Raw genomic sequence first — 104,940 nt, forward strand, 5'->3', positions numbered from 1 at the left:
TATTTCAGTCACATCACCAAGCATTTCAGGCTTCACTGCAGAAGCAGCAGGTGAAGTCCAGTGCCTGTTGGAAAAGATTAGGGAAAAAAGTAGCAATACTGCTTGGGGATGTAATTGAATGAACAGTCCTTGTTCATTCAACATGTCTGCTCCATGGCCTTTCAGCAATTATTTGGTTTAACACATGTTCTTTGTTTTACTGGATAATCTCAGCCTCTAGTACCTTAACACCATGGCTATATGTGACATCTGGTTAGGAAACAGGAGCTCAAGAGGCAGGTACAATTGGACCCTCCATACTCCCATATTCGCTGCTTCAGAACCAGCAGAGACTCCCCCAGAACAACTCCAGTCAAGTCAGCACGGGAATATAATCAGTGCAACCTGTGGATAGAACCTATTGGCTGAAGAACTGAACGAGTACAGCAAAACCTGCTCCAAAACAGAGGTGGGGAAAAGAACACAAGTAGAACATCTTGGATACAGCATCCTCACAAAGCTCCGTGATGGAGACCAAGTGTGTGTCAGCCCTCACTGTGCCCCCAGCCCAGGGTGACCCCCTCAGTCCCATCCCTTCCCTACAATCCAACACCACCTTGTGCCCTGACTTGCAACCACCCTGGCTCCCATAGCCTCCTGTTCACAGCTCAGCTGTGCTGTCCTTCCCAGGAAAGAGCAGGGAAATGGATATGACAAACTCTGCTTCCATAGCAGACACAGGGATAGGCACAGGTAGGGACAAGAAAGACAAAGGACATCGAAGGAGCACACAGTGAGAAGACCAATGGCTGTATGGAAAAAGTTTCTTCCCTGATGAGGAAGGCCAGAGTGCATCAGGCAGCTGGCTCACAGGCAAGTGGAAGAAAACATGGGGATCCAAGGAGATGTTTCAGATGCCTTGGGTCATTCACCTCCAGGTCCAAGCTGGGCTGCTGAGATATGTGTGAACTCAACCATGTTTGTCAATTCAATCTGCTTTCTGGGAAACAACAAATCTCAAGCTGATGTTCCAAATATTTATTAGAAAGTAACTGCTAGTGGAGGAAAAAAAAATCAGTAAGTAGCCCAATGACAGATTTATTACATTTTTAACAGGTAAAGGGAATGAATCTATTTTATGAACAAAAATGGCAATAGGAAAGTATACTGAAGGATTCTCAATTAAACATTAAAATGGAAACAGCATATGCAATATACATTTATATATAAATATATTGGTTACATTCTTCTTAAAATGATGAAACAACATTCATTAGCAACACCCAAAAATATTTCTTTGTGGCAAGTGATTCATCTTTCTTCACAGCAATACTGCCTCTCCATAAGTTTCCACAACAACAATTTTAGAGCTTGGGACTAGAATAGGTATTTGACACACCATATCAAACCCAGAGCAATTGATTTGAAACTAGTTTATATGAGATCTCAGTGAGACCTAAGACCAGATATGCAACAGGTGGAATTGGCAGAATGTGATTAAAATTGTGGGATCTCACTGAAATCTCAAATTTGGACTAAAGCTAGATTCTCATAGGGAAACTCTGACACTGCACAGCATTCTCAGCTAAAACACACTTCCCTTTTTCTGTAAACAAATGCTAACAAAAATAAACTCTCTGTACCCTGTTAACCATTTCCTAACATAAAAATAAGGAGCTGCTCGGGTAGTTTAATAAGTCAATATAAAACTCCATCCTATCCTAAGCGCTGCCTCTCTCAAAGTGCTAACAAATGGCACAGTGTTTCCTGTTTGAGGCTACATTCCCTGCTTTCCATGGTTCATATTGCAAACCTCAGCTCCAGCAGGACTGAGCTCAAGCCTCCAGCCGTGGTGACTGAATCAGCCTAGCGCTGGGCACCTCCCTGGGACACCCAGAACCCTTCTGAACAGGCTGTGCCAGAGCTGTGCTCCCTGCGCTGCCAGAGCCACCCCGTGCCCACCACAGAGCCAACCCCAGCCTGCGGGGTCTGCACTGCAGGGAGCTGCTCAGACCCACTCCAGCACGGCAGGTACTTTGCTTGTCCCCTGCAGAGATCTGGGCAGGAGCTGCTCAGACCCTGTGGCAGAAGAGCAGATCATTTTGCATAGTTTGGTTGAGTGGTGACTCTGAGAGTCCTGGGGAGATGCCCTATCGTGCTCCTGCTGCTCCCATTCCTGCCAGGTGTAGAAGGGACTCTCCCAGCTTGCCTGTTCAGGACCTCTTTGGCCTTGTTTAGTTCAAATACTTGCTGGCTGTTAACTTTGGAGCCTGAATAAGAAATAGTGCAAATACAAGCTTAAAATAATAAAACTTTAAAAAACCATACCACATTACCTTCACTGAACATTCAGTTATAAAGACAAGAATCCGTAAGATGAAACCCCAGCTTTGGGGTATTTGAGATATTTGGCAAACTTGCACAAGATTCTTCACAATTGTCTTAAAGCAGTATATTTCACTTGGCACTAGATGCTTCAAATTATTTGCTAATGTGATTCTAACTAACACTGTTGTGGCTAATTGCAAATGACTTTGAAGACTAGTCATGGAACACGGGACATCTCCCAGGCATGATGGGACAAACACTGCCTGCAGTTATGTGCCCTCAGTGCTTTTCTTATCCAAGTTTAACTCAAAATGATTTTGCTTGCATGGAATGGTGTGAATTCATCCAGGGTGGTTTTTCTGGAAGGCGAACAGACAACAGTTATTTCTGAGGGTCAAAATACCTTTATTTGGCCATGCTGAGGCAGATTAAGAGGCCAAAACAGAACTCAGTTTGATTCCTATTATGGGAGGCTGGCTGAAGTGCATTTTAAAACAACATTCATCTGAAGTGGCTGAGATGTTCAAGTTTGAAACTTCCTAAGTGCCAGGGCACCCTATAAATGCAGGGCCCCCCTGTTACTGCAGTGACCTTCACCACATGGCAGCAGCAGCAGCAGAGACACTCAGTCCTCATGGAGGCAACGCAGCATGCAAAGTTCCTTCGCCCACTTCAGAAAGAGTCTTAACTTCTCTCAATTCCTCTTCCCAAAAAAATCAGCAGAAGGGACATTCAGCAGCAAGTTGGTTTCAGAAAGCAGTGCACAAATGGCTTACTATTTTCACTAAGGATTAGGCACACTGCCTGCTCAGGCTGTGGGGAAATCCTACATACCTCCATCTCCAGGTGCCTACAAAGTCTGGTCTCGGTCTTTCAGGGCTCAGTGCTGGGAACTAGTCCTGCCTTGACTAGAACCAAAGAGAGAAGTCTGCAGTCCTTGACCAGGGCAGGGCTGTCTGCTGTCCTCGTTAGACCCCAGGGCTCAGACCTGCCCTCTCTGCTGTGCCCCTCAGCACACCTGCATCAAGGCAGGGGTGCTAACCTGAGGGTAGAGTTGCACCAGGGGAGTCTTACCTGTTGATTTTATCTGATTGTTTCAAAGCAGGATCCACATTTAAAGCCATAAAGAGATGAATTCACAATGAAGCTAAGGAAACAAAGAAGTCATATCTACAGACAGCTGCCATCACACACACACCCCCCACCCCTTTCATACTCATTAAAGAAACAGCCTTATCTTTGCCCATGCGCTTATGTCTAATGTGATACTGGCCTCCCCAGAACTTCATGACATTGATACAGACAGCACAGTCCAGGTTTAAACAGAACTGATGCATAATTATGCTTAAGTAGCTTTTATCTCCCCACTCCGTGAGTTAATTACAGTTCTGTACGTGAATAAAATGGGAAAATAATTTCTACTTTTTCTCCCATCAGCAAATTCATGTTCTGTGATGGGCAGAAGGAGGGATTTTTAGGAAAACACCGCCTTCTCCTTCTGCCTTTGTCTGCAAGTGTAAATGTTACGGGAACTTAAAAGTCGTAATCTGCGTTACACAGATGGGACTCTGCTATGTTCATCTTTTTTATTGTGATGTTCATGTAGCAGTGACTTTTGAAAGATGTTTGGAATGACTGCTGGCCATGACAGGATACTGCCTAAATTAGAATCAGGCTCCAAGTATCTTACTGCAATTAGATTATGTCATATGTCATATACTTACTCATGGCCTGGGAAGGAGAGTGCAAGGGTACTTAATGTCTGTAGATACTCAATTAAAATGAGTGCATCAGACGCACACTGATCTGGCTTCTGCCTGCCTCACATCTAGCCCAGGCTAGCTCCTAAACCTCAAGAGAAAAGAAAAAGGAGAACACACACCATGCCCATACATACACCTGCTGGCTAATATGGTTACTTATCTACAGTGTAAAAAGCCATGCAGGTTACACTTTGTTTATACAGTTCAGGTTAAGTTAATGCTAGAAAAATAGAATTCAGAACGAGGGGAGAAAAGTTTGTGTGTAACAAATGGCAATTTTGCTGTCTCTTGAAGGTTGCATTTCAAGCATAACGGCATTTCTCCATGCACTCTGAACACTTCCCTTTTCGGGTATTGGCATGCTTGTGGCATAAGCAACCAAACCGATTAATTAGGCACACAGTGAAAGATGACATATTAAAAAAAAAAAAAAAAAAAAGAAAGATCAGTCATTTCCATTCTGAAAATCCTTATTCAAAGCCTTGATGTCACAGCAATAAGCTAAGCATGAAAGGTTGCACACTCTTTCCTTGCATGAGGGCAACACCAGCTGTGCAATGAACACAGCTAGAAAGGCTCTTGTATATTATATACACAACTGTAATCCAGAATAAATAGTACTGTCCTGACTCATAGGTGTATTTCAGCGTGGTTGTTGTTGGTTGTTATGGCTGGAGAATGCTTGCTTTTCATCCCTTCTGTCCCGCCCTTGGACACATCAATGAACAGCAGCCTGGGAGTCCACAGTGTCAGCAATATCCTTTTGTATTCCTTCCGAAAATTCTGGTTAAGAAGCCCATAGATCACAGCATTGAGGCAGCTGTTAAAATAGGCCATAAAATAGCTCAGGACAAAAAGCCATTCTGGAATGTGTGGCTGCACTTTTGAAGGATTAATTGAAACAGCAAGGCCAATAAAGTTTAATGGTCCCCAGCACACAGCAAAAAGGACAAAAACCACAAACATAGTCAAGAAGTTTCGGATGTCAGCTGCCCTGAGTTTCTGCTTGCAGTCTTGTCTCACCCGGTGTTTGACTTGAATCACCAAAATCCAGATCCGTAGGTAGCAAAACGTCACAACGGAGAGTGGGACGATGAAGTGAACCACCACCACCGTAATGGTGTACGATGTGCTCACTGTCTGGGCAAAGGTGCAGGAGTAAATCCGGGGGTCATACTGCAAGGAGCCAACAAAGAAGTTTGGCACAATTGCCACCACCGTGAGTATCCAGGTCAGGCAGAGATAGCAGCAGGTGTTCTTCAGGTTGAAGAGCTTATCGTACCGAAGGCTGTGGCAGATATAGCAGTAGCGGTTGATCGCGATCGCCGTGATGTTGAAAATGGACCCGATGACACTTAAGCCCATCAGGAACCCACTTATCTGGCAGTGGACATTTCCCATGGTCCATCCATTGTGGAAGATGGCACTTAAGATCAGAGGGTACGGATAAACTGCAACCACAAGGTCTGCAACGGACAAGCTGACAACAAAGATGTTGCCTACAAAAAAGAAGAGACCGTGAGAGGTTAGTGTAGGTCCAGATGGACAACTTGCAACTCAAAACTCCTCTTTAGGCCTTAGGTCTTCTGATGGGCTTCACTCTACTCTCCACTTGGTATTTGAACCTAGAAAATAAGACTTCGCTCTACTAGTGACAGCAAGGACGAGTGCATGATTGACCTGCATGTTCCTTCTTAGGAACAATCTACACTAGAAGTGTTACCCTTAACTTGGCTACAGCTGCGAGTCAACTGCAAGTACAGCTGTGGTCCTCTAAGTTGTGTAGGAGAGGATTTTGTTCTCCTTGTTAACCAGCCAGCTTGACTCCTTTTGACCACCATGGGCCAAAGGAGTATGGTAGGCAGGTTATGTTTTCAGTGCTTTATTCATTGCACTGACAGCAGTTACACAGGAAAAGTCTCTTTTATTCTTTTGCATGTAAGCAGGTATGCATTCACCAGAGTTTCTGCACTGTTTATGCTAACAATTGTGTGTTCTTCAAGGAACCCTGGTGCAGGCAGCCTTGATGTGATTATCTCATTTCATATATTTTCCTGTCTTTTTAATGTTAAAGCTGTCCAGTTCAATATGGAAGGTCAGTCACTTCTACACTGTCTGGTCCTGGGCAGAGAATGTGATTAATAAGCTGCAGTTAGTCATCTCTGCAGGGTATGTGCTGCAGGTTGTTCATTTAGGTTCTACAACAGAGTTGAGAGTCTCTGCAATATAAAACAATTTAAGCCTTATTGGATTGAAAATGTTGCATTGTGTGGGACAACACCTGCCAGCTCCACCGTGAGGAGCAGCCGCCAGTGACCCGGGTGACCAGTGACCTTCTAACAGCACTTGCTGCTCATTTCATTAGTCTGATGTATTTTTAGGGAGGCAAAAAGCCATTCTGTTCAGTTTGCCAGTCAGCATAGAGGACTGCATTAAGAAAAGGACCCCGAGGTCTTGTGGGAACTGGTGTAATTGCAGGACTAGCTAAAATGTTGGAAAAGACACCGTCAATACTCAGCATTTTGATGACCACAGAGAGTGTCATGTTAGCAGGAGCTCAACACTTCAGTTAGAGGACAGAACACTAGAAAAAGTAGTTGGCTTTCTTAACTATGCAACTTTCAGGTGTATCTGCAGCAGTGTGAAGGAAAATATTACTAGACAGCAGATAAATATACACATAAAGTATATATACAGAATAGAGTTATATGTAACACATTTAAGGTGTGAAGGCCTGTGCCCTTATGTGATACAGGCAACATCCCATCCAATTGATCACACGTGCACCTCCTCTTCAAAACCTCATATCCTGCTGTCTAGTGAAGTAGATACATATTTTAAAAAATGCTAAAAAGAGGTATTTTTTGTGTAGTATCCCTGAAAGGACTCCCTTACATCTTGATTCAACCACGTCACAGGTTTTAGCACTTGGAAAAGACACCCAAAGTCTGTTGGAAAGCATGGCTGCATTGCCATTGCAGTTGGGTCATGGCTATGTTTGTGCCAACAAAAACTATCAGGACGAGTCAACAGCTCATATCAGGCCACTTCATGCTGACCTGAAAGCAGTCCAGACTGGAGAACAGCCCTCGGCAATGTGCAGCTGAGGCAGCTGACACAGAGTGTCACTTAAAAATAAGTATTAGCAGAGGTCATGTGAAGTGCTAAAATCTTTTTAGAGAGAAATTTTACATACACAGGTTTACCACAGCACACAGCTTCTGTATCTGCTGGGCCTCAGTGCTGCTTTCTTGTTGATTTAATAACTTACTGAGAGCCTTTTAAAATGCAGTTACTGAGCCTGGTCCCCCATATAATTAATTCAATTTTTGCCTATTTTCAAGGGCAGAACCAACTGTGGCCAGGCTTAGTGAGGCTGCAGGTACCCCAGAAAGGGAATGCTCTTCTGCAGCAAAACTTTTATTCACTCAATCAAAAACTTGCACTTCAACAAAAAGAAAATGTGCCCCCAGCACCAGAATTTCCTTTTGAAAATCTTTTCTAAAACAATTTTCAAGAGAGCAAAACAGAGACAGAGAGGTATCAACAATTCAGTTTAGGAGACTTCCAGAGGATACTGGAGACAGACTCCACTGTCTGGACCACAACTCCCTCTTCATCAGACCTGTCCTACGTGAATACACATTTATACACAAGCAGCTAGAAAGCAAGTCTCTGCCTTTGCTGGGCATGAAAGAGACACATTCAACGTCCAGTTCTGAACCAGGCAGAGCAGAACAAAACTGAATATTCCCTACTTAAAACACCACATCCATGGATTTATTCCAAATCTTAGAAAAACCATAGGGAAAATTACTACTCCTACTTCACTGCCAGCTGCTGGAAGAAAAAAGCTGTTTCTGCTAGTCTTTCATAATCAACTTGAATATTTGAAAGGAAGTAAAAATATAAGGAAAAAAATCTATAGAAATAATATTCACAGGATGAACTTCATAGTTTGGATTCAATCCAAGAGCACAGTATTGTGTGTATTATTTTGGCACAACTTCATTGCAGGGAGAAAATGAGATGGTTTTATCAAGAAAAGAATAATCTCCTTCACTCAGGGTGCAAACCTGCCCTTCCTTGCTCTGTACCTTCAATGGTGCAGTCTCACCTCTCCTACCCACCAGCAGACCTATGGCCCAGGCTGGGTGCCTGGAAATGCAGGCAGAAGGGTTCACTCAGCACTGTTTCACAGAAACAAGCCCATCTCCCAGCTTATGTGGGAATGTGCTCAACTTCATCCTTTTCTTCTGGTGAGATGAAGGGACAAGTCAGACCCAAAAAACAGCCACTTGCAGGTCAGTCCTGGAAATCAGTGCATTTTTAATGGCTGAGTACTGAAAAGAGGGGGCACATTGCATGTCACCAAAGCAGAACGTGCCCTTCAAAGTGTGGGAACTGGCCATTGGCTAATTATTAAAGTAGGAATGATCTGAGTTAAACATTGCTTTAGCCTTGCACTCCCTGGTTTGCTATGAGACCACCATGTGCTGGGCCCTGCACCAACAGCTTGTGTCCTTCCCTCTGTAGGATGAGGTTGGACCCTCCTTCCCAAAGACACTCCAGAATGGGAAGACATCTAATTCATGCTTTTAGAAAAGGTAAAGAGCAGTCTCCTGCCAATGATCTTCATTACTGCTTTTTTTACATTTTCCCACTATGAAGCAAAGGAGTCTGGCCCATAAATAATACCAGTAGGGCTTTATCTCCAATTTAAATTTATCTGCTTCTGCAACAATATTTTCAGATGTATCTTTTTCTCTTTGTTGGCGTGTGACTATATTTCCTTATTAGCTTTCACATTTTCCATCCCTTTTTTAATTTCTACTTAGTATAAACACAGTGGCTCATGTGCCACTGTGCTCCATCCCCCAGTTACAGAGTCATACATGAAGAGGCAGGAATGTGGAGAAAGGCAAGTGCAACACTGGTAATACAGACTTGTCCACATTTTCAGAGAAATCATAACTTCTTTTACATTACAGAAGTCCAACACAAAACTACAGATTATAGAGGTACAACACACTGTTCACAGTGTAATCCACAATTGCTTAGGGAAAAAAAAAAAACAACTCCAAGCAACCTGAAGCCCAGCTGCAGACCAGATTATAAGCATGTGCAAATGATGCAAAAGGGAATTTATCCCAGAACATCTCGTGCCCTAGCACTTCTTTGAGTTCCCCCTCTGCTCCCATAAACCTATTTCTGCCCACTCCAGCAGTCTGCTCCTGTACTCCAGCAGTTCCCTGGCTCTACCTCTTATTCTGCCTGGATTATCCAATAACAAAGGTTATCTGAGGACTTATTGTCATGCCCTGGTTCTAGGAAATCTGGAAATACCTCAATGAATTCTGCAAATCAATAAACCACATACGTAAAAGTCTTCACTGGCAGGCTGCCCCAACAGCACCTGATTTTCATCCAAACAGGTAGTGTTCTACAGAGATTAACTGAGCATCACTGTACAAACACCAGGGTCACTGGCACTGCCTGCCTCAAGAGGCTGTTGGAAATCCCCTGGTGTCCAAGCTCCAGTTGCCCAGATCCAGCCTCTCCCTATTTTTCCCACACAGCAGCTGTGGGCTGTCCTTTACAGGCTGTGGTTTACATATCCTGAACCTAGAACCAGTGTTAAAAGGTGAGGGAGGCAGAAGGAGATAAAATATTTTTCTGACAATTGTCACTTTTTGTACATCTCAAAATGTCCAAGCACCCAAACCTCTTGTTTCTTTGTTATTCATATGAAGTTCTTTTACATTCCTTGCTGAAGTATTACAGAACTACAAAACTGTTTCCTTCAGGTGAACAATACAGAGATGCTCAATGCAACCTGAAGTTAGCACTGTTACCTGTACACCCAATGCTGAAACTGAATTATCTTGAGTGACAGGATTTGCACCAAAGGAGAGACATAGTTGTGTGGATCAACTTCTACTCACCTACAGTCTAACTCCAAGTGAGCCTGCTGTCCAGGCTGCTGCTTCCTCCCCTCCTCTGTTCAGGGATTCGAGTTGCTCCCAAATAGACAGTGCCCAGCACAGCATTTTGAGGCAAGCAAAACCACACACAACAGTTTCAAAGGCAGCAAGTGAGAAGCTGACCCATGAGCACAATGGATGAGTGCCATGGGGCTCACTGCATGACTAGTCAGCTTCCTCTTCCAACCTCTTCCCAGCAGTGAGATCAGACCCTGGTGTCTGTCCAGCTTCTGCCAGATTAACTGACAGCTGTATAAAAGCAGGTCTAAAGACCTGTATTGATAAAATTGTGCTAAGATAGACAATAAGAGAATTACAGAATCACAGAATGAACTAGGTTGGAAAAGACCTTTAAATCATGTAGTCCAACCTATGACCTAATACCTCCTGGTGTTAGGAGGCACTGAGTTCCATGTCTAGTCTTTTTTAAAACACCTCCAGGGACGCTGACTCCACCACCTCCCTGGGCAGACAATTCCAGCATGAAATCACTCTTTCAGTGAAGAATTTCCTTCTAACATCTAACCAAAACTTCCCTTGGCACAGCTAAGGCTGTGTCCTCTCATTCTGTCAGTTGCTGCCTGGAGAAAGAGATCAACCCCACCTGACTACAACCACCTTTCAGAAGTTGTAGAGAGTGATAAGGTCACCCCCAAGTCTCCTTTTCTCCAGGCTAAACAACCCCAGCTCCCTCAGTAATTTCTCACAGGGCTTGTGTTCCCAGCCCCTCACCAGCCTCGTTGCCTCCTCTAGATGCGCTCAAGCATCTCAACGTCCTTCCTAAACTGAGGGGCCAGAACTGGACACAGCACTCGAGGTGTGGCCTCACAAGTGCCGAGTACAGAGGAAGGATGGCCTCCCGACCTCCCTGGTCCTGCTGGCCACACTATTCCTGATCCAGGCCAGGATGTCACTGGCCTTCTTGGCCACCAGGGCACACTGCTGGCCCATGTTCAGTCGGTCCAGTAACCCCAGGTCCCTTTCTGCCTGGCCACTGTCCAACCACTCTGTCCCCAGCCTGTAGCACTGCAGGGATTGCTGTGGCCGGCCAAAGTGCAGGACTCGGCACTTGGACTTGTTTAACTTCATGTTGTTGGACTTGGTCCATCCATCCAGCCTGTCCAGGTCCTGTTGCAGAGCCCTCCTGCCCTCCAGCAGATCGACACATGCTCTCAGCTTCATGTCATCTGCAAATTTACTGATGGTGGACTCAATCCCCTCATCCAGATCATCAAGGAAGATATTAAAAAAAATGCTGAAAGTTTATTGATGCAACTGGTGTGTTTGCAGTGACTTCTTACTACTATAATTATACTATAAACCACAGCTTATAATAAAGTGAATCTTAAATTTTATGTTTGTTCATTCACAGTTTATGAAAAAATTAACAGACTCAGGTCTTCCAGATAAATGGGATTTAAGACACACATTAGCCTCAGAGACATATATATAATGAGGTTCAGTAAACAATTTAACAGGCCATGACTGTAAAGCAAGCCTCTGATGACCACTTACCATAATCTAATACTCTCTGTTTAACCTTCCAAAGCTTATGCTCACTGAAAAACAGAAACAAAATGTACTATTTGCTTCAAGCAAAAAAAAATAAAGTCATAAAAGGCTTTATTCAGCATGCAACAAGACTCTTTATTAGCTGTGATAGCCTCTTTTTCCTGTTTGTTTTTACCTGCCACTTGCTGTGTGATTGCTTGTATGTCACTAACCTCCGGCCTGCAGATGTAAAGTGCGTGCTCAGTTCTGCAAACTAAGTGGCAGTTCATAGAAAACGCTTTCAGATCAATTTTCTTCTTTTTATGACATAAAGATACCATTGAGCATGTGCAGTCATACTGATCATGTACTGCTGTAATTAAGTGCATGGCCATGCTGTGGTGCTGGGGGATGCCGAGCCTGCAGCCCTCTCTCTGACAAGTATTTCTTATGTCACAAACTCTAAAGGGTCGTTCCTGGGTAGACAACATTTACCCCATCAAAGTGCATGAAGAGTAATCCTTCTGTAGGGGAGTGTGACCCATTGCACTGATCCTTACAAGCTCCTGGCTTCCAGGGCAGTGTGAACACCACATACAATGACACAGGAGGAATCCCAGACTGTTGTTATCTCTTTCCATCATCCTGATAAGCACTGATACACTGATGTACCCACATGACAGCCCAGCGTATACTTACCCATTTTGACAACTGAAAATGTTTGACAGGGTAGCACAAGTGAAAATCAGCAAAATTCTCACTGAGATCCAGGAAAAAAAAAAAAAAAAAAAAAAAAAAAAAAAGATTTGTTGTTCAATTCATTAATCCATAAATTTTAATTGAGGATTTTATTTGTGTACTTAGGGAGTATGTTCAAAGAGAGGAATAAAAGAAAGGAAAAGGAATTCAATTAATTATCTGTTATCATTACTCCATTAGTATTCAGACAGGGATAAAGTGTGGTTTTCTGCAGTTAAACAAACAGTGCAGTTGGGCTGTCAGCTGCTCTCAAATCCTGACTGTGCTGCATAAAGTGATACACAGGGTAATAACAAAAAGGGCAGGAGGTATTGCCAACCCACAGCATTCTCAGGATATATGATTAGACACTGTGGAAATATCCAATTTAAGGACATTATGAAAGTCCTAAAAAATGCATGAAGCTCCAGAATAATTTAACTCCTGAAAACAGTCCTTTGAGATTTCTCAGGACAACCATGAAGCCAGAAAACAGCAGTATGCTATGGGCTACCAACTATTATCTGGTTTGCTGGCATCATTCCCTATAGGAAAACTGTGGGCACTTAGAGCTGCTCTCTGCCTTGTGCCAGCCCTGAAGATGCACAGAGCAAGGCCAAGGCAGTCCCCAAAGCAAACTTTCCTCCTCCTCCTCCTCCTCCTTGCTGTGACCAGGCACTTTGGCACAGGTTTGGCATCACTGACTCCATGACCTTCTCATCAGTACATCACTAGAGCTGTGAAAGCTGCCCTTCCCTCTGGACCTCTGAGAAAGGAGGAGAAAAACCTCAGAGTATTTACTGGAGAAGAAAGGACCAGCCCTGTAGGGCTTCAATTACATTTGTTATGCACCATATATTATCTTGCCTGATGGCTAAAGAATTGCTCACATTGCCAGGTGAAGGACTGGATTTACTGGATTTTAGACTTTCAAGTCATGACTTTCTAATTGTCTTGCTGCCAAAATTATACTTGAGCCATGCCTTCAGCCACTCTAACTGAATGCAGAAAAGGGCAATAGTTGGCAATGTTCACACCCCAGAGATGCCTAACTTTCATTTGGCTAAGATCAGCCAGATTCACAGCCTTAGCTGAGCTCAGAAGTCTGCGGAAATGAGCTAGAAATTAGAGAACGGCCCCGGTAGCATGGTTTTGTATCTTTCTGTATATCACTTACCATTACACAGGAAGCAATGTAAAGGGGAGGATTTTTCTCTTGCTGTTACACAAATGGTAGCTGGACATTCATTCTCAAATGAATAAAAATTATTTAATTGTATTTTCTTCTGAACACTTAAAAAGTGGTCAGCCTTCTTTTGGTACCAATGCAGTGCAATTTCCCCATCTTCAAAATTTCAAATACTTTATAAAGAAAAAGAAGTTTTTACACCATCCTAGGGAAACAATATTTGACAATTTTCCAAATGTTATTACCCATTAATCCTAACACATCCTGCTCACCTTAAGCACTCCTTCCTGAAAAGGTGATCTGAATATAGTATAAAGAAAGGAAAAATTATATGAAGTTGACATTTTACCTACCTTCAACATTTTTCAGGTTTCTAAAATACCATTTAATGTTCATTTAAGTGCCTTTTAATGACTTCTTCCTGTGTTTTCCTGGAAGTTCTGACCCTTTGCATGAGGGAAAACTACAGTGCTGTAATTCTTATGGATTTCTAAACTTAGCTCTTTCTAGTGGGATGTTTTTCCTGGATGCAATTATGGCAACTGAATCTGCTAGTAATGGAGGAGGAGTAAGTGGTGGTCTTGATCCAGTTCCTAATAAATACAAAAGAAGCACTAAAAAGTGCCCTTTCTGCTTATGAGCCCCAGATTTCTGTCATTTCACTGTTATACCACCAAACTCATCGCCTGCAGTAACACTGTGAGACACTGAGCCAATCCACACAAAAATCTTGATTCCTTCTCACATAAATTCCAAATTCTTGGACTAAAGATGGGCCTGGAAACACCGCCTGCCTTCAGAGCACATCCCAGCAAGGCTGATGGAGAGCATCAGAGTCAAGAGGGCCTTGGAGCCACCCCCAACTTGCACAGAGTGAGAGGAAGCCTCAGCAGCTCTGCCAGTGCCAGGGGATCTGCAGAGCCCCCGCTGCCGTGTCTGACTCTGCAAGGACAGTATGGCTCGTGGCTACCTGCTCCCTAAGGCAGCTTCTTGTGGGACACAGATGTCTTTGGGAAGAGTCTACACAAAACTCCACACAGCCAGAGGTCAGTCCAGGTACCCAAAGTAGCACCTGGCACCCTGGATACCAGTGTCGCCCCCTGAATTCCAGCTGTGTACCCTCCTTTTCTGCCTGAAATCCCTGCGGAGTGGCACTATGTTATGTAAAGCAGCTGCCTCATCCACATCCAGGCTGTGTAGGAAGCACAGGCCAATGCCTTTATGTTTACCCTCCCACACTGGCCACATGGGCACAGGGATGAGCTCTACCAGCCCATGTTAACTCCAGGCCCATTATTTATCACCTGGTTTGTAAAGTGCTCTCAAAGAGGAAAGACCCTGTATAAACATAAATATGAATTATTGCCAGCATCCACTGAAATGACAAACCAACATCCATCCTCTCCCAGTCCTAGCAGCTGTACCACCACCATTTGCCATCTGTTACTATTCTAGAAAAAAATCTGTCAACTCAGGCTTAATAGACTTAATAACACTCCTTTGCTATTGGTGTTGGTCAAAGTGTGTTCCCAGAAAGGATCTGTGTGCAAGCAACCAATTCCTAGGCAGCTGTCAGGCAGAGCATACAGTCAGATATGAACACACAGCTCATTTTAGTGTTAAAAATCTTGTCTGACTGCCCTGGAGAGCCCTGCTAAACCACCACAGCTGAGCCTGGGAGCTGGTCCTGCTCCTCCTTGTGCCTCACCAGCACAGTTCGTTGACTAAACCTTAGTGCCAGCACCACTCACTACAACCACAGACATCCACTGCAAAGGAGCAGATGCTACCCTGCCACAATTAATAACTTGTCTTGACCTCCCAGCCTTGACATAGCAGGGATGAGTCTCTCTCCAGTCCCAGCTCTTCCTGCTTAGCTGGTGAGAATGGGAGGTGTATTTTTTTTCCTACAATTCTTTTGAATTGCATAGGGAAATGATGAAGCTACTAAAGAAACAGTCACCACACAAAAATGTTTCCATTGATGAAAGCCATTTAGTGTGTAACTCATTCAGAACAAATTCTAGGTTACCTAAATGAAGGTTTGGGTGTTAGGGCAGTAGCAGGGTGATAATCACCTGTGCTTCTGCACAGCATTTGCCACTAGACTTAGGAAAAAGAAACATAATTTGCATCCAAATTATTTCCAAGGTGATAGCCTAGTTGAAAGCTACAGCACAGTCCTGGTATGCCTTACAGGGAGTGCTGTGCCCCAACTGATTGGCTTTTCTTTGGAAGACCTTATCATATTTTTTCAAACAAAAAATCTCCATGGGCTAGATTTAGATCATAGAATTCCCTAGAGCCCACAGTTTTTTCTCCTGTGGCCTCACGCTGAACCTGGCACGCAGCAGGTACAGCCACAGTATGCACAAGCACTGGAGACGAGGCTGGAAGGGAAATGATGCCATGAGGGACAGGAAAGCAGCATGACCTAGGGCAATGAAAAAGGCTGAGATACCTGGAATACTGTTCATCCAGCTTTCACAATCTGCTAGGAAGAGAAGTAATATTCCTCACAAAATGGACAGGCAAAGGAAGATGTCATGGCTTCATCAAGACTGTGTGAACTGTGAGAGATATAGTGCATGCAATTAGGAGAAAAGAAAGTAAAAGAAAATCTGTTCTGGACCTCCTGGTTCATTCATAACTATTTATTAATCCCACTGGACATGGAGAATTACTTTCACCTGAAAACACTTTAGGGACTCTGATACAATTACATAGGCAAAAGTCCAATGCAAACACTTGAAGTTGATTCAGTAAGAATATAAGGATACTGGAAAATAAAAAAAAACTCATGCCCTCATTTTCCCAGAAAGGAGTCCAAAAACATTGTTTCCCAGAACATCAGCAAAAGTTTCACTCCAGATATTCCACAGGGTTTACAGAACTCATGTCAAGTCTGTGTACAGGATGAAGAACAAGAAGTGATCAATGATATGAAAAACTTGGACTAGGGAGTCCCAAATGTATTGCTGGATGGCATCTGCTACTGTTCTTTTCCTAATGACTTACAAAACACTGAGGTGCAATGTGTGGGTCTATAAAAGGAGAAAAAATGTTTTTGCAGTAAAGTCCAGAGTAAATGTATTCCAACACGAGCCTGTGTGACAAATGGTTCAAGTGGGTGTTCTCTAACGCTGATCTCAGTGGGAGTCTAGTGGTGGATAATATCCAAGTGGCTTGAAGGCAAATAAGACTCCATGGGACAGTGACACCTAAATTACTGAAGGAAGTAAATAGTCAGACTTACAGGCAGCAATACACACATTCAAGGGCAGATCTCACACTTGTGGATAATACTTGAAGAGGCTGGCAGACACTTTGCTATCAACAGCTTCCAATAGAAGAGCATTGCTGGATTCTACTCTTACAAACTATGCTTTGCCCTCAGCAAAAAAGGAAAAAAAAGCTCCAGAAAGAATAATATATGCTGAAAAAAGGCCATCCACATAAGCCAAAGAAACTCTGACGTTTTCAGCTGAATTGCCTAATTCTGGAATACCCCCGAGTCCTACTTTCTAATCTGTAGTGATAAGGGCAAGCCTACTTTTAGAGTTGTATAACCACCATCAATTGATGGTGCTTTCAGCATCCCCTTAAAACTCTTCCCCTCCTTTCCCTTTTTCTCCCTAATGAAATTTCTCAGCAAGAAATAAATCACAGACATTTCTTCTCTCTGAAGCTACTTAACATCCACATCGACAGCTCCATACTTCAAAGTGGAAATGTGTTAACTTGAGCCTCACGATTTCCATCAGGAACCCAGGAGGTGAGGGCTGAATGCAGCCCTTTAATGCTAACCCTGAGTGGACCTTTCAAGCCAGTTGGTGGTTGGTAAAGGAGACTCTGCTCCCCAGCTCCATGTCTGTATAGCCAAGGGTGTGACTATAAAACTCATCAGCAACAACAGAGCTGAAGGGACCCTGGGAGGGTGTCTGATCATCCCCCTCAGACACAGCACTTAAAAAGGACAAGGAGGAGCCTTTCTTCACTTGGAACAGGCTACCTAAGTAAATGGTGGAATCACCATCCCTTCAAGTGTTCCAAAAGTGACAGGATGTGGCACTAGAGTGATATGGCTTAGTGGAGAACATGGCAGTGCTGGGCTAATGGTTGGCCTTGATGACCTCAAGAGTTCCTTTCCAACCTTAATGAATCTGTGATTCTATGATTTCTGTAACTACACTGACCTTACTCAAATCCAAGCTATCTTCCACCCTACTTGCTACCATAAAAAAAAAAATGCTTTAGGAATGTGGAATGTGCTGGTTGAGTAAACTCAGAAACAAAGGGATAACTCAGCACCTTCAGTGTGAGATCTCTCCTCTGGCAGGGGCAAAATAGAGGAAAAAGCTATAGCTTTCCACACTGCCTTTTGCTCCTAATTGTTGGAATTTCTATCAGTTTTAGAGGTCATGCTTTCATTTGCCACCCTCTCCAAAGGCAAGAGAAATGGTCAAGTTTGCTAAATTTTTAAAAGAAAAACCTCTCTCACTCTGTGCAATTTCTGAAAAGCCCTCTTCCCCACTCCTATATTGCTTTATCTAACAGCATTTTTTGAAGAGCTGTCATTCATTAAGCATTAGATATTAATTCCTGCCTTCAAGTCTCTTCAGAACCATTTATGACCCTCCATTTCCTCTCCTTAGGATTCCCTGCTACTTTTCATTTAATTGCTGAAACCCCATGTTATTATCTGTCCCCAATAAAGTAATTTTGTTTATGAATTAAATCCAAAGTAAGAGAAGTTTTAAGGATTGAATGAAGCATGGGCTTAATGCAGAGTCTTCTAGGGAGAAGTATTTGTAACAAATACCAATGCCATACATTCACCATGAAATCTTCAGGGCAGTGGGAATATCACATGTCATTAAAGATACTATTCTAAGAGGGGTTGATTTGGCAGGGTTAGAAAGGATGAGGGTTTGCAGTCCTCAGCAGCAGTGTAACACAGATATATCCAGGTAGGGAATGAAAAATCACAGCATGTTTCCCACCTCCTCCTTCAAAAGGAACCCCAAAAGCACAGAAACACAGAGACGTAAGGCATAAGGAGACATAAGGCAAGGTTAGTGTGCATTACAAAGAGCTTTGCAGAAATTCCATCCAAAAATTTGCTTTGCATGTTGCTGGCAATGGATGAGAGGTTTACACATTAATGAGTGGAGTCCAGCAAGTAGTCTCTGCTTCCCAAGCACAGCTGACAGCATGCAATGATATGGTGTGCATTTCCCTGTCAGGCAAGGGAGCACACCAGTGTTGGCTGCACATTCATTTAGGCAGCTCAAAAAACATCTTGAGAGTATGGGAGTCACCATCAACCCAGCAGGACCATCCTTGTACAACAGCCACATGAAATGTCTAACACTGAAATAGCTCAGCTGAGTTCTGTATGTACTTTAGGAATCAGGGGGTCATTTGTAACATCAGAGTTAGGAACCAGGATTTGCAGATTCAATAACAGATTTACACAAAATAACAGAGCCCAGCTCTTGCAGCAAACTCTGCAGTCTGGACCACCCAAGAGCCTCCCCAGGGTCACACTGTGCCCAGGCCACCACGTCACCCAGCTCTGGCTGCCACATCTCCCCGCTCCGGGGTGGACAAGATGAACCCCAAGGAGCACGGGCCATGTCTGCTGACTCAGCAGGTCTCACAGCCCTCATCTGGGAGCACAGTGCAGAAACACACACTGTTTACTGCACTGCAACCAAAAACAAACCTCGAGTGATTGCCAGAAATCAGTGTCTTGGCACTGGGAGCACAGGGCGTGGGGTTTAACTGCTAATTAGGACAAGACAGCAGCAAGGGGGAGAACAGGGGAAGAGGCTGGCTTTGGCTCCCTCAGGAGTTGAAAGGCTTTCCCAAATTCAGCCACATAACACATCCTTTAAAAGGAGAGCGATGGCTTCTTCTATGTTAGCAACAAAGCAGAAACTCTCATGCCAGCACTGCCTTCTGATACTAGCTGTCCTTTTATCATCTATTCAGGAATAAAACTCTCACAAGGCACAGTTATATCAAATGACAAATAACAGCTGTAGGGGAAAGAAAAAAGTGTTGCACTTCATTAGAACTCTGTACGACTCTGACAACCAGAAACACACTGCCAAAGTGGCAAACACAGCCAAAAAGACAAGAGAGATCTCAGAGCAGCTGTTAAACCAAATGGGAACTTGTTAAAATTAAGGGCCATTTCCCCTCTTTCATATTTAGTCTCAAAACATCATGTAAAGAAATTCAACCTCTTACAAAGAAAGACTGAGTCATTAGCACAGAAGTGATGCAACACCCTTGCAAAGTTTTCAGTTTAAAAGGAAGCAGTTAATACCCAAGCAGTTCCTAAAACCCTATGAATATGTTAATCTGGTATCAGCTTCAACCCTCCAATATTAAAGTAATAAATCTTACCAGACTGAATTTTACTGCTGTTCACTTAGTGGTACAATATTCCATTATAATATGCAAGTTTTCAGCATGGAGGATGCTGATGGGCCTGTAGCAGCAATGCCATCCTGGAACAGACTACACGTTTCCTTCTTCCTAGAGAGGTCAAGGCCATACCTGTCACCACCTATCAGCACTCCCAAATTCTCTATGCCACCAGGCACTGGTGACATGTGACCAGTGAAAGCAGCTGGGATTGCTGGGGGGACAGGATTGTATCAGGCGCACACAAATCACACCTGGAACTGATTTTGTAGAGGTACCACAGAAACCACAGGGAAATACTTGGGGCTAAAAAGTATCCTGCAAGCCAAGCTGTACATTTTGCTGGAAGGAAACTGATTTCCAGAGGGGACAGGATGATTTTGCTTCAATCAGACTTCTAATAAACACTGACAAACCCAACAAATTAAGTACATAACCAGCAGCCAGTTCCAGATTATCCCACAGCAGGAGAGTGCAGTGCTGACAGGTTTTCTTTTCTATTTCTTTAGAGGACAGAAGGTGATTGCACTGTGTAATTCTGCATTTAATTAGTAAGAGCAAGTCTTATATTGGAGAACTGAATGTAAGGACAAATGAGAGACACATTCTTGTCTCAAGCAAGGACTTTTCCAGTTAATTGCCATGCAGCATGAGCAAACCGCTGCCTCTGCATGTTTCGGCTTCCTGCTCTGCCAGCAAAAGATCTGCCTCCAGTGGATTCACTGATACCTACAAGTACGAGGATGTCATTGACTGGAAGGCAGTCTAGAAATTGAAACATTTCCAACATGCTCACCTTCTGGCTCTCGGGCAGCCCTCCCACACTTTGCTCCGTACAGCTCTGTGCAGAGCGGGCTCAGGGGCCTGTGACACGCAAGAACAACCAAAAGAAGTGGGATAACTGACAGAAGCACATCCCTTTTTGTTGGGGAAGAAGAAACAGCAAAGCCTTATAAATATGATTGCCTGGCAAAAGATTTTGAGAATATAGAAACTGTAGGCGAGATTGAAATGAAAGCAAGCTTTGAGATACCAAGACTTAGTTACTGAACAGCTGGAAAACAATGGTATGGCTGGCTGAAGGTAATCCCCTTTTGATGAAACAATACCCTCTGCTTGCAGACAGGTCCAAGGGTCAAAGCAGACCCTACTAGCTTGGCAGAAGGGGTCCAAAGAGTAGTTTTTAGGATTTAAAATGTAACACAGTGTGGTAATGTCATGATTCTTATAGGCTGTATGTAAATACTATAGGTTTTGTACCTTGTACTAGATTGGTTAGTGAAAATTAGAGTATTCAGCACAGAAGAAGATTTATTGTATTGTAACGGAAACTTCCCTTTCTTGCTCTTGCTCTCTTACTCTCTTGCTCCTACTCTTGCCTCTCTTTCTCTCTTGCTTTTTCGGGCCTGCTCCAAGCTGCGGCTAGCAGCTCTAAGCAGGGCCCCTGCACCCACGCCCTTTGCAATAAACTGCTTGTTCCAAGACCTGACGTCAGAGATCTCTCGTCTCCGTCCGTCCCGACCGTCCCACCAACCTACGCTCCTACACCTGTTTACCAGTCCTGGAGTTCCCCACAATCCCCCACACCGGGAGCAGTTTAGGTGGAAAACGCTGAATGTAGCACATGAAACTTTAAATTCCATAGGCAACACTTCCCACCAACTCCATGGAGTCATTCCCCCACCATGGTACCAGAGGAACATTTCCTGTTGAGAGGTTGCTGCTGACTTTAAGTGAAACTAACTCACCTTCAATGTCTCAGGTTGGAAGATGAAAACTCATTGTGGGCAAGAATTTATTAGCAAGAAATCTCCTCTAAACCAGGACTTTTCCCTAAATCCCTAATTGCTTCAGTGACACCAGCAAAGGCAGGGATAATAGCTGGCACACATGTTTCTTGGAAGAATTTCAAAAATATAACACCAGGGAATTAGCAAAGAATCCTCAAAAGATGGACATGTTTAGGAATATTCCAAAGGTGAAAAAAGTCTCCATCAGTGGTTGGACTTCAACTGACACCAGAACCTCTGTCTATGAGGAATCTCCAATTCTCTGTCATAAGAAACTAAAATGAGGAAAGCAAAGGCTGCCAAGACAACCCCAAGCATGCAAACCATGGAGCCTGGAACAGATGCTCCAGTGAATAGGTGTTTCAGTTTCCTGAAAGGAAACTCAGAGCTGGCACTGAATAATGATGGACACGTAAAAATGTGCAATTAATAGAGGCAACTTCTTCTACAGGCATGTTCTGCAGAAGCCTACAACAATGATTAGGATTGCATAGTCCCAGAAATCAGTTTTCAAAGAAATGGTACATTCACAGAAGAAGCAAAAGTTGCCATAAAAAAAAAAGCTAAATGAAATCTGCTTAAAAAAAATTTAAGAGGCCAGTAAACTTAGTTTTATGCAGAGCAAGCACCATGTAATACTACAATACAGCAGTGAAATTGTGAGTTACCTAAATTGTCACCTAAGGGAAAAAAAAAAGACAAAGAGGCTGAGATGGTGTTAGCCAGTACAGATAAATCGGTTGACTAATGGATTTGATGCTGACTTAATCTTCTTTTTGGCAACGCCCTGAAAAGCCTGCTTTTTTGCCTTTCCTTACCTAAATGAAATTAACCTATTCCAGAAAATTAAAAACAATTTATCAAGCCACTGAAGACAGACTTCTTCTTGGATCTGGATCTATATTATTCCATCCAAAACACAAGATAAACTTCACAATTCAAAAAACCTGAGAATTGAAGTACTGGTAAAGTGTGACATCTGGAGTCTCACTGCTGTTTCCTTACATACTTCCTGGCACACAGGTTGTACAAATAACCTTTTGTTCGGAACAAGAGTGTTTGGCTCCTGCTACAACACAATTTGTTCTTCATTACTTCAGAAAATGTGATTTCCAGTGCATCAAACAAGAAGAAATTTGGGAGCAGAATATTTCACTGTGACTTCAAGCTCTTTTACTATCATTACAAAACTAAAGTGTTGGGTTGGGGTTTTTTTCAAGAAAGTTTTACATGAAAACCTTAATTTCTGAAGATGTCAAAACCACTATTTTGTTCTTCCTCACAACACAAAAAAAAAATTGTTTTCTGCAAAAAATAATCTAGGAAATTGATTACATAATTTTTCGCCAACAAAGGTTTCTTCTGTAAAACATTATCACCTTGAACTCATTGAGGACCTGCAGTGTTGCCATTGTTCACTCCCTGGAAGAAACACAGAAACACATCTGCATCTCAGCATTTCAGAAACATCATTGGTTTGAAAGCCAGCAGGGAAAAAAACCTAAGAGTGAGAATTAAAGGCCATATTTTTTTCTGGTATTAACTGGTCACATTCTAAAATGAAGGCTGACAAAGAAAATTTGCCTAAAGAATTGGCTGGAGCCAGAATGCTCCATCACAAAGGAAATCCTCTCAGGGAAACCCCAGTTTGGCACATCTTTCCTGTCAACCTTTGAGCTCTGCCTGCAGGATGCAATAAAAATATGCAATTATCTGTAAAACCTTTAATGGTGATTAATAGTGGCTTTAATAGTGATTTTTAACTTGAGACATAAAGTAGGACAGCAGGAAACACTCTCAAGAAAAACAAAAAGGGTTCACTTAAAAGGGTTTTAAGTGAGAAAAAGGCTGAGGAAATCACATAGGTTGCACTATATGCCTACATCAGTACAACTGAGTGGAATTCCCACCCTCCTGCAAAACTCACAGATGTGACTTCAAGGCCTGGCATCACCAATGAAAGCAGTGGGAGCTGATGAGTAAGGTGTCCCCTCCTTCTGCCCTGCCTTCTTGCTTGCAGTCAGAGGGACAGTTCCCTCTCTAACGTGAGGCTGCATTCAGTGAGTAGAGAAAAATCAGGAGTAAGAGCAGAACATGCAGGACAATGTTTAAAACTGTCGCTAGTTCACTTTAAACTCATAAGTCACCCTCAGATTCATTCTGGGATGCATGTGACAGCAGAAGGAAAATGACAGCCCCTCCCAATTCCCTCTGTTGTTTTCATACAGGATTGGGCTGAAACAAAACCCAGAAGACAGGTTGTGAGGGAGGAAGGGGACCAGGATGGATGGAATGCTGGGGAAGTCAGGGGCTGGGGGCACTGCACACTCTCTTTAGAGACCCAAAAAGTACAGTTGTCTTCAACTTTTGACACTTAGGGAACCATGCAAGACCCCTGTCAGCAGAAGCACAAGGGTCAGCCCCTGCCCCTGCAGATAGCAGGGCAAAGCATAATGACACATCTGCAGTTTACATTATCCATTTAAGCCAGGATTCACATTTTTTTCCTCTCAGATTGCTGTGTCATGGGAAGCCAAACCCAGTTCTCACTGAACTAGTGTGACCTCTGCAAGGAGAAGCAGTAGGTCTTAAAATGTTCCTTCATTTCCCTACAGGCAGAGCTGGAAATTGAAATGCTCTGTCCAGTACTTGCAGCTTGAGCCAGCGTGAGTGTGCTGGAGACTGCATGGGAACAAGCCCTCTGGAAACAAACCCAACTTTGCTATTTCCTGGATGGGTTGAGTCCAGCCTCTTTGGGCACATGATGAGAAAGATGCTTTGTGCCTTACCTCACCACAGTGCGTCCTAGAACATGTTTTGGGGTGACGTGTGCTCAGCACACACCCACTAGGTACACGCTATGACAGTACCTTCTCTAAATATTTGCCCTCCCTTACTTATGCATTCTCCTGCAATGTGCCAATGGTGTATAAAGATGGTATCAGGATTGATTTGGATTGTTATCCATGTACAGGGGTTTGTAAAGGAAGGCAAAGCTGGCTCCTCTCTGTATTAGGAAGAAAAGGGAGAACACTTTGGGAAGGTTACTATGCTGCTGACACCATTTGAAGTCCAGGAAAAGAAAGGCCTACTTTAGTAGTCTTCTGATCATTTACAGATTTCTTTCCATGGATGTGGTCATATGTTTACAACAATATTTGCAGCTGCTGCAACAGTCACATAAACATTGAAAGGACACAAATTCAAAAGTTCAACTAATGACATTCCTTTGATTATGACTAATGTTCATTACTAATCATCCCAGAACCAATACTCTGGAGATGTATTTTGCAAACTTGAATGACATAATATGAATTAGCCACATAATGTCAAACACAAAACTAGGTATTTCATAAAGCCCAGGTTGGAAGCCACAAATTTCTTCAACTCTGTAGCACTTAAGGTATGCAGTTGTTTAGATAATTACACAGATTTTGACTCTGGCACAGAGTATCATGTGAATGATTATCTACCTACACATATTTCCCAGAGACACAATCACAGAGGCCTTAGTGGAGAACACCACACAACTACATATGGAAAAAATAACAAGAATCAAACACACTTTATCACAGAATCATAGAAAACCAGGCTGGAAAGTGTTCCCAAGGATCATCTGGTCCAGACTTTCTTGGGAAAAAGAAATCTCCCCAAGACATTGTTGAGGCACTGAAAAGATGTGGAAAACTGGAAAGAGCACTCATTCTGAGAGCATAAATCATCATGCTCTTAAAGATAACAGAACTGGATGATTATTTATCACTAGGAAAAGCAAAAAAGCATTTTATGAGACTTATAAATCCACATCCCACAGCCAAGGGAATCCTTACCATTCCTCTCTTCCTCATTTCTACCCCACTCCTTTGGTGCTTTCTTCTATTTTTCAGTGAAAAATAGGAAAAACGAGTGCAGTGGGAAACCTGATGTGGCAGGAAAACTAACCCACTTGGCACTTCCCTTCCCACTACTGACAAGTCTTAAGGGTAAATTCCCTCCTTCCCCTTTTATGGGAAGGGACATTCCCAACAGGGCTGATCCTGGTAAACTCAAGGAAGCCTGAACACTCACACTGCTTCTGTGGCAACAACATCAGCACCATCCCTTTCAAGATGTTTTTGAAGGGTGGATTTAGCAGGGTATTGTAGGTAACCTTAGAAGAAATTGTTTCTGGTGCTTTTCTATTCTTCAAACTCCATCTCATCCCATCCCACAGAATTAACTGTCCTGTTTTCAAGTTTTAAGAGGATAAAGAGCATCAAGCACCATAAAAAATAAAAACTGCAGAAAGTACCCACTCATAAAGTAACTTTGAATTCTTCCTCTTGATTGGGAATATACTTGTATACATGTGAAGTGTATGAATTCACGTAGTTATGTCTGATATAATAAATAAAAGGCTTCCCCAGAAATCATACGGAGCACTAATGCAAGGGGTTGCAATACATGGAGCTGTAGAAAGCTTACATTTTGATTGCTTTCCTTTTGGTTCAGTACCCTGCATTTTCAGGTCTCTCTATAAAGGATGGCTTGGACTTTCTGAGTGCCACTAGAAGCAAAAAATTTTCAGAAAGCCAGGTAAATAAGGTCAGTATTTGCCACACTGAATTAATCCACAGAGGTCTGTTAAGGTAGTGTTTTCTCATACCCCATGGAGACCAAAGGGTTGATGAACACTCTGAGCCTGAGAACAGCCACATCAAAGCAGACCTGAGGGTCATCTGGTCCCGTGCCCCGTACCACCCCTGCCAGAAGGAGCTGCCTCATGGAAAAGTTCCATTTTACCTTATATGCACATTTACATTTTTCAGCACTAATAGAGTGTTTTGACAAGCTGCAATCGACCTCCAGTCTGCAGTGAATTTTGTTCCAATTTTAAACACCAAAACCCAAATCTGGACATGACAATTCCCCGTAGTACAGAAATTAAGAGTCAAAGACATTCACTTCCTAAAACAATATACAAGGCCAAATTCATAATATTTCTCTGCCTTTCCCCATTTGGCAGAGGGGAATAATTCCATGCAATGGCACATGTCTGATATGATTGTCATGAGGAAATTAGAGTCTTATATCTAGAGAAGGAGAAGTCCTACATTACTAAGGTTTCCTCTGCCACCAAGGGAAAGAAACATTGCCTCCTGGTGATTAAGATTGTAATTATTATTAAAAATTCTGAAACACTTTGAATTACGAGGTACATTTTCTTTAAATGGGCACCATCGTTAGTGCAAGTTGATTTGAACCAATGATTTATTCATGGTTTAATCACCCTGTTTGCTTCACATTCTCAGCACATTTTGCTCAGTATATTGTATTACTGGCTGGTTGCTATAAACAGTCCATTTAAATTTAGACAGAAGCTTTTGGAAAAGTTCTATTTCTAACAGATATGTGAATTAGAACACTAACTGCATTGATCAGGAACTAATGGTTTCTTCTGAATGCTTTAACATTTACCTGTGTGCCTCAGGTTCTCAAAAATGTTCAAAGGTTCTAGCTGAAGTTCCCATTCAAACAAAGCTTTCTATTCAGGCCAATCCTAATATTCAGTCAATTAGAGATCAAGAGGAAGTCTGCCAGACAGCACTGCCAAATTGTGAAATTTCTGCAAATAAATCAGAATCAGACTTCCCCATCATGGTGTTAATAAAATACATCCAGCCTCACCAATAAATCTGCAGTACCTTTCTCCATGTTCTGAAGTATAAAAGCTTTGGCTTTACTGGCGTTGTTATAAAGCAGGTCTTAATCAAAACTAGCCATAGAAGAAGAGAAAAAAGTCTTTAAAATTTGGCCAGATACACTTTTGTCAAAAACTATATCTTTTTAACCACTGTGAAAATGTACTTTTTTTACTGAAATTCTTCCAAAGTTCTGTCTTGAAGGTGTTGGAGAAAAACCAGACACCACTGATGATGTACAGAGCTCTACAGCCAGCTCCTCTTGGGCTACTTCATATTTTAATTTTTAAAGATATTGCCAGGAACCAAATACAGTTGTTTGCTCTCCACAGTGCTTACAGCACTTTATAAGGGTCATATGCTGTTCCCTCTCCTGAAATTTCCATGTTGCAGTTTCTTAATTGGTCATCATTTTCAGAATGACAGTTTTTACTTGGCTCTTTGGCGAAGGAAACATTTCTAAAAGAAGCATCACAGTCAAGTATGTATAAAGCTGGGAGAAGCAACACCTGCTCCCAATTATACGCCTTTCCTCTGCTCAGAGCAGGAGATGAAGTTACATGTATGTTAAGAGGCAATGCTTGTTTAGAACCTTTTTTCTGAATGGTGTAAAAAATCAGAGTCTAAATCAAACGTGAATTAGATAAAGCCATAAGCTAGAATGATGGGGCAGTGATTGTCCCAGTGCTGGGCACTGGTCAGGCCACACTTTGAATGCTGAGTTCAGTTTTGTGCTCCTCACAAGGATATTGAGGGGCTGCAGTGTGTCCAGAGGAGGACAACGGAGCTGGAAAAGGGTCTGGAGAACAAGTCTGATGAGGAGCAGCTGAGGGAGCTGGGGATGTTTATTCTGGAGAAAAGGAGGCTCAGGGGGAACCTTATCACTCTGTACAACTGGCTGAAAAGAGGTTGTACCCAGGTGGGAGCCAGGATCTTCTCCCAGGTAAGAAACAACGGACAAGAGGAAGTGGCCTCTTGGGTAGGTTTAGATTGAATATTATGAAAAATTTCTTTACCAAAAGGGTGGCCAACCTTTGGAACGCACTGCTCAGGGACAGAGTAAAGTCATTATCCTGTCAGGGATTCAAAATATGTGAAGATGTGGCATTTAGGACATGGTTCAGTAATGATCATGGCAGTGCTGGGTTAATGGCTGACTCTTGGAGATATTTTCCAACCTAAACAATTCTATGATTCTCTGATGTATTGATATCCTAGTCACACAATCATTATTTTTGTTAACCAGCACATTTCAAGGAAACATCAGGCTATCGATTACTATGCAAAAAGTCCACTGTTTAGCTCAAACAATGTGGCTGGCCATATCTCCATTGTCTCAGAACAACACTGAAACATGTGCCCTTGTTTGGTTCCTTTAGCCTTTAAAGCATCTGCTCATACAAACCCCTGCCTGAGCTGCCAGAATCACTGATAAAACAATTTACTTTTTTTAGAAATTGCAACTTTTGGTAAGATGACAAGACACATGATACACTCATGTTTGTATATGAGTGCCTGGGCCAACAGGATTGGTTTTGTGTGTTTTTGAAACCCTTGACTTTGAACAACTGAAAATAAAAATCTGGTTTTCAACATAGATAAAAGACAATAAAAGTTATATGAATAAATAAATATTAAGTAAGTAATTAATGGGTATCACACTCTCAGATTCCAATGCAGCTGTAATTACAGATGAGATTGTGCATGGAGATATTCAGATTAAGGACAAAGACTTGCAGAAGAGAGCAAATATTTTCCATGCTGTGAAACCCAGCTCATTGGCTTTACATTGCTTCCCAGAGTGAAACTCTCTTGGCTTACTTCCATGGGAGTGTCACAGGACAGGGAAACTGAGATGAAGATTCAGGGCAGGCAAACCTAAACACCAGACTTGATCTCACGCTTTCCTTTTAAACCCTATATAAATCCACTCACATGGACAACAGCTTATGTTTCTAAATGTTGATTCAGAACACAGACCTTAAGTCAGAAGGCAACAAGCTGCTTCACAAATTAATTTTGGACTCTTCTTGTTCTATTTCTGCCTTTTTGCTGCTTAAAACTAGCTGTGTTTTAACAAAACTAAAATGTTTTAATGCAGGTCATTTACTACCCAGACAGAAGGGAAAGGGCAAAAGCAGAGGTGCTTGATCTCTTTAATGCACAATCTTGCAGCACTTTCAAAATCTGTATGAAGATTGCCTTGTCCTGCTTTGAATTTTATCTGGCTTCTTACTTCTCAAGATACTCACAACTCAATTACAGGCAGACACTGTTAGTCCCTGAAAAAAATTAATACAGCAAGACTGTGAGGAAGGCAGGGAAGTACAAGAGGAATAAGGAACAGATCTGATGCATTAGCAGATATCCACCTTTTGGATTCATAGACTTAATATATTTAAACAACCCATAAACATTTGCAAACTTAGGTGCTACTGGACCGATGAATTAAAGTACACTTTTTAATAGAAAATGCAGATGAAATGTGCTCTTGGTGGTGGAGATTGAGAATTTCTGAATGTCAGTAGCTTTCCACAGCTTGGAAATGCACTTAAAAGCTAAAATAATTTTAGATGAAGGGAGAAAGAATGAGACAAAGAAACTAATATGATGTGAGGGGAAACCATAGCTCCACAGGCAGGTGACCTGTAGGTCTCACATCCTACCACCAGCACTTCTCACCAGGAAGAAGCATTGTCCCTGATGCAGCTCTTAAAATGCAAACTGGGCACTTCTGACAGAAATAAAGTAAACCAGATGATGGGATAGTGTCATGCTTTACCTCAGCAAGTAACTAAACACCACATAGCTGCTCACTAATCTCCTTCCAGTGGAATGGGAGAGTGAACTGGGGGGGAGGGGGGGAGGAGATAAAATTTATGTGTTGAGAAAAAGACAGTTTAATAGCACAGAAATGGAAGTGAAATAATAACAATAATAGAATTAGAGTATGCAAAACAAGTGATGCACAATGCAATTGCTCACCACCTGACAACTGATGCACAGCCAGTCCCTGAGCAGCAGCCCCTGGCCAGCTTTCCCCATAATTTATAGGCTGAGCATGACACCATACAGTCTGGGATATCCCTTTGGTCAGTTGGGGTCAGCTGTCCTGGCTGTGTCCCTTCTAGCTTCTTATGCCCCCCTTGCTGGCAGGGCAGCATGAGAAGCTGAAAAGTCCTTGAGTTAGTGTAAACACCAACTCAGGCTTAGTTAGGCTTAGTTAGTTAGTGTAAACACTAACTCAGGCTGAGTTAGTGTAAACACAGGCTTAGCAACAACTAAAACACCAATGTGTTATCAACACTATTCTCATCCTAAATCCAAAGCCCAGCACTGGGCTCCAATTAACTCCATCCCAGCTTAAGCCGGGACAGATGGACACAAACACATCTTAGCTTCTTTCAGGTACAACAGTTCTAAAAATCTCCTGGTCTAGGACAGAGAAAGCAGCACATAATCTGTCTGAAGTGTATTGGTCTGGCAGCAGTTCCCTGGAAAGGAGACTTTTTACAGTCCACAGCTCGTCATCATCCCAAAGAAATCACATCTTCTGTCTTCCCTTCACAAGGGTGAAAGATAAATATGAACAGGCCCAGTTTTGTGGAAGGGATATCAGTAGCATTGGGGTTTGTTCACAGCTGCCCAGAAAGCCAGCACAAGAGCTTTCTAACCACTCACACCCCCCACAAAAGGAAACAAAACCGTGTTTGACAAGCACACAGCCACAGAGATCACAGGCGGAGGCATATGAAAGGGGCTGTATACAAGCCAAAGCTACTTTCATCTCTTTTGCCACTGAAGGACACTTCAGCTTCAGACTGTCCTTTTACAACACTGCAGGGAACTTCCACAACAGCTTCCCCTGTTCTATTCCTGTGCCACTTCAAGGCCACTTCAGCAGAGTCCTCACCTTAAAGTCGGCACCAGCCAGGACAAAAGGTCCAGAATCAGAAGACTTTTATACAGTCTCATTTTAGCATGATTGCAAAATATCTATCTTCCTATTAGAGCAGAGCTGTTCAAGTATTTGTTCAAGTGATTTGTGTCCAAAGAAGGACAAGGAGGCTGGTGAAAATGTTCAAAAAATGTGTAGATGTGACACTTATGGACAGGATTAATGATGGACCTGGTAGTGTTAGGTTTGTGGTAGGACTCAATGATCTTAGAGATTTTCCAATTCTGCTTTGAGCTCTGGGATGACTGGAGTCATTCTCTCCTGATTCCACTGTTTTCCCCCACTCTCCTGCCCCCAAGGACCACTCAGCACAGTGGGAGAACAGGATAGACACTCAACACCCTACAGAGACACAACACACACTGGGTCCAATGCCTTTGTTCCCAACAGGGAGCTCCCAAGCCCTGCAGTCTCTATTGGTGTGGCAGCTCAGAGCTAAGGCATTGCAGCCAGGATGCCACTACAAATACAGCTGTACCACCAGCTACTTACAGGATTTAGAAGGCTCCCAATTCAAATCCAACCCAGTTACTTTAAAAAGGATTCAGCACACACTGGGAACCCTGCTTTCAAAAAAGTCCAGGAGTTAAAACAGATCCCTCAGAACAAAAAGTGCCACTGGTTTCTGAAGAAGTGCAAGCCACTGCCACGTGCTTATCTGTGCTGGCATCCTCATCCACCCTGCAGTCAGCAACCAAGTGCATTTAGATGCCCCACACACAGAACCTTTCTCCAACCTTCCTCATTTCCTGGTGAAAGATCAGTCTCAGCAGAATTAGAGAAGCAAGGGTGAGTAAAAGGACAAATACAAAATGAATGCTTAGCAGGACTTGGCTTCTCTGTCTGTTCTTTAAAAAAATTAGTGCAGAATAACTGTTCAGCTTTCTATTTTAGAATGAAATTGTCTTACATGTCCATGGCAGAAAGTTAAACTCAACCAAGGGCTGCTTAGCACTTCCTCTTCTTTGACATGCTGTATCCTCCCTTCCCAGTTTGGGGACAATTTTAGCCCAGCTAAGGAAAGCTTGTGGCCAAGGGCTTGACACAACTCCCCAGGCAGGAACATCTTCCACTAGACCAGGTTGTTCCAAACCAAGTCCAAATTGGCCTTGAACAGTTCCAGGGATGGGGCATCCACAGCTTCTCTGGGTAACCTGTGCCAGTGTCTCACCATCCTCATACTGAAGAATTTTGTCTTAATATATCATCTAAACCAGCCTTCTGTCAGCATGAAGCCCTTCTGCCTTCTCCTGTCTCTACAGTCCCTGTAAAAAGTCCCTCTCAAGTTTTCTTTCAGGCCAGGCCATAGACAGTTTTGTTGATTACCAGGAACTGAAACTCATTTAAAAACAGGGAAGAGAAAAATAGAAGAGTTGATTACAAACCAGGATCATATTCCAGGAAAAAGATGTCAGAGTTTGATCATTTGTCTTCATTCCACATGGGAGGAAAACCTGGTATCTTTACACATTTGTTACAAATTATTAAAAGAATCACTTTTAAAGCTAAGAGGAAAAGACTGGTCTGCCAAGGCAAAGGAAACAGCCCAGCAGCAGCAACTGGTTTTGTAATGCTAACGATCAATCAGAAGAAATCCAACCTCTCCTGGGAGAAATTTGTCTCAAAAAGGAAATAACAAATGAGAGAACTGGAGTCAAAATACCAGTAGGGAAGAACAGATGCTGCCACAGCAAGACTGAAACAGTCTAACTCCTTGTAAGCCCTGTTTGTTACTTCCCCACTCCTCTGTTTCCATATCTGTATAATTTATTCCAAAGCAAATTTATTATTTTAAAGACTCCATGGAGAAGGCTTTGTGTGTGCTAAGGGACACAGTGCTAACTACTTCTTCCTCTTCCCTATTATCAAAAGCTTTGCGTAGTCTGGGATTTAGCAAGACTTTTAATTAATGGCTTCCAATGGTACATCCACACTGGAAAGACTTCTCTCATTAGATAATCAGTCTATTGTCTTAATTAGGTAAGTCATTTTTACTTCCTCGTTGCCTTGCATGGGAAACCCTGGTTCTCCCACCTAGGTTTTCCCTCAAGTCAGTTCCTGGCTTCTCTGTCCTCACTTGCTTTTTGGAAGGACTTAGAGCAAGGTGCTGACAGGCAGCATTGCCTCACCTTTCCATGCGAGTCTAGACCAGGCAGGGAATGTTTTGTTCACTGCAGCTGTTCTGAAAACAAGGCCCTCTCGAGTCCCCAGCAAGGTCTTGGGTCATTAGGAACTGGCTCATCAGCATCTGTCAGGAACAAGAGTGCATCGTCTTACAAATTCTGTTTCCTATGAGGACAACACCAGTGCCAGCGGGGTTGGAATGAGATTATCTTTAAAAATCCCTTCCAAAACAAAGCACTCTCTAATTCTATCCCTGAAGGACCAGAAGACCAGTACATGTGCTGAGATGTTCAATCCTCCTAACCAAGGTGAGAAGTGACCTGAAGTTGGGCACCTTCCAGCAGGCTGTGTTTGTTGAACTGCTCTGGGTCCAAATGTATCTCAGCAAGGAATGCAGACAGATCATCTGCAGGAGCTGCAAACTTGTGCCTTGTCAGAGACAGCAGAGCTGTGACTCCTGCTGCTCCTCCTTGCTCTGACTGCTGGCCATGGTATTAACTCTCAGCAGACAGGACTGCCTCTTCCAAGGCAGGGATTCGCTCAACAGCCCCTCACCACAAGTATCCATCCTGTTCCCATCACACATGCCCCTCCTTCTCCCATCACACCTGTGTTTTTCTGCAAGTCCTCACACTGCACTTCTCTCTTCCCTACAGAAACTCCCACGGATGAGCACGGCAGAGGCAGAGTTTGCAATCCACATTGTAATGTCTGACCATTTTGGTGCCTATCAGCTACACCTACTCTTGAAGTGTTTTGTCAGCAAGCTTTCCACTTAGTCCAATTAATTTTGACTAATAACTTTTGGTTAGTAGAAAGACTGTTTAAGACACAAGCCATAATGGCAGAGCTAACCACTGACTTAATGCTCACATCTTAGGTACAGTAGAAATTTTTTTTTTCATTTCTAGTCTTCCCTTGAAAAAGCCAATATATAATCTTTGCCTTGACAACATGTACTTCTACATAAAGGCACCAGTATACTTCATTCTAGCTTAATTTCTCCCTGCAAAGCAGAACACTGAAAACTCCAGAGATGCTGCCAATATTTTTGGAAAGGCCAGAAAGAAAACAGGCAGAACTAGCAATAGAAAGCAGAGGATAGCTAACTCTTCAACTCATCTTCATTTTGAAACACCTCTCCTATGAAGGAAAAGCTGAGAGAGTTGGGAGTGTTCAGTCTGGAGAAGGTTCCAGGGAGATTTTACAGCATCTTCTAGTACCTAAAGAGGTCTGTAAGAAAGATGGGGACAGACATTTTACCAAGGGTTGTTGCACTAGGACCAAGGGGTAATGGGTTTAAATTAAAAGAGGGTAGATTTAGATTAAATATTAGGAAAGTTTTTTATAGTGAGGATGGTGAGCCACTGGTACGGGTTGCCCAGAGGGGTGGTTGGTGCCCCATTGCTGCAACATTCAAGGCCAGGTTGGACAGAGCTCTGAGTGACCTGATGTAGTTGAAGATGTCCTTGCTCTGTGAAGGAGGGTTGGACCAAATGACCTTTAAATGTCCCTTTCAATCCAAACCATTCTGTGAATTCTATGATGTTTGCTACTGCTGTTTATTGAGGTGCTGAGATCATACTGACCATTTGTAAAAAAGCTAAAGGTGCCAAACTCAGAAGAGACAGATATTTACTGCCAGTGTGAGCATGATCTGCCTTCCACCAGGAGTCAGAAGAGGGGAGGTGAGAGAGGAGCTTAAGAGAAAAGCAGGAATACTAACTTTGGCAACTCCAGACTACTCCAAATGCTACTGGAAACCTCTTCCAGAAATATTCTATGTTGTCATAACTTGCTTTCAATCTCTGTACCAGGAATTGGAAAGGGCATTTACTACACTTGAGGTAAAGCTGAAGGTAATAAGGTAATGCACCTTATGCCCACATCTTCATGGCACCACTGGCCAAACTCTTTCTGAGTTTCAGCTCTGACCTCCTCCCTTAACACATAGAGAAGCCACAGGACTGTCCTGGGAGTGCTGTAAGGCTGGGCTACTTCACTTGGCTGGGCAATCAGTCACAGAGCCTGGGGTTTGCTGTTATTTGGGCTGGCTCACGTCAGCTCTGCAAAGAAGCCATCAGGCCAGTGGTGAGAGATCTCCACCACCTTCCCAGCACTCCACAACTGAGACATCTCAGAAAGTTCCAGAGCATCTCAAAAATGAGGAGAGAAGACCTTGACATGTAGAGACTGAAGAACTGTCTCTTGAGGTACTGAGGCTGAAGAACAAACTCAGCTGGCAAAGGTGTAGTAGCAGGGGGAGACTGCCCACCCATTCAGCCCTGACTCTGCTCCCTGAGGCACCTCTGGCAGTGCCAACACAGAGATATGACCCAGACAACTTCAGGGAAAAGCTGCAGGTAGAGAATGACACAACACACATCCCTTGTCCTCAGACAGCATGGGGCCAGGCTAATGACACAGGCTATTGTCCTCCCATTCTGTTTAAAAAAGCAATGACCTGCGTGGATGTTGGCTTTGGAGTACGTGCTTGGCAATGCCAGCAGATAAACAAAAAGGATTTCCATGGAATACCACTTCTGAAAGAAATACATTTATGTTATTTTTGAAATATTATTAAATCCAGTAGTATTTTGAATGTGGTATAATCCATTTTCCTAGAAACCAGCCAAGAAAAACTGACAGCAGCACAAGAGAAGTGCCACCATGCTGCCATCCCTGTCTTACTGTTCCCTCAGGGACACGAACAGAAGCCTCACACGCCTCCCTCCTCCATCAGTGTGCCTTAAAAATACAGTTCCTATCAGCTCTTCCCTCACCAGGCAAGCCTGGATCCTTCCTGCAGACCCTGACCCTGCTCTCCTATGAGCCAGGGACCCTCCATCAGCCCATGGAAGCCCCAAAGCCGAGTGCTGACAAATGCATTGAGAGGGCCAAAGCAAGCCACTAAAAAGACTGGGCAGGGGTATTTCAGCAACCTGCAGGTGGGACTGAGGGCCAAAGAACTGACACAGTGAGATGTGGATGGCTCTTGCCGTTGAAACTGGCCAGCAGATGCAAGCAGGAGACAAGCAGGTGGATTGGGTGGGTGCAGAAGAACCATGCCTGAGCACAGATCATCATCTCCCAGTCTCCAGTAGTTCTACCCTAAAAGCAGAGCCCAAATCCATACCCAGGCACCAGGACTCCAGTCTTGAACTCCCTCTTACCTTCTATGTGCTGTTCTCTCCACAAACCCCACTATGCCATGTTTGTATGCAAGTCCAGGGATAGCTTAAGCTGCAGTGCTCACCTAAAGGAATAGAGTCTCCTCACCTTAGGGACATAGGAAAGAAAGTTAGTTACTCTGCACAAGTCATTGGAAAATCCTGGACAACCTGGAGAATATCTCCCTTTGCTAAATCACTCCTTCTGAATCTCCTCACAAGTAGAACAGAGCTGAAGCCACCAAAGGAGCCCTGTGCCCCCATCCTGGCTCATGCTGTGGGCACAGTGGGAGGCTGCTCCCTCCCACCTGGCTGTCAGGCAGCATTCCCCGGGGCAGCATAGGCCAGGGCTCCATTTCTTAATGCATCCAAATGCAACTCTGCTGTGGATTTCACCCATTCCATTAAGATTCAATTTGATCTATTTTCTGCTGCAGTATCTGCAGAAATAAAACTCACAGCTGAGCTCTGAAGGCCAGACAACAAGCCAAGATGAAATATGTTAAACTCCGTTTAAGTTACAGCTCATAGAGCCCACGGGAACTGCAGGTTGTGTGCCTGCTCAGCACCACAAGGCTGGGATTTGCTCCTAGAAAACACCAGGATATCCTGAGCCCACCTACCCTTACTGCAAAACACGAATGTCTGCACCAGGCAGAGCTGCCAGCTTTCCCCACCTTTCCTCTCGGGATGGGGAAGAAGTGCAGCTCAGTCAGTCTGAGTATTTCACTGCCCACCCTGGGCACAGCTTTTGCTGTGCTTGGTATATCCCATCACAACTCCTGCTGCTGCCAGATTCTCACCAGTCCATTAGCACTCCCACTTATCCCCCTCCTCCTTCATCCTCTGTGCATCCTCCTGTCCCAGGCCCAGAAGCATAGCATCCATGTCAAAGGACAAGCAGGGCTTCAGGACAGGTGGGACTCTGGGCTGCTGGACCTCAGCCCCCTACAGGCACTGCAGCATCTGTCAGCATCACATCTGAAGGTGATGCTGGGGATTGTTCAACAAAGCAAGATCTGAGGTCTCTCAACACAAGGCATCAAGGGGATGGTCTCAGAAGAGACTCACTGGTCCTCATCCCAATTTTAAGAAATGAGGAGAGTTAAACATGAGAAAGCTACACCACAGGTTTCCTTTAACATCTTCCTGAAAAAGCAGTCCCATCAGACTGGGGCTGTTGCAGACATGACTGTCCTGGGATTGTAGCACAGCCTTCTCCTAAGGACTGTCCTGTCCTCCTCCACCCCTGCTCTCTGCTGTGAAACAGACTTGGAAGGAATTAAACATCCTGCACAGAGAGACAAAAACAAACAAAACGCAAACAACATAATAAAAACTAAATGAAAAAAAAGGGAAAAGTATACAAAACCCATCTCTGAATTAATTTCCATTTTATTTATAGGCCATGACATGACACTTGTCCTTCTAAGCCTTTTAATTAATCACAGGGAACAGTTACTTTGAGCATGTATGCCCACCTTCCCTCTTCCTGAAACATGTTCCAGCTCCTATTGAAGGACTGTCTGCAAGGTAATTAATTATTTACCATTATCTACGACAGTATTTGGCTCTCCAGATTTTTTAGGAACATCAAGTCCTTGGGCAGCAATCCTCTTTGGGGCTGAAAAGAAAAGAAGAGCCTTTGCTAGAGACAGGGAAGGGCACAGAGCTAGGAGGGATTGAGAAAGGGAGAAGGGGAGCTCAGCAATGTGCTGAACATGGCTTGCTCTCTTGTCCATAGGGTGGCCATCTGGGGAGGCAGGGTGTTATTTTACATTATACAAGACACAAATCTGCCTAATAATAGGATTTTTGTTTCAACTAATTTCAACTGTATAGAGACCTACATGTGTAATAGAACTTTGTCAAACACTATAAGGACAAATAATCTGCAGTTCAGAAATGCCGTAATTACTGTTTCTAGTGAAAACCTGATTCATTAGTGTACTGGTTTTGCACAGCCTGGTTTTTGGTAGCTGGAGAGCCACAAAGATGGCTCCTATGAGAAGCTCCTGGAAGCTTCCACCATGTCCAGCAGAGCCAGTCTCTGATGGCTTTGAAGATGTACATGCTGCTGGCCAAGGCTGGGCCAATGAGAGAGGTTGGTAATGCCTCTGTGATGACATATTTAAGAAGGAAATCAAAACAAAGTCACAGGTTTTGCTTCTACTCAGAGGAGGAGGTGAGAACATGTGAGGGAAAACAACATGGAGACACCAAGGTCAGTGGAGAAGGAGGGGGAGAAGGTGCTTCAGGTGCCAGAGCCGAGATTCTGCTGCAGGCTGTGGTAAAGACCATGGTGAAGACCACGGTGAAGCAGCCCATGGAGATCCAGAGATCCACTCACAGCCCCTGGGGATCCACAGGGGATGCAGGGATCCACCCACAGCCTATGGGGGAGGTGCCCATGCCAGAGCAGGTGGATGCCTGGAGGAGGCTGTGATCCAGTGGGAGACCCGGTGGAGAAAGAGGGACCCTTCTTCCAGGATGGAGCAGCCTGTCCTTGGAGGACTGCACCCCGTGGAAGGAGTGACCCACGTCACAGCAGTTTTGGGAGGGCTGTCTGCCCATAGGGGGAGTTCACGATGCAGCAGGTGTGGTAGGGCTGCTGCTCATGAAAGTGGACCCAAGTGGCCAGAGAAGCTCATGGAGAACTGTCTCCCGTGGGAGGGACCCCAAGGTCTCACAGGGGAAGGACTCCTCGCCCAGAGCAGCAGAAGAAAATCTTGGTGATGAGCTGACCAAACCCCCACGCCCTGTCTCCCTGCACTGTTGGTTGGAAGGAGTGAGGGGCTGGGGGGAAGCAGTGTTTTAAGGGCTTATTTTACTTCTCATTATCCTGCTCTGGTCCTGCTAGTAATAAATTCACCTTCCAACCATAAGTTGAGCCTCTTTTGTCCTTTAAGTATTTTTCCTGGTCCTTATCTCACTCATGAAGTGTTCGTCAATTTTTTTTTCCCCCCTCTCCACTGCCCAGCTGCAGCAGGGGAGGGTGAGCAAAAGACTCTCGTGGGTGCCTGGCATTGGGCCAGCATCAAACCACGACAATTCCTCTCAAATCACGTATTTATCACTTGACCACATACCATCTGGCTCCCAAACCACTGGTACACCTGAAGTGCATGCTGAGCACTGCTGACTTAATGAGTGACTAACAGTGCTTCAACTCCATTCCCCAGCCACACATCCGTGACTTACAGTGCTGTGTTCAAGTCCTGCTCCAACCAGGAGTTTGGGAGTGGGAGGAGCAAATGACTGGGAGTGGAAGGAGCAAAAATTTCTGCTGGGAGTTACACAGTTTCACAAAGGGGCTCCTGAGACTCAGCGTTCCTAAAAATACTCGCATCTACATAAAGACCTTTTTTCCCTGAAAAAAAAAATAGAAAACGAAAAATACCCAAACCCAAATATTGGAAGCTTTGACCTCACAGAGTTGATGGGATGGAATCCCCTTGGGAACCCCAATGGAGCTGCTTGAAGGACCAATTTAGAAATATTTCTGAAGCTACTGTGCTAGAAAGCAACTTAGGAGCTGCTCATGCCTGAGTGAGCTGCCGCTTCCTCCGGAGCTCTGGGAGCACAGCATGGGAGCAGCACAGCATGGGACCACAAATGCCACTTGGAGTAAGACAAGACCGTGGCTGAGTCTCCTCTTTGGCACTCTGGACACAGCCCAGGAGGAGCCCAGAGCAGCACTGCTGGAAAGAGGGATGTGCCAGGGCCTGGATGGGAATCCAGCCTGAACCCTCACCAATGCAGGAGCAGGTGAATGTGAAGGTGATGCCATCAGAGACCTCTCCAAGTCAGTTTGGCCATGGGGCTGTGCCTGTGGCTCCAACACAGCCCGAACAAATGCCCTGTCTCTGTGTCTCACTGTGCAAGACATCTTCTAGGAAAAGACAGGTCTCCACTTTATGCTCCTACTACAAAGATCGCACTTCACCTTAATCCAAATTGATTTTCTCACAGGTTTCATCCCACAGTCACTCCCACTTCTCCCACCTCCTGCAGGCAGCAGTCCCACTCCATCACCCACCTGCAGAGCCACGGGAGCAGGGGGCTGCAGCAGAGGGCAGATCCATCCCCACCTGCGCTCCTGCTCCGCTGCTCCCAGAGCCCACCACACCCCCACAAGAGACCACCTTCAACAACTTCTCTGCACCAGCCCTACAGCCCATGCCCTCGCCGTGCTGAGCCCCAGCCCGGCCTCTCCGGAGCAGCCCTAACGCTGCAGGTACCGCTCCCATGGCTGGGGCACAGGGGGAGCACCGGCAGTCAGCTGGATACAGCAAACTCATCACCCAGCAGCTGGTGCATCAGTAACAAAGCTAAAAGCAACCACTGGCGTGGACTGTCCCCCTCAAGAGCAGAGACATTTGTCAGCAGCTCACCCCTCTAATGTCACGGGTGCCCATCCCTGCTGAAGGGCAAGGGCTGCTGGGTGCCACCCTTCCACGTCAGAGGGCCCAGCAGGTGGGGAAGGGGACACCCTGGAGTGCCAGCAGCCTTCTTACTGTTTAACCAACACACAGCCTGCTCCCCTCAGCAGAGCCCCCCCAGAAAGCCCAGCCACCTGCAGCAGGGCCCCCCTCATTTCAGGGGGCCATGGGCTGGCTCCATCAGCAGCGCTGGTAGGAGTTTGCTGTAGACAAGTGAATCAGTGGAACAGATGAGCAGCTCCTGAAGCATCTACCCACAATGTACAGCAAGAAGAGATGTAATTTCAGGCTTATGGCAGATGCTGGAGGGTTTGTGGTGCTAAAAAAAAAAAAACTTAAAAAAATAAATCTCAACACCTACATATAATAGATAGCTTTCTAGGACAAGGAAATCCTGCAGTAGCTGGAAGAAAACCAATCACAGTTCCCAACTGCATTTGAGGTAAGGAAACAGAACATGGTCCAAAACAACATCTCCTAAAGGTCAGTTTCACAAAACTAGAAAGAACCAGACACAAAAATAACTGACTGAAAACATCTAAATATAAGTAAGTGTGACAATGCTTATTGGAGGATGTTTAAAGATGCCTTAGTAGAGCCCTCTTTCCCACCAAGAAAAGCAACAGTATATTTTTAAAAAATTATTTGGTTTAAAATAGAAAAATTTTAAGACAAGAGCCAAATTAAGAAAAAAAAGTGAAAGAAAATTAAATCTACTATTAAATTAGAGCCAATCTTATACAATTCAACACATTTTATAACGAAAGCTAAAAGATATTAAAAAACCTAGAGGCAATAGGTCTATCAGGAAAAAGGCAACAATCTATCAATACATTAGGCTTGATGCTAAAAAAGTACAGTGAAAGTATCCTAATATAGACAATGCAGAAAGTATAAGCATTACTTTTATCTTTGCAAATAAGGATAACTTAAATATCAGCTATGGCAAAATTCTCTGAGAAGCAAGTTGGGAAGATCCCCAACACCATCTGCTAACCATGCTTCACATCTGTAACGAGAAAACCTGGACTCAGAGCCTATGAAGGAGCTCACCCAAATTCCTAACATTGACTTAAAAAAAAAAAACAAACCAGAAGCCTGTCCCAGGCCAGCCAGGAAGTTCCAGAGGTCTTGGGATAATAAATAAAAAACCCTGCTCAAGCAAACAAAAACTTAGCACAGTGCCAGTATTTCCAGAGGGCAAACGGCTGACCTGGGAAGTGCAGGCTGGTCACCCTGCCCATGCCCTCAACAGGGCAGGGAGCGGCCAGCGCTCAGGGATGGAAACACAACTCCTGTTAGTCACACAGTTTTCTGGCTGGAGGGCTTGTCAAACAGATCTAGGATTTCTTCTTAGAGTTTGCATTTGGCTGACAAAGGTAACCGTGTTGACATAATACATACAGACTTCTGTGTGACGCCTGACTTTGGCTGGGGTGACAGTTCAAGAAACTCCTCGCTATGCAAACAGCTGTGTATAGTGTATATCCAGAGGATTAAAAGCCAGTTGAGCCCAGTGACCTCATTAGAGTTGTACCTGCACTGCCTGCCCCTAGAGAGGTTTTGGATCCCCAGAGATGACATTCCCAAGAGAGAAAGGAGCCTGTGAGGCAGCAGAAATTGCTCTCTGCACACAAAGCTCCAGGCAGCACTACTGGGAGACATGGGTTTCCAGGGAATGCATGTCTGGGCTGTGTGCCTGAGTTTGCAGTGAGCTCAGAAAAACTAGAAAAGGGTATTGCCAGCCTCTGCCTAGGGAGCAGGCTAACTCATTGAAAAATACTGGCTGGTTTTAGAGCTGATTTTCACACTTGTAAAGCTGGCCAGAGGCAGAATGGAAAGCTGTAAATTCAGCCATGCCAGCAGCCTTCAGCTGGTCCTGATCCCACACGTGCCCCATTATACACGGCTCACTATCGTTGTTTCTTACTTGGGTCCTAATCTGTGCTCAGCATTCTGAGCACCTTCCAGTAACAACACAGGACACATCAACTTATGTTATACCTTCCCAGATGGAAAGAGAATTGTGATTTCTCTTGAAAGAGCAAGTTCTTCCCAACTCCCCCAGTGCCCAGTGCAATAGAATGATGGTCAGGTTTGTCAAAGTTTTCAGCTGCCAAAAAATTTCACCCCTTCCAAAAAGACATATAGACATCTTTCCTGTGAGAGGAGCAGGGTTATTCCTCACACCCTTCACACTCAATCATGTCACTGCCCTGCCCTGTCTGTATGTTTGGACATACAGACCAAAGCCTGGAGCTTTTTTTGAACCTCTTTGACCACACAAACATCTCCAAGTGTCCAGGTAACACTGGATGCAGGAAAGCCTAACACCAGACATTCTCCAGCATGACTGGCTGAACAGTCAGCTCTGGATGTGAACTGTCTACCACGAAGGGCACCTGGGGCTTTCAGTAAATCCCAGTTTCCTCTGCCCACAGGCACCACTCACGTCCTCTTTGTTCAGTTCCAGGCAAATGCTGATGTGAGATGCTGCCCAACAGTCACACTCTTGGAGCTATGTGCCATTGCAGCTGTGGGCAGTGCTGAAGTGACAAGTGACAAGTTCTTCAAAAATGTCCAGGGTAACAGACCAAAAACCCCACCCTCTCAAGAGTGATCACCCCCACAGCTACTTAAGCGGTGCCAGTTACACATCCCAGCTTGAATCCAGCTTATACTGACAATACAGTTTTAGCTCCAGCTGGATGACCTTGCATGAGCTTGCTCCAGAAATGCAAGATTTGGTCCTTCCAGGATTTGGCAAGAGCTGACACAGCCATCACAGGTGCCCTTTTCATTTATTGAACTGGCTTAAGGTATATTTGCACATGAGCAGATAAACTCTTTGTCCAAAGGACTTCAATCTGGCTGCTGGGTTCCAGATGAGCCCCTCTCATTCACGTGGCTGTTCACATGCCAGGAGGAGCATGAACTGAGCTGAGATCCCTGACTTTTTGTCGGGCATCCAAGGAGGTTGACAGACTGCTTACTTCCCAACACAGAGAGATGCAGTATTGTCTGAACTCCCTAAGCACGTATGATCTTCTTAGCAACACAAGATGACAACATTTAGATGCAGATTAGACATTTTACTTTACTGAATCAGACCACCACCAGCACCCTCCTGCGGTTGAACCCCTTTGTGATTTAGCTCAGGCATTCCCAGTTTAGGCTGTGACTGAAGGAGGAACAGTGCTGAGGTGAACAAAACAGGACGGGTCTTGGGACGTTAACACTGCTTCAAAGTCTGTCACACTGAATTCCCCACTAGTCACACTCAAGTTCTGTGTGCAACAAGAGCCACGTCCCCTCAAATCAGGAAGGTTAGCACTGTTTGCACTTGTGTTGACTTTATTCGAACACATGGACAGCTTGTACAGAGAGCAGACAACAGGCTACTGACAAGGACTAAGATCTGGAAAATATCTACATGATCACTTCAACACAAAGCTGTTCTTTTTCACTTTCACGGGAGCTTTAACTCAACTCATAGTGGAGGCAGTCTTAAAACATGACATGCATTCAAGTGATCAACGATATGAAAGGTAATAAAAGCCATTAATAGCTTCAAATCTGCTTGTAGCCAGATAACATAAACAGCTAGTTATCTTGGGAGAAGGGTAGGGTGCTTCTCTTCCCCAGAACCACTGATTACAGGCTTGCAGCACCACATTTTAAAGCAAAGCTGAAGAGAAGAGCAAATATCTTTTCCATCTATACTGCAGTTTCTCATAAAGCCAGTACAGCCTGTGTACTGTGGGTGCTATGGGCAGTGTTTTATGCACCAGTTAAAAAGCAACTCACTATTCGAGGTCACTGCATCCAGCGCCTGCCAAAGCCAATGGCCATTTCTGTGCTTTCTATCATTAATAAATCAATCAAATGTTAGAGGCACTGGAGTGAAATTGTCCTGTCAGCCTTATCCATCCAGTACTTTTACTGAACCTTGTTGAGTTACTGCTTTTTTACAGAAGACTGAGAGAGACACTGAGACATCAGCATCCCAAAACACTTGCAATGTGCACATCATAAACACTACAGATATTTCATTAAAGCCATTTTACAAGCTATAAAACTGAAGGTTATTTTATGTCTCTCTCTATAAAAGCAGACAGTGATATAGTCCTCAGTAAAACATACTCTATGGTGCAATTTAAACAGCACTACACAGACTACTTGAAACTCCTTGCTTATATGCAGGATAAGTTTTCTGTTAATACTGATATCCAGTATTTCTTTGCTAAAATAACAAGACTTTGAAGGAAAGAAATTTACACCCTCAAATAACACAGCCTTCTTAAAAATACTGAATAATATTGGTTTAACAATTTTCCTAGATGAATTCATTAGGGAGGTCAATATATAAGGCTACAAAGCAGACTTCCAAGTTACCCGCTGAAAAAACATGTAAATTCTTGACTCTGCTTTCAGCATAGCAGATTTATGATAAAAAATACTAAAACACTGAAAGGCTGGAACACAAAAGCAAGTGTACAGCGTTGTAATGGACTTCTCTTAAAAACCCGAGCACTCTTGCTCAGGACCTGACGCGGCACTCGGAGTCGTCCTCACCTGCACCTCCGCCCCGCTCCTCCCAGCGCGGGTCGGCTGAAGGGACGTGGGTTTTACCTGAGTTGGCTCCTCCGTCTGCAGCTGCCTCGGGGACAAAAGTTTCGAAAAGTCGGAGGACAGCAGCAGCAGCGGGACGGCACAGGCAGAGAGTTAGCCGGGAACCCGGCGGCAGCCCGGTAACCGGAGAGAAGCGACGGGCGGGCACTACCCCGGCACACCGGCAGCTCGGAGCCCTTGTCCGGGGCAGACCGGACCCGGGGCTCCCCAGCGCAGGTGCCCTCACCGCCCCGGTGCGGGACTGTCGTTCTGCTCTCGCCTCCCCCAGCGGGCTCCTGCCCCGCCACAGCGGGGCCGTGCGGGGCCGGGGCGGCGGAGCCCGGGGCGCGGCGCGGCGCGGCGCGGTGCGGTGCGGTGCGGTGCGGTGCGGTGCGGTTCGGTTCGGTGCGGGGCCGCTCCGCTCCGCTCCGCTCCGCCCGCCCCCCGCGCCCGCCCCGCGCCCGCCTCGCGCCCGCCTCGCGCTCACCGGCGTTGCGGAGCTTCTTGTTCCGCAGCACAGAGAGGATGACCAGCGCGTTGCCCAGCACGTCCACCACGATGGTGAAGATAAGCACGGCCGCCAGGCCGGTGGCGGATCCCGCCGCCGAGCCCCCCTCCAGCCGGCAGCCTGGGCAGCTCCCGTTGCTCCCCGGCCGCTCCATGCGCGCCTCTGCCCGCCGCCGCCGGGGCCCCTCCTCCTCCTCTCGCCCCGACGGCAGCTCTCACCCCCGGGCCCGGCCCGTCCCGGCCCGTCCCGGCCCGTCCCGGGGTGAGCCCGCCGCCCCCTCCCCGGCGGTGCCGCCGCCCTGCCCGGGGCGGAGCGGGGGGGCCGGGCGGGGGTGCCCGGTGCGCGGCGGGGGCACTGGGGCGCTCTCCGGGCCGATGGCGCCACCGCGCGGCGGCGGCGGGCGGCGCGGGGCGCGGGCGGGCGGGGGTCCCCGCTCGGCGCCGCCGGCCCCGCAGCCCTGCCCGCCCGGCGGGACCCGCGCCCGCCAGCCTCCGCTGCCGCCGGGACGCTCGCCCGGCCAGCCCTCGGGCAGACGTGCCGGCAGGGAGAGATTACCAGGCGAAGTTTCGCACCTCGAGTGGCTGAAGCCTTCCCCGGTGCCTTTGCTTCCCACCGCCCTGCGGCTCCGCTCCCAGCCAGCCACCCCTCAGGCAAACCCATCCCCACAGGGACTTTTTCAACCAATTACGCCAGAAGAAGACCATTCACTTTCGGTTGTGTACTTTTTACCGATTGTAACGTGTGCACTGCAGAATCCCCAGCAGTAATGTAAGCTCAGCAGCCCCCTCACTCAGCGGCTTCTCAGCCGCAGGGAAACAGCGCTCAGTCAGGAGACGCAGCTCCCTCAGTTGGAATACCCAGCTCCTGTAGCAAGGATACCCAGCTCCCTCATTTGGGATACCCAGCTCCTGTAGCCGGGATACCCAGCTCCCTCAGCCGGGATACCCAGCTCCCTCAGCCGGGATACCCAGCTCCTGTAGCCGGGATACCCAGCTCCCTCAGCCGGGATACCCAGCTCCTGTAGCCGGAATACCCAGCTCCCTCAGTTGGGATACCCAGCTCCTGTAGCTGGGATACCCAGATCCCTCAATTGGGATACCCAGCTCCCTCAATTGGGATACCAATTGTATCCCAATTGGTATCCTGTAGCCGGGATACCAATCTTGGATTGGTACTCAATCTGGGTATCCTGTAGCCGGGATACCCAGCTCCTGTAGCTGGGATACCCAGCTCCCTCAGCCCAGCCCCGTGGCTGGGGCTTCCAGGCACCTTCTGTGCTTTATTCCACACCAACATGAGCAAGAACACACCAAACCACTGTGGTCAGGCTGTGGCTGCAATACCGCAACCACATGAGCTCTCAGCTTTGTTTAGAAAACAAAATCAGAAAAGAGAAAATAGGGATACTATAGAACCATGGAATGGTTTGAGTTGGAAAGGACCTTAAAGATCATTCCATTCCAATTCCCCGTGCCGTGGGCAGGGACACCTTCAGGAACACCAGGGTGCTGAGAGCCCCATCCAGCCTGGCCTAGAACATTTCCAGTAATGGGGCATCCACAGCTGCTCTGGGCAGCCTGTGCCTCACCATCCTCAACAGACAAAAATTTCTTCCTTATATTTTATCTAAACCCACCCTCTGTCAGTTTAAAGTCATTCCTTCTTGTTCTCTCACTTCATGTCCTCGTCTAAAGTCCTTCTCCAGCTCTCTTGTAGTCCTTTTAGGGACTGGAAAGTGCTATAAGGTGTCCCTGAAACGTTTTCTTCTCCAGGTTGAACAACCCAAGCTCTCAGCCTGTGTTCACAGCAGAGGTGCTCAGCATCAGCCATGGGCAGGACAGAGGGCAGGTCCACACTTAGGCTGTCCAGCACCACCTCCTCTGGCTCCTGCCCAAAGCCACCCCTCTGTGTGCAGGTCAAAGCGTCCAAGCAAACATTAAGGTTGTGTCACAACCCATCGTGGGGGTTTTACAACTGCCTGGTCGAGTGAGTCAATAACAAAGCAAAAAGCAAAGCCTTTGATGGCTCATTCCCTGCCAGCAGAGTACAAGCAGCAGCAAGGCACGGCAGAGGCCAGCAGCAAACAGGGTCTGTCCTGGCCTGGTGGCCCGGGGTCAGAGCCAGCCCCACATCTGCGTTCCTAACCTCGCTGAGCCAACCCGCCTGGAATGTCTTACCTTTTCCCCATGACTGAAGAGCACTCAATTTTGGGAAAAAAAAAAATGTTTTTAAACAAAATTATCAAAATCCTGCATTCTTTAATTGTTAAAGACAGCATTTTGGCTTTGATATGATCTTTTGGCTTCCTTTTGACACTCTGCACTGAATTCTGCATAGTTTTAAAAATATTTTCTCTGTGTAAACCAAATAATTTTGTTCATGGACTTTCAGCTGCTCTGTTCAGGACATACCTGCAGGCAGGAGTAAGGTCAACTCTCATGGACATATCCTTTCAGCACCTTTCACCTTCACTCTCCTCTTCTCTGTCAGTTTTGCACCATTTATAAGATGCTCTCAGAAGTGTTTCTGCTGTGGAGAACTAGGATGTGCCTTCAAAGGACCTGAACTTTACATAAAAATGTCTTGACAAGATCACCAAAGCTACCCAAAAAAGATTTTGGCCTCACACTTAACAAAACCTTGCTCACAGAACAGCGCGAGGTAAAGGGGGTGTAACGTTTCATGAAACGAATGCAACTGGGAAAATATAAAAAGGGCTTTTTATCTGGCCACTTTTTTGTGTGTGTAATTTGTACCTGCAAAAAGCAGTCTTTTTCCACAGCCTGGAGTGACTGCCCTAGACGGGAAGGTCTGCAGAGCTCTACCAGGCATGTGTGCATCTGCATAGCTGCAGCAACTAATCTTCCCTTAGAAGAAATTATGATAGATGTAGTGAGCAACTGTTTTCATCACTGGAATGATTTAGATGAATGATCTTCAGGCTGTTTCCTCCCACTTTCCTGCTAAATGGACTCTTCACTGGTTCAATTAAGACAAGGCAAGCACTCTAAGAAGCAGTGGCAAGGGAAAAAAAAATTAAGGTAGAGGTATGAGGTATCAATGAGACCTTTTTAATTACACTTTACCAGAACTGCTGACATAAATCACACTGAAATAAGAGTGTCCTCCATGTGTTAGAAGAATTTAGGCTAATTTGACTGTGCAAGGATTATGAACGTGATTGCAGGAGAAGGCATCTGAATTAGGGTCAGAACCCTTCAGTACCTGAACTACGCCAGGGAGAGTAGGTACATGCATGCAAACGGGAAGACCAGGTAGAATGTAATCAGTGCAAAATATTCAAGCACCATAAATGCACACTCCTTGAGCAAAATTGTCACAGTTTTGCCAACAGGGAGGCAGAGAGGGGCAGTGCCTGGCACCCTCCTGCCATGCCCATCACAGCAGCCCGGTGCAGAGCATCTCTCATCCCTTGCTGACCATCTCCAGTGGTATAAAACAACCCTGTTTCCCAACCCTTCCTAGCAGGGCACACAGCTTAGTAAGAGTTAATCCAGGTGTACTGTAATAAGTGGAAGCTTACATAATTGAAAAATAGCTGAGGCATTAATCTTTGTTCTCGCTACCTTGAGTCCTCTTTAAAAAGATTATTTTGTCTTCAGAGACAGCTTTAATGCTACTTAATGAATCGCTTATAAATGAATAATTTTTTCCCCTCCTATACAGGGACAGGCTGACTACTACCCTGATTGTCACAGAGACAATTAACTTTTGTCAAATATACAAAGATAATAGCTGTTCTCTACAAATACTTCTATACTGAATTTGGCATGTTTAAGGCAAATTTTTCTTGCTGTTTTGACTAAGCATGCTTAGTGACAGTGACATATCCATTCCCTTTAGCCAGACCTGGGGAACTTCTCATGCTTACCAAAATAATTAGTGGCCCCCTGGGCACATGCTGGAACAGGTAGGTTACACTGGATCAGGATTACCAGGTTGGAAATTTCAGAATTCCAACATGAGCTCATTCAAAGGTGTCTTGGCATCCCACTTCAAAGAAGGGAGGAGACATAAAAAGAAATGAGAGAGATACAAAATCAGAGCCTCAACTTCCCTGCTGCCTGTCTCAGTTGCAGACAGGGTGCAGGCAAGCCATCTTTGATCTGTAACTCCCTCCTTGCAAAAGCAGGCACCAGGAGCACAGGCACCACCAGGGCCACAGGGACCACCAGGACCATGGGGCACGTTAGTGGTTTGCTCACTAAAAATAACTCCCAGTGAGCTGCAAGGGCAATTTTATACTCACTCCTGACACTGAGGTCCCCAAGCAGTAACACTCAGTTGTCTCCCTTGCCCATGTCCCACCAAACACCTGCTCTGTTCCCCAGATCCACACATGCAGGGCAAAGATGCTGAATGAAGCTGAACCCCTCTTCTCCCACTACACCAGCCTAGCCAAGTACTTGTATTTATTTCTAGTAAAAACAGCAGGCAATGAAAGTTGTAGTTTCTCAACATGTGGGCATTTTGACTCAAGCAATGGCCTTTGGGAGACACACTAAGCAGAAGCAGAAATGAGGCTGATAAATCCTTTGCCACATGGACTACTTCCACACTCTTTATCCCCTGCATGGCTGCTCCTGGTGATGGGCAGAGCAGGTTTCCTCCACCCCTGAACAGAGTGGGTGAGAGTGTAGATGTCTCTGCTGCCTCCCATATTGGTACCAGCAGCCTACAGGTGTTGAATGCCACAAGGATGCAGTGCTCAGCCAGTGGAAAGCTTCAGCACGTGCTTTTCCAGTACAGTCTGTTTTATTTGTTTAAGATTCTGATCTAGAGCCCAGACAATGGAGGTTCATTCCTTGGTGCAGTCTAAGACTCACTGAGCCCACAAACATGGCTAAAATAAGTCATTTAGTCCTGCCATGCATCATGACTATTAGCATAAAAATAAGGGCAAACACCTTCCCCTAACACCCCTTATCTCAATTCTGCCCTTAAATCCAGCATGTGGCCAGGAGGCAGAGTTATTTCCAAACCATTACCTACAGGGGAATCACTATTGCCCACCTGCAGTTGCCTAGCCAAACGTATACAGCAGTCGTTCCCCTCTCCCAAACTTTTCTCTCGTCCAGTTGGACTGTGCAGCTACGTGCAGAGGCGACACAGCTGTACTGTGCACGGCGTAAGAGAATCCCAGTCCTGGGAAAAACAGCACTGGCTGCTTCAGCAATAAATAGATGAATGCAGCAGCTTGCCCTGAGCTGCCATCGCAGAGGAGATCAACAAACAAGTGGCTCTATTTACGCTGTCGTGCTTGCCTAGAAACTCCAGACAAACGAACAACCTCGTGTTCAGCCACTTCCCCTCTTTGTCCCCGAGCAGCAGCCTGACGCAGCGCGCACAGCCCGCTGGCCCAGAACGGGCCTTTTTGTTAATCGCTGCGAGAGCCAACACAGGCCTGTTCATCCAGCCCAACTGCTTAACGCTGCAATCTAAACAAAAAGGGAAAGAAGGAAAACTCTGTATTCCTTTTGCAACCCTGAATAATAAATGACACCATCAATGTTGCCTTGGGAAGCAACATCAAACCACTTCCTTTGCTCCAAGATGAGATTTAAGAAGAATGATTTTTAGGCTGACTTGCCTTTTCCAATATCCCATTTTTTCCCCCCATCTCAAACTCGAGGATGCAACATGAATGAAATCAGAATTAGGCTCGTTACAAACAAGCAAGGGGGGCGGGGGGCTGACCTAGATTCACTCTGCCTCTCGGAAGGAAGTGATGGCAAAAGTTTAAAACCTGTCATACGGGCCTGCAGCACATTTAGGTCAAAGTTTGTTGCAATCAAATCGTGCTTTCTGAAAAGGCTTTTACTGGTGGGATGATTTATATGGCAGCAGCTGAATTATGCATGGGATTTGTACAGTCTCTGCTGGCAAATAAATATGTGTGAAGAAACTCAGGCTTCTTCCTGCAGCATCATCAGTGCCTCAAACCCAGCTCTGCATCCCTGGGGACACATGTGCTGGGTTTTGTGGTAGCTCTCACCACCAGCTACATTGGGCAGCATCCCATGGCTGGAACCAGTCTTGCTGCACGTCTCAAGATGCTAGGACAGAATGTGGGATTTTTCAGTGACTTTACTTAATCCTGCCCAAAAAAACGCCAAATTAGAGGGCCTGCTCCCAGCCTGGTTGCTGTGTAGGCTGCTCAGGGAGGATGTTCAGATGACAACTGAGAGGTAGCATGGGACTCTCCCAGGTAACAATCATGGCTGAAGGAAAGATATGGAAATGGTCCAGCTGGTGGGGTTTGTTGGGGGGAAAAACCCTCAGGGAAGGATTTAATTGATATGTTTATTAGCTAACAAAACCTAAAGAATTAAGTGTTTTAGTATCCAAATATGAAACTTCTGCAAATCAATGTAAGGCAAGAGAAGAAAGCTTGTTCGTGACAGACCAGTCCCCCACCCCATTTGTGTTCAAGATCTGCCTTTGACTCAAGCAGAAGAAGGACAACTCATTCTCCTCACACCATCCCCAAAATGTGTGTGCTCAAGTGAGGTTGGGGGAGACTTTTCCCTTCCACAGAAACCTCTTGGGATGGTAGGAGAAAAAGATGGAGAAAAAAAGGAGCACTTCATACTTTCTCTCATTGAGATTCCTCACCCAGTCCATTTTCCTACCATTAGAAACCAAAGCCAAACCCATTCCTGCTCCTTACAGGTCTCCTTTCACCATTCCCTTTCCTTTTGCCCCAACATGCTGTGCACACAAAAATCTTACTGTTCTCACAGTTTCCCACATCAGCACCTAGAGGGATGCTGGCTGAGTTGCTCTCAGTTTTCCTAATGCAGCTTTTGCAGCCTCTCTCACTTCACTTTCTGTCCCCTTACTTCCCCCTCTTCCAGCCTGGGGTTCTTCCCAGTTAGAGATCAGCTGGAGGTATCAGGCCAAACTTTTGGAAACATCAGTTCACCACCACCTGTATGTGGAGAAGGGACCTAAGTTTGTCCTCTGACTGTTCAGGGGCAACAGTGTGAGAAGGAAACTGCTGAGATGCTCTGGGGACTCTCCCCTTCACATTCCCTGCCTCCCCAGCTTCCATGTGCATTCAGATGCACACCCACCTGCAAACATTCTGCCCACACCACGTCCAAGCTGCTTTTCCAGATGGGGATGGCACAAGCCATTGCCATTAGCAGTTGCTTTCCAATGCTAAGGCTGAAATTCCCACGGTTGTCCTCTGCCAGGAGAGAAACAACTGTCTTAAGAAAGAAGACAAGGAGCTTTCCCTCTCCTGGAGCAGCCCCTCCTGCAGCCTGGATTGTGACTTGAGCAAACTTCAGGAGCACTTGGCACTAAGCATCTTGCTATGAGGCAGCAGTGTAGGAAGGACAGTGCGACACTTTCGAGCTCTTAATTATGTCCCAAGCAGCACCTCTGTGCCTGCAGTAATGAGGGCTCAGCTACATCCATGGCTGTTAGTGAGATCCTGTTTTACTTCATCCTCATTATGGGAAATAGCCTGCTCAGATCCAGCAGCCGTGGAGATGTTTCCTCTCATGAAGCAGATTGCCTTCCCCTGTCAATTAGGAGCAGAGAGCTCGACAGCCCTGTGCAAATTGCTGGGTGAGAGCATAAATAGGAGGACATGAGAACCGATTACAGCCTTGGTGGCAGGCTTGCTTAAAAACACCTGATGGGAACAGGAAGGTCAAGAGTAATAAAAAGCAGAGAGGTGATGGTGATGGTGGCTGGCACAGCGGTGCTGTGGAGCCAAGGGGGATGTGTGGTACCTACCTGCCCCTGCAGAAGTGAAGCCATCCACAGTGGCAGTGTGGTGGGAGTTAACAGAGGGACTGCACCAGCTGACTCCACAACCAAAGCTTTTTCTGCAATGGAGATTCCCTTTCCTCAGGCTATCACTTTGGTACGTATCAACAATGTGCAGCCCGTAGATGGGAAACTCCGTGTCCTTCGGGGAAATGGAAATTATTCTGTTTTCTTGCTGTACTCCCACTAAAAGCTCTGATTTCAGTGGACAATCCAGCACCCCTGGAAGGCTCTGTAGCATTTCCAAGAGGTGAGCAATCAGGTCTCTGGGCTGAGGTCGCACAAAAACCTCTACACAGTGCACAGCACTGGTGCTCACACAGCCCTCAGCAGCTGCTCTTACCTGAGGAAGCCCAGTGTTAACTTCCACCATAAACAGACTCTTGTCCTGCTGGGTGCCCATTCCAGACAACAGGATGAGAAAGTGTGTGTGGATTTTAATCAGTGGTCTTGAAGATGGTTTGTTCAGCCCTACAGACATTGCTGACTCCTCCTGGGCCTGCTTCCCAGCCCCGTTGCCCTTCTGGACCCCTGGAGCCTGCCTTTACTCCTTCCTTTGGCAAGGAAGTGGCAATGTCTCTGCTGCCTATGGGTCAGCCCAGGATCAGGGACAATTAAGTAAAGGAACAACTCTCCTGCAGCAAACAGCTGAGTGCCCATCTCACAGAAATCACTTTGCTCTGCCCTATAATACATCATTGCTCATGAACTTGCACTGGTCTTCAACCCACCCCCCTATTGCCTGCTCTGATCTTCAGCTGCCCCCATATCTTCAGCCTGCCGCTGTAAGGCCCACACCAACACCCAATGCACATGGGAAGTACCACTCATGTTTCCTCTGTCCCACCCATCCCTTCAATAACTGCTTCCAGAAACCTCTGGGCATCGGCTCCGCACACTCACACCTGTCAGTGTTTTTGCAGGCTCTGCAGGAGGGTGTTGATTCCTGCTCATAGAGCAGTTCTGTCTGAAGGAAAGCTATTGCGTTTCCCTGGGTAGGCTTTGAAAGTGGGCCTCTCTGTGCCCTGCAGATCCATTCTTCACCTTTCCACTCCTGCCATCCCCACAGGCCCACTGGGGTTGCTCACCCTCCTCACCCCAGCCCCTTTGCTTTCCTTCTAGACCCTGCAGGCAAAGCTGCCTGTGATTTATTTCCTTGTATTTAATTCTGCTAAGTCATAGGCACCAGAAATCTGCAGCTGGCAACTCCAGGCTGCTTTCCAGCTTCTCCATCCAGACCTGCCAGCAGACGTTTTCAGTTTTGGTTCTCAGATCTCCATTACAGTCTGGTCTCAAAACAGTGGATCCACCAACCCTCCAACTGAGCACGTTCAACTCCACAGCCTTAAAGCTGCTACAAATGAGCTGCAAGTTCCTCCTGCTCCTCGAGAGAAGAGGGTATCACTCCAGTGTGTCTTTCTTTGGCAGAGAGTGGTATCCTTCAGATCTCTTTAGCACGGTTTGGTGCCTTGTTTTCTCCTCCTCCCCAGTTATAGACTCATAAGCAAAGACAGCTCTCTTCAGATCTCATGATGTTAAAGCTCTTCTTTATCAGTAACTCCACTTACCTCTGCAACAAGGTGAAAACAGTGCTTGAATTTCTGCTGCTTTCCTAGAGAATTTAAGTGACACTGGGCTGTAGGAGCATCCATCCTCCTGCTGCCTTTCCCTCAGCTCCTCACTCCTGGTTGTGGTCTGCCCTTCCCGCAGGCATTTCTTAATAAAACTGGGGCCCAGGTTTTATTCAGTCATGGGGAAGAAATGAGAGCTTCGGTTCATACCTCATAGGAAATTCATTGAAAGTTGAACAAATAACTTCAGAGAAGAGAAATGGAAAGAAAAAGGAAGGATTTTCATGTCTCAAGTTCACCCCACTTTCCTAAAATCTGATTGAAGAAAGCAAATTTGGAGATGTTAAGTCAGTTATAAGGTTTAAGAATGTTGTATACAGTTAAAATGAAACCCACAGGGGATGGGATTACCACCCCCAGTCAGAGTTTGTCCCTGTTCCCAGGCAGTGTGCACTCCAGCCTGGCATGCAGTGTGCACAAAAGAGCCTGAAGGAAAAGGCAAGGCTGCTGAAGGAAAGCTGGATGCAAATTAGATCTGTAATACAGAGAGCTTGAAATTAAATATAAATTCGACTATAGAAAAGGTTGCCAGAGATATTTAGGATTTGTATGTGTACATTACATATATATACACATACACACACTCATATATATTTATAAAGACCAACAAATCCTATCTGTGTTTAACGTGGGCAAGATGTTGCTATAGTAATCTTAATTTTACATTCCTTACATTAAAAAGAAGATTGCAAGTTGTTTGGCACTCAGACTGTCTTTTTGTTATAACATGTGCTGCATTTAACCCAGTGGGACTCTGTTCTCTACCTCTTGGAACTATGGAAATAGAAATAACTACTAACAATAATGTCATCATTACATGGCAGCCTTGGATTCAGCTTCCTTTAAAAAAAGGGGAAAAGAAAAAAAAGGGGGCAAACAGATAAAGAAATAGCCTGTGCATGTTAGCATTGAATTTAGGCTTGGACATGAACATGTCCTTGAGGACAGGCAGAGACCCAGGGAGACACTGGGAGCTGCAGGGATAACAGGGGAGTCCTGGGTGGGAGTGGGGCAGAAGGAGAGCACCCGCTACAGATTTCATGTGACACCACCTGTAAATCAGAAGTGACTCCACCAAAGCCAGGAAAGGCACCAAAGGGAGGTTAAAAAAACAAGTGAGGTACCTGTGCTGCAAACACACTGCCTGTGATGAGATGGGGAGCTTCTCCAAAAGCTGGCATGGGACAAGGGGCTCTCTGCCCACACTGGGGGTCTCTACCTGTAAGTGGGGAACTAAAAATAAAACTTTAACACCTCTCCCAAACCAGTCTACCTCTCTGGTAGGAGCCCTGCAGGTTGGAGGGTGGCAAAGGGCCCCTGGCAGGAATGGGGCTGCACCCCAGCAGCTGCACACAGCCACATGGCCAGCCTCAGGGCCACCCCCAAAGTCTCTACCCCACAGCAGCTAACTCCTACCTTGGTCCCCTTCTGTGAGGAGCTGGGGGCTGCATGGGGCGCTACAGCCTCCAAAATCTGGGGACCCAAGCCCTCCCAGCGAAGAGGATAGACAGCACTTTGTCTCCCTGGATTTGCTGGAGCTTCAGGTGGTGCCAGAGCTGGGGAGGTGTGAGGTGGGGATCCACGCCGCCCATGTGCACATCCTGTGCTCTGCAGAGACAAGCGCTGACTTCCAACATCCCCACCTGACATCAGCTCCCGGGAGTGTTTGTTTTCTCCAGATTGATGGTGTTTACAACTCCAGGCATCTTCTCAGTCATCAGTGATCTCTGGCCGTGAGTGGGTCTCTTTGGGACATTGAATGACAAGTGTTGCTACAGTGCCAAGGAGATGGGACTCCCAACTGCCTGTGGCTGGCAGATCGCTGTGAAATCATGATTTATCTGGAGTTAGATTAAGTTATGTCTCTCGTTCCTGCCTGCCCTGGCAGTGGTTGCATGCAGGTATGCTGTATTTCTTCCTCTTAACAGGAGAACGTGGGGCCATTTACCAGCAGCTAGAGGTCAGAGGGTGCCCAAACGTAAACTCCAGGACAAAGCCTGTCTGAGCGCATTTGAGGGACGGAGCTGACAAGTGACAAACGGCCAGAGCTGAGTTCGCTCTATTTTGGCATTGCTTGGGGAACTACATGGAAGGGAAAACAGGTGAATTATTGTCACCTTCAGACTTAAACAAATGGAGGCTTCAAACAAAATTGCATTGCTTAGACGTTCAGAGGGGGAAATATTTACCTCGCGTGCAGAAATAAATGTTAAAGTTTATGAGTCACATAAAGCCTTTTTATGCTGAAAATCCCTTCTGGATGAGAATGGGGATATTTCTCATTGTGATCTTGATCCATCCAATTTATTTGTGGATCAAAAAGATCAGTGAGGGCCTTATCCTGCAGAAGATCTGGCAATGGGAAAAGTTCTTTCAGTGGGGGCCGGATGCCCACCTGTTTCTCCCCATCCTGACTCACACAGGTACCTTTCCCCACCCAGAGAGGTCCCTTTGCCCCTGTCAGGAAAAGCTCCGGTTGCCTCTTTGCACTGAGGGTTTTTGGCTGCAGTAACAGGTCTGCTCTGTCATGTGGTTGCTCCCCAGGGTCAGGGGCTGGAGTGGAGCTCCTCCAAAAACCCCTGTTCACAGGCAAAATCAGGCTTTGGGGGAACACAAGGAGCAGAGCGATTGGAACACAGGAACCGGCAGGCTAGGCAGGAGGAGGGTGCTCTCTCTCTGTCACTTCTTGCAGCCCTGAGCACCCACCTTGCTAGGACACAGGATGCCAAACACTGGCATTCACTCCTCTTCCCTTGGCACGTGAGAGGGAGGTGCATCAATGCATGAAATAATGGATGAGAGACAAAGGGGGCAACCCCAGCCCATGGGTGCACTATTCCTGAGCTGCTGGCACCACATTCCAGGGAGACAGACAGCAGCAGATCCTGGGAGAGGCAAAGGCAGGAAAAACTCATTCATATGCAAAGGGTTTAGATCTTGGGGAGACTGGCAGTGAGCTCATGCAGCACAGAATGAGCCTGCCCAGAGTTCTCTGCCTTTTGGAAAAAGACATTGCTACTGCAGGAGCCTCAGGCCTTGTGGAAAAACCACCATTTCCTTCATTGGTGATGATTTATTTGGGGAGAAGCCTCATTTTTCACTGATCATATTAGAAGCACAGAATGGATTACAGCATGGAGTAACCCTGATAGCTGAGAAATTCAGTGTATGCAAATGTGAGCCTTAAACGGCTATTTCTGTGAAAGATTGCCTCTAGCTGGGATGTGTTGGAGATGTGGCACCAGTGAATAGGCTGGTATTTAAAAGCAGAGGCTCTGCCACAAGGTACAACACAAGGTCTGCTGACATTTACAAATGCAGCTGCTCTCTGTGAGCACAACTTGCATCTCTGCTCTGTAAACCTGCTCCTTTTGCTGCAGAACCCTATGCCCAGTACACACGCACACGTGCACCAAAAGACTGCTAAAAACAAAGGCTAAGTCATCTGCAGCATCCGTGAGCTCCCCAGGTCTCCCATGCTGTTCCCTTGTACCTAAACTGCAGCCCAGGAGTTGCCAAGAGGCATCACCAAGGGCCTAGGGCTGTTTCATCCTCTCCCACCTCCTCCAACCCCTCAGAGCTCAGGCATTAGAGGGGAACACATTCAGGTGGGAAGAGGGATGAGGTGAAACTTGTGTTTTGCCTGGACTGATGCTGCCCTTTGCCTGGGTCACCTGGTGCATCTTCCCTTGGGTATCCCTTGTGGACCCAAGCTGGACCCACCACCTCCAAGCAGCACAGGGATGGACAAGGATGCACAGGGATGCTGTGCAGTGTGTGGCAGCTGCCTGAAGATGGCAAGCCAGCACTGCAGTTTATAATACATGCAAATAACCCTGCTGGAGGAAGAAGGGGGCTCCCTACAAATAAGAGGGCTATATTTTCTTGGCAGCCCATGTAATGCCAGAACAGAATTTAAATTGCGGTGTTTATCAAACAAGCTTGAGCCTTTTTTTCTTTCCTCTTCTTTGTTAAATGCTGCCCATCTTGCAGAATTTTGAGCAGTACTCCTGGTACTGCATCAGTCCTCAAGCCCAAATGCAAAGTCTGAGGAAGAAATTGCATGCATCCTTTGGCACCAGGGAGCCATAGAGCTGGTGTGTGCATGCAATAATTTATCCTAAGCCTTCTAGTGGCATTTTATGTCTTTTTGCTGTAGTGCTATTACAGCTTTGATTACTCCATTTTTATGTTTGTCAGCACAGCATATGGGCAAGATAATTTGTATTCAAAGTATTAAACTGGTAATGTAAATTATTAAAGACCCAATTCATAAAGGCATTACACACCATATGCAGATTTCTTCCCCTTAACTCCCCCCTTCTCCTCCTCCTCCCCATTTTGCAGACCTGGCTTCACACAGCTGGAGCAGGAGTGGGACCACTGCCAGATCCCACCCCATGGGCACCAGGTTCATCAGGTGCAGACCCAGCCTCTTCTTTTTTCCTGCTGCCCCCTGCACAACTCATTCATCCCCAGGTGCCTGTTGCCCATCAGCTCATCTCATTTTGGCACCTCCAAAGACAAGAGAAGATGCTTTTTCCCATTTTTACTCCAACCCCTATTTGCAGCAGAGTACCCTCCAAAGTACATACATTTCCCAGTGCAGCCATTGCAAGGAGGCATTGGAGTGGGCACAGGAGGAGGAGCAGACAATCTCTGTGGCAGTCCCATCTCATGCCCATCTCTAGTTCCACACGTGCAGGACAGTGGCAACTTAGCTCTGGTTTTGTGGCAGGGGCTGCTGCACCTGTGGTAAGCACTCAGCCTCATGAGCAACAGGTCATCTCTGCCCCTGCTCGGCCCCAACAGGATTCCAGCAGCAGCTCTGAAGGGCTGGGGGCAGTGAAACCCTCCAATCCTGCATGGAAATCGGGCTGTTCAGCTGTAACCCCTCCGATAACAGGCATCTCTTTCAATAGCTGTTTACCAGACCATACACAGCGCCATTGTGTTGAGCAGATGCCGTCTTCTGTTTTTCTCATTACCAAGATTTACTGTCTTATAAGCTTATTATTGACCCAGGCTTTAGGCTTCCTTCAGGGCTGAGGCCGAGGGGAATGCAAACTCCCAGCACTCCTGTTTGCAGGAGCGTTCCCCACTGAACCCAGGGAACTGACACGGGGCTCAGGGCTGCCTCCTCCAAACCTGGATTCCTCCATCTCACAGCAAAAGCTTTGACAGCCCAAAAGAGTATCAGGGAGCTGCAGGGTGGCCTGTCTCTGCCCTGGGGAATGCCAAAGCCCCTGGACAGCCCCTCAGGCTCTCTCCTTGGTATAGAGCAGTTCCAATGTTTTGTGCTGCCAGCACTTCTGAAAAGTTACATTACAGTGAAGGAAGAATTGGGACTGTGATGCTTAACTGCATTTCATGTATGTAAAATCAGGCAGGTCTCCTAACCTAGAGTCCCCCCCAGCATACAAAAAACCTTTCTGGCCCTGCTTTTCAGGCAAAATACACGCCTCCTCCCACCCTGGGACAAAAAGGAGTATTTTGAATCCAGCTTTCCAGAGGTTTGGCTTCCAGGGTGCCCACAGGTGACCACAGCAGTGTTGCTCTACTTTTCCAGACCTGCATTTCCCCAGCCTAAAGATGCTGTTGGCACAGACCAAGAGGCAGGATCCCTGGTACACTGGCCCTAGCAAAGGAGCTGTTTTACCTGTGTGCCCACACTCCACCCAGTGCCAAGAAGTCGCCCTTGGCAGAAGCTCCCTAAGCTTCTACCCAGAAAAAAACGTACAACTACATTTCAACTCAGTAGGACATAGAAGTACACAAAAAGTAAAAAACACTGCCAGTGCTTACTGGGACTCAGCTCTGCTCTCCCAAACAAAAAAAAAAGCAGTTTTGCCAGAAAGAGATGAGAAAACAAGGCAGCACAGCAGTAGCCACTGGCCATTGGTGCTGTACCCAGAGCCTCAGGGGTCAGATTAGTGTGTGTGTAGCTGACAGGTAAAACAAGAACATCCCCCACAAATCATGAATTTTGCAGGGCTTTCACACGACCTGGCCACATATTGCTGAGTCAGAACTTTCAGCGACGCTGTCACATGGCTGCATCCGGCTCCCGCCTCAGCCCTGCTTTAATTCCCTGGGAGATCATGTCCAGCAGCAGTGGCATTGCCAGAAACAGAGCAGGGAGGGAATCACACTGCTCCCTGAACAAGAAACCTCTCCGTGCCGGCTGGCTCGGTGTGATGCTTCCCACCTGTGGCAGGCACAATGCTGCTCCAGCAGCAGTGGATGTGTGCTGGGAGCGCTGCGAGGCTCCGGCTGTGTACAGCCACGTTTGGGTACGTCACAGCTTGGCCAAAATTGAAGCTTCCAAGGCAGGGTATGCAGGAAAAGGATAGAAACATGAGCAAGGAGCAGGAGATGGAGGAGCAGAAAGGGAGCACATGTGGAGAGGCTGGGAAAGAAATTACTTTTTGGGAAAAAACAAACCAAACCACTGTTCTGTTATTTCTGTTCACAACATATTTGTAATTCCTTCTCCAATACTGTTTTCAAAAAAGCAGAAGGATTTTTCAACTCCTACTTCATCATCAGATGAAGAAGACCCTGATCCATCCACACTCTGTTGACCAAGCCATGAACCTTGAGCCTGCAGGGATGAGGGTGAGGGGCTGGGAATGACAGAGGGATGGAGCAAGTGGAGCTGGCCCTGGACAGACAGTGCTCCAGAGCAGATGCTGCTGGTGGCAGAGGCAGCCCTGCACTGTAACAATGGGCTCAACTTTGGGAAAACTGGGCTCTGCACATGGGAAGGGTTCAGAAGCCCCAGGCTGGGTTTTCTCCTCCTCCCCCATGCATCTGCTTTTCTGGTGGGCTCTGCAGAGCTGCCCCTGCCCAAAATCACAGGGGGCACTGTGCAAGCAAGGGCATGAGCATCTGCTGTGTATCACCAGCCACGGGGATGCATGAGGTTTCCCCCCAAAACCTCGGAGCAGCAGGCAGAGGTGGGGCACGCAGTCACACCAGAGCATGTCCCTCCAGCGTCAGAGGGGGAGCTTGAACGCCAGGAGCTCTGCTGGGGAGGGTGGGGTCCTCTGCAAATAACAACGGTGATTGTTATTTTGGAATATATCCACAGAGCGCCAACGTGATCCCAGCGTGCTGTTCATTTTCGGCGCCTATAACCCACATTATGAAGACACAACCCACCCCAGCAGACGAGCTCAACAGCAGGCTTCCAGATGTCCACCCGCTCGCCCATCTCAGACTCCTAATCCCCTACTTTGTCTGAGCTCTAGCTCATTTCTGATGCATTCAGATTATCCACCGAGCATAACTGCTAGTGAACATCTGAATATTTCCCCCTCCGACTCACATTTCACCTTGGAGGAGAAGCACTCCACAGAGCCCAGGCCCTTCTTTATCAAGCCAATTAGTGCAACACAAAAGCAGTGAATAGGACCAGGCAAAGCTCAATGGCCTGTAAAATCCACAATATTTCGAGAGGGGCTTAGACCAAATATGACTGTTTTTTAAAAAAAGGGAAAGCCTAGGGTGAGTAAACCAGAGTGCTGGCCTTTCCAGCCACATTAAAAAGAAAACCAGCAAATCAGTGCAACGTACAAGGCAGAGCATGGATCATAACTAAAAGTTTACAAACAGAGCAGCTATAATTCCTTCTATAACATTGGAGGACCCAAGTTTGCAAGGAACAAAAGGAAATGATTAACAGGGGAAATATGCATGGTACAAAAAGACTTTTTAGTCCAAAAAAGGATGTCCATATTTAGAAACACTTGATTCCTGTTGTCAGGGCCCTGCTTTTCCTGAATGTGTTTCTCTCCTGTGAAAGAAAGAAGTCACAAAGGGAGTTTGTGCGCAGCCATGTCACATGCACACAGGGCACCGCTGATTTTTCTCCAGGATTACGGGAAAAATGCAAAGGATTCCAGCGCTAGCAAATAAAAAATTTAAAATAATCATGTCCATATTTAGGAGAAGGCTTCTAGCAAACCAGCAGCTCCTCTGGCAGGATCCCCTTTCCCACCATGGGCACCCTGAGCCCTTGTCAGGGTGGGCTGCCCCCACAGAACCTTCCCTGGGGGGCTGCTCAAGCACCCATGGCAAGAAAGTGGTTCTGGTTTCCCTGGGGCTACAGGGCCTGAGGCAATCCTGCTCCAGATCACAGGGATCTGCAGCTCTGCTCTGGGAGACGCTCCTGATACAGGGTTCTGCCACCTGCTCTGGCACAGCCCCACCAACCAAGCATGGCCTGGAAGGGGAAAAGAGACCCTAGCAGAGCACCTCTGATGGACAGGAACCTTGTGGTTGGCAGGATGAGAATATATATGAAAGTGCTTCCCACCTACACATTCACTAACACCTTATCTCCCCTGTAGCAGCCTGTTCGTGCCCTGCCACGAGAAGGTGTGCCCAGCACAGCCGAACGTGTTTCACTGGCAATAACCACCTCCACGTGAGACCCGAGCACAAACAGCAGCAAAGATTTCTGAGACCAGCCCTTGCCTTTCATCCAGAGTCACTGCTGAACCTCGTGGCTCAGGCCGGCTGTGAAATACAGCACCATATGGTCCCCGGCACAGGCAGAGACCCTGTGGGCTGGATGCCGTCTGCTCCAGACCTGGGGACCCGCATCCCTCAGCTGCCTCCTGCTCCTGTTTCCCACCTCCATCACAACTGCTCTCCCCACATGGGTTGGCTGGGAGAGCACGTCCCAGTCAGCAGCAGCTCCTGCATCCCCGTCACCTCCATCCTCATCCTGATGCTGCTGTGAGCACGGAAATCTCAGGGGAATGGCAACAGTGGGTGTCAGAGCTGGCACAGAGCAACAGCCCATGACAGTGGAAGGTCTTCCCTAAAGCACCTGACTACTGGGAAAACACAGTCCAGGCTGCTCCCAAAACTTAAATGCAAATCACACCATCTCAAGTAAGCCTTTGGGTCAGATGTGCGGACCACAGCTGCTGTGCTGGACTGAGAGAGCTAGGCAGAGAACAGGAGGAGAGGGTGGGGCACCCACAGCTTCTCATGGGCAACCTGTGCCAGTGCCTCACCACTTCTTCCTAACTTCTAATCTAAACCTGCTCTCTTTAGTTTAAAATAATTTCCTCTTGCCCTCTCACTACCTGCTGGTGTAAAATGTCACTCTCCCTCTTTTTCACAGGCCCCCTTTAAGCATGGGTAATGGAAAAATCAAAGGGCTGAGCTGTACATTCTCCCCAAGCAGAGCACTAAAAGGAGACAGGCCCATTTGTTCCCTCTTCGCAGAGATGCGTAGGGAAGAGTAGAAAACAAGCAAGTCTAAGTCCTTCTATGTTCAAAACCACTGAAAGCCGATTGCGAGTCCCCCTCAAGGTTCAAAATACGTGGTCTAGCGGATTTTTTTGCTAGACAGCTCTGGTGGGAATCACCAACAAATGCAACACAAGTGACAGTGAGCAATTAGACAGTCTAATGATAACCTTGTCTAGGGGAAGGTGCCCCTGCCTGTGGCAGGGGGATTTGAACAAGATGATCTTTAAGGTCCCTTCCTACCCAAACAATTCAAAGATTCTATGATTCTATTTGGTCAGGTTCTATTCCACTTTCAGACACGTCCTTTGAAGAAAGGGCTCTCTTTGAGAGTTTTACTGACATCTTGATCTTTCAGCTTGGTTTGTAAAACCTCCCAGCAGCTTGCAAAAATTAAGTTACTATATGAAGCAAGAAATAAAGCAACAGAAGACCCAGCATGTTTCTTTCTGCTCTCCCTGCTACTGGGCAGAAATCCTAGCCAGGACCTACAGGTAGTAATGCCTTAAACAACTGCAGAAGCCAAGTCCAAGGAAGATCCCCAGTCTAACATCTAAAGAGAACAAAATGCAACCAACATATTTTGTAAGAAAGTGGGAGACCAAATTGACCCTGCTTATACCTGTCTCAAGCTTCTTTTTAGGGCCATGTATTACTGTTGGCCAGGTAACACACAGTAAAAGAGCAATCACACACTCATTAGCAGCAGAAAAGAGGCATTTGTATCAAGCAATCCCTCAAATCACATCATCCTACTATGGGTATTAATTTTCTAAACTAAATAAAGCAAATTTTAAGCTTCACAAAGAAGCGGTTAAAAACACTTACAAGCCATAAGCTCTTACAACAAAAAAGCCAGACCATGTTTGATTAATATTTTTAAAAAGAGCATTTTTCTGACTTGAAATACCTGAGGGAGCTTTACAAGTGGAAGGGCTGGGAAGAAAAAGCAACTCTGTCACTCACAGCATCCTATCTGTCCCCCTCCTCACACAGATTTGGCTACAGTGGTGTGTGACACTAGTGCAGAAGGGCTACTTTGGCTCCCCAGGTGTCCCACAGGCAGCACTGAGCCAGAGGAGGAGGCAGGTACGGAGGCAGAACAGCACCACTCTGCACTCACGGGCTCAAAAGTCAACCACAAACACCACCAAAACACCCAGCCCCACATCAAGCTGGGCTCCCAGCTGTGGTTTGCCTGGCTGCTGAATTCAGCCAGAGACATGAAGTCAACTGTGTCAGGGGACACAGTTACAGGACAGGCATCCCTTTACCACAGTACGTGCATTTTCATCTCAACAAAGCAAATGTCTGCTTTTACACATCCCAGCCTCCAAGAGTCTTGGCCCCACCAGAGCACCAGTTTGCTCCTCCACAGACATCCAGGCTCCCCACTCCTGGGGAAGTCACCTGCCACCCCTGCTCCAGCTTGCCATAAAACCCTGGCTCAGCCACTTCACAGGTGTTTCTGCAAGGCCGTGCCACATCCAGGAACAAGAGGAGGAGTTACCACCCAGGATACAGAGCTGTCAGCTCCAGTATGGCTGTGCTGCTTCTCCTGCCTAATTTAGGGATCCAGGTGCAGGAGGGCACTCAGGGAAGAGCTCTTAGCAGCAGACAACTCCAATCAAGAGCATTAGCACATGCAAGGAGACATTCCCCCCATCCACATATTGCTTTAGCACATAGAGATCAGATCTACTGGAAGGATGAGATGTTTGCAGAGTGCTTTGAACCCAGGTTATCAAATGCTGCCCAAGCAGGGGCAGGCACACACCGGAGCCCAGCCTGCAAAAGGGGATGAAGACACTTCATAGGGCACAAAACCCCTGTCAAGCATGCTGATTATTCAGTCCCTTCCCCACTGCAAGCTGACACATTTAGAGAGCAACTGCTTGGTAACAGGGTCCCCAGCACACTTTGTTTGCAGCACTGCTGTGATTTGCAATTCAGTTTATTGCATAAAATGTGGTGCAGCCGTAGCCCTAGAAAGAAATAAACATGCTATTTGTCACAGCTCCTCCCATTATCTTTTAGAGGAAAGTGAGCTTGGGTGAACATTCATAGAGGGGAGTCTGGGGCTTGTCAGAAAGCACTGCCAGAAACGCAGCATCCTGCTCTTGCCCCATTGGGAACACCCTATGCTCCTCATCCAAGCTCCCCAAAATCTGCAGCAGAAGACAGCTTACTTGGGAGACGTTCCTCTGCTTGTGGAACAAGAGCCTGAGCAATCAGAGGGAAAACAAACTCAAGGTGGCTGCCAGGACTGTGCTGGAGGCTAGAAGTAAAAAGCCATTCACTTGCTGATCCAGGACCGAGAGAAGCCCTTGCACCTTGCTGCTGCTCCTGTAGGGTTTATTAGGAGTGAGTAAAACTACCTAAAAAAGAGCTGTTCAAAGGGAGAAAGTATGAGAGATGCTTTGACTGTGTTTGTATCCTCAGTCCCATCCCCAAAGAAGGCTCTCCTTGTCCTAGGGAGATATGCATTTGTACTAGGGTTTTAAATTAATTTTATTATAGAAAATTTATACACTCCTTCCCCACAGGTGTGTTAGGGTCCTGACACAGCAGTAGGAAGCTGCTACATCCTGCCAGTGTAGTTTTCCTTGTGCCTGCTTGTGAGGAGTGACTGCCACACCCATGGTGGGACTCTCCCCTGATTCAGCCCTTCCTCCCAGTCTGAGTGCTCAGATTTGGCTCACACCAAATATTTACCATGTCTCAACTGAATTTTGGAATATATAGGCTACAGAGCAATGGGTCTGTAGCCTCTGACTCTCTGGGTCATGCTAAGACTCCCAGGCTCATTTTCAGGGGCAGATTCTGCCCTGTACAGAGCAGCTCAGCAGCCCCAGATGGTTTGATTCCAGAGCAATGTGATGCACTTTGGTAGCAGCTGTGTTCTCAAGAGTCTGGACAATCCTGAGTGCAAACCAAACAGCACTAACCACGGGAAATGACCTGCATGACATGGGTCAGTGCTGTCTCTGTCCCACATCACCATCAGATACTTTCTCTTAAGCAAAAGTTCTCAGACCTCTGACACCTGTTTTGGCATCCAGAGACACCATGCCACACAGGCAAGCCTTCCCCTGCCTCCCCCCAGCAGTAAGTGGGTTTTACAGCTGCAGAACCAGCAGCATCCCTTTTTCTTAGCCAAGCCCTGGTCCCTCACCCCAACTTCAGCAGGGAGAGGGGCATCAACACATCACATTTTGGAAACATAAGCAGTCTCACAGTGAGTTCTGTCCAATTCATTCAAGGAAAGTATCTGCATCCATCCCCTCCCTTTGCCCAATCTATTTTATCCTTACTCTTCTCTACATATCATGGAGTTAATAAGAGACATATTAACTTTGCCTGGCTTGAGACTAAAGTTGAACTAGAAGTTTGAGTTGTGCAGCAGCACAAAGCAGAAATGTCTTCTCTGAAACACCACAAGCATTTTAAAGCAGAGAAAAAAACCAGCATTTAGAGGGTGTTCTGTGAAAATAATGGAGCTGGGTGAAATTAAGCAGTTCCCAGTATTTGAGATGGTATGTCAGAACACAAAACAGTGGGGGGGAAATTTTGTGTTATTTATATGCATTCACACTATGGCATTTATCAACACCAGAGTATTCAGGGAAGAAACATCACCACTACATCTGCAATTTCCAAATGCGAGTCCCTGGAATCCTGCACTAGTGCTGTATTGAACAGCATCCCCAAGGAATGCCATATTTTAGGTGTGTGCAGAGCAGCAATAGTTAGTGCACGGTAAGGTACCTTGATCAAGCTCTGCAACTTAAATGGATTTCCAATACAATGAAGACAAAGAGGTGTCAGCTCTAGTCCTCATTTGCTGATACTATCAATAGGGGCTCAGCTCACTAGCAGTTAATTCAAAGCCAAGCTCGATTTGCACAACAGTGATCTACACCAAGTCCCATATGTGGCTAAGGGGAGATTTTGCCAACGAGACAATAGAAACAGCATTAGAGCTCCTGAACTGATGCCATCGCTTTTTTTTTTTTTCTGCTCTACCACTTCCCCATCAAATTTCCACAGCCTGGGATATCCAGCTGCCTACTCCCTTGCATCAGAAGACATGCAGAAAGGGTAGCAAATACAGAAGTACCTATTTCTTTTCCAGATGCAGCTTTATTGAGGCTTTTAAAATGCAACTGCCCATAAAAAAGGGCAAATACCACTTTTCTGTGCATTAAAGATACTAAAAATTACCATAATTAAGCAACTATAAAGTATTTCTGTGTGATTCAACGGTCACTTAGCCTTAAAAATGAAAGTTGCTATGTGTTGCTATGTTTCATGAAAGTTCTAGCTTGCTCCATTCTGAAAATTTTGCTTTCAGGTTTTAGTCCACCTCAACACTAGACCAGACTGTTTTGCCAAGCTGTTTTTGGTGAGAAGTTGTCATGTTGTTGAAAAGACAGAGGAAGCCAGAAGTGCTACTCAATTAGGCAACTAAGTAGTTTTACCCTCTTTCTAATATTACTGCCTGTAAGCCTGGACCCCATTAATCTCAAACTTGGCTCAAAAGCAGAGATGGCAGCAGCCCATGCCCACTGTTTGCACCTGCGAGTTACTGTCTTCTGAAACCAGATGGACACAACAGCCCACAGCTCTGAGGCAGTTAATGCAAGTACCCATCTACTCTCCACCAAGCAAGCACCAACCACTAGAGCCAGCACAGGGAAGGAATTCAGGGGTGGTGTGGGGTGCTAGAGTTTTCCCAACATATGCTGTTCCCATGCTAAGGAAAAACAAGGTGGTAGTCACCAGTTAGAGACCAGGAATTACCTTTAAAGTGCCACAAAAACACCCCCAGCTTGGATTAGGAAAGAAGGCAAGACTTTGACACAACCAGCTGGTGACCAGAGAGGAAAGAGAACTGTCACTCCCCCACCCCACCTCAAAGCCCCCAGTTCCTACTGAAACTCGTGTCATTAGAGAAAGGACACAGACCAAGTACCTGCGCCACGCTCCTACTTCAGCAGGGAGTTAGACGTAGGCGCCTGGCTCCTGCCACGAAACAAGAGGCTAGAAAAAACCACAAGTCTGAAACAGTTTAACACAGGACAAAAAAGGCACATTTTAATATGTACAGCAATGCATTTGGGCTATAAATTTACCCAACACAACTGAAAAAAATCCAAACTATGCTTTTATACTTATTCCATGGTGTCAGCCTCATTCCTAGCCACCTACCTTTCTCTGCATCTCTGAATGCTGCTATATACACACACAAACAAACAATTACGTCATGAATGTTCATTTAGGCTCCCAAGTTCAAGTAATAAAGTTCAAACTTGCATAGCATCTTATGCCACTCAGCCATAAACAGTTACGATTGCATATTAGCTGGAGCAGCCATCTCTTTCAATTCAGCCAGTTTTGGCTGGCCACCATTTTTTAATTTTTTTTTTTTTTTTTAATCCTTGAGTCAGAATGTTTCCTAAGTCACCAGCCCTGAGGGATGCCACAGACTTCAAAATGAACCTCTTGCTGTTGTTAAGATCCTCTTAAACCAGAAATTTAGAGTGTTGTCAAGAACAGTTTTAAAAATGTAATACTGTTTATTTTGCTTCAAAAACATTTCAGCATTCTAAACATACAAAAAAAACAGAACGTTGCAAATTTGTTTAAGTACAGAGTGTTTTTGAACTTCAGTTGCTGCACTGGCTCTTCACTTAGTTGACAATGAAGAGATGTCTACAGTTTCAGTTTAAAAACTACCGCACTTAACTAAAAAAACCCATACACTTCTCATGCCAGCTGAACCCCCTTCCACAACTAAGAATGGCAGCAGAATGCTATTTCACTATATACAGAAAGACAACTTTAAGCTAAATGGACGCCCACTGTAGTGTAAATAGATCTACCCTCACAGTGCATGCTTTGGGCCATGGCACCCCGGGGAACGTACAGCCTTTCCAAGTAATCACTGCTCCTCTAAGGCATCATCACTCTAAGCATGTACCACAAGAATCTGTCTAGTTTTTACAAACTATAGATATGTACAGTTTATAACCCAGGATTTTCTAGCCAATAACCATATAGTAACACCACCTTACAAATTAAAAAAATGCTTGAAACATTTTTAAATGCTTTGTTACACCAACAGCAAAGTGCACAGAGTTAGGAGAACACTAGAGCGCCTTTTCATTTTAAAAATGTTTGGAAATATGTACAACTTTGATACAGTTTCAGGGTGCTCACTACACCCATGGCCACTTCATGTAAACCAGTTACAATTTCTAGAGCACTTTTAGAAACTACAACGCGATCGGAATCCAATTTTTTTTAATTAAGCCTAATAAGGGCAAGAGACACCATCTCAAATAAGAGGTGCTTCATTTATGGTGTTTCCCCTACTCTATGGTATTCACATGGAGACAAGTATTGTACAGTTTTATTCATCATCATCATCTTCATCCTCCTCTTCTTCATCCTCCTCCTCCTCTTCGTCTTCTTCCTCTACCTTTTTCCGAGCAGCTTTGGTTGCTGCTCCCTTTGCGCCATCAAACTTTCCTTTAGACTTGTAGTCTGCAACATCCTGCAAAGTCAAGGGGATGTCTTAATTTGCTCTAAGCAGCAAACACACACAGCATTTGTACAGCAGCGGGCATTAAGGTAAAGGGACTGGCCTTCCCTGGCTGCACCCCCAAGGGGACACAGCCAGCACGGGAGCACACAGCTATGCAGACACCTCAGCATGCTCATGAGCCATGGAGGTCTGGAACCCTGCATTCATGGCTATTTCTTTGAGGAGGAGAAGAGAACCCAGCCTCTCAAAGTTTCCTGATAATGGGACAGAGCTCCAGTAACAGCACAGCAGACCCTTTTCAAAGCAACACAAGCAGCCCCTGCTGCACATCACTGGGCAAAGCTCTCCCTCCTTGCTGAAATCTGCCTGTGGATCTCTATCCTGCTCTGCCCTGTGCAAAGCTCGGCTGCAACTATGCTGGGGCCAACTGAGCTGGGCCTATGTTACAAAAGCACACCAACAAAAGAGCTGGTACAGAGGAGGCACAAGTGACAACTCTCCTTACCTTCTCGTACTTCTCCTTCAGTTTAGCTGCCTTATTATTGTAAGGCTGCTTTTCACCATCACTGAGGTTGTTCCACATTTCGCCCAATTTCTTCGCTACATCCCCAATAGATATGCCAGGGTTTGTGGACTTGATCTTGGGGCGAAACTCTGAACAGAAGAGGAAGAAGCCAGACCTCGGGAAGAAATACCAGAGGACAGTCGGCATTTGCAGCAGCACACCCAGGGAGCATCCCTTCCTCCATCCCCCCTCCACAACACTGACACATGCACGAGCACAAAGAGTAGAAACTTTTTCTTAACTTACAAAATCAAACACAAGCTTAAACGTGTTTTGATTTTACTGAGGCCCAGACCTGCAGCCTCCTTCACTCAATGCTCTTTTGAAATTAAGCATTCTGTATCCCCTCACCCAATTCCATCTTAGATACACAAGCCTCACTTTGACTCAGCCACCTGTGTTTTCCATCACTACGAGTTTAAGAGTACTAAGTATTGACAATTTGTGTCAGCAGCCCACATGCTGCCTAGGTTTATGAGAAGGTATCACTACCAGTCCTGCTACACCAACACTGTGTCCCCCATCTACCTCCTTCCTGGAAACCCATGTTACATACAGGGTATGAAAATGAAGCACAACACTTAGGCATTTAATGTCTCAAAGTCACTTACGGTGGTCGTTTTGGGGCATTGGGGTCCTTCTTCTTCTTGCCACCCTTAGCTGGTCCATAGTCCTTCATTTCTCTATCATATCGTACCTTATCAGCCTTTGCCATCTCATCAAATTTAGCCTTTTCCTTGCTTGACATGGTCTAAAAAACCAAAACATGAGACACCAAACTTGTGATTACCCAACTGTTCAATAGCTGGCAAACTTTATGTAAACAAGCCAACACATATCAACTCAATACAAGAGTTTCAGAATTTGTTTGTTTTCTAACTGGACTGTCCTGTACAGGAAATTACAGCCACCACAGACATACTCAGCAACAGGGAAGCAACAGAAATGAGACAAGCACAGTCAAAGTCCTCCTTTGGACACACACTTGGAAAGAAGTAGCTGCTGAAAGGCATTGCTTAGGAATCATAAAAAATACCAGACTCCAGCAGAAGCATCTAAATGCACAGATACACAAGGCTAAAACGTTCAGTATTGCTACTGGCTTCAGCAGCACCCGACCAATGGCCAGGTCAGCTTGCCAAGAACAGCACGTAAACCAAAACAGCACTGGCTCCCTTCATGTTCAGACATACACACATCATCCTAGCAGATACTGTAAGAGGTTATCCCTTCAGGAAGTCACAAATTAAGGTACCTTCCACCTCTCTGAGCACTTCTTGGAAAACTCTGCAAAGTTGACTGGAACCTCTGGGTTCTTTTTCTTATGTTCCTCACGGCACGTCTGCACAAAGAAGGCATAGGCAGACATCTTGCCCTTGGGCTTCTTCGGATCACCTTTAGCCATCTTGACTCTGTAGGAACAGAGGAAAAAATAACAAATGAATGATATACAGATGAATGCACACACCGATGTATGCACACACGTACGGTGTACATATATTTATACACACACCCCTCAGCATCTTCTGACATGATGTCCCATCAGAAACACACCCCTTTCTTTCCCCCAATACCTCTTACCATCCCCAATACAGAGACTTAAATTATTCTCCCTTGATACTTGGGTTGCAGACAAGCCAAGAGAAAGCAGCCACTGGATTTAAGTGTTACATTAATATATATTTACATCATGTCCAAAGACTGGAGACAGACTATTAAATATACATACTTCTGCCTATTAAGCGTTATATATGAACTAATATAAAGTATCTGTTTTAGTTGGCTACCGCCCTGGGGCTGGAGTGGCATGCACAGTGCCAGGCAGCAACTTATCCCTTCAGGAGCTGGAGTCTGTCTTAGCAGCTGCTGCCCAGGTAAGCAGGCAGGACAAATTAGTTGCCCCGCAAAAGTGCAATAACCTTTTATATATAAAAAGGGCACAACTACAGGCTGACTTTAACCACAATAGGACCCGTGGAGCTCTGCGAGGTGAGTTGTGCTTGCTCTTGCTCCACCAAGTGACACATGTTCGAGGCATAGTGGTCAGCGCAAAGATGCAATCGACAAGTTACCAAAACGATGGTGCTAACTTTTGAGCTCCGTTTCTTTTCCTGCTTCCGTATTAAATTTTCCCCGCTTAATAAAAATAATCATAACCCCGCAACAGTATTTTCTATTTACTACTTCTAAGTCCCTTGAAAATTTAATTTTTATTAGCACAGCGTTAATATTTAATTGCGCCCATTAGCCCGCCAGGCGCAGCAAAAGAGGCCGTGAGCCGCCCTGCCCGGTCCAGCCGCTGCCGGGACAGCGCTGCCCCCGCGGGGGCGGAAAACGCGCGGTACCGGGGCCGGGGCGCGGAGCCGGCCCCGCTCCGAAGTTGGGGGCGAGCGGCCCGCGGCGGCCGGTCCAGCCCAGCCCGGCCCCGCTCCGCGCCCTCCCGCATCGACGCCCCCCCAAGGTCACAGCGGCGGCCGCGCTCCGCGGCGCGGGCACCTGCGGCGGGGCCGGGGCCGGCGGGGGCAGCGGCGGCTCCGCCAGACGCCAATAATTCATCTTCCATTTTGTGAAACGCCTCCTGATGAAAGAAAGTGCCCCTGAAATGCGGTGGGGCGGCGGGCGGGGGGCGCCGGGGGGCCGGGCGGCGGCCGGGGGCGCGGGGCGCCGGGCCGGCCCCGGGCGGCCGGGGCAAGCGGCAGCGGCGGCGGCCGCGCTCCGCGCCCAGGGCCGGCCCCGCTCGCTAAGATGGCTTCTCCCGGCGCCGCCGCCGCGCCGCCGAACAAAGCCGCGTTCCCCCTCCGCCGCGCTCGGCCCCCCGCGCCCGCCGCCCCCGGCAGCCAGCCCCGCCAAAACGCCGCCCCCGCCGCCAAGGGGCTCCCCGCTGGCCCCCCGGCGGGCGGCGGGGGCGTCGGGGCCGGGGCGCGGGCGGGAGCCCCCCCCCCCGGCCCCTGCCTAGCGCAGCGCTCTCTAACAAAGGCTCCCGTGCAGCCATTACCGCCGCCGCTACGCTCCTCCGCGCTGCCAGAAAAAGAGTGCGGGGAGCCCCGGGGCGGCCCCCCAGCGCCCGTCCGAGGACACTGGAAGGTGGGGGGAGAGGAGCCGGGGCGAAAGCGAAAGGTTTGAGCCCCCGGCGGGGCACCGGGAAGGAGATTTTCCTCGCCGCGATCCCCCTCCCCATCCCTGTGCCGCTCACACGTCTTTCTTCCCTTCGCCGGGGCTCTCCAGCGCCAGCCATATTAATGCCCACAGCACGGGCGGCGCGGCGCGGGGAAAAGGCGATGCGGGGCCCCGCCGCGGGCGCAGCCCCACCAGAGACACCTTCTCGGGCAGGGGAAGAGCGATGGAGGCAGAAGCGAAGGGATCGGGGAAGTTTGGAGGTGGCGGCGGCGAGAAAAAAACTGCTTGGCCGGGACCGCCGGGCGCAGCGCGCAGGGTTTATCCCTGTCAGATGCTAAAGCGACAGCCATATTAATGCAGAATAAACAGCGGGCACGGCACTGCGCACGGCCGACAACTTTCCCACCGCCACCAGCCCCACCGAGCCCACCCTGGGAAAGGGGTGCATAAAAGCCGAGGGCGCCGCGCGTTTTGCCGTGCGACATTAGGAGGCGGCAGAGAAAAATCCCTGCCCATGCGGGGGAGAAGAGGAGTTAGTCCCGGTGTAGTTGCTGCACCAGCCATATTACTCTCGGCGGCACGGGAGCCCAGCGCGGAGCTACGGGGCTGCACCGGGGGCAGGTGGCCCCTCGGCAGCGGGGGGAGCTCCCGGCGGGGCAGGGCAGGACGACGGGGGACAAACGCTGCGCCTCGCCCGCTGCCCACCACCCCACCAGCTGCGCACAGCATCTGCCCCGGCACCACCGATCCCCGCGAGAGGGGCGAAACAAAGTTTTTGGGCGAATTTCCTGATTTTTTTTTTTCTAATTAAAAAAAAAAAAATTCAAAAACTCAGAGGAAGGAAAAAACGGAACTCAACATTAAAAAAAAAAAAAAAAAAAAAAAGAGAAAAAAAAAAAAAGCATGCCGGGGCAGGCAGGACAGAGGGACAAAGGCGCGGGGGCAGGGCGGGGAGGGGGCAGCCGCCCCCCGAAAAGTTGCGGCGGGGCTGCACATACCTGTATTGTTCGCGGTAGTGTGGACAGGAGCGGAGCGCAGGGCACGACGCGGGGCTCGGCGCGGCTCAGCCTCGCGTTGGCTGCCTACGAGAGCGGCCTGATTGGCTGCGGGGCTCTGCCGTTTAAAACAACCTCCTCGCCCGCTCATTGGCGCGGCGCCTCATGAATATTAAGCGCGGCCGCGCGGCGGTTGGCCGGCGCGGGTGAGGTCATTCATTCAAAAAGAGCGCCCGCCGGGGGGACCGGGGAGCGCGCGGCCCGCGGAGCCCCCGCCACGTGCGGCGGAGCGGGACCCCCGCGGGCCCCGGGCACCGAGCGGGCACCGAGCGGGCCCCGAGCGGGCCCCGCCGGCCGGCCCCGCCGCCAGCGCCGCGGGACTGACGGGCAGCCCCGGCAGCACTCTCGGGGGGCGGGCGGGCGGGACCCCCCGGCCCACAATAGCCCGTTATTGCTGCTTTCTGCCCTAAAGCCGTAAGGGGCGGTTCCAGCTGCAGCGCGCTGTTTGCGAAGCCGGCTACTGCTGCGCGTAGTGGAACCGAGCCCAAAATAAACTCTGCTGACAGTCCCAACACACAACGGGTGGAGAAGGAACTACAGAGCAAGAAACTGCGTGTTTGTGTGGGGAGGAAGAGAGTTTTGCCCACTCGTTCATCAAATAAAGAATCCATTTGAATTACTAATTCTTACACACTTCTACAGTTTGTTTGGTATTAACTTTCCAGGATTTGCTTGTTATTAAAGAGACTGGTTGCATACAAGGAAATTTGTTAAGTGTGTCCTGCTGACTGAAACCAGCCCAGTGTGACTCTAGGGCTCCTTTGGCTCTCTGGAAAGAGCTGTTTCCTATAGGGCAGCCGCCAAATGGTTAAACTGGTATTCGTGGCTGACCACAATTGTTGGTTGGCTCGGAAAAAAGAGCTGTTATTTTTAAGGATGGAGCGGTAAGACTCAGAAACCACCCCATACTGTTATGGGCTGTTCGTAACTGCCACCCTGTTATGATAGGCAGAAGAAACAGTTGCCCTCTTTAAGGAACAGATAGTGAAAAGAAGCCTCCACCCTGGGCTGAGGCGCTGTCAGGCAGCAGGGTTTACCAGATACCGCCCTGTGGAAGCGCTTGTGGCTATAACAACATATGGTCACAGGTTGCCTTTGCCGGAAGAGATCAAAACAACACGACTGATGAGAACAGAAGAGTGCCAGCCTCCTGCTGACAGATCCACTGGGAAGCATGCAGAATTTCACCCAGGATTTTAGCCAAAGTCCTGCCTGGATTTCTCCCTTAGGGTATGTCTCTAGCAAGCACCCAACCCAATTGTTGGCCTGTGTACATTATATACTGATAGACACCTTACAGCCACATCCTTGGGCTTTTCAAAGCACATATGATAAAATCAGTCTTACTAGCCTCTTGCCCTATTTCTACTTTCTCAAACCAAAAGTATAAAACAAGGGGTTCGTTCATAAACATTAATGAGGTTACCTGAGGGACTGTATTCTGTAGCATCATCATAAAATAGGACAAGCAATACTACTGCAGGATAATCTCTTTGTAGCTGACAAACATCCCTTTCACCTATTTTTAGGGATACTTTCAAGTGTTCCAAACTAGTTGAATAATTAAGGCTTTTTTCTTGGCTCTTAAGTTGCACAATTTTTTTATTCTGGATCACTTTCTTCCTCAAACCACAATCTCACCGTCCAGAGCACACCAAGCAGAGAGCATTACTAAGGGGATGGACAGGCTGTTCAGGGGATGGAGCTGGCTTAGGAGAGACACCTGGCATTGAACATGCTGTCCCATCGTCATCTCCAGAGCGTTCCCCCGAGTTCTCATCAGCCAAAGGAAACATCCTCTAAGACGCTTGCTCTAGGAAGGCCAGGAAAGTTTTGACAGCTGGCCAAGGGGCAAAGGAGATATTTTGGTAGCTGAGAGACAGCTGGGGTGGAGGTTTTATCCTAGCACTTGCAGCATGCTTTTGAAAGCAAAGGAGGGCTGAGTAGCAAATGGGTGAACATAACCCCCAGAGGGAAAGCTTCTACTCACCCCCAGAACTACCACGGCTGCAATTCTCGTGTGGTGCCCTCAGCTCCACACATTGCACCTGGCCCCTGTGTCTGGGCCCTTTCCTGCCATGCACCAAGAAAATCACCCAGAAAGCTGGCTGAGCAAATCTAACCCTTTACTGCAACCTGCTCCAGTCCCTGCAGTCCCCCTTCCTCATGCAGCTCAATTCTCTCCCAGCCCGGTTTGGAGACAAGGCAGCTCACTAACCCAGCAAAAAGTAAAGAAAGCCCAAAATTCTACCTGCTTTTATGCTGGTTTAGCTTTCTGCTGAATTAGTGGACTGAACCAGTTTACCAAAGAGTGAGGTGACTACAAGGGCCAAGGCAAAGAAAGGAGTGTGCAGAAGTATACAGCCAGCAGCAGAGACACTTCCCAGGTGTGGGTTTGGTAAATTTTAAGGAGTTTTGAGGTTGTTTTGGTGGTTTGTTTTTATTTTAATATTATGTATTACCATGTATTTCACTATAGGAAGCATGAGGAAAAAAAAAAAAACACACAAAGAAACTTTAGGATGCCTGGCTTTTGGCACAGCAGTCAGCAATGTTTGCACTGATGCTAGGAGAGCTCAATACATAGTTCTGTACCTCCCCTTCAGAAAGTCCTGACCTGATCCCCACCAGGCAGGATTTATTTTGCAAACACATACTACATTTTAAGCAACTGTCAGCCATACCCTACATCCCACAGCAGGGACCCAGGTCATTCAGTACCTTCAGTGTAAGGACCGAGGCCTAAAATGTTGGCCAAGGTCCCCTAGCAAGCAGACAGCTCGTAGTACTTGCAGTAGCTTGTTGCTGAGAAGATGGATGGCAAAGACCTGCCCCAGGCAGAGTCACCAAACACTGAAGGCTTCTGGGCCCATGTACATCATGTTGGTGCTGTCCAAGAAACAGCAGAGATGCAAGCAGCTCAGTCCATGCTGTTACCTGCCAAGATGAAGCACTGTCTTCTCTTCCACTAGAGATGATGCAACAGGGAAGCAGCTGTGAAAAAAATCTGGAGTCACTGAGGCCCCTCCAACAAATAAATAGAATACATAAACATATTTTAAATTTAGTAAAGTCATCCACAAATGACATTGCCTTCTTCTGCCCCAGAACTGCCTGAAGTCTAGAGTAAGTTCACATATTACCCAGCCAACAGCCACATCTCATGTGAACATCAGTGACAGCTTGGTGGGATTGGCCTTCTGACAGCTCCGTCAGTCTTCTGTTGTGCCAGAGGGCAGCAAATTAAGGCCCACTGTGTGCTTAAGCTATTCAGAAATAAAAGTGCTGAAAAGGACCAGAGCTATAAGTGAGCTTTGTGGAGCACTGATCACTACTGATCAGCTCCACAGCTCATCCAGCCATTCTCACAATGTTCCTCCACCATCACATTCTTATTGGGGAGACCATGAATGCCTTGGAAGGATCATGCAGGACAACAACTGTATATTAAAGATTAATCCCCAAGACCTTTAACAAGCTTCCCAATATGAATCCAGGTTGTCTGGATGTAGGAAGTTAGCTTGACATTGACTGTGCTCGAGCTTTTGCTAATTGCACTGCGCCACACCTGGGATGTTTTCAGCCGAAGAGCTGATGTGATGTCTTTACTGGGCTTGTCCAATTTTGGTCAGAGCATGTTGTGCTTGCTGTGTTGGATATCTTCCTCACGGGCAGCATCACCTACTAGTAGCTGGAAAGAGGCTGCTGTGACTTCACACATTGAAATTGTAAAGCATCTTAGTGAATTGGAAGTACACAAGTCACAGAAAAATTATTTGGGCCTGCAGTACAATGATATCCCCAAAATGAGCTATTGTGCTGAAAAGCTTCCCAAACATACACCATAATTTCCAGGAGGAATAAAATTTGCCTGGTTCCTATTTTGGAGGGGCAGCTCAAATACACAGTGCATTGTCAAAGCAGTTCCCTTACTGAGGGGCTTCTTGGGCTCTCACTTGGCAGCATGTCTGGGAATAGCCACATAAGCTCCTCGGGTCTGTAGCATACATGCTTGGATATGTGCTATTTCAGCCCATCAACCTTCATTTTTCAGTGCTGATACCTGAATTTCCACCTTTTTTATCTATCAGCTGATGCAGGTATCAGAAAGCCAAGAAAGTTTGCAGGGGCAAATAACTGCAATGAGTCATTGGATACCAATATCAGTCCATTTGCTCTTTGCCCACTTTTGGAATATGTTGAGCCCATGATTGTGATGTTAAATCAGAAGCACCTATTCTGTTGTGCTCCTGACCATAGCACTGGGGAGCTTATTCAAGGCAAGGAGTAGAGGAGCCTTCAAGAAATCTCACAGGAAAGTTGTCTGCAGTCCTCCTGAGATAAGAACTAATTTTCTGAAGCCTTCTAGGCCACAGAATACCATGGGTCACAGAAAAAAATAGAAGTGTCCCAAGAAGAAACACGCTTGCTGTTCACAGAGTGAGGAAGTTCTGGAAAACATTTGTGAGAAATATTCAGGTCTCTCAGGTATGCAGCTTGGTTCCCATGAGATGCTGCTTCAAGCAACCTGGACATCTAATGTCAGCACACTAAAGATGTGCTCACAGTCCTGGCAGAAACACCACACCAGGGGCATCCCCTCTGTCCCGAGGCTTTAGCTACAAGGCAGGTGCCAGCACTAGGCACCCTCCACTAGCCCCACTCACGGCCCTTCCCGGCTGGGAGCGCAGCGCACTCGGATGGTCACAGACAGCTGAGCTCCATCTCAGCAGCCCTGTGAAACTGTCCCAGCCTGGGCACAGCAATCCCAGCACATCATCGGAGGTATCAAACCATCCTGCCCTCAGCCAGTCGTTCCATTGTGGTCGCTGAGCTGCAGCTCCAGCAGGATAATTATAACTGCACTTGGCGCTTCCACTTCTATCTTCATTGCATCTCTTCAATACTCGGGCAAAATTCTCTAGTGAAGACTTGACCCGAATGAAAAGGCTGATATAAATACATCCGTAGGGCTCTGCCAGCAATTAGGAGTAAGGATGGGGGGAAATCCCTCCTAGGAATCTAACAAAGCCAGGAAACCTTTTTAAGCAGAACCAGCCTATCAGAGTGACGGAGTTGACATTTAAGGTTGGATGGACAATAGCGACATGAAAAGTGTTAAGTGACCTGTTTATCTCACCAGCATATTCATTAGGCTAGTTAGGGGGCTGTTTCAAAAGCCTTCAGTGTGGACCTGGCTTCTCCCACCACTGACCTTCAGTGCTAACATGCAATGGAGATGAAGAGGCTCAATTAACCCTTCTCTAACTGGTAAAGTCAAAAGCTGATTGAAGAGGTTTCATTTGCAAGTCCAAGTTTTTTATTTTATTTTAAAACTAAAGTTTAACTTTAGTAAAATGAGAAGGAATCCCTCCACACAAAACCCTCCCAGTCTTACAACACTTGGGATTTCCACACATGGATTTTCTGATGCCCACAGCCCGAGGCTGAATTCCAAGTCCTGTAAGTATAATAAAATATTTGTAATTGCTCACTGGGATCTCAGCCAGTTAGAATATTTCCTCTTTAACCTATGAAACAAAAAGAATTATCTTAAATACATGCTGAAAGTAGAAAATAAAATTAGCAATGGTGTTTAAGGAGCTTGGCAGCATGCAAGTTCAGAGACACAGAGGTTAATCTGTTCCCAATTCAACTATGAGAAACCTTATGTTCCAACAATTAAAATATTAGTCTAAATGACCAGGTGACCCCCCAAATTGCTTAATGGGGTGGTACAGCCTGTTATCCCCTGTAGCCATATCCCATTAAGCTGACACCTCTGCAGGAGTAGGATACACTCTCAGTTGCACACACAAAATTAATTATTGTCAAATGCACTTCATGGGGACTGAGGTGAGAAATACAAGTTAAAATAATTGACAGTCATAACTAGGCAGCAGTTCAAAACCTCCTTGAAGTATATCCACAGGCAAGATAAACAGAAACTCACGGTTACCTTCACAGGTGGCTCCCCCCGTGTCTTGTCATATTGTCCACATTCCTCTTGGAGCTTTTTCCTTCCTTTTTTCCCCCCTCTCTGCTTTTGCTACTCTTCACACCTTGGCCCTGCTCTTTCCCAGCACATGCTGCCAGGATGCCCAGGGGGTGGCAGGCAGGCAATTTGCCCCTGCACACCTGCTCCACGAGATTTGCCACTGCAGTACAGCACCTCCTACGCTTCCAGACTCCTGGAAATTGTGTGCCCCCTGCATACTGCCTCCTTACATTCCTGGCTCGTCTCTGCTCCCTCATCTAACACATCCCTCCTGCCACAACACACTTTCTTCAGGCGTCTTCCTTCCATGCTCAGCTACCACAGGGCCATCTGCTTTCATGTATTTTCTTTTTAAAGAGGCACTATCCCAAACCTTGTAAACCCTAAGCAACCTGGCATGAGAGCAATGAGCAACACTCAGCTTCAGAGGGGTCTTTCTGCTTCACATGCACAGAACTACACCCCAAAAAAAAAAGGCATTTAATGAATGAAAAAAAAAAAAAAAGCATATTTATTTACCTGCCCCACCAAGCCAAAACCTAAAGGTAGAAAGACAGGACAACTGGAAACAAACTCTGCAAGTTTCCCATAGCCTTCAAGAGAAGGTGGAATCGAGACACAATTTTAAAGGAGAAGATTGTGTTTCCCTTGCACTTTAATTGGCAAGTAATCAAGACCACATTCAATGCAACACAAGTTCTTGCAATCATGCTGTGACAGCAGACCAAGAAACTCTATTAAGAATCCCATGCAATTACAGCCCAACAGCAGTCCAGCAAAGGGCTGGATATAAAGGGAGGCATGACCCCACATTAGAAAGAAGTTGGTGATGATACAGCTAAGGTGTAGTTCAGACACCACAGATGTGACACTAAATGAAGCAATCAGAACGTCTGGCACTGGAACAAGAAAGCTGCACTGGATTCTTATTTCACAGTCCTGAAATGTTGCTAGAAGGAGAGCTGCTTTCAGATCACTAACTGTTCCCAAAGCCAGGAATACCTGCTCCCACCCCACACCCAGCACCTGCACTCAGCAGTATCTGCACTCCAGTGTGCATCCTTTCCTCTTTGGCCATCCTGCCACTGTCCACACTTCCAAACAGGACCATGGCAGCACTCAGCATACTGACAACATGATGCACCAAAACCACTCGCATTCAGATGAATGAAAGAGGAGAATGTGCTCCAACAAGCATAATCTTGGTGCTACTCTATCTCACAACACGTGTCTGAATCAAGTTTTGAGTCTGGCTATGGTTTTCAACTTATCAAGATAGGCTCCTGTCTCCAGTGTCACTGTGAGACAGGGAGTGACATACAAAATCCTTGGCTAGAGAGAAGGAAAGATGAGTTCTCTCCACAGGAGCCGTGAACTAAGTGTTTGGTCTCTTCCCCACCCAGTCAGGCTGCCCAGAAATCAGCTGCAGGGCTGCTTTGCACAGTCCACCTTCTTCAGCTATCATCTTAACTAGGCTGAAGGTCTGGGTGTAGGAAAACACAGAGAACACTGGGTGATTCCAGCCAGGTGGGGAAACACACTGCTACACAACAGGCCTTTAGGATGGTTAAAAATCCAATTCTCAGAAAAGACATTAGCAGCACAGACGCTGCAAAGGTGGAGAGGAAAGCAGCTTTTCTTGATCTATCACCTGCACAACACTTAAGATCTCCAAAACTGACTGTAAAGCTAGGAAAAGAACACATTGCCCATATGCATGTAGATGCAGGGGAAGCAAAGGGAAAAAATGTGAATTGAAGTTCTAAGTGTTTACAGTTTAGGGGAATATTTAATTGTTTGTTAAAAAACCCATTGGGGTGACACTGCACAGGATGAGTCTTGTCTTCAAAGGGTCAAGTTAAAAAAGGAAGGCAAAAAACTGGCTCAGGAAAGTGCTTAAAGCCCCTTAAGTCTTCCCCATGACCTCTCTGTCCCTATACTTTTTTTCTCTTCTTATAAATCTGTTCAGAAAATATTGTTTCCTTTTTGGTATCAGTTTTGTGCCATCACTTCACCATAGCAACAGACAGCAAACAGCAGTTAGAACAACTGAAGTTGTTGGCTTACTCAGGTAGGCTCTCCTGCTGCAGCAGCCATGAGTGACTCCCTGCTTTTGGAAAAACAATCAGTTGCATAATTCCAGGTTTATTTTCACTAAAAGAGAACATGCACAATTAACTAAATGCCACCAATTAAACTATCAATAAGGCAGGGATATTTTTGGTACTGTACTTTTATACAGCTACACTGTTACTGCAGCACACCAGGCTGATTTTAGAGTAACTACCTCAAGTTCTGGAGACAGACACGGGCCACAAACCCCCGAGGGCAGCTGCATCCCTCCTGGGCAGTTCCCCTGCACACACCTCTGTGCTGGCACAAGCCAGACTGCCAGCAAGGCCTGAGGTACCAGAGTCTGGGGGTGAGGTTTTGTGAAAGATCAAAAGTCCAGGTGCCTCCCACGCAGTGCCCAGCGGTGAGAATGGATCTGAGCTAAGACACTGGAGCAAAAGCTGAAGCACATGAGGCTCAAACTCGATACTGGACCATGCAGGTGTTTTAGCAGATCAGCAGGAAGATAAAGAGGTCAACAGGATGATGAAGGAGAGGAAAGGAAGTTTTGCAAGGCACAGTTGGGACTTACATGAATATCTTTACATCACTGAAAAGCACGGGAAAGTCATAAACTCTGACAAGGTACCTAACTCAGGTTGCTATCAACAAGTGCTTACATTGATCCTTGATGATGTTGAAGGAACAATTGTTTTGGGGAGAAATTTAATAATAAAGGGTGCAGATTTCTGCCAAGTACTCCCAAGTTCTTCTTGCTTTACATTCATTGGACATCGTGTTTTGTTAACATATTTGATTCCTGTTTTGCTTAGGAGTGTAGAAACATTACAGTGAATGAATAAAAATATATTTACAGTGAAAATGTTTTTTAAATTGTTTCATTTATGCACATTCCTTTTAGAGACATACATATGTATACAAGATACATTAAGAATCGCTTTAAAGGAAGATGAACTTCCCCCCAAAAATTGTGCTATTTAAATTTTCTTTTAGGTTTGTTAACCCATTTTCGGTTTAAAATACATTGTCTATTGAGATTGGGGAGTGTATTGTATATCTATAATTAACTTTTTTATTAACTACAACTTCTCAAATCAAGACAAGTGTTTGATAAAATTTCACCAAATATCTCAGCTGTCTGCTTTTCCCCAACTAAAATTAAATGCTTTTCAAAGAAAAATAGCTTCAATGACAAAACAAAGACAAACATACTGAAAATATTAAAGCAAAATAAAAATAAAAAAATCTGCCAAACTTCCTTCCCGGTATTATCAGTGACAACACACTTTCAGGATATCAGCAGCAGCCTAGTGTGGCATTTAAGAATATCCAAATAGCTTAGACCTTGCACAGCCCCTGCTGTTCTTTGATTTATAGACTGGTGTCCAAATCCTGACCTCTGGTTACAAAACCCCACTGAATTCACTAGAATTTCACAGATGAAGTTCAGGACAGAATTCAGCTTTGAGCTGCTTAATTTTAATTAGCCCACAGTATGTTTGTTGTTGGGAGATTTTTTTTTACCACCACTACACAAACTGGGAAGATAAAAATTTAGTAACTAAAAATGTTTTCCAGAATCCTACTTTCCTAAGGAAAAAAAAAAATTACATGTAAATGGCAGAGCTATTTGATCTTTCTGTGAACATGGTAACTATAGTGTCTGGGTTGTCTTGTGTTCTTTCTGTCCTTCCATCAGCTAACTTGTTTTCCATGTGGCTGCTTGTGTACTCACAATTGTGTCTGGTTATCATATGCTGGACATGATTGTTTTGCACTCAGACTTATTCCCAGCATGAAAATTATTTGAAATCAGGCGGAAGGGAGAAACACTGCCATCATTTGAGAAACTCACACAGTAGAGTGCTCAAGGGCTTCCTTTCAGGTTTGCTTTCCATACCAAGAAAAGGCATTGTTACAGTGACAAGTGTGTTACAACAGAAAAATCATATTGGATTCAAAATTAAAATCTCAGTCACAGGTGAAGAATCAAGGCAGTAGAGGAGTGCATACACAGAACTTCTCTTTTCTCCATGCCTCCTAGGAAAATTTGGCAATGCCTTGTGCCTGCAGAGTGATGCTGTGAGATGCCCAATGCCCACGGCAGGGTAGTGAAGCACTCTCCCAGCACTGTCCTTCCTTGGCTCTGCTCAGAGCAGTGACTCCCCAGCCACCAGTCAGCGTCAGTGCCCCAAGCTCCCCCAGCCTGGGTCCTGCTCCTCTCTAGCCAAGCTATCTCCATCTGACCCTCTGCTCCTCTCCCAGCTCCTGGAATTGCTCAGGAGGGGAGACTGTGCCCATGGCAGGGGCAGCCAGCGGGACAGGTCACCCCTCCTGCCAGGCCCACAGCCCTTCCAGCCCCAGCTCAAAGCTCTGCCAGCACGGCCAGGCCTGTGGAGCCCATCAGAGGAAGAGGTGACCTGATACCCCGAGCCAGCGTGGCCACCCTGGCAGGATTCTGCAGCACGGCCCGAGTGTCTGCGGGACTCCCACGCTGTGTTAGGGTTTCTTCAGGGGAGCAAGGGCTGGCACCTACACTCAGCCAACAATTTGAATCACCCCTGGTGACAATTTAAGTCACACTCATCAAGTTGGTGCAGATCCAGACAGAATTGGGGTGGGATTTCTCCACGCACAGAGCACTGTATTTCTGAATGGCAGATTATGCTCCTCAAGTTCCTCTACTTTCAGCTACTAAGCATTTCTTCCCTCTTGTAGCAATTCTGGCCAACAACCCCCACTACTACTTACCCTCTTTGAATAATCACACCCTTACAGTACCTCTCACAGCCTAACGTTTTACAATGAAATCCGAGAAGCTCTGAATAATCCTAATAGCAGTTAGGCAGCGGCACTCACACAATTATGATATAAAAGGTAAGTGTGCTCCCACCAGCTCTCTATTTAAATTTATAGTGATTGGTTCCATACAGTAACATGGTAAATGAAAAACATCCCCCAGCCTTCATTTAAGAGGTTTATAGTAAATAAAAAAATGCTGAGGGTTGTGTGCTGGCATCCAGCCTGGCAGCTCTCTGTGCAGGAAGGGGATTCAGGCTCCTTTTCCAAGGCACACATAAAATGCCGGGTGATATATGCTCTGCTCCACCAGGAGTGTGGCTGCAGCAAAAGCCTGAGAAGTCAGGCTGCTGGTCCTAAGGAAACCTTCTCTGCAAGCCTAGGCAGGGAGGGCTAAGGTAGAAATCACCTGTGTTGTCCTGCAGCCTGCTTTCCAGAGACACTCCAGCATCTCTCCAGGGTTTGGTGATGTACTGTTTCCCTGCTACGAGGCAGAATGGAGTTCCCTCATTAATTCAGTACACAGTGCCCTGATCACATTGAACAAGGGCTGGCAACTGTCAGATGTGTCAAGTGCTGACTAAATTTTTTTTACAAGGAACACAGACCTGGAAGATTTTTAAACCTTCTCCAGAGACTAAAGACTGCTCTGTTGTTCTGAGTTTAGACTGCAGGGAAAACAGGTCTTCACTCATGAGAATTTAATTTCAGTACCTTCACTAGTACCTTTAGAAAATGCAATGTGGGACTGACCTGACTCTTAATTTGCACAAGATCCTGTGCCAGTTAATTAGAAGAAAGGTGTAATTCTGCTACATAAAGCCAAGCATCTGGGAGATACTCAACCCTATCTTCCTACAAAGTACATCACTCCTGGGTGAAAACACCAAGGTACCTGCTCCTCTGTGTTCCTTCTGTCTGAGGCCACCCTGGCAGCCTGCAGGTCCCCTCTGCCCCTCAGCACCAGACCCCACACCACAGTTTTGGAGTGAGAACAGCCAATACAGCTACACAGCAAGAAGTGCCCATGGCTGCTCTCCTCAGACCAGCTCCAAGAAGGGTCCTGCAGCCCAGTCAACCAGTACAGCAGGCACCAGAGAGGCTTTCATCATCTTTACACTCCCAACATCACCTGTGCATTGATTCTATGGTGCCCAAAACTTCCTTCCTTACCATGAGCCGTCATTGCTTCTCCTGGTGCGGAAGGGCAGATCCTTCAGGCTTCCACACCTTCATCAAGCTGCTTCTACAACAATGCTCGACACCCTTGCACTGCTGCAGTGTCCTGACAATGTTTTTCCCTCATGTTCCTCTCCATCCATTTCATCCTTAAAATAAATAAATGACAGAAGGCATTTCTGGCTGAGCCTCAACCCTACACAGCCCATACTACTGACAGGTCCCTGCTGTGAGACTCCTCTCCCCCAGAGCTGCCGGACACAGCACACCCTGACCTGCCTCCATCACCCTGGTTCAGCCTTCCCCATTGCACACCCACATAAGGGATATTGTCTGCCTCTAATTTGCTGGGATTTCACAGCAAGAAATGAATGCCAATGTTCATGTGAAAGGTGAAAGTCACCAGTCGTGCAACATCCATTGTCAGATTGCAGCTCCTGGCCTAGCTGGTTGTGGCTGGCATCTACCTTGCAATCCCTTCACTATTATATCCCAAGGCTCACCCTATACTTAAGGAAATTCTCCCCTCCCTAGAAGAGGACACAAAGCAGAAGGGACCAGTTTGTGTTTCTCAAGGCACACTGGGGAGTCAGTGGTGAAGGAAGGGTTCTGCAAAACTGCCTTAGTAAATCCCTCAGGAGGAGAAGTTACGCTGCCCCCTCCCCCAGCTCCGAGGCTTCACACTCCAGCAGCGTGTTCCCGGTCTGCCTTGCACATCTGCTGAACTAGGGTAAAACCAGACACTGCAGAGCTGTGATTAATGTCACCAGGGTAAGGCACTGCTGGAGAGGTCCCTCCCTGCTGCAGGAGAAATACTCCTGCACACTTCTCTCTCTCTGCTCACACATCCTGCCCCTGTGATCATGGCACAGTTAGAGGAGAAGCTTGTTACGAGATTGTCACCTCCTCTCCTTGGACTCTTGCAGTGTCCAGAAGTCCCAAGGCTTGTGGCTACTGTGCCACCCTAAAAAGGCAGAGGAAGGGCTTGGGCATCCCTGCTAGAGTTCCTTCACACAGTACCCTCCAGTCACTGTGCTTTGGAGCAGCATAGGCAGCTTTACCTTTCACAAGCACTAAGTGAAGAGCTCCAGCAGAGCTGGCAGCCAGCTTGGCTGCAAGAAGAGTTAACTCGGTGGAAGGAGGCAGAGGAATAAAAGGCCTTCCTTTCTCCGTTTGTCAGGCAACAGGTCACACATGCTTGCAGACAGATCCCAAAGCCTGTCTCTACTCTCACATTTCCTCTCTTCCTTTCTCTGACGCTTTCCTGACATATCTTCTTGTGCACTTTGCTCAGCTTTTGAAGTAACACTCCTCCCTGCTTGTTCTCCTTCCCACTCCTTGTCACTGAAGTCCTGCTGCTGTCATCACACTCCCATCAGACTTCTCCTTTCAACTGTGCGTTTCCACGCTGTCTCTCCCAACTGTCACACACGCTTCTGGTTCAAACATCTGTTCCTCCCCCTCCCAGGGAAGTTGCTCCAAAACAAGCTGCTTTCTGTCTGAACGGCAGGGAGAATAGATTTGGTTGTACATGTGGCACCACACGACCATCATGCTGCCAAGCGAAAGGCTCCTCTTCTGTGATTTGGTCACATCAATTCCCAGGGTTACAGGCTTTGGACCTCCTTATTCTGCCAGGAAGAAGACTGAGAACCCTGTTTCTTGCACCTACAGCCTGGTTACTCAGGGCTCAGCCTCTGCTCTGCAGGAAAGCAAAGGAAGGGGGTACTTGCTGCCCTGCACAGAGGGAAGGTCTGCATGATCATTCTCGTAACATCTAAAGGGATGCCCCTGCAAGAATGGCTCAGCCCAGTGAAGTACCAAGAGGCCAGCAAGGAACTGACAAATTACAGGAGCATTGTGGCTACCCAGTGCCCAATAGCTGGTGTTGCCTAGTGATCTCAAAGGTCTTGTGTCGTTGCAGGTGAGTCTCAGGCCAGTTCCAAACTCAAAGTGGGGCTAACCCAGGCAGCATGGCCAGCAAGGTGTTCTGCACAGCCTCCCAGTACCACGGGGCTCAGGGCCTCCAGGTCTGTGCAGAGGTCACAGCAGCCCCACTGCCTGCACGCCCAGCTCTGCTGGCAGCCTTGGACTGCCCAGCCTCACTGACACCATCAGGAAAGAGAACAAGTGGTCTCTGGCCTGCTACTTGCCCTGTTCCCATGTGCTGGCTGGAGACGAGGCCCCAGAACAGGTGTCAGAACTTAGAGAAGAAGGTTCAGAGAGCTTTTATCAGCATTGCCAAGTTGTGCCCATTGTGAAGAAACAGAAATGTAGTTTCTATTCTATTCCCTTTTCAGCTGCTTATAAGTTTTTTCAAAAAGATTCCTATTCAGGGTGAAATGTTCAGTGTTTGGTCTCAGATCAGAGATGATTTCTTTTATTTTCCCCTACAGGAACTGTGAGCAAAATACTAAATTGAGTAGATTTGGAGTTTGGGGAGCATGAGCAATCAGATATTTCCCCCTTGTTCCCTCTGATACCATATGTTCCAGTTGGAAATTTTACACTTGCAGGCCGGTAACTCATAAATGGTGGAGATGATAGACTTCAAATGTTCTCATTGAGAGGCAGAAAACAAACCCAGATTTAAGAAAATAATTGGTTCAATACTGTTAAGATGAGTTTAAAGAATTCTGATAATGTCCCAAGAGAGACAACTACACACATTTTATTTCAATCTCTGTGCTATAATTTTAAGGATAGCTGACAAGAGGTGGTCTTTGTTAAGATGTATCTATTTCCTTTGAAATCCAAAGTTCAGCACTTGCAGGCTGCCAGAAATCACAGACTTATTATTTAAGGAACTTTTGAGCTGTGCTGTCAAACCCATCAGAAGTCTGTACACTGAACAGCTCCCATTCAATGCACTTCTGTGCTCATTTACAAACTCTACAGTGGATTTGCTTGAAGCTTTATTCCCCTCAACTTGAAACTCACTTAAAACTAAAGCCAGAGAGCCTCAGTGTTCTTGTAAAGGCATGTTTGGAAACCCAGCCTTACAGAAGGCTATATTGACACCTATATTGTCAGCTAGGTCACTTAAAACATCACAGACCAGCTGATTTTTTTTACTTCAAAGTGAATCCTGCAAACCCCAGGCAAGCTTTGGATAACCTGTTAATACCCTGCATGTTGGCGTAAATGCAGAAGTTACAAGACACACAACGAGTTTTAAGCACTGACAGTTCCTGATCACAAGTGCTCTGTCAGGATCAGATTCGTGCATGCACCATATCCAGAGATGGTTATATACATTATCCTCTCCAGGGGCCATGTTTACTAAGGGAGACAATACCCCTGTTTCCCTCTCCCATTCCCACTGCACAGCACAGATGTCCTTTTGTATGTGACTGGGGAGACACTGAGCAGCTGCCCAGCCCATCCTGCTTGCGCCACACCATCCGTGGTCCCACTCACAGCCGACAGAGGCACTACTGACAGCTCACAAGTATTTAACAGCTTGGGCAGCAGGTGACTGCCAAAACAGCCCAGCACATTGTGGCATAGTAAAACAGCATACAAAAATCACCCTGTTTGGGCAAAGAAGTCTCCTGAGCTGGAACTCACCAAACACCAGGGCTGGTAGACCATCCAGGAGGCAGGTGATGGCTCTCTTCCAATCCCACTGACCAAAGTGACCCAGCAGCCACCTGGAACACAGCAAGAGATGAAATCTCTGGCAAGCAGCTCCCAGCCTGTTCTCTGCATCCACAGCATCTGGCACAAGCTACTTTCACTGCAAGCTCCTGATCTCTGTGATCTCCCAGATAGTTATGTACCTTAATGATTCATGATTGTTACTTGAGTCCCACCTTGAAGCCTCCCCACCAGCCTACAAAGGTTATGGGATAGCTGTGGGCTCACTTCCCCAACCCCTCCTGGGAGCTACTTCCTTACACCAGTCTCACAGCATGGTAATTCTATTAAGTGCTATGGAATTAATCATGATTTATGCCAGTTGAAAGGAGAGAATAACCAAGTCCTGTATCCTCACCTCCTGTACTACTGGTACTGCTCTAATCTTCTTCATGCTTTGAAGTGCTTTATTCCAGCCAGGTTGTTAGAATTACTTTGTGCCTGTATCCTTAAGCTCTGGTCATTCTTTGCTGTAATTCCTTGCTGTGGCTTCTGGAAAGGTGTTTTTCTGCCTCCACTCCCCACAATAAATGAGTTTGTCACTTGAAATATACTGCCAATGTGTTACATGTCCCACAGTGTTTGTGGTTATATCAGAAGTGTTTGTTTATAGCACCATAATTCAGCAATATCTTGATTACAGGAGAGATGGTGTTGTAACTCACTGTGGCTTGAGAGAATATTATTTTTCTTTTCCTTTAATATTAAATGTTGATTTTCAGTCAATACACTGAAAGAAAAAGGTGCAGTTGTTGCCCTAGTAACCAGCCGCTTTGTAAACCATAAGAAGGTAGGAGCACAAGGTGTTAATTGTTCCAAGTGCTGCTTGTGGTCAAGGGTAAAAGCTAGAATGGGAGAGATCCTAAGAAACATCTGGGAAGATAATGTCAGCTGGTGTGTGATTGGAGAAAGCCTAGCAGCTAGAGCTAAAGTGAGTAGTACCACTGCCACCAGAGATGCAGGATGAGTGGAATTGTGGCCACATGTGAAAGAGTGCCTGAGTGAAGCCTGCAAGAGCACAGCACACCCTGGGAGCTTGATGGGTTTTTACCAGGCACACTGAGGGTTCAGCGCTCCATCACCACAGGCAGTAGCTCTTCCTGACAATGCTCATTCCCTTCTCCTGACCAAACCCATCTCCATTTACCCTTCTGCTCTGTGTCCTGGTGTGGTGGTATGCTCTGCTCCAGAAGGTTCCTTCCTTCAGCATGAATTTAGGCTTGTCCTTCCCATCACACACCTACCTGGGTTGCAACACACCTTCACTGCCCCTGCTGAGCAGGTCCTGCTGCCGGGCTCTTTGCATGGCACAGCTTGGCACAGCACAGTACCAACATCTTCCCGGATGATCCTGCTGTGCTCATCCTGGCCCTGCTGACTGTGGATGGCCAGGAGGGCAGACTGAACTCAAAGCATCTGTGCCTCTGCCCCAGCCCTCTATGAGGCACAGCCCCCCAAATCCAGCGGGTTTCGTGCTGGGGCTGGGAGGCAGCACCAGGAGGACTCTGCAAGGGTCTCAGAGGGAGAAAGGCTGCAGGAGGGCTTCTCTCCCATGTCTCCTCCCTGAGACGAAAGCAAGCTGGCAAGACAGCAGCCTCATGCTCCACAGCATCTGCCACCTCTCCCCCTGCCCAGCCCTTGCCACCTGGAGGGCAAACAGGAATACTGTTAGGTCTGGGGAGAGGTTTTCTGCTTTGTAGCAATTTACCGTATCTGAATGCCCACTGAACCTGCCAGCATGTGCATTCCCTTAGGAAATAAAGGCAAAGAGCACAGAATAGACAGTATATTTGCAAGATAAGCCCCTCCCAGGGGCAGGGTTATGCTAAGCAGGAGCCTCTGCCTCAGCATGGGACATGGCTTACATCTACACGACAGTAACATATGGAGAGGAGGGCTCATGTCCTGCAGAGAAAAAGGATGGGACACCAGTATTTTTCCCCCTTGGACTCCATTGTCCAAGGATGTATTCCCGATGTCTCATTAACTTCTGGGGGGCAGCTTGTCCCCCTGTTGTTTTTATTTACTAACTCTTGGTGTATATACTTTGCAATAAAGACATTGCAGTGAGCCATGTCACAAAGCCCTGAGTGCAATCTAATGACATGTCACACTGGGGATGAAGCCTACATTTAAGCAGAGGCTTATTTTCTTTCTCTTGCTTCCCCTGGTACAGCTGCCCATGACAATGCAGCCACCTTCGTCTCAGCACAGCCTGATGTAGACCTCTGCTGCTGAGCAGGGCTGGGATTTCTGCCATTCATCCTTTACACTAAGAAAACACAGTTTGAGTGAATAAAGCTGAGAAACCATGAATTTTTCCAAGCAGAGAGTGCCTGGGCAGCACTTCAGATAGCAAAGCTGCATTTTAACTGGGATCTGTGGGAAAGACTAAAAAATAAAGATGAATGAGTTTGCTTGGGTAATGAGATAATAAAATTGAAGGCTCTGGAGTTTAGCCCAGAAATATAACCCAGTATATGTGGCTGGCTAGCCTGCTCACTTTCCTACTGCTGGCAGCACCATCTCAACCCAGCGAGGAGATCCGTCCTTCAGAGTCCAAGCACAGAAATGCATTTGTGTAGCACAGGATCAGTGGCACAGGATCAATCCTGCCCTCTACCAGACTCCCAGCAGCTGGATTTACTCCCCACAGGTGAGGCAGGGCTGCAGAGAGGTGCTGCAGGATTCAAAGTGGGCTTCCCAAACCCAGAAGGGAGCTGGGCACTGGAACAGGCTCCCCAGGGAAATGGTCACAGCACCGAGCCTGACAGAGCTCAAGAAGCATTTGATTAATGCTCTCAGGAACACGGTGTGATTCTGGGGCTGTCCTGTACAGGATCAGTGGCTGGACTTGATAATCCTTGTGGGTCTCTTCCAATGCAAGAGATTCTATGATTCTATGAACGCCCATGCATATCTTGTGCCAGTAAATACTACTGTGGCTCTGTAGAGGGTGGTGTTTCAGGGTAAAAAGGGCAGCAGAGCCAGTCTGAAAGGAAAACTGGGAGTGATTTTGCCTTCTTGAGTGGCTGTTTTCCTAGATTCAGTTTTCAAATTGATGCAGAGCTGAAAAGCAAAGCAAAGGCAAGTTCTCTTTGACTTGGGAAATATTTCAAAAATAAAGCAAACTCATTTTGAAAGGCACTTTGTCAGCTGCCCTATTTTTAGGATTGACTCCTACAGGTCCTTCCTTCAATGATAACAGTTTTGCCTGAGCAATGACTAGGGACTGCAGGATTTAGGCTTTTAATAAAGCAATTGTGTAATTAAAAATAAATGGGTCTCTAGTGTCACTATTTAAAAGAAAAGAAAACTTAGATCAAATAAGGCATTTCTTTCTTTTTGGTTTAGTCTGCTTGGATCATGCAGAGCTTTAATGACGCAGTCACAAATGTTGTATTTAAAAGGCCTCTTAGTTGCTGAGAGGAGCCCCAGGAGAGGGCTATTAACTGGCCAAATTAGGCTATTTATTTTTGTGAGTTTTGCAAGTTTGAAAAAGAGAGGCACATTTTCACTTAGGAGAGTGATATTTCAAATAGGTCACAGGAAACTCTGGCAGGCGGGGAGCAAAGCAGAGCGTCAGTAGGAAAACATTAACCAGAGACATTTTGCAAGTGTAAGTCGACATTTGGGTTCCTAATGGCTTCTGAAGTCCATTCAAAAATCTTTCCGTGAACATAAAATAGGGGCAAGGCACCGCAGCTGTGCAGGAGCCCCAGCCTGATCCTGAATCCCTTAAAAATGGCAGAGTCATGCCCGGGGTACTGCTGTGAGAGAGCCCAGGGCTGCCAGCACAGCCAGTGGGACGTGTTTGGAGGAGATGGACTCTGTCTTTGGTCAGGAGAGAGCTGGGGCTCGCAGTCAGTCCCAAAACCTCACTGCACCTTTCCTGCCTTGAGCTTTGATTTTGATTCTTAGGACAAACCATGAACTTCATTTTCCTCTCACCTAATCACAGCCTGGAGTGACTTCAGTAAATTCTGTAAAGCAAGTTGCATGTACACCTTCAGCATCAGGCAAAATATATTTTAAATACAGGTTGGAAAAGGTGCCTCCATGCTACCTCGGCAGGCACAGCACATGCTCACCAATAGTACACCTTTTCCTCCTTTTCACCTTTGCAAACAGAATCAATTACTTTAAAGCCCACTCAGGAATGATTCAGGTGAAATTACTTTGAAGGACTGATCCACCTCCCATTACCTTCAGCAGCTGAGGATGAAGTTACCCAGGAGTTAAGAAGCCTCTGGGGCAATGTCAAGCTGTCACTGGGTCCTGTCCTGCTCCAGCAGGGCTGGGGTCCCTTGAGCTGCTGCCACACAAGCAACAAGAGCAGCACAGCATCCGGATGTAAAAGTTTTGCAGGATCAGGATGAGAAAATAAACTATATAGTGAGATAATAAAAAGCAGTGCTCCTAGAAGGTGAGGTCTAATGGGTTCCTCTTGGTGGATTATAAATCCAGCAGCCATACATGTCATGAGACAAAACCAAAGGTAAGTAACCACGTGCCCATTACAGCAATCTTCCTCAAGGTTTTTCCCTACCTAAACTGGGTAATTGAGGACTCAAAGTACTGGCATATCTGAGGCTGTGACTGTCGCATCAGTGCTTCCATCAGTGAATAACAAATCTCTATAAAAACACCTTTCTGTGACTGTGGTGGGACAGGCTCCCAGTCCAACATTCTCCTCCTCTCTCTGGGTGACCAGGAGGAGCTGCAGGTGCTTTGTGCCCAGCGTTTTCACAGGACTTCAGGGTTTTTATGATTCAGACAAACCAGTGGTTCACTGGATCAGAATTACTGGTGTAAAGGAAGCTGAAAGAGAAATTTGGAGCTTCACCAAAAACCTTGTCAGCTGATACACAAAATGTCAGACAGACCTGACCCACAGCTTTATTCTTCTCATAATAATTGTACTCTGTCATACTAACATAAAACAGCCCATCCCACCCTGAACCAACCCAACCAAAACCAGGAGGGGTTTCTGGCATGGCCTTGTCCTTCACTGTAAACAACACTGCACACTCAGCAGGAGGAAACTAGGGGTAGAGTCCCTCCAGCTGTGTTGTAGAAGAAATCCCTGCTTTGACCCACATGGCACGTGCCAGGGTGGGTATATTTTTCAGAGGTGGGGAGGGAATTTATAGGTAGAGGGAAAGCACAAACATATTGCTTGTCTGTTTGGCATGAAAGAAGCTAGAAATAGTGTGACAATTGTCTCCAGAAACCCAGGACAACCTCTGCCCTGATTAGCAACCACACACTGTCCCTTTGGACTTTACTGATGCCATGCAGGTTGCAGTCAGCAGCTCAGCTGGCTCAGTTGTCTGTTATTGCCTTTAAAACTGCCCTAGCAAAAGCTTCCTTTTCCAAGGAGAGACAGAGGCTGGTTCTCTGCTTCAGACAAGCCTGATGTAGCTCCAGTGTTGATTATCATCCAGTTGAACAGTAGAGTTCTCCAGCTGGACCCTGTGCCTTCTTCATGGTTGTAATTTTTCCAGACGCCCTCTGTATATTAGCTTAGCCCAGCAATATTTATTTAGCAGATAAAACTTTGATGCTGCTCCTGTAGAAATAGTTTGCAATATATTAACAAGGCCCTAATATTAGTCAAAAGCATTTTTCATGTGCCCCCAAATGTTTGGTATAAAAAAATCAGCAGATGCCAAAGATGACAAGTCAACCAATAGGTAAAACAAAAGGATGAGGGTGATCAGGGGTACCATAAACCACTCCCTCCCCCACGTCCTTGCAGCTCACAGCATGCTGTATATAATCCATGCAAGGTTATTGCTTAAAACAATTCAATATGATCCAAGTCCATCCAGACACAAAGAAAGAATTAATCCTTTTCCCATGGTTCAACAAACCATGCCATAGTGCCATCCAGGGACAAATAGGTGTTTCTTGTTCAATGCACCTGTATGAACTCACACTGCCTGCCTGGCTGAAGTGGGGCTTTTAGGAAGGCCTGCAAAGATTTGGGTCACTCTTGCTTTACCTAAACCACCCCATCCCATTGCTCCCCTCCCAGGTACAGCCACGGGCATCAGAGCCCATCCAGCCCCAGTCACAAAACAGCTCCTCCCGGCCCCATGCTGGGGACGAGGGGGGCCTCTCCAGCAGCAGGGCCACCTACCCCAGGGAAGGGCAAAGACATTGCTCATGGTGATGGGGGACTGGCAGTGCCCACTGCACAAACCTCCCCCTGTCCTGTTTTCTTTCTTTCTCTGTTTCCCCATTCAGGAAAAAGCTTCTGTCACAACAGCTGCTGATTCATTTTCTGACTTGGTGCCGAGCATGCCAGACATAACATTTGTTTGCTGCCAAAGTGGTAAAAACAATGACTTACCAGCTCATTTTTCTTCAGTTGATTATGTGGTGGGGGGAGATAGGAGCTTTAATTAAAATTAGATAACGAGGAGAATAAATCCACTGAGATGCAAAGAGCTATGCTCTGGAAGGCAGGAAAGGGGAGGGCATCTGAGGAGGTGCAGGAATAACCATCACTAAACAATGGAAAACAAGGGAGCCCATAGTCAGTGGTGAGGGACTCTGTGGTCCCTTGCTGCCCCTCACCAGCTTCTTGTCTCTACACTTTTCACCATCCTGATATCAACAGCTTCCCAGACCAGTAACTGTCGGATCCAATACTTTGCCTTCCAGATTGAGAGGAGAGAAGCCACCTAAAGATGACTCCAGTGAGGGCAGACAGATATACTGGTCTTTGATCCTTTCCATTTTTCTTCCCTGATTTGTCTTCTGTGATGGAGGAGTGTCATGGTTTGACATCACCATCACTCCACGACAAGGAGTCCCACCATCAACATTTATTTGCTTTTTAATACACTGACTAATAATTTGCTCAGTAGAGAGAATCTACATCCAACTCACATTTTAGAAGTGTTCCGGGCAGAGTGACTGGACTGAGATTTTGGCTTGCCTCTTATGCACTAGAGCCAAGTCTGGCTCCAGTGAGTGAAAAGTAATGGTCACCAGTGTGAGGGTGAGGACCTGCTGTGGATGAACCATTATCCCAACATGACCATTATCATTTCATCTGACGATAAAGAAAAGGCTAATTCATTCAGAGGCTACAAGAGAGATTTTTAAGGGAGATGGGGAACAATCCTTGCACAGGTGGAATGTGGCTGTGTGATCAGATGCTACAATTCAAACCAAGGACTTACCAAGGACTACTTATCTAATGCCTACTAACCTCTCCAAACACATGAGGAGGAAAATCTCGCTTTTATACTTTGCAAGCTCTTGCATTCTTTGCATTAAATAGTTGTTTGCTCTCTTCATCTGAGGGGAATACAAAGAATGGCTATTTGCAAATGCAAAACCCAAGATCAAGGAGTCATTCTTGCTCACCAGAGAAAATAAAATAGACACTAGAGAAGCTCTTTAGAAGGAAGGAATGATTTTCAGGAATACCCAATGAGGCACCTAGATAACACCAACAAGCCACTGAAAAAGCTGTACACATTCTTGGAATATTTTTGGAAAATCACCTCATTATGTCAACTTGTATTCAGAACCTGAAAGGAATATCTTCACCACCACACTCTCACAGAATGGGAAGAGGGGATTTAAGAGGTATCTTATGTTCTCCACTTATCTCTGCTACACAACTGAACTATTCTTTCCTTGACTTGATCTACCTCCATCACTTCACAGGCCTTGTATACACTGGCATTGCTAAATTACTTCACCATAGCAAGATATAAGTGTTTAAGAAAATCACAAGTTGCTCTCTCAACCAAGCATGTTACAAGAACACCACCAAGAAAGGTTTCTCCCTCCCATGACCTTCTGTTGATTCAGATCCCACAGAAAGCAATGCTGCACTGCAGAGCAATGCTCAAGCTGTGGATTGACATACCTGACCATCCAGAGACACCCTGACCTTTTTGGCTTCAGTTGGACTTGTAGTTTCTCAGCACCTTTGCAAATTAAGTCTAGAAACTAAACCATTAAATTATATTGCTGCATAAGGACCTTCATTTCCAGTCTTTTATCAGCAGGAATGATATTGCCATTCTATGCACTAGACCTGTTTTTGTAATACTATGGTTCACCAGAAGTTTTTATGTTAATACCAAATCAGAAATAATACACATGTGATTCATAATAATCTAACTGAATGGCTGCACTGAATGTATTGTAAGAAATTCTGGTTAGGCAAGAAACTCATTAAAGAAATAGTGACTACTATTATCCCACAGCATATATTGTTCTACTGGAAAGTTTCCTTGAGTAGTTTCTTTAATTAGCAGTTTGATATTTTGAAATAGTGTGATCTCCACAACACACAATTTGTAACAGACTTGGCTGGCAAAACAAAGGAAAACAAGCAATCTTTTCAGAGTTTGCATCTCTAGGGCATATCTTGTCATTTGCTGCTGTATATATGTGTATAACATGGTGGCACTGTTCTTGTGGGATTTTGATTCTTAAAAGTTACTTAGATAAAGAGCTTTTTTATTGGAACACTATATATTGTCTTTTTTTTTCCTTTTTTAGAAAATCCACATAAAATATTTGCATAACTTTGGGCTATTCAAATAGAAGACATTGACCCCAGCTGTGTTCTAGTGAATGAATCATTTATGTAGGATCTCATTGCACAGAACGTATGGTATTTTATCTTTGCTGGGTTTCTGCCAAATACAGTCTGTAACAATTTTTCCCCTTTGCCACATTTACTGTTTGATATCCTTTAAAATACACCAGCTCTAAGTGTGAGAAAGCAAAACAGATTCTGGCCAGCTCTGGCTGAGAGCTGTTTGTATGGATACCCCTGTGCTGGCACCAAGGTGCCCTTGTTTTTGGAGAACATCCATTCCAGATCTGAGACTCTCCTTGCACTGACTGCTTTTAATAAACATTGAATCAAAGTTAATTTAAACCTGCAGGGAACTGCAAAAGCCCAGGAGCAAGGGAAAACAGGGATCCTCTTCATAAGCATAGGAACTGCCCCAGTGAGAGAGACAAACTTCCACTGCCTTGAACATGCCAAGCTCTGAACCTGCAGGGAAAGCCGGCAGGGAGTAAGGGAGGATGTTTGCCACAGCTCTGCTCAGTTACAGCTATCCTCCAGGTATCACTTAAGTGGAATTTGGGCAAGACATATTTCTGCCCAGAAGGGCAGGGAAAAAGATTATTTCATTAAGTGACTGAGGCATTGCATGACCAAAGCCACTATTACAGCAGGTTTGATTTGAAACGGTAAGCGAGAGGTCAGACTCACTCAACACTGATCTCCCAGGGGAGAGGAGATAAGGCAGAGTGCTAAGGTTTCCATGCTCCCACATGAATAGATAAGGTTTGAATGAGCAGCTCATCTGTAGGCTGCTTCCCTAAGTGTTTTTCATAGCTTTCACTGGAAACCCTCATACCTTTCTACACTGAATCACATAATTATGGTTTCCACAAGAAATTCAGAGCAGGATCTCCTCCCACAAAATTTCCTCTCACCTGCACTCCTTTCATCACCAAAGATGACTATTTGTCAGCACTATGTCTACTGCTGAAAGGGTTCACAAGCAGCTCAATTTAGCAGCCAGAGTCAAGAATATTTCCCCATGTGCAAGCTTCTAAAAGGTGTTTGTGTGTGACATGAGCATCTCCATGAGGAATCACTCATTCAGGACACACTTGCAATCTTGATGTGTTCTCCCTGCTAAGCAAGGAGCTTCTTTTACAAGACAGCCTCCACCATCAGGAGATTACCTTCCAGTTTCCCAGGAAAGCCTTGCTGAGATGGAGATATTGCTAGCAGGATGCAGCCCCATTAATCTCTGCCATCCCAGTTCCTTCTGCCTGAGCTGTTCCCTGTCACAGGAGGCTCCCTCTTCATCACACCCTCCCACGTGCAACAGGAACATAATAGTCTGGTTAAACCTGACCCTGGGTAAACTCCAAATACAGACAAGACAGTGCTCTGAAGGTCACCAGTTAATTCATCTTTCAGCAGCAGATTATTTCTGATGTGAAATGTTTGCTCCTATTCCCTCAAAAAAGTAAGCCAGAGTTTATCACAGCTCTGCAAGTCCTTCCTGAGTCACCCAAGAACCTGCACTGACACTGGTGCCAGTGTCCCCGAGTTGAAAGTGCTGCTGTAATTACACGTGACTGTTGTACAAACTCCAGTTCTGGTTGCTCATAACTTCATCTATAATTAATTGTTTAGGCTGAAAATTTCTCCAGCTGGATTCAGCCTCAGGCTAAACTCTCATTTTGGCTGAAATGGCTTGTGTCTCTCCCAAGAATATATTTAAGGAAAAAGACTCTCTTTTGCCCCTGTTAAAAGGGTCTTTTTGTAATTTAGTGAAATGTTCTCACAACTCCATGCTTCTAAAAGCAGCACTTTGAAATACTGGCAGACTTGACTGTTGTGAAACACATTTCTTCATATTGTCATGGGGAGAGAAGGATCACAATTTGGCCGTTTTCAGCCTCAGACTTAAATAAACATGCACAGGTATGTATACACACACACACACACACACACACATTTAACTCTGACTACCCTCAGTGCTGAGCAAGCTTGGTGCCTCACTGTGTCAGACACACCAGTGAGGGGACACGCGCAGAATCCAGCAGAGACCAAGGACACTTCTGCAGCCACAGGGCCTGTAGAGCTCTCACTGCCAACGTGCCCTTTGGTTGCAGGCTCTCTGAGGTACCAGGCCAGAAGAGAGCTGGGGGCAGGTCAAGCTGAACAGGACACAGACACGACATCTCAGTGAACACAGGAGAGCAGCTACTAAAAAGAGCCCGTGATGAGCCTGGCCACAGAGCAAGGTCTGACCTGTAGGCAGTGAAGATAACCCTGGGTGCACATGGAGCAGCAAAGACAAGTCAAAACGTTCAAAAGCAGTTCAGTAAACAGCTTCTTTCTACTCTGAAAACAGCCAGAGGTGTCTCTACAGAGATCTGTTCTACAATGAGACAGAAGTGGAGAAAATGAGTATGTGATCACTCATGATAAAGAGCACAGCACAACACAAGGGGGCTGAATGCAACCTGCATGAACAACCTAAAGTTTCCTTCTCCAGGAATATCTGAAGTTGAAACCTTATGACAGACTGAAGATGTTGTTCCCACTTTCAGAGGGGGTGCACAACCAGTGATTTATGGCCATGCAGAAAACACATCTGGCTGCAGAGGACAAACCCTAACAAGTCTTGAAAAATCTGAACAGAAAAGTGAAAATTACTTCATTAAAATTTTTACCAATGCAATAGAGTCCAGAGATGTCATTTGGAAAAAGAAACCCCAGCACACATCTGCCACCGAGCTAACCAAGAAAGCAAAATGGCCCCACTCTAAGAAATTAAAACACTTATAGACAGTTCTTACTACTCTGTGAACATGAATCAGTACAAGTGAAAATGGTGCACAGATGGGCCAGCACAGAAGCAACAGAAGTGCCGTGATATTTACAAGGGGGAAAAAAAAAAATCTTCCTTTACAAGTGTAAATATACCAGAGAAATCATCCGCTCACAGCACAAACTGGGCTTTGATGTAGCAAACACTCCCACCAGGGACAGCACCGCTCCGCCGGGAAGAAGAGGCATGGTAGACGCTGCATCTGGAAGACAGTAGGCTCAAAGCACTGAGCTTTTCCAAAGAGTCACAACACACAGGAACATGCCAGACACACAGACCATTTCATAGTCTTCATGCAACCAGCAGCAAGGGGCCAAGCACTGTGCCGGGCCATAGAGAGGTGCTGAGAAGGAAAGAATTGTGGTGAGTGCTGGGTCTAACAGCTGGAAAGAGCATTATGAGAGCCCCACCAGCCTGGGCTCTGGTGCGCTGCCCATGACACCAGACATGCAGCAGCTTAAACACACGAATCAAAGCTGGTGGTGTTCTGCACAGAGCCAAGAAAGTGGCACCTGAAGCTCTCTGTCCAGCTCTGGGGTCCTCAGCACAGGAGGGACATGGACCTGCTGGAACAGGACCAGAGGAGGGCCATGAGGGTGACCAGAGGGAAAAGGATCCAGGAAGACCTTAAAACACCTTCCAGTACCTAAAGGGGCTACGAGAAAGATGGAGAGAAACATTTTACCAGGGGTTGTTGTGATAGGGACAAGGGATAATGGTTTTAACTAAAAGAGTTGATTTTCACTAGATGCAAAGAAAAGCTTTTTTACAATGAGGGTGGAGAAACACTGGCACAGGCTGCCAGAGAGGTGGTAAATGCCCTGACCTTGGAAACACGCATGGTCAGGTCAGACAGGACTCTGAACAACCCGATGTTCGGCCTGAACTAGATGACCTTTAAAAGGTACCTTCCAACCCAAATCATTCTATGATTTTTTGGGATCCTCAGCCTCTCACAGAGCAGCAGTAACACAGGGGATCTTTTTCTTCAGCCTCTCTCAGGTCTCTCCCTCAGTGCAAGCTGCTCTGAGTTCACAGTGAGAGCATGGGGCTGAGCTCTCCAGACTAATCACATTCCTCCCCACACGTCTTCCCCTCACCTGTAAAACAGCAGTAACAATATTTACACTTCTGCAGTTGGCTCAAGATGTGGAATGAAAATTTAATTATCATGAGTGCTATTCACCTGTGAGGAACAGCTCACAGCCTGACCACAGCAGGAATGAGTTGAGCCCGAGGAGAGTGGAGCTGCAGGAGACAGCACAAATCTCATCCCAGTGGTAAAAAGGTGTGGCAGCTTTGAACGGGAGAGAAACAGCTTCCCCATCACTTATGAACTTGTTTATAGCAAATTATCACAGAATTTTGTAATGGGTTTCTAGTTTGCAGGTCAGGCAAAGTTCTGCCATTCAGCTGCTCTGTCCACTGACACTGCAGTGACACACATACTTGTGTTCTATGGGAAAACCATTTTTAAACAATAAATCCAGCTTTCCAAACCTCTCATCTCCCCCGGGTCCCTCTAACAACTTTTGTGGGTTTGTGCAACATTGTCTCACTCTTGAAGACCTTTTTTTCCCCAGTGTTGTGTGAAAGACCCAAGCACAGCAGGAGAAATTAATTAACGGAGCAGACAGCTATTCTGCCATCAAATGAACAAAA

At 46.3% G+C, this 104,940-nt stretch overlaps 2 protein-coding genes and 3 long non-coding RNA genes across 12 annotated transcripts; all 5 read right to left on the reverse strand.

Moving 5' to 3' along the window:
* Nucleotides 1-1,061: 1,061 nt before the first annotated feature.
* Nucleotides 1,062-46,422, reverse strand: GPR50 (G protein-coupled receptor 50). Of its 8 annotated transcripts, XR_011004131.1 has the most exons (6): nt 46,174-46,422; nt 12,245-12,305; nt 11,570-11,613; nt 4,032-5,569; nt 3,382-3,454; nt 1,062-3,215 (listed from the first exon to the last, which is right to left on the reverse strand). XR_011004131.1 is itself a non-coding variant. In XM_068204953.1 (4 exons), the coding sequence occupies exons 1-4, from the start codon at nt 46,346-46,348 to the stop codon at nt 4,701-4,703; spliced, it is 1,149 nt and encodes a 382-aa protein (XP_068061054.1). In that variant the 5' UTR covers nt 46,349-46,422; the 3' UTR covers nt 1,062-4,700. The 8 variants fall into 8 exon arrangements, 5 of the variants coding, with proteins under 5 accessions (XP_068061054.1, XP_068061057.1, XP_068061056.1 ...); XR_011004130.1 differs by having other exon boundaries at nt 1,062-3,454; XR_011004129.1 differs by having other exon boundaries at nt 3,382-5,569.
* LOC137482555 (uncharacterized) lies at nt 37,869-40,518 on the reverse strand. The gene is made up of 3 exons (XR_011004133.1): nt 39,835-40,518; nt 38,183-38,257; nt 37,869-37,924 (listed from the first exon to the last, which is right to left on the reverse strand). It is a non-coding gene; the product is annotated as an uncharacterized lncRNA (long non-coding RNA).
* Nucleotides 46,423-51,344: 4,922 nt separating the features above from the next.
* LOC137482556 (uncharacterized) lies at nt 51,345-54,750 on the reverse strand. Its single transcript, XR_011004134.1, has 3 exons — nt 53,965-54,750; nt 53,292-53,407; nt 51,345-52,271 (listed from the first exon to the last, which is right to left on the reverse strand). It is a non-coding gene; the product is annotated as an uncharacterized lncRNA (long non-coding RNA).
* Nucleotides 54,751-70,454: 15,704 nt separating this feature from the next.
* Nucleotides 70,455-76,288, reverse strand: HMGB3 (high mobility group box 3). Its single transcript, XM_068204959.1, is given in 6 exon segments — nt 70,455-71,454; nt 71,951-72,125; nt 72,622-72,761; nt 73,266-73,422; nt 76,126-76,156; nt 76,159-76,288. Coding segments are annotated over 6 exon segments (762 nt in total). The 5' UTR covers nt 76,274-76,288; the 3' UTR covers nt 70,455-71,310.
* A 4,593-nt stretch (nt 76,289-80,881) lies between these two features.
* On the reverse strand, nt 80,882-92,112 carry LOC137482569 (uncharacterized). The gene is made up of 3 exons (XR_011004140.1): nt 92,014-92,112; nt 91,764-91,884; nt 80,882-82,636 (listed from the first exon to the last, which is right to left on the reverse strand). It is a non-coding gene; the product is annotated as an uncharacterized lncRNA (long non-coding RNA).
* Nucleotides 92,113-104,940: the final 12,828 nt, after the last annotated feature.

The sequence above is a fragment of the Anomalospiza imberbis genome, chromosome 14, assembly GCF_031753505.1.
Source record: "Anomalospiza imberbis isolate Cuckoo-Finch-1a 21T00152 chromosome 14, ASM3175350v1, whole genome shotgun sequence".
Taxonomy (NCBI): Eukaryota; Metazoa; Chordata; class Aves; order Passeriformes; family Viduidae; genus Anomalospiza; species Anomalospiza imberbis.

Bases quoted from the DNA above. Each gene is read 5' to 3' on its own strand.
- GPR50 (XM_068204953.1), bottom strand. From the start codon at position 46,348: ATGGAGCGGCCGGGGAGCAACGGGAGCTGCCCAGGCTGCCGGCTGGAG. The intron at 12,306-46,173 runs GTGAGCGCGAGG...CCTGGATCTCAG, and splicing joins CAAGAAGCTCCGCAACGCCG to TGAGAATTTTGCTGATTTTC. The intron at 11,614-12,244 runs GTAAGTATACGC...TCTGTTTTTCAG, and splicing joins ATTTTCAGTTGTCAAAATGG to TGAGCATAAGCTTTGGAAGG.